The sequence below is a fragment of the Nannobrachium achirus genome (assembly GCF_963921795.1).
Source record: "Nannobrachium achirus genome assembly, chromosome: 20".
Taxonomy (NCBI): domain Eukaryota; kingdom Metazoa; phylum Chordata; class Actinopteri; order Myctophiformes; family Myctophidae; genus Nannobrachium; species Nannobrachium achirus.
The window spans coordinates 48,547,072-48,691,250 of record NC_137827.1 but is presented as its reverse complement, the minus strand read 5'-3'; the positions used below and the strand labels follow the sequence as shown (position 1 = coordinate 48,691,250).

The following is a 144,179-nucleotide window of genomic DNA, read 5'->3' as shown; positions in this document are numbered from 1 at the left end:
CCAGGTCAGCTTGTGGCTGTCCGACACATTTATATTGCACCAATTAACTTGCCTATGGGCCCTCGACTGCGGGGATAAATTCACCCCGCCAGACCAACAGGCCACTTGTGGGTTTCGATGCTATTTCATTTGTTTATCATTTTCAGCATTGTTAGTGGGTTTGTGGCCTCACCATTCCTGGAGTTGTCACTTGGACGGGGCAGCAACACACTGATAAATAATGTGGTCTTTCCATGTCGGCCAGAGGAAGTCTGCGATCGTAATTCTGCCGAGGAATGACACAGAGGAATGTTTCTCACTCGGTTTAAGCAATTTAGAACGGGTACACATTTTGTGTACCATTATTTTATGCTTTAACTATTGAAGAATAGCAGATATACAAGCTCACAGCGCGACACCGAGTGCCGCGCTGCAAGCTTGTACATCTGCTATTTTTGAAAAATCGTGAAAATTAGAATTTTGACCCGATTCTATAAGTGTCTTTTGAATCCTTCTAAGGTTTTTTGAAAACCCGATGTTTCTATGTCAGCAATCTGGCCAGCCATCGTCAAAGAAAAGGTCCTTTTCATTTAAATGGAGCTCAGTTCGTCTCTTGTTCTTGAGAGACCACTATGTCAGTGGTTCTCAAACCTTTTCATGTGAAGGACCCCCAAAATGATATTTATTTGGCCACGTCTCAAAATATTTAGTTCCAGGGACCCCCCAGAAGCAAAATTTGAGTTACAAACGTTCACTTTGAATATACATATATTCAAAGATTTGCACACATTTTTACGACTTTTTCAAAAATAGCAGATCTACAAGCTCGCAGCGCGGCACTCGGTGCCGCGCTGTGAGCTTGTATATCTGCTATTTTTCACTGGTTAAAGCATTTAATAATTCTAGGCCTAAATGGGTTAATTACAGTGTACTTTCTGTAATTATTGAAGTGCCACGGTGACGGGACAAGTCCCCTTTGCTTGGTGCTTAGCCATCCATCTTCAAGGAAAGTCATTACTCCTTGTTCTTCTGCCCGCAGAGAACATGTCTCTGCTGTCTGAAGGTTGGAGAGCATGTCACAGCTGTAATTTAACGCGGAGCGGTGGCCTAGAGTGCAGATCCTAGCTATTAAAAATGCATCTTGTCATGACATGATATCCGTCCACAGATTTCACAATGCACAACGCTCTTGCTTAACCTGTGGTCTCTGACCACTTTATGCAAACAAGTATAGGCTTCTGTCCAGAATGTGATGGAGCTGGGGTCCCCTGACCGACTGGGTGTTGCTGGAAAAAGAGCTTGTATTACACAACTCACTTTCTATAATTGTGACCGTAGGTTGGGGCAGTGCCCGCTGGCCTACTGGTCCAGGCGCATACCACTTAGACATTGCCACATAGGCATGGATGCCTGGCGGCGTCACCGGTTTGATTCTTCAACCTTTGCGGTGCCATGGCATTGGTCCGAAGGTTAGTCTGAAGGTTCATTAGTCAGAATTTGTTAAGAATACTATGCCTAACTCTAACCCTAACCTTAACCTCAGTAACCATAACTAAATTCGGAATTTGTTAAGAATACTATGCCTAACTCTAACCCTAACCTTAACCTCAGTAACCATAACTAAATTCGGACTAATGAACCTCAGACTAATAAACCTTCAGACTTATGGGCAGTCCCCGACCTTTGCTGCATGTCACTCCCTGTCTCTCACCCCATTTCCTGTCAGTCTACTGTCCTATCAATAAAGGCCTAAAAGCACAAAAACAAATCTTCAAAAATAAGAAAAAATAAAAAGAAAATGTAACTGTAGGTCGCATTTACTATGAAAACCTGCAGCTCACGTGTGTCAGTCAGTGCGCCTCATGCCATGCTCCATATATGTCCAAGACAGAATTAATTTGCAAGTGTGACTCGCGTAATGGCAACCACACTTGCAAATTAATTCTGTCCTTATCCCTTTTATTGCCCACTTATTTTGATCCCTGAAGTCATCGATATTAGCTTCTCACTCATAAGGCAGATATCTTACTGGTATATAAATTGTAACTGTCTGTATACATTTAGACATTAACATAGATGAGAGTCTCTAGCTACTTGATTGGTTTCTCATTATCAGCATCACCCAATCATCCGGTTGTCAGTATAAGAGCAAAATGGCCACCATGTGAATATGGTCGGTTGATAACAGAAACAAAATGGCCAGTTGTGAGATATTTCAGCCAACAACTTCAATAATTCATATTCATATAAATGAAATTCTCTTTATAATCCCTCCACTATCTCCCCAGATGCTTATGAAACATCCTCACTCCCAAATGACCTGGCCCACTTTAGCCTGGCTTAACAGGCCCTAAAGTATGCTCTTTCATCCGCTTCAGCCCGGGTTTAGCCTACCTTGAACGCCGAGCTTACTGGGTTCAAGCCATGCCTCCTTTGCAATGATCCCTCTCTGAATATAGCTAATCACATCAGGCATTGGGAATGTCAAAAGATCCGGGGGCCACGGGATCAGTGACCTTCCAACCCGCCTATCTTTGGCTGGAGACTTGATTTACTGAACCAGGTTAAGCTCTCTCACCTTGTAAAGAGTCTGGAGAGAATGTTCAGAAACATCATCTTGCCTACTGTTTTTTTCCCCCCTTCCCCTTTTACGTATGTTGCTGTTAACTCAAAACGCAACACGTGTGATACAAAGAAACATCTGATATTGGTTTATTTTTTATAGGACTGTTCATAACGGAAAATTGTTTACGTTTAGTCAAGCTAATACAATTTCCTCTTCCTTGGGTCAATGCATGATTAGACTTCCAGTTGTGGCCAAGCGTTTTATAAACATCAAAAATATTGTTCTGCAAAAGCTACTACAAATCATTTTATCATTCCGTTAGATATTCAGCCTGGTCTCCTAGAATAGACCATTTGTTTTAATCCACAGACAGGCTATATCTGTGTGAAATTGTTATGCTTCCCCTATCTGCTATACTCACACAAACGCTGACAATAGACTACTATCTAATTATTTCCAAAGTACAGTAACAGTGCCTTGGAGCCAGCTGTACATTAGATCTCATTTTTTGGGGAACAGATCCTTAATTCTTCTATCTTGGCTGGCACTGAGCTGATGTAGCCTCCAGCTGCTCAGCACCCGGTACAGTAACAATAAAATAACAGAGAGCAATGGGGTGAGAGTTGGCACCAGACGAGAGCAGGGAAATCATCATCACAGTTTGGAGAATTGTGTAATTTTTGTTACATCAACAGGGATGGACCTTGTAGCCAATATACCCGATATTGTTAGCAATGTTTGTAAATATGCGATTAATTGCGATTAAAATAATTAATCGCGATTAACATAACGGTGAGTTAATTGCGATTAATTTAGTTAACTCGGACAGCACTAATTTAAATGCTTTGGCTCAAATGTAAAGAAGTATTTTGACACACAGCAAAAGTAATGTGTGTGATATTAAATTATTTACGCTCTCAGGCTTACATCAAAGCTGAAGAAGATGTTGTGTAGAAAAACCTGCTATTCTATCCCACAGTAATAATTCAGCGAAAGAAGAATTGCTATTCTTGTACGCCTGTATAGAGGGTACTGTATGCGCATGCATAAAGTGAACGGCAAATCGAGCGGCAAATCGAGTGGCAAAGTGAGTTTAACATCGTTTAACATCGTTTAAATCAATCAGATAGGACTTTACTTTTCGGATGTATGGGCTTTCAAGGCCAGAAAGTAGTTTTTTTTTCCCCACTCAGTAGGCGTTTCCGCATAACTTCCTGGTACGATGTCACGCGCATACCCTCTATATGGGATTTAAAGGAGTAGTTCACCACTTTTCAACCTGTCTTCATATAATAGGTCCTCACTAATGTTCATAATAAAATAGCACCATTTTTTTCTATTCAGTCTGGGTCTCATAGGAGAGCTGTCAAATCCTTCCTACCGGTGACATCATCGTTTGACAAAAAATAATAATAATAATAATAATATTTTTGAAAAAAAGAAAAAGATTTTTATTATCACGAGAACAATGGCTTCCACTTTAACATTGCAACTTTTTTCAGGAATAGAAAGCCTGCAGTTTCTATTAGCTTGCATTTCCCATTGATGATGTCACCGGTAGGAAGGATTTGACCCACCCACAGCTCTCCTATGAGACCCAAACTGAGTAGAAAAAAACTGTGATATTTTATCATGAACATTAGTGAGGACCTATTATATGAAGATAAGTTGAAAAGTGGTGGAGTGCCCCTTTAACAAATAAACATATAGAATCTTGAATTTGAGTAAAACATTTCAGCACTTCTTTCTACTGCCCTTCCAAGTTCCAACTATGGAGAGGATGGAGAGAGACAAGAAGAAGTATTTGAAGACGAGAGCAGCTCATAAGAGTGGGATTTTCAACGGAAGATCACAGGGTCAGAGGTAGGGTTGTTCGATGTGGCCTAAAAATAAAATCTCGATTTATTTCTCAGAAAAGTCGATTTTCGATTCCGATTTCGATTTTCTTGTTAAAAGAATAATACATTGTTTCAACTATTTTGTTTTCATTTAAAAAATGCAAGGATATTCTTTTTTTATTATTGTTTTATTTTTTATATAGCCAAATAGCAAAATGTAATAAAACAATAAGGGTAATAATAATAATAATAATAACTTTAGTTGCGCAACAATCACATACAGAAGTTAACTTAGCGTCCTTAATGTTTCATTATCAATAGTGAGTGACAGAACAGCCAAAACAACAGTAGGAGTAGACTACAGTGGATGGGTAACACAGAATTAATAAGCTTCTTTCAAACTACAACAACAAGTAGACCTAAGTGTACCAGCTCAGCAGCTTTTTGTTCTGTTTGCTGCCTGTACCAGTGCGAGTGAGCGCATGCAGTGCTGTGGTGAGCTCTGCCCAGTTTGACTTGCGCTGCACGCGCATCAAAGAAATGACACACCAGAGAGAAAGTAGGTATTAATTTGGTGTCAGACCTTGTCGTCCTGCTTTAGGAGGACCGGGCTGTGTACTTTTTGCCCCGTGCAAGGCTCCAATGAGTAAGAATTACCCTAATTAAAGTGAAAATCGATTTTACGATTTCTTTTTTTTTAAATCGTCCAAAGGATAAAACCCGGATTTCGATTAAAAATCGATTAATCGAAAAACCCTAGTCAGAGGAATGGAGGGGAAAGCTTGAGAGGGTTTTCCTTCACAGAATGATGTACTGTATATACATGCCTGACATCATACATAATGTAACAACTCTTCTTTTTCTTTTTGCCCCGTCAGCAGATAATGAAGAGCGAAAACAGTGATGGTTGCACATGTAAGCAACCCCAGTTCAGCTCAAATGAAAATCTCGTCGCCTGGTTTAATAACAAAGCATATCTCAACACAGCCAACAAAACAGTACAAATACAGAAAGATACAGAAAGCTTACAAAAACAAATTATTATATCGTCGTTATCGGGTGGAAAGCTTGTATGTCCAAAACCGTTCGTTTTGCATTTATCATTTAAAAAATGAACTAAACTAGTGAAAACAGCCGATCTCGCTTGTAGATCTGCTGTTTTCACTACTTTTGTGCGACGGCCTTGTATGGTGAAGCAGGGCTTTACTTTGCGAAAGAACGTACACATTTGAAACTTGGAGATACGAGGTTTCCACCCGACAACGACGATATATTTTTTATATGTAATATGTTTATATATTTTTCATTGACTACTATACATTTTTTGCGGGTAAACTCGGTGCACAGCAACAGCTACAGTTTGTTATGGAACGATGTAATCATGAAAATTGTGAGCAGACTCCACACAGGGAGAGAATAACTTTTTTATCTCCATCTCTATAATAAGAAACCATTGTTTATGTGTTTTCTCTCCCTTTTCGATCTTCGTTACTCACTCAGTCTCCCTCTCTAGCTCTGTCTCACTGCCGAAATGGAAAAACTGAAGTAATTGCTTTCTGAATTAAAGAAAGCAAGCACGGATGAAAACAGGCTATAATTCATTTGAGTCTCTTGGGGAGGTAGCAGGGCGGCCAGGCTTCGGGGAGTGCTATAGCGAAGCGCCAGCGCCTGCCCCTCAATTTCCACCGCTAACAATCGTCTGCGTCGCTTACAGCCTAGGTGTTTCTATTTACAGACCTGTGCGGGTCAGTCACGGTGCGGGCATGGGTCAACCTTATTTAAACGCCAACGCCGTACGACTGCACTGCCACAGCCAGTGCCGGATTTATATGACATGAGGCCCCTGGGCAAGGGGAAATAAAGAGGCCCTTGCGCGCGCGAAGTACCGCACACGTACCGCGCACGCGAAGTACCGGATACATAGAGTGGGCGGGCTTTAGACTGCACTAAGCTTTCAGAGCAACTACATGCAGTGCGGCGAGCAGAGCAGAAGCTCTCAATGTTATTACCATAATAAAACAAAATGTACAGTAACTAAACACAAATATCACTTTATTTGGATAGCAATACTTTAAAATGTCATCATTAACTCTGCAGGGTCTTTTCAAAATGGCTTCCAAGTTGGCTTCCTCCCTCTCCATAGACTTCCATGTAATTAATAGATTTGTTTTTTGGGGGCTTTTATGCCATTATTGATAGGACAGTAGACTGACAAGGAATGGGGAGAGACACGCAGCAGAGGTCGTCGGGATCGGGACTTGAACCCGCAACACGCAGTCAGGCATCAGAGCCTACAGTATGTGGTGTGCACCTGGACCGGTAGGCCAGCGGGCACCCCCGATTTAACACTCTTGACAAAGATTGTGTTTCGCTTTTTATCGGTGAAAGATGGTTTCGTTGAGAAAAGGGGGCCGACTTTAAAGAATCACATCATTGGCTGGCTGTCAAAGGACCAGAGTTTTCCTCTGAAAGCCTGCAAAAATTAGACATTCCTAACTCGGTGGCAGAGGCTGAAGACACAAAGGCTTAGATGTGCTGGATTACCTGTAAATGAACCATTACGTTACACTGGCTTTGACAATGGGCTATTACCGGTGCTTCCATTTAGGAAGATGTGCCTACATTAGGGTTAGTCTAGCAGCCAGGCTTAGTCATAATTGTATTAGTGACTTATGACTTACTATGCATGTGTGAAGAGGGTTTTCTGGGAGGGAGACTGCAGCCTGTGCGTGTGCAGAAATAATTCACTCGTTTATCACAATTTACATCGAAAAGTCAGGCTATTTTTAGCACCGGAAATCTGGGTTCATCATCAAATTGCAATTACAACGAATGCATAAATTAACTGTGTTAAGCAGCAACATTACTGTGTATGGGGTGACTACAACTCAGATACAGTACAATATATGATACAAAATACCACTGGAATAGTGTAAATTTAAGGCAAATTGTACCTGTTTATTGCGACCGTAGGTCGCAGTTTAGTATGTGAACGGTCACAGCTTGACCGTATCTCTGACATCGTGCTCTGGCTTCACTGTGATGTCACACTAACAGAATCCTTTTTATGCCCATATATGGAGTTCCCTGATGTCATCAATATTAAGCCCATATCTAACAGGACTTCATATGGGAATGAGCATATATGGAGGCCACATCGGCCAAACACCACACTAACAGAATCCATATATGACCAAGACAGATGGCCAAGAGTTCTACAGACAGGGATCTCCATGTATGGTCATAAAAGGGTATGATGTCAGATGTCGTAGACATCATAGGACTTTCACATAACGAATAACTGTTTGGGCTCTCACAGCATATCTCCATATACAGTACATGGACCTCCATATGCGTACCAGGGGTCTCCATATATGGGTAACTGGTCCGATATACATCGCTGGCCAGATGGCCAAGAATTGGTGCAACCTCACCCTAAAGGGCGAGGTTGCATGTCGCCCTGAGGCTAGTTTATTACTGTACATGTCTCATTTTGTACAGATCAAGTCCAGTATCTGTAGCTTATACAGTACGTAGGCAGCAGTTGCCTATAGAAAGCGATACAATGCAGTACAATGTAATTAGATGCCAGTCTAGATAATATTGTATATTACAGACAGATTTTAGTGTCACATTGTATTGCTTGCCCTGCACTGTGTCCAACAGTAGACTACTCTACTGTGACATTGTTCTATCATTCCCAGCAGGGTCTGTTTGGAAGCTTGGTTAGCTGCTCTGCATCAGTATGTGCATGATAACAGCCCAGTCTAGACAAGCAATCAACACACAGCCTTCTGTTCCACAAAATGCCCATCGATTTCAGCTTTACAATAATTCAGAAACAATAAGCGCACTGTTGAATGCAATATGTGGATGAGAGATGGGAGAAGGGACATTCTACAGTGACTTCGCCGTCCCCGCCAGGACGTAAGGCATGGCCGAGACGTATGTTTTGCCCCCTGTCTGTCTGTCCGTCCGTGTGTCCGTCCGTCAGTGTGTGCGTCTGTCTGTTGCCAGCTAATCTCCGGCACACACTCCGCAGTGTGCAATTTTGGTGAAATTGTGCATGCACATTCCCACTAGAACGAGGAAGAAATGCCACTTCAACATTTTCAAATCAGCCTCATGGTGGGCCATTTTTACCTATACTGTAACTCCACCGATCAGTGTAAATCTTTGAATGTGCACTCCCTAGAGGCCAAGGAAAAACCTGTGCTCTGCATTTTTCACACCGTTTATAGCAGCAACAGGAGGCCGACTTAGTATGTAAAACACATTTTTACACATAATATTACTCCTTCAGATTTTATCCAAAAACCACACAAATCAGTAAACAGTATCTCTACAGTCATGTGATCAAGACAGATCTGTCCGATATTTCATATTCCATCCTAATTAGCTAAGATTGGCGTTTGCAGGATTGGTCCGTTTTGAACAAAAATAATGCCTCGAATCATAAACGCAGCTTGCGTTTTGCATGAACTTTTGACACGTACATTCCCACTAGGTTAAGGAAAAACTTATTTGTGTATCCCAAAGGTCAAATTAGCCTTCATGATATCGGGGGATAAACATTTACCTCAAGAACAGATATACAATCAGTGTAATATCGCCTGTATCTCATTTGGCTGAACAGTTGAAACACTTTAAAACCTTTTTTTTCAGTAGTCGGAGACGTTAGGGAGATGACATGGTAATGTCGTGCTAATTAGTCTAAAAGCGCCAAATTTTGTACAGATGTAGCCCAGGGTATGCTCTAATGATTTAGCTAGGGCGCCCGAGTCTGCGACATTCGGGGTCGCCACAGCGGCCAAATCAAGTTGGGCTCCCATCGACTTTCAATACAGGAGGAAAATACCCAGAAAAACACTTTTTTTCTGGGTATTTAAGTAGGATGTGAGGGGTCTAACTAGGGGTTTGTCATGATGCTGAATCCATTGCAAGCATTTGTTTTGCACAAAAAACATTCCTTGGGCTAGAAATGGCCTCAGAAAATGATGCATATATGGGTGAGCATTCATGTTAGTCGGAGGCCTTAGGGTTTTTTTTCTCGTGCTAATCAGTCTAAAAGCGCCAAATTTTGCACAGATGTAGCCCAGGGCATGCTCTAATGATTTAGCTAGGGCGCCCGAGTCGGCGACCTTCGGGGTCGCCACAGCTCCAGAAAACACCCACAAAACTCTGAAAAGTGATGACTCATCACTTTTCATCACTAAACCATCATTTTATGGGACCCCGAAGGTCGCCGACTCGGGCGCCCTAGCTAAATCATTAGAGCATGCCCTGGGCTACATCTGTGCAAAATTTGGCGCTTTTAGACTGATTAGCACAAGAAAAAAAACCTAAGGCCTCTGACTAACATGAATGCTCACCCATATATGCATCGTTCTCTGAGGCCATTTCTAGCCCAAGGAATGTTTTTTGTGCAAAACAAATGCTTGCAGTGGATTCAGCATCATGACAAACCCCTAGCTAGACCCCTCACATCCTACTTAAATACCCAGAAAAAAGGTGTTTTTCTGGGTATTTTCCTCCTGTATTGAAAGTCGATGGGAGCCCAACTTGATTTGGCCGCTGTGGCGACCCCGAAGGTCGCCGACTCGGGCGCCCTAGCTAAATCATTAGAGCATACCCTGGGCTACATCTGTGCAAAATTTTGCGCTCTTAGACTGATTAGCGCGAGATATCCTTAAGGCCTCCGACTACAGATCAAATGTTGTTTGTAGTTACTGCACTCTGGCTTTGTAGAGCAGTGTAGTTGTGTCTGTTTTTAGTCAAACTAGGATAGATTCTAAACACAGGATGTGGTGCATGAATGTGGTGGCTTTGGCCATCCATGCATGTCTTGTTACTGTATTTCTTGCTTGTAATTGGCAATCTACACATGCATTTATGCCTTTTCTACAGTTTCTACATTTTTGGTTAGACCAATGGGCCAGTCCTACAGTTAGTACACACACAAATATTGCTAGCTGACTGGCTGGCTGGCAGGTAGGCAGACAGACAGACAGACAGACAGACAGACAGACAGACAGACAGACAGACAGACAGACAGACAGACAGACAGACAGATGGACTAACTGAATCAGTCACTGGGTGCTTAAATTACAGCAGGGGTCTTCAAAGTTTTCAGGCCAAGGACCCCTTAGTTGAGATAGAGATGAAGCAGGGACCCCCACAACCTTATCAGAGATTCTATATAGTTTCATTGTTTGACAGCACAATCATCGGTGTATTTTGGATTCATGTCAATTTGTGGTTTCAGATATTTAACCACTGGAACTGTCAATACGTAATAAACTTGACCTTTCACTCTGTACTTAGTCTGCACTTTTCCCCCTCTACAATAAAGCTTTAGCCGAAAATAGACGATCTACGATCTGCTATTTTTGGTTAAAGTTCTCAGAATCTCAGAACACCACCGTTCAAGTGGTTAAAAGAATAAAGAAAAAAGTTTCTATCACACAAAGATTTGAAGGACCCTCTGTAGTAACTCTGAGGACTCCCTAGGGGTTTCGGGCCCCCTGTTGAAGACCCTTGAATTACAGCATTTGTCAGGACGATGGCCCAAAAACAGCCAAGCAATAGTCTTTAAAATGTATCGGATCTACCATAAATCAGAAAAAAAAATATATACTATATATATATTTCAAATAAATTCAAAGATAGTGCAAATAATCAAAGTAAAGGTGACTCTACTAAACTGCAGCCAAATATTTTGGCATGTCCAGCAAAGATTAATATAAATATGAAATGAACATAGGTTGCATTATTAACCGTGGCCTTTTCGACAGTGCATTTGTTCTCTCATTTTGACCTGCGCTTACATCTGGTGTTGCCCCAGATAGCGGCAGTAAGTTAAGTTCAGTGCAGCTTGTGACCCTGGCTCTGCTGGGCACGGCGAAGGTCAGACACAGAGCGCTCAGTGATGTCACAGAGGTCTGCCCGCACAGTGATAGATGTGGTGCCCTGGAGGGTTCATACACACACCATGCCAGGGTTATCTTTTATCTGTTTGGGGGTGTGCATGTCTCTGTGTGTGTGTGTGTGTGTGTGTGCGTGTGTGTGTGTGTGCGTGTGCGTGTGTGTGTGCGCGCGTGCGTGCGTGCGTGCGTGCATGCGTGCCTGCGTGCGTGCCTGCGCGCGCGCGTGTGTGTGTTGGGGTAAGGGGTGTCCAGCGGAATCTGTTTTCCATCTGTATGTGTGTGCGCGCACATCCATGTGTGTGCAAATGAAGGTGTGTATGTACAGGTATGTATCTGTGTGTGTGTGTGTGTATGTGTGTGTGTGTGTGTGTGTGTGTGTGTGTGTGTGTGTGTGTGTGTGTGTGTGTGTGTGTGTGTGTGTGTGTGTGTGTGTCAAAGGAGGCTTGAGCCCCTGCCCGTTTGTAAAAAGTGCCCTCTCCAGACCATGAATGCAATTTTTACAATGATGAAAGAAATGCAAATGCCCCCTTTCCATGCCATACCTGAAGGCAGCATTGAAGAGAATTGCCTTGTCCAAAACTCTCCTGAACTTGAATGCAGCATCTTATGTTGAAAGAATTGTCCTCTCTGTTGATTATGCGTGATTGATTATGTGGTATCAAGCACCGAAAATAGACGACCTCCAAGCTCACAGCGTGTCGCAGCACGTTGTCAGCTTGGAGGTCTGCTATTTTCAATTATTTCCACCAAAAGTCCCCTTTAGAATTTGTATGGAGACGGATTGTGACATCGTCCCTATGGTCCTGCTGCTGCTGCGTTTCGCCATCTGCTGTGTTTTTCTTTTTGTCTTGTTTATTTTGTTCTGTTATGTTTTGTGTTGTAATGTTTTGTCTTTTCTTGGGGTTGTTGTTGTTTACATCTGTACATTTTGTAATAATTGAAACTTTGACACTTTTGTACTTGTTGAAAAGAAAAAAAGGAAAATCTAATAAACAGATATAAAAAAAAAAAAGAAATGTCAGCCCCTGCCTCTAACATTCTCTGCACGTCCCTGTGCACGTGCACATGCTTGCGTATGTGTGTGTGCGTACGTACGTGTGTTTGCGCGCGAGTGGTCGTTTGTGTGAGCGTGTGTGTGTGTGAGAGAATGAGAGAGAATGTCTAGTATGTGTGTGTAAACAGGTCTCTGTGTTCCTGGTATCATCGTCATGTGCTCTTTGCTCTGGGGAGATAACCCCTGATTAGAAAGGGGTTAATCCAAGGGTGTGGGGGGGGGGGGGGGGGGGGTGGGGGGTAGGGGGGGGGCACTCCCAAAGAGCTGAATCTGCATACTTTCAATCACTGGGATTTGTCTGCCAAAAAGACACTAACACAATAAGACAACTCTCCCTTTCAGCGGCGTCACAAGGGGTAGGAAAGTGGGACTGAGTTACCAGGGCCCAAGGTGGAGGAGCCCTAGTAACTTTAGCTATTGAAAAATAGCAGATATACAAGCTCACAGCGCGGCACCGAGTGCCGCGCTGCGAGCTTGTAGATCTGCTATTTTTGAAAAGTGGTGAAAATGTGCGCAAATCTTTGAATATATGTATTTTTTTAAGTGAACATTTGTAACTCAAATTATGCTTCTGGGGGGTCCCTGGAACTAAATATTTTGAGATGGGGGGTCCTTCACATGAAAAAGTTTGAGCATCACTGACATGAAAACATAGGTTTCTTGGCACACATTTTCACGATTTTTCAAAAATAGCAGATCTACAAGCTCGCAGCGCGGCACTCGGTGCCGCGCTGTGAGCTTGTATATCTGCTATTTTTCAATAGTTAACATTCATGGGGGGCCCGCAGTGAATCCTTGTACCCAGGGCCCAGAATTTGGTGTGACGCCCCTGCTCCCTTTCACCGGGCGACTCTAAGGCCTCCGCGCGGCCCCCCAGGACCACAGTCGTTGAGATCGGGACCTTTGACTATTTACGGATCAATTCCGTCAATGGAATCGATCCCCAGTTGAACAGATTAAACTCTTTGTTTTTGCTTTTTCGACCATTTTCTTTCCAACTCGAGTCATTCAACTGAACAGAAATAAACGGAGCTGTATTCAGTGCAATAGAACTTTTACTTACCTAAATGAAAATTGCACCAAACCAAATGAAATGAAACCGATCTGAACTCAATGGAACTAAACTAAATGAAAGTGAACTGATCTCAAATAAATTAAATTGAATTCAGCAGAATCAAAATTGGGAAAAACACATAAACAATTAAACCCTATACGGTTGACTGGAGTCTCTCAAGGCTTTATTCTAGTTAGAGTATTTTCTGTTTTCATTCTGCGTTAAATATCTTTGGTGAAAATAGCCGATCTACAAGCTCACAATGCGCCGCAACACGGCGTGTTGAGAGTCACAACGCTGTTACAGCACATGGTCATGATGAAGATATAATGAACACAATAGATTGAAAAAATGACATAACTTAAAAATAAATACATAATGCATGATTACATCAACAAGCCCTTATTAAAAGTCATGACTCATGATTTCATTCAGCTGTTATAGCTCACAACCCTCTATATGGAGACAATGGCCCGATTCATCAATCTAGTCGTAAATATAGTGTAAATAAAGTGACTAAATCTGACTTATATTTCTGACTTACCTTCAAAATCCCTTGCTGAATCTGACCCTAACTTGGAAATTGTCCTAAATGCCGGTAAGATCAAAATATGGGCGTAATTTGGCCGTAAAGTGCTTGATCTTGAATGTTGGGCTGCTACTCTATTCTGAATCTAATTCAATATGACAGCCACACAATGCATTACAAACACTCACATTTTAAACTTAAACACTAACAGTAGACCAAAATATGTATCTGAAAACGTTTGAGCTGAGAAATAGGCAATACAGTAACATAAACAGGCTTCAGCAGCCCCCATCCCCATCTCTTTCTCTCTCTCTAGTTCCCCAGGTACTGCCTATGATTGACTATGGGTACTGACTATGGCTGACTATGGGTACAGACTATGGCTGACTATGGGTACTGACTATGGCTGACTATGGGTACTAACTATGGCTGACTATGGGTACTGTCAATGGCTGACTAGTACTGACTATGGCTGACTATGGGTACTGACTATGGCTGACTATGGGTACTGACTATGGCCGACTATGGGTACTGACTATGGCTGACTATGGGTACTGACTATGGCTGACTATGGGTACTGACTATGGCTGACTATGGGTACTGTCAATGGCTTACTATGGGTACTGACAATGGCTGACTATGGGTACTGACTATGGCTGACTATGGGTACTGTCAATGGCTGACTATGGGTACTGACTATGGCTGACTATGGGTACAGACTATGGCTGACTATGGGTACTGACTATGGCTGACTATGGGTACTGTTAATGGCTGACTATGGGTACTGACTATGGCTGACTATGGGTACTGACTATGGTACTGACTGTAGTTGTGCTACATATAATTAAGGAGATGTCTGTATGTCCTATATGCCCGGTTCTTCTCAGGGGCTCGAGCAATTGATCAGCATTGACCATTAGCATATACACACAAGAAGAACATCTGGGACATTGGGATGCCAGAAAACCCAACTCAATTCAAGAGCACTAGAAATAATTTCACCAATGACACATCCACCTCACACACACGCACACACACGCACACGCACACGCACACACACACACACACACACACACACACACACACACACACACACACACACACACACACACACACACAGCTGTTCCATCCATTTCCCTTGGTGCTTGTGTTCCGTGTGCTGTGATCTGGTTTAAAACCATAGTCACTACCTTTGGAATGTTCCTTCACAGCATTAGATGATAGACCGATCCGCATTCCCACACACACATCTCTCTCCACACTGTAATGGGCATGACCCAGTAACACACAGCTATGATCTAATAATGCTGTGCTTGTGATGATGAATAGAAAAACGCTGTACTGTAGGTCAATCTAACTGTCAGAAAAGCTCTACGCTGGCAAAACTGAAACAAAAACACCCATGACTTAAGGCCTTTTGGTGTAGCACGGACCAGGGACGTGCTGGGCCCCTGATTCAGCCCGGGAAAGAGAGTTGGAGAGGCCCTCATTGCGCGCTATAGAGAGAGATCTCTCTCTATAGCGCTGCTGCTACTCAAAGATTTGCCCTTTTCAGATCATGACAAGTGACAAGCCAGTGGGCCAATTACATGAGTTATATTTCGTCGTTGTCGGGTGGAAACCATGTATGTCCAAAACCGTTTGTTTTGTATTTTCATTTTAAAAATGATTTCAACTAGTGAAAACAGCCGATCGACAAGCACACAACGCCTCGCGTTGCGAGGCGTTGTGTGCTTGTAGATCGGCTGTTTTCACTACTTTTGTGCGACTGCCTTGTATGATGAAGCAAAAAAATGTACAAATTTGAAACTTGGAGATACAAGGTTTCTGCCCGACAGTGACGATTTACTTTGTTGGCCCGCCCAGCCCCCAAAATGGAACGAAGGCCGACATTTTATTTTTATTTTTTTCTTAATGGCCGGCCTGGACCGGCCGGGAATGAACCAGCCGTTCGGGAGTTGTCCCGCTTTTCCCAATGGCCAGCACGTCCCTGGCACGGACTGAACCCTAAGGTGTAGTTTACTCCGTATCAGTACAACCGCATCACTTGCCGACAATAACAGATTTTAACTGCGTCACGTCATCGTGTGATGGAGGATAAATACTTAGGTTAACCACACGAACCCTAGCGTCTCTATTATGGACATAATGGGCGAACATTAAGGTGAAAACAGTAAAATATTCAGGGAAAATAAATAGATCTACCGAGCTACAAGCTGACAATGCATTACTTACAATGCATTACTTACTTACTTTGCGCGCGCCAAAAAACTCACACGCACACATACAAACACAAAACAACATAACACTCGATTCTTTGTCTATTTTTTTACACGCTTATCTTCATTGTCGAACGCTAAATCACGAATACATTTTGTTAAAGGTACCATTTCATTAAAGGAGTAGTTCACCCCCAAAATGACTTTTTTTCTATTGATTACTCATGCCATGGAGAGTAGAGTTCAATAATATTTTTAGGTTTTTGTCGCATTCCTAAGACAAAAATGTGATAACAATACATTTACCCCCATTCATTCCAGATGGTGACCCGTTTCGAAACGGGTCACCATCCGGAATCAATGGGGGTAAATTTACTCAAATACATTTTTTGTCTTAGGAATGTGACAAAAACCAAAAAATATTATTGTCTACTCTCCATGGCATGAGTAATCAATAGAAAAAAAGTCATTTTGGGGGTGAACTACTCCTTTAAAGGTACGGTTGCGTCATTCCAGTGTACGTGTGAACCACTTACGTTCAGCCTCAGTCTCTCATGCTGTCTGACACTCTCCTCGGTATCGGTGCCGTGACATATCTGATTGATGGAAGCCGCAGAGCGCTGCGATTAGGCCAGAGCTGTCTGGACGCAGTCGGCTCTGATAGAGTGCTTACTGCTTACGCCCGGCTCCGACGTTGTTTTCCTTTGTGTCTGACGACCAGTCAGCGATTGTAGGGGAGAGTGGTCAGGGGCCGAGTGTTCTGACTGGTATACCAACATTACGACGTTGTCGGGTGGAAACCTTGTATGTCCAAAACCTTTCTTGTTTTGTTATAGAGAGTATGCGCATGCATATAGTGAATGGCATATCGAGAGGAAAATCGAGTGGCAAAGTGAGTTTAACATTGTTTAACATTGTTTAATGCAATCAGAGAGGACTTTTCTGTTTGGATGTATGGGCTGTCAAGGCCAGAAAGTAGTTTTTGCCACTCAGTAGTCGTTCCCGCATAACTTCCGGGTATGATGATGATGTCACGCGCATACCCTCTATTATTTTAAAGACTGTCGCACAAAACAAGTGAAAATAGCCGATCTACAAGCACACAACTCCTTGCATCGCGAGAAGCGGGGCTTTACTTTACAAAAGGAAACGTACAAATTTGAAACCTGGAGATACGAGGTTTCTGCCCGACAGTGGCGATTAGCTCTGTTATTAAAGATAACAGTGTCCTCCGAGAAAAGAAAAGACAATGACCGTTCTCTTGGTGTTATTGACGAATAGCACGCAGAGATGTGACAGAGAGAGAGAGAGGTGATGACACCCTCACTTGATTAAAGCTCATAATATTGTGACATGAGAGAGGAGTGCATGGAAAACTTGACTAAACTCAGTTCCAGAGCCTTTTGAAGCTGATGCAAATCTTCATGATGTAAAGTCATAGCACACATGCGTCTGAGAAAAAAAAACTAGACTGATGAGCAGTCAGGAATGCGACATTAGACACGAAGCTGACTGGTACGATAACATTAGCTCTGTTATTAAAAATAACAAGTGTCCTTCAAAAAGTGTGTCAATGGTGGAGTATAGAAGACATTGGTAAGAGAGATGGAAGAGCAGGGGGGAGATAGAGAGAGAGGGGGGAGATAATGACATGACAGACTGTGAGCCAGGATTTGATTTCATATTCATAACAATGTAAAGAGGGATCTCTTCTGCTTCGCTTTTGTTATCTCCCTCCCTGCTTTCCCACTGCCTGTCACACTTAAGAAACTAGCAGAGGGATTAGGCTGCTCCATTGTCCTGATAAAAAATAACAATAATAATTTGATATCCTGGTAGACACACACTGCACATAAGAGAGTGAGGGGTGATGGGTGATATAGAGGGAGAATGACATGACAAGATAATACTTTGCAAGACTCATTACAGTCACCTTTCTATTGATGAAAAATGTAGTATAATCACCTAAGGCAGGGATGGGCAACTTTGATGATGGTGAGGGCCACTATATTTCCACCTTCACTCCAGAGGGCATTGCTACTATTGCTAAGTCATTCTAGTATCGCATACAATAGAAGCAAAAACAATAGAAGCAAAAATAGCCGATCTACAAGCTCAAAACGCATCGCAGCGCGATGCGTTTTGAGCTTGTAGATCGGCTATTTTTTGCTTCTTTTGAATTGGAATCCTGAATTCTTTTTTGTTATTTCTTTATTGGAATCCTGAAATGTAACATTTTGATTTAATTTCAAACGCATTTAGTTATATACTCATGTTAACTTTATGAACCTAAATACAAATACATTGGACATAAAAGACATTTTAATACTACTGCATTAAGTGAAGGTGGGGGCCGCATGTGGCCCCCGGGCCACCAGTTGCCCATGTATGACCTAAGGTCATACTGTATAAAGGAATCTGCTGTCTGCCGATATCGGCTTTACTGCATCCCCCTGCGTGTGCATGCGCGTGCGTGTGTGGAAAAAATAACTTCCCAATTACAATGTGTGTACTACTGTAGCTACATCGATTGTGAATTCTAAGAGGAAAATGTACACTATTGTAAGAATATAATGGATTTTTTCCGTGTTTGTATTGCCGATTGTTTGTCTGGTTGGTGATTACCCACTGGAATTCACAGTCCAGCCCACTGAAGTCAGCACATCACTAGTTTTCATTACGGAATGCACCTATAGCCTCTTCAGGTATAGCAGGCACCCAGAGCACCCAGAATATCTAGCTTGAATAATTTCTATTCCAACGGCAATTAAAACAGATTAGAAAAGTCAATTACAAAAACTTTCAAATGGTTTACCAATTAATGTCAAAAACATGGCTGCAATATTGGCTCATTTGCACCGTCTCTTGTCTCGCTAATGAGGTGCCTTCCTTAGCCTTTGTCTGACCCTCGCAGCTGGAAATCTAACATTCATTTTACAAATGAGTTGAAGGTGTTAATGGTGTCCGTTATTACAGCAGGCCCACTGACAAAACCCAGTGAAACTTCTGACACCTTGCCTTGACCTTTGCACTCTTCTGCGTTGTTATTGTGCCTCCCCCGGTGGACAGCCATGCTCGGAGGAATTACGGTTTTCAGGTTGTTGTCCATCTGTGCATTCCGTACATATTTAAGGATGGACATCCCAACATTGTGGACACAATATCTCAGGAAGGCCTTGGCGTTATTTCATGACATTTCGGCACAAACGTGCACTTGGACTCAAAGATGAACCGATTAGAGGTACTGTTGGTTATCAAAGGTCAAAGATCGAGGTTACTGTGACCTCACACAAAACATCATAAAATAAAATACATTAAATGTATTGTATACTGAAACTGGATGTCAGAGGCATACAACCACAATACAGTATTTCTATGTTTATTCTAAGCTCTAAGTGTTTGAAGCTTACATGATATAGCACATATTCAGTAATAAAGTGTAGGCTACTACAAAGACAATGTACGTGGAGTTGTACTAAGTAGCATGACACTACAAATTATCCAATTATCCAATCCGACATTCGCCTACAGTGCTTTCAATTGGATTTTCAAACGGCATCAATTAACACCCCAAAAAACATGTTAGTGTTTATGAACCATTAAGCCACTGGCCTGCTACGATTTCAAAAACATAATTTCATAAAATGCTGTGAATTTCTCCCCAAATTCAGAAACAGAAATAATACTCAAACTTCAAAAATTCTCAAAACATTTCCCTGGGTGAAAAAAGACCCAGACAAGTTTTACATCTGACATTATTACAATTTTTGTCCTAGCTAAGTTTACAAAATGTTGACAACATGAATAATAGGAACTCATGTTAAGAAATCCTAAAGTTGAGTGGCACTCTCCTTTAAGACAAGTCAACCCTGAGTAAGACATCACTGCATTGCGATCCACGGGGGGTTATAGAGAGAAGCCCCTCAGGCCCGAGGAGCTGCTGTTTCTCAGAAAGAGAATGTCTCTAAGCAGCACAGCGCTGTCTTAACTACAATCCCCTGCAGCAGAGCGAGTGAGTAGAACTGGATTTAGAAACTAGAGCAAAATGTGCTACCTGAACAGGAGCCGTTTCAGAGTCAACAGAAACAAATCTGGGTCAATTGTATTTACAAGTGAAGTAATTAGTAACATTAATTTCAACCTGTATGGCAGGGTTCCCCAATTAGTTTTCCCCAAGGGCCGAATCATGTCTAGGGTACCAAGCCGAGGGCCACAACATTGCAGGGGACGACGGTGGCATTCCCGCTACTCCAGCGACAGTTCAGATATCGTCGTTGTCGGGTGAAAATCTTGTATGTCCAAAACCATTCGTTTTGCATTTATCATTTTAAAAATGATTTAAACTAGTGAAAACAGCCAATCTACAACGTTGTGTGCTTGTAGATCTGCTGTTTTCACTACTTTTGTGAGACGGCCTTGAATGATGAAGCAGGGCTTTACTTTGCGAAAGAACGTACACATTTGGAGATGTGTGGAGTTTCCACCTGACTACGACGATATACTAGTGTTGTTGCTGCTGTTATACCACCATTATCACTGGGGTTGGTGGGGGCCTGACAGTAGCCCCCCGCGGGCCGCAAATGGCCCGCGGGCCGCCTATTGGGGAACCCTGCTGTATGGAATAACCAAGAATGGAGCCCGGTCCCACTCACTGCCTTGGAATGTATAGACAGGGACTGGGTTGCAAAAGAGAGATTTTTTCTTTTTCATCTAAACAAGGACCAAAAACCTGGCTGGATGGGGAGTGTAAAGGCAAATCAGATAGCGTCAGTCAAGTTGTCAGTCACACACCAGTACCCTAAACTGACTTTCAAATGCTTTAAATACCTCAAATACCTATGTGGCAACACCCATACCTAAGTAGACTTAAAAAAACAACTCAAAAACTCAAAACAAACATTACTGTCTAAATACAAATCAACTTGGGGCCACAATATAAAAGTGTAGTCTATACTGTTACCTGTACCACAGTATTACAGTGAGGGAGAAAAAAAAACACGTTTTCTTAAGAGTGGATGTTTTAAGCGATCTGGACATTCATTTAAGCCAGGGGTTTACTTTTATATAGCACTTTGCCTAGTGTACCTGTTGGCAAGACTCACAAGCAAGTCTGTAATGCATGCTTTCACCTACAGTCGCCTGGGCCAGGTGATATGTCTCCGCTCCCCCAAGTACGGGGCAGAGGGGCAATGATTATTATGGTGATAATTAAATGCAACATACTGTCCTTTGGCACCATATGAAAGTCAGTTTCTGTTTATACCATGTGTCTGTTCTCTGTTACTTGTAGTAACAGTAGTATGCAGTGTCCACTGTGCAGTTTTTGTACTGTAGACGTGGTCTAATGACGTCATGGCTTCCCTGTGAGTCTCTGACATCATACTGATGATGTTAAATTGTTAAAATCAGCCTTGCCCAAATACGGGGTTACCAAATAGGGTCCGTCCATCCATCCCAAATAAGGATGGATGGACGGACGGGCGGACGGACGGACAGACGGACAAACAGAAAAACTGGGGGACATACTGTACGCTTTTTTTGGAATCCGTAGGAGACGCTTGTGGAAGGAGCGCTTGTTTTCGGGTCACCAGCGTCGGCAGGTTAGCTACTCACCAGCGACACGGTTACTGAGGTTAGGGTTAGGGTTTGGGTTAGGTTTAGGCATAGAGGTTAACATTCACCAGCGTCGGCAGGTTAGCTAGTCACCAGCGTCGGCAGGTTAGCATTTCACCAAGTTAACATTCACCCGCGTGGTCCAAGTGAACACAGCGGAGCGCTCCCGACCTCCTGCTCCAGCCAATCACAAGCCACGCCTTCTAATTTATTCAACCCCGTCTCCTACGGATTCCATTATCGCATACTGTACATATGGACTGCGCTTTAGATTGAATCTAATAAAAGTGTATCCAGAAATAAAGAGGGACAAGTATTATAGTATGGTACACAAGTACCAGTTGTACTGTATGGCCATGAGTGCACAAAGCGCAAGTTAGCACCACGACAGAGTTATTTCTGCTTCTAGTTCCAATACATTGCAGACTGGACTAATTAAAACATTCAAAGTACCATTTCATTTGGTTTGTAACACGGTCGAACGACCACAACCTCATTCTGGCTGAGACAGAATCTTCAGGGAAAACGTGTGTGAGTGCTTCATCTGATCTTTAAGATGAATCAGATTATTCCGGCAGCTCGGCTAATGTTTTCAAAGAGGCCTTCACTCCTCCGGGCAATATATATGGTAAAGCAATGCCTGTTGATCCTTGAGAAAGCCCTTATCTGCTCTTTGTTGGCCCTGCGTACATTGATCACGCCCCATTGTTGTGCTTGTCCCATTGAGGCTGGCCGCTGAATGGCCCCGCTGTGGAACAGCTTTCTCTTCAAGCCTCCAAATGAAGACGTTCCCACCATGAAGAGAACCTGACATCATCTACCTCGCTACCACTTCACACATACTACAGCCTTTGTCTAGAGAGGTTCATTTGGATTTTATTTGTTGGTGGTTATTTCACTCCTACATTAGCTTCACGCAATAGCCGTTTCTTTTTTTCCTTTAACCTTTTTTTGGTCCAACAGTATTTTCTAAATTAAGATGCTCGCACCAAGCAATACAACAACCACCTGAAAAATAATTGGGACATTCTAGCCTGCTACACTTGAAACCAATACAAACAAAACATGTTGTGCTTCACTTGTAATGACTTCTCTTTAATGACTGTAATTTTGTGTTTCAGTTCTGTAACACATGGACATTGTACAACCACATAGACTTTATAGCTAATACCGTTGCATTCTTGTGTGATCTAATTCTAAGTTTCATTCAGTCTCATTTATCTCAGCAACTTTCCCAATATTTTAATCCAGAAGCACAAAGTCGTGTTTTAAATACCAATCTTAGATTTGATTTATTATGATGTCAAAAAATATAAAAAGTTGAATCTTATTAATCATTTAACAGCCTATAGTGCGTTCATTACTTTTACATGATTCAATCGTTGGCTATTCTGCTAATTTAACTCAGAGAGTGTACAAGTGGAACCAAATGGATGGGATTTTACAGTGTGTGGCAGGGACGTGCTGGGCCCCTGATTCAGCCCGGGAAAAAGATTTGGAGAGGCCCTCATTGCGTGCTATGGAGAGAGATCTCTCTCTATAGCGCTGCTGCTACTCAAAGATTTGCCATTTCAGATCATGACAAGTGACAAGCCAGTGGGCCAATTACTGTACATGAGTTATATTTCGTCGTTGTCAGGTGGAAACCTTGTATATGTCCAAAACCGTTTGTTTTGTATTTATCATTTTAAAAATGATTTAAACTAGTAAACAAGTAGTGAAAACAGCAGATCTACAAGCACACAACGCCTCGCGGTGCGAGGCGTTGTGTGCTTGTAGATCTGCTGTTTTCACTACTTTTGTGCAACGGCCTTATATGATGAAGCAGGGCTTTGCTTTGCGAAAAAAATTATAAATGTGAAAGATACAAGGTTTCTGCCCGACAGTGACGATTTAATTTGTTGGCCGCCCAGCCCCCAAAATGGAACGAAGGCCAACATTTTATTTTTAATTTTTTCCTAATGGCCGGCCTGGACCGGCAGGGAATGAACCGGCCGTTCGGGAGTTGTCCCGCTTTTCCCAATGGCCAGCACGTCCCTGGTGTGTGGAATGATGCATGACACGTTGTCGATACTCAGAGGGAAATGCAGACGTCTAGTTTTCTATTAGTTCTGCTTTAATGGATAGATGAATAAAAGAGAGCAGACATGCACATACCCTAACCCAAGTTGGGCAGGTGCTGAGAGACTACGATACTGAAAAGAAATAAATAAACGCTCGCACACAGAGGGCTCCGATGCGACAAGTGCCTTATTGCACCAAATGAAAAAAGTGACGTTTTGAGCACAAAGCTCTTCTTCAGACTAAATTTTGAAACAGGAGGAGTACCTGTACATCTTATACACAACCAGCAAACAACAATCAGGAATACATCACAGCTGTGAGCCATCAAAAAGTTACAAAACATAATCAATTGTCTACCACAATCCAATATCCAATAATAAAATGTCATAGCTTTGAAGGTGTGTATAAGGATGAAAACCTAGAAATACATGTGCTTTCAGTGGAGAGAGACAGGAGAAATGGGGGACTACACTCCACACAGATCTAACCGAATCACATTCATACCACTCTAACCTAACGCGGACCAGTTTGTGTAGGCAGATGGGCGGGCGCGGCGAATCTCTCCGCGAGTCTCTGGCCAATAGCATGTGTTCTCCTCCCCCCACCCCCCTCTGCTCCTCTGCTCAGCGCAGAGAACACTGCTGCGTCATGACGTCAACACATTCGGTGCGATGCTCTCTGCACTCTGATTGGTTAGGGAAATTCTACACTTCCTCCAACAGTGATCATAACGCGATCGCCCAGGCTTCTTTTTCTTCCGATCGCCAAAAGAAGCCTGGGTTTCCGAGGCTACATTCATACTGATGGCATCACAATCATGCAGACAGCACTCTAAAATGTTGGGCCACAAAGGCAGTTGTACACAGTAAATCCTCCGTATTAATTTAACTCATAAAGTGTACAATTGCAGCCGCATTGGGGTCCATTTGAACACTCTCAGAGCTAAAAGAACACTGGGGATTTTGTGCTCTGTTAGTCACAATTATTTGGTCCCTGATCATGTCTATGCAGACTATAGAGATTGACCTATCATCATCGACACACACCATGTAGCCTCATGCTCTCAGTGGTCGATCCCTACAGCTTAGAGAATGTTAGAGAGGTAGGGACTGAAATGTCTAAAAGGGCCTTTGGTGGAAATATAGAAAAAAGCAGACCTCCAAGCTCACAACGCACAACGTGTTGTGAGCTTGGAGGTCTGCTATTTTCGGTGAGTTATGCCACACTGAACTAAGCATAATCAAGTCAATACAAGAGATGTGATGTAACGGCATGAATTTCTTTTTTTCTTTTTTAAGCCTTTATTGATAGGACAGTATACTGACAGGAAATGGGGGGAGAGATGGGGAGAGACACGCGGCAAAGGTCGTCCGGATCGGGAATCGAACCGGGGACGCCGCAAGGCATCCATGCCTATGTAGCAATGCCTAAGTGGTATGCACCTGGACCAGTAGGCCAGAGGGCACCCCAACGGCATGAATTTCTACACAGAAATATAAGATGCATGCATTCAAGTTCAGGAGAGTTTGGACAAGGCAATAGGCTCTATGCATATATGGCATTTTGTTCTACTTCCGGGTGTCTTTCGACTTCCTTCACAGGTGTTACGGATGATACTAATGAAGGGTCTGTTCCATTCTGGTCAAACAGAGTCAGGGTGCTGATATTGTGCATGTTGGCTCACTGGAAACACTCTGCTACACCAGTGGGTCTCAAAGTGTCCTTGATTGGGTTCCAAATGTCCCCATACAGGTGTGTAACTCTGATAGTGTACAAATGGAAGCAAATGGACCTGCAAGGGTCCATTTGATTCCATTTGTTGATTCCATTTGTACAGAGCTATGGGGGTCCTTGAAATTAAAGAACCACTGTACAATAAATCAAACAGACCCAATTCGTTAGTATCATCAGTAACACCTGTGAAGGAAGTCGAAAGACACCCGGAAGTAGAACAAAATGGCGTATATGCATAGAGCCTATTCTCTTGAATGCCGCCTTCAGGTATGGCATGGAAAGGGGGGGCATTTGCATTTCTTTCACCATAGTAAAAAAAACAGCATTAATGGTCTGGAGAGGCGCTTTTTACAGACGGATAAAAGGGCAGGGGCTCAAGCCCCCTTAACACATCGGGTGCCCACGAGGTGTCTACACGCAAATCTCTTTGATGTCTCTGGATGCCCTGCCCCAGTGCCCACGACGTGTTTGACGCGTTTTACAATACTGTAGTTACTGTACATATCGCCTACCGCAATGAAGGCTCTACCACGGTGATCAAACGCCAACAATATGGGAAAAACACTACATTTCCCAAAATGCAGCGCGGTACATGTGACCACGATGTGCAGTCTCCCTGCAGCCACAAGCTTCTATTCCTAACCTGCACGCATCCTGCACTGCACTCTATCGTCCTGCCCTCGCAGCCGCAGGCTCGCACGACCCGTATGTATCTGGATACTAGTATTTTCCCAGTAACGGAGTCTCGGCGGAGATACACGTAACATGCCGGATTCTTCTCCAAGTCTAGCTTTTTCAATCACCATGTTCAATGCGCGGTCCTTTCTACCTACCGTGACACAAACGCTGTGGCCCAGGTTGGATAAAAAGATGTCCTGACTGAAAGAAAACTTTATCGTAAAAATAAACCGGATATCCGTGGATTACATTTACTCGTATCATGGATACTATTTTCCCAGTGACACTGCGGAGGACCGGAGGTAACGTAATGGCGGATTCCTCTCCTGGTCTAGCTTTTTCAGTCACCATGTTCAAAACGCGACCCTTTCTACCGCCCGTGATACACACGCTGTGGCCCAAGATTGGTACAAAGCTGTCCTGACTGAAAGAAAAGATCATTGTGAAAATAAACTGGATATACTTGGATTACATTTACTCAACGTATTACGGATACTTTTCCCACGACGCGAAGGTACGTAAATGACGCGTTGCCATGGGCACCAGCAACACACACACGTCATACATCCGGGCACTCAGTGTGTTAATGTCTGTGCGTGCACGTGCCTGCTACAGCTACATTGACACTTGCTTTGTCTAATCCATTGTTTCAAACATTTTTGTCTGATAAAATTCTGTCCCCAGTTTCATATCCATGCAGAAGGCCTGCGTGGCCTCAAGCACCTCAAAATGTATCCTAATATTTCTATGACCTTTTATCATGCTTACAGTCATCTAGCTTCAACTGTCCAACACGGCTTCAAATCTTTTTGTCCAAAATGATACCATTATCCTCCATAATGACTTTATGGCCGTGTTAACAATTCTACCCATGCAGTGTGTGCCATCATCATTACTGTCATTACGGAATACAGCTTTGTTAGTACCATGACCTTAAAGCTCCATCCAATCATCCTGGATTATGTGTCGGTGGTTTGAAAAATGTCTGTGACTTGAATCCCACCATATTGTCCATAATGACTTCGGCCCCATTAGCAAGGCATACACACACAGACGGCAATATCCCTCAAAACGTAGCCTTGTGTCCTTAAGGCTGCTTAATATCATGCCAACATTTACGATGTCCTCCATAATCATTATGTCCCTGTTAACAATTCATAGCCATGCAGAAGGTCACAGTGTTTCTTCTTAATTGACTCAAAATGTAGTTTCATGTACTTCTTATAATCATCCCACTTCATCTGTCACTTGTTCAAACTTTTTTTACGATGAAAAACCTCACTTACTATTCACAGTGATTCTGTAAAAAATGTGCATCCATGCCGTATGCCCAGTCATTTAAAATGTATCATACATAGGCTACTACAATGTGATATGTATGCTATAATGAGCATACATCCCTACACGTAAAGCCCTCTTGCTTCACATGGCAGTGGTTTGGGTGTGGTGGGTGGCTATAGTGAATGTGTATGAGTATGAGGCTATACAATATGTTGCCATAGAGGAAGTGTGACTCAAGTGCCCCCTACTGGTCATGGCAGGAAGTGATTCATTGATTTTGGGGTGCTCCTGAAGTGTGGAATAGTACATTCAGAGGAAAAACTCATCTATTGATCATTAAGGTGTTTGTGTTCTCATGTTATAAATCTCTTTCCTGCTTCTACACCCTTTTTCATCAAAAGCATACATTAGGCTTTATGTTTTGTCTTTTATGTCCGCATTGGGACAACACTCTACAGCAAGGGTCTTCAAAAGGGGGTCCGGGACCCCTAGGGGTTCATCAGAGTTACTACAGGGGGTCCTCCAAATCTTTGAGTGATATATCATTTATTTTTATATTAACCACTTGAACCCTAGTGTCCATATTCTGAGAACTTTAGCCAAAAACAGAAGAAGCTCGTGGATCTTCTATTTTTGGCAAAGAGCTTTGGTGTATTGGGGAAAAAGAGCAGACTAAGTACAGAATGAAAGGTCAAGTTTATTAAGTATTGATGGTTCAAGTGGTCTGAAAACACAAATTGGCATGAATCCAACATACACTCTGATAATCATGCTGTCAAACAATGAAACTATATCTATGTTGTGGGGGTCCCTGCTTCATCTATTTCTCAACTAAGGGGTCCTTGGCCTGAAAACGTTGAAGACCCCTGGTCTACATACAGCCTTGCGTTACCCAACATAGGCTTATGTTACTTACTAATAATAACCCATATTCAGACAACTTTATGTTGAAAGGAAGCACAAATCCCCAATTAGACACACATGGCTGTGTTGACAGGACTGGTGGGCCTTGCGTTGGATTGTTTGTTTATTAAATATATTTTAATAAGCTGTATTAAAATTGTCTTGTGGGAGGACACTGGTTAAAGTTACTTTGTGTCTTGAGAGACAGATTCCTGTCATGCATACAAGATACTGTATGTGGAATTGAAAGTTTTGAGTACAAATCAAACTAAATGGACGTTTACCTCGGAGTGTAACAAATTGACCTTCGTTCCTATAATGTCCCTTACGCTATGGGTTCAGTAGTTATATATTTGTACACAGGATTTTACAGTGTGCACATACACATCGAGTTGAACTTGAGAGACGAGTATACTCCCCTCCTACAGCTTATCCGTTCCCAAATACTGTGTGGGCCCGCCACAGCTCCTCCCCCAACCCCAGGACTCCCTTATTCTGTTCCCCCAACAAAGCCAAACACCGCTAACTACTTCTCCTCTGATTCTAAAGTATTAAACGCTGTGGCCGTCGATGGCTGAGTGGTCAGGACTGCTGCCTCAATGCTTCTGTTTGACTCCCTGGTGGACGGAACACAGCGTGATGAACAGACACACTGCCCTGCTCTCTCTCTCTATGTCTCTCTATCTCTCTGTCTCTCTCTCTCTGTCTCTCTCTGTCTCTCTCTGTGTCTCTCTATCTCTCTGTCTCTCTCTCTCTCTCTGTCTCTCTCTGTCTCTCTCTGTCTCTCTCTCTGTCTCTCTCTCTGTCTGTCTCTCTCTCTGTCTCTCTCTCTGTCTCTCTCTGTCTCTCTCTGTCTCTCTCTGTCTCTCTCTCTGTCTCTCTCTCTCTGTCTCTCTCTGTCTCTCTCTCTGTCTCTCTCTCTCTCTCTCTCTCTGTCTCTCTCTCTCTGTCTCTCTCTCTCTCTGTCTCTCTCTGTCTCTCTCTCTGTCTCTCTCTGTCTCTCTCTCTGTCTCTCTCTCTGTCTCTCTCTCTCTCTCTGTCTCTCTCTCTGTCTCTCTCTCTGTCTCTCTCTCTGTCTCTCTCTCTCTGTCTCTCTCTCTCTGTCTCTCTCTGTCCTCTCTCTGTCTCTCTCTCTCTCTCTCTCTCTCTGTCTCTCTCTCTCTGTCTCTCTCTCTCTGTCTCTCTCTGTCTCTCTCTCTGTCTCTCTCTCTGTCTCTCTCTCTGTCTCTCTCTCTGTCTCTCTCTATCTCTCTGTCTCTCTCTCTGTCTCTCTCTCTCTGTCTCTCTCTCTCTGTCTCTCTCTCTGTCTCTCTCTATCTCTCTGTCCTCTCTCTCTCTCTCTCTCTCTCTCTCTCTCTCTCTCTCTCTCTCTCTGTCTCTCTCTCTCTCTCTCTCTCTGTCTCTCTCTCTCTGTCTCTCTCTCACGCTCTCTGATTACTGAGTGTCTTCTTCCGTCTTGGAATCTAAAGTACAGTTCAATACGCTTCATTGATACGAATGCTGTCAGTACAGTATTTCCACAGCATCGACGTTGGACAAGAAAAGAATAACACCGACTGTTAACGTTAACGCCAGTTATCACTGTGTGTGTCTGTCACTCTCTCTCTCTCTCTCTGTGTGTGTGTGTGTGTGTGTGTGTGTGTGTGTGTGTGTGTGTGTGTGTGTGTGTGTGTGTGTGTGTGTGTGTGTGTGTGTGTGTGTGTGTGTGTGCGTGCGCGCCGCAGCGCGCTCTGTGTCTACCGCCTGTCCCTCCCCTGTGAAGCCAAGGAAAAGCAGCACCACAGGCAGGCAGGGACAATCCTCCACAGTCCACCACACACACACACACACACACACAACACACACACACACACACACACACGCACGCACACACACACACACACACACACACACACCCACACACACCCATAAAGAGCTAAAGAGGTCCGACACAAAAGAGGAGAAGAGAAGCGCGCTACCAGGCTGACCCGACGCTAGCCTGCCCCTCTGACAGCACCATTTTATACATACAGCAGGCTGGGATACTGCCCCAGTCACACACTCACACACGCACACGCACACGCACACACACACACCACACACACACACACACACACACATACACACACACACCACACACACAATGGTTCACCAGGACGGGTCCTGAGAAGCTTCCAGACAGTGCTCCAGAGACGGAGGGAGAGAAAAGTGGTACGTTTGAGAGAGCAAGGGAGAGAGAGAGAGAGAGAGAGACAGAGAGAGAGAGAGAGAGAGAGAGAGAGAGAGAGAGAGAGAGAGAGAGAGAGAGTGAGAGTAAAAGGTGTAGAGAGAGAGAGGGGGATGAAAATGTACCAGTTATATGAGGTACATAAATGTTTCCTGTTTACTGTAAATAAGCCTAAAAGCTTACTAGGATCTCCTTTTAGTTTACCTTGTACCAGTGAACTGTACTGTCATGAAACTGGAACCTTTTCCTATGCAAACTTCTAATAAAGTATTCAATCAATCAATCAATCAATCAGTGAGATAAAAAAATAAGAAATGAAAGAGAGATAGCCAGATCATCAGTGGTATAGACATGAGAAAGAGAGCAGAGAGAGAAAGTAAGATTCACAAGTGATGGAAGATCTTGCAGAGTTCAATAACAAAGCAAAGGGTAAAGAAATTTGAAAACTGTCATATACAGTAACTGCTTCAAAGACACAAAAAGAAGGAGAAGACAAGTGATAGAGAAATAGCATGGATGGAAGAGAGACAGAGTGGGCTAGAGAGAGAGGGATAATGCATAAGGGGGAGAGTGAAAGAGAGAGAGAGAGTGTGTGTGTGTGGGGGGGGGGGGGGATTCTCGCCAGAGTGAGAAAGATATCAGCTAAATTACACCACGCTCCGCTTACTGTTGCCATGGACACCGTGAGTGGAAGAGAGACAGAAAGAGAGAGAGAGAGAGAGAGAGAGAGAGAGAGAGAGAGAGAGAGAGGAGAGAGAGAGAGAGAGAGAGAGAGAGAGAGAGAGAGAGAGAGAGAGAGCGAGAGAGAGAGAGAGAGAGAAAGAGGGGTAGAATGAGACACTGTACACCAGGGGGTTCTGTGAGAGACTTGTCAAATCGTCACTGTCGGGCAGAAACCACGTATCTCCAAGTTTCTTGGAGATACGTTTTGTCGTAAAGCAAAGCCTTGCTTCATCACAAAAGACTGTCGCACAAGACTTGTGAAAATAGCCGATCTACAAGCACACAACGCCTCGCGGTGCGAGGCGTTGTGTGCTTGTAGATTGGCTATTTTCACTACCTTAGATCACTTTTAAAATGATGATGTACAAAACCAACTGTTTTGGACATACAAGGTTTCCACCCGACAACGACAAAATGATGTTGTGAGCGGCTGCGACCACAGTGACAGGCCCACACCAAGACACGTCTCACCTACTGTACCGAGCACTGTCGTCTTGCAGGTAGACTGTGTGTGTGTGTGTGTGTGTGTGTGTGTGTGTGTGTGTGTGTGTGTGTGCGTGTGTGTGTGTGTGTGTGTGTGTGTGTGTGTGTGTGTGTGTGACAAGTGCAATGAAGCGTACCGCTTGTACACGGTAGCTCTTTAATGTTTATTGAATGAGCACCTTATCGATCCTGCTTATTGAGCCGGGCTTTTATCGAGCCCACTATTGAGCGTTTTTCTAATATTTTGTGAAAGATATGAGACGACACATTCAGAACATAACTGCTATCTTTTTATATTGGCCAGTTGTTGCGACTGTGAGTTTGTTGCTGACCACCATCTATGAAAATGACAATTGACAAAAGTATTTTTAAATATCATTAAAACAATCATTCATTAGGGTGCAAAGTGTTAAATGGCTTTATATTATGGTATATTATAGTACTGTAATAATGTCTTGATCGCCTCTTGTCTTGATTGTTCAAACATGACATCATGGGCCGCTATGCTAGATAACAAGCTTGATAAGCCCAAAGCTTATTGATACCTGGTACTCAATACATCTGTTATCGGGTTATCGAGCTACACTTGTTTAGGGCTCCATCCCTAGGCAAGACTCGTTTTAATTAAGTGACTCCACCAACATAGTACAGTCGGCATGGAGGATTATTCTCTCTCTCTCTCTCTCTCTCTGTCTCTCTCTCTCATTTCATTGTGTAGAAATAATTCATGGCCTTAAAGAACATTTGGAATTCCGTCTCATTCACACGCTAGATGTCCTCTATTCAGGCCTGCAGTGTTGTATGGGGAGTTAAACTGATAGGAGAAACTGTATGCATTGTGAGTAGTGAATTCCCTTTCACTTCATAGCCTGTGTGCGTGTGCGTGCATGGGCGTGTGTGTGTGTGTGTGTGTGTGTGTATATATGTTACAGTATGTTCAAGAAACCAGTAAAAGTTGTCAAGGAGCACTCGTTTTGACGTTCACCACACACTAATCAGTTCACCACACACTAATCACCACCAGATGGCGACGTCAGCCACTGGATAAGAGAGTTACGTCACGCTTTGAACTCGCCGCAGACCGAAGTGTTTACTCTTTATTTACTAGCCTAGCCTAGCCTAGCCTAGCCTAGCCTAGCCTAGCCTAGCCTAGCCTAGCCTAGCCTAGCCATTAGCTCCATTGTAGTCACTTGGACAGGGCGTTTAACGTGCGCTTGCCCAGGCCTTACGGCCTGGGCATAAATATAACGATTGCATTCACCACGGCTTCGTAACTCGCGCGGCGCTCCGCCGGCCGCGCGGCCCTGGCCCGCTCTTCGCGGCCACTCGCGCCTGCGGCGCTCGGGGGCGAAGAGCAGGACCAAGGTCCGCTGGCCTTCGCGCCGCTTGGGGCTTCGTGGACCCAGGGGGGCCTCGTAACTCGTTTGGGCTTCGTGGATACAGGGGGGCTTCGGTAGCCGCTCGCAGTGTCGTGGACAATAGAGCGGCGCACCGCCTGGAATACGTTGTTGTGGCGACCGCTTGCTCCGCCCCGTGCCGCATCACGAGTGCTCCGCGTCTCGAATGTGCTGGTTCTCTTATATCCGGTGACATATATATATATATACAGTATAGGCTATATAGTATATGCACACACACACAGTGGTACACGGCAGTGCGTGTGTGTGTGTGTGTGTGTGTGCGCGCGCGCGTGTGCATGTGTCCATGTGCGCTTGCATACATTTCAGCTATTCAACACTAAAGCAAAATAAAGTCATGGGGGAGTCCAAGGACATATATTATAATCTGTGGGTTTCGCAAACGAGACAAAAGGGGAAAATATGTGTACATTCTTTAGGTGGGTGAGGGGGAGAAAGAAAGAAAGAAAGAAAGAAAGAAGAAAAGGAGAAAATGTCTCTCTCACAGCACGGATAAATATTTGGATTAATCCGTGTTTTCTAATGCAAAGTGAGGTGTGTGTGTGTGTGTGTGTGTGTGTGTGTGTGTGTGTGTGTGTGTGTGTGTGTGTGTGTGTGTGTGTGTGTGTGTGTGTGTGTGGGTGTGAGTGGGGGGGACGCTAGCCATCAGTTCACAGCAGAGCTGTGCCGACAGCCCGGGCTCCCGGATGAGTTAAGTAAGGGGGTAAAGAAGACCCCCAGGGACCCCCAGAGCCTTGTGGAGATCAACTGGAAGGAACACACACATGCACATTCACTCAAACACACACACACACACACACACACACGCACGCACACACACACACACACACACACACACACACACACACACACACACACACACACACACACACACACACACACACACACACACACACACACACACACACACACACACACACACACACACACACACACACACACTCAAACACACACACACACACACACACACACACACACACACACACACACACACACACACACACACACACATCGTCGTTGTCGGGTGGAAACCTTGTATGTCCAAAACCGTTCGTTTCGCATTTATCGTTTTGAAAATGATCTAAACTAGTGAAAATAGCCGATCTACAGTACAAGCACACAACGCCTTGCGGTGCGAGGCGTTGTGTGTCGAAAAAACATGCACATTTGAAACTTGGAGATACAAGTTTTCTACCCGACAGTGACGATATGTGAACGCGCGCGAGCACACACACACACACACACACACACACACACACACACACACACACACACACACACACACACACACACACACACACACACACACACACACACACACACACACACACACACACACACACACACACACACACACACACACACACACACACACACACACCTCTCTCACCCACCCCACCCCAGGCCAGGCAGAGCAGAGTGGAGGAGGCCACACCACTCATGTGTGAAATAGACTCACTTCATCTGTTTCTCTCTTCTTTTCTTTTTTTTGGTCGGAATCCTCCGGCTTCCTTAATCTCTTCCCCGGTGAGTCTTTTAGTCGGTGGAACAGAGGCAGGGGGACGTGCTCCTTTATCTCTCAAATACCCGGAACGCGCCCGAGTCGCGTTAGATTTGAACCACTTTAACCATTACTTTATGCTTTAACTATTGAAAAACAGCAGATATACAAGCTCACAGCGCGGCACCGAGTGCCGCGCTGCGAGCTTGTAGATCTGCTATTTTTGAAAAATCTTGAAAATGTGTGCAAGTCTTTGAATATCTTTGACCCGATCTTTGACCCGACTTCTAAATCCTTCCTCTAAATCAGTGGTTCTCAAACTTTTTCATGTCAAGGACCCCCAAAATTACAGGTATTTAGCCACGGACCCCCATCTCAAAATATGTTGTTCCAGGGACCCCCCAGAAGCAAATATTTGAGTTACAAATGTTTGCTTTTAAATAGATATATTCAAAGACTTGCAAAGAAAAATCATGATTTTTCAAAAATAGCAGATCTACAAGCTCGCAGCGCGGCACTCGGTGCCGCGCTGTGAGCTTGTATATCTGCTATTTTTCAATAGTTAAAGCAGTCAATAATCCTAGGCCTAAATGGGTTATTCCCTCTCCCTGGGGGGTGGAGAGAGAGATGGAGAGAGAGATGGAGAGAGAGATGGAGAGAGAGATGGAGATGGAGAGATGGAGGGAGATATGAGACGATTTGAGGAGATGATTTCACGCGGGGAGGGTCTGCTGAGCAACAATATAATGGCAAGCAAAACGCACATGCAAACATGCATCTTCTGTACACACACACACACACACACACACACACACACACACACACGCGCGAGCACACACGTGTTGTGTGTGTACAGTATATACCATATACCGGTATGTCATACAACAGATTGACATCAACCCTACAGTAACTTGTCTATATATGCAGGTGTGTGAGTGTGCACGTGCGTGCATAGTCTGCACACACACACACACACACACACACACACACACACACACACACACACACACACACACACACACACACACACACACACACACTGACACACACACACACACACACACACACTGACACACACACACACACACACACACACACACACACACACACACACACACACACACACGCACGCACACACACACGCACAGTGTCGCACACACGCGCACACACACACACACACACACACGCACGCACAGTCACACACACAGACTTTTGCATTCATTCTTTTGTCAGACAAATCTGTGTCCTCATTAAAGAAAAGACGAGATATTGGTCTGAAGTAATGAATGGTGAATGAACTCTTCTCTCTCTCTCTCTAGCTCTCTCTCTCTCTCTCTGTAGGTCGTCCTCCAACTTCACTTTCTCACAAACTCCCATTCTTCCTACGCCCCCCCCCCCTCTCTCCTCTCTCTCCTTCATTGCCCTCTCTAACATCCCTGTATCTCTACAGCAGTGGCTCTCAATCGGTGGATTGGGACCCGAAGGGGGTCCCCAAATTATTTGGGGGGGTCCCCAGATGATTAACTTAATGTGCAACATTGTTTTCTCCCTCAACAGTAAACAAACCAACATTTTAAGTGTATAGAGGCCAGGGTAGTGACAATTTAAGGACTTTAATACCTCTAAAATGACAAATTAAACATTGGACAAATTGTCAAATATTAGAGGCAGAAATTGTGAAAATGCACTACAGTACCACCTCTCTTCCATCTCTCTTTCTCCTTCTCTCTCTCTCTATCTCTCAGCCTCCATCTCTCCCTGTGTCTCTCTCTATTTTTCATCCTCCACCCCCCCCTCCCTTCCCCTTTCTTACATCCTCCATCTCTCTCTCTCTCTCTCTCTCTCTCTCTCTCTCTCTCTCTCTCCTCCTCTCCATCTGTCTGGCTGGTCCCATACATTTGGCTGTGGTTACGTAAGTAATTATCCTCACGCTGGAAATGCCCAGAGGGCTCCCAGGCAAGACTAGTGCGTAAGGATTCATTATGGTGAAAAATAAGATAAAAATTCAATTATTTCCTCCGCGGGTACGTCGTGCATTAGCCCACATTGTCCCTCTCGCGTTGCAGAGGCTATACGTTGTTGTTGCCCTCGTTTGCTTGTTTGGTTTCCGCATCAACGCAAGCCCCTAATTCCCAGTATATAATGCCGCTGAAGGGATTGATAATGATTACAATTGAACTACAATTAATTGCCCAATAAAGCAATTTCTTTCCTGATAATTTGGAAAGAGAAAAGTTACAGTGTTTCTCTTACTGTAATAGGCTATATGCACAGCAGCCGAGAAGTTGTGTCTCTTCTCACTTCCTTCAAAGGGGTTACAAATGATACTGAAGGCTCTGTTCCATTTTATGTTGCACAGTGGTTCTCAAACCTTTTATTTCAAGCACCCCCATAAGTCTGCGAGTGTCCCCTTACAGGTCCATTTGGCACCTTTTAAGGGGTCATTTGGGACCCCCAAGGAATCATGAGGGTCCCTGGACCACACTTTGAGACCCACTGGCTTAGCAGAGGCGTTATTTGGAAACGCACATGAGTTCTGGGCAAACCCCGCCCACGGAGGCTTTTGATTGGCTGAACCGGAGCTGGGGAGCGCTCCTTTTCGTTCACTTGGACAGCACGGAGGCTGACCCTAACCTCAGTGAGACTAACGCTGGTGAGTAGCTAACCTGCCGACGGTGGTGAGTAGCTAACCTGCCGACGGTGGTGAAAACAAACAAGAAAACCCTGAACTCATGTGCGTTTCCAAATAGCGCGTAGCAGAGTGTTTCCAGTGAGTCAACATGCACAATACCAGCACCCTGACTCTTCTAAGACCAGAACAGAACAGAGCCTTCATTAGTATCATTGGTAACACCTGTGAAGGAACTCAAGGAAGTGAGAAGCCACGGTGTTTACTAATCGCATCCACGTTGCATCAAGACCTGCCCTTTGGAGCCTATTCCTATTGCCTACTAAGGCCTCCAGGGGTGCATCTCTCCATTCCGACATGTCTCCTTTCCGACAGACACTAACCCTATCTCTTACCCTAACCCTATCCTTAACCTCTATGGAAGTGTTGCCACTCCGACAATAAGAAGTCACTGTCGGAGTGGCGACATGTCGGAATGGAGAGAGCCCCCCCCTCCAGTCTGGGGACCTGAACCCAACATTTTCGCTTCCACACACGGTGGCCTCCATCGGGTCTCAGGCCACATTGCTTGTGTTAACAGTCTCTGCATTTAAACCTGGGTGTTCCCATCCAGGGCTGCTTATAGAATGGGTGTCCCTGTAGAATAAGCTTAAATTCCAAGCGCAGTGAACATTCCAAGAAGCCCAATTGTGAGGAGTGTGTTGAGGAGTCAGTGGAAGGGTCATGATGAAGCAGTGACACATTTCTAACACACAGAGTGTCTCTTAGGAACGGCCGTGTTTACCACGCAGCCTGGGATGGTTCTGGAGAGGCATGGGGAGGCATGGGGCCCCAGTGACATTCCTACCTAAACCTGACTGCCAGACTGTTTACTCATAGCACACTCTGTGTGTGTGTGTGTGTGTGTGTGTGTGTGTGTGTGTGTGTGTGTGTGTGTGTGTGTGTGTGTGTGTGTGTGTGTGTGTGTGTGTGTGTGTGTGTGAGTGAGTGTGAGTGAGTGTGAGAGTGTCAGTGTCGTTGTCTCTTCGTATTCCTCAGTCATAATAATGTCTCTCTCTTTTTTAAGGGGTTGTGGAGACAATGACACCAGATTCTGTCCCTTCTCCTCCTTTCAAGCTGGTTAATTGTGTCAAGAAATGTCAGAGCCTGAAAAGCAAACGTCACTACTCCACATCATCATCACCATTAATATTCTAGCACACTTATTTCTAGCATACATTTATTTAATTTCATTTGTGAAATAACAAGACACAAGCTGCATTTATGCGTCAATAAAGGTAAAAGTAAAAGAGTTTGAGAACTGCGCTTTGAAACAGAAATTGGCATGAAAAAGGTTTCTTGAAAATGAGTTGTTGAGTGAAAGGAGCCAGGCTTGAGTCTGCTGTTTTACTAGGACTTTTTGTATTACCTTAATTCTGCAATTTTTGCTGGAAGTTGTGCTGAGCAAACAGTTCTTTTTTTTACAGCAAAAGGTTTTATCTGCTTCATGCCCATTCAATTACACACATTCACAGTACAATCACCATCTTACTGCTTCAACTTCAACACATCATAAGTTTTTGCAGGCCTGTGAAATTATTCAGAACAAGCTGCTTTTGGTATTAGTAGCACTGCTGTTAAATTCCTTGCTGGAAAGCATGTTGACGGCGGCTGCTGTGGTTATGGTCGATATTTGAATAACATTGAATTAATATTAACATCATACGACAGAAACATATACATTTGGCTTAAAGGGATATTCCACTTAAAAAAAAAAAACGAAAAAAAAAAAAAACGTTTTGTCATTTTATCGACTAATCAGGCTTTTGGGAACACCCAGGACAGTTTTTGAATTTCTTCATTCAGTATTTAGATATTTGATATTCATTTCCCCCCATTTTCCCCCTTCCAGGACCTTCCAGGACCTTCCTATACAAACCCATTATAACTTCACACACTCCATTTTAACCATGATAGATTCAATGAAAACAACTCTCTCCTTTTTTCTGGTGACTCCTGACACCCTCCGAATACGTGAGCAGGCTGTGTTTTTTCGATAACTTTTTTCATTTATTTTTTATAATCTTTCATTGTATTTAATCATTTTCATTTACCCAAAAAATGTATAGAAATCAATAAAAACATTTATGGAAAAAACACGGCCTTGTCACTCATGAAATATCCCTTTAAGTAGTCCAGCACCTGTGTCGTTGCACTGTTCTTTAGTGTCTCCTATTAGCCTACACAGACAGTTGCTGACCATGTCTGAGGCCTACACCATCAAAGAGTAAAACATTAAATGTAAACGTTAAATAAAATAACACGGATGTTGTGCAGTTGTTGGTTGCAGTTTGTATTTCCATGTGGACTTCCCTTATAGAACAACACAAACCACAGCCCTCCGTTCAGGCCCTCGTTAATTTGTATCTGTGTTTATCGGTTAATTAACTTGCAGCGTTTGGAGCTCAGAGTGTGATGATCAATATAAATCACCCCCACCAGACGGAGGGCGCCTCTAATGAGATCTGATTAAGAGAAGCAGAATTACACCCGCCGCCGCCGCGAAATGATTAGAAATGGCTAAGTACCCCCTCCGCTCTGTTTAAAAGGCCATTTAAACAACGTCCCTCAGCCTATTTCTGTCCTGAACACAGCTGTAATTAGCATCTGCCACCAGCAGATGAATTGGTCTCTACGAGTAACCATTTCTCTCACCCCCTCTCTCTGTATTAGATCAGCCTAGGTAAGTATTTTTGATTCAGTCGAGTCATTTGAGACAGTAATTCGGACCCAGTGGACCCACTCTTGGCTTATCCCTCTTTCTTGTTCTTATACAAGCTATATGTTAACAAATAACCATATTAGGTCAGTTTTCACTAAATTCATGTGAAAGTTTTTTTTTTACAAGTCCACTATCTTACTTCACTTGATATGGCGGTGAGAAACTTGTGTTGCACTGCCTATAGCATTGACTGTTTATGTACACTTTTGTTTGGCACTGCTTTTTTTTTTTTTTTTTTACTTCTTTGTAACTATAACCTTAAACTGCTGTGCTGCCTCTGGGCAACAGATCTCCCCCCATGGGATAATAAAGGTACTATCTTCTTGCTACATATTTTACTGGAGTATCAAATTAACATGTAAGCATGTTCAGCTTAATTTAGTGTGGCATACAATATTGATTTGTTCTTGTTAGATCTACATAATACCTCCGGCCTCTGGCGCTGGAAGAAGAATGTATTCGTTGAGTATTGTGTTTGTATTAACTCTTTGCAGTGTATGATCATCTTTATCTTCCAGTCTAACAACCTGTAGTAGTTTATCGTGCTGTTAATGTGCATTATGCCGGCAACAGTCGACCACAATTTTAATGGAAACAAGCACCTGGAGCTTTTTGAGTTGTCCTTTTAGCATAACCTTTGACTGTTACTAGAGTATTCAATCAATCAGATAAACACAATGTATTTCAATTTGGTTCGGGTACATTGTAAGTTCTAGATCAAGGGTCTTCAACAGGGGGTCTGGGACCCCTAGGGGGTCCTCAGAGTTACTACAGGGGGTCCTCCAAATCTTTGTATGATAGAATATTTTCTCTCCTTTTTTTTTTATATTAACCACTTGAATCCTAGCGTCCATATCCTGAGAACTTTAGCCAAAAATAGCCGGTCTACAAGCTCACAACGCCTCGCTATTTTCAAAAGACTTTAAGTACATTTTGATGCACTTTTACAAATTCTGTACTTCTGCAGAGTATTTCTAAATTGCGGTAGAGATACTTTTACATGCGAGTACTTTTCCGACCGCTGATGACAAGCACCTGCAGGCCGTAAGGAGAGCAAGGGTCAAGGCCACAACATCCACATACCGGTACCTGCTAATGATTCAAATGACAGGACTATTTGCCGTGTGTATTTGAACACTACCGTGTGTATTCTCGTAGGCAGGCTGCTCTACAAGGAGACTCTCAGAAGTGCAGATTTCACACCAAGGTGTCGGAGGAGCCACGGAGGTGCCCCTGACCCTGAAGTTGAAGGGAGTAATAGTGGGGATCCAAACAGGATGCGGTGGTGGTGGTTATTCCTCCCACCCTTATCTGAGTGCATGTGAACACTATGGACCGTCTGTCTGTGTTAGGGATGGGACGATGTGAAAATGTCATATCACGATTATTGTGACAAAAGAAATCGCGATTTACGATATTATCATGATAATCTAAATCCTTTATTCTGGGGCGGAACATTTGCCAAAAAATAGCAGATCTACAAGCTCACAACGTGTCGCGGTGCGACGCGTTGTGAGCTTGTAGATCGGCTATTTTTTGGCAAAGACATTTGATAGAGCGAAAAAAAAGACTGTATCAAGGACGTATATTATAAGTACCTTTTACCATTATAGATGGTTTTAAGTGGTACCGGATATGCAGCTCAGCAATAAAAGGTGAATTGAATCCCAGTGCATGACGGAGGACAATATCACGATAAATTAAATCTCCGCGATGCGATTATCCCGAGTGATTTTTCATCACGATAAACGATTATATCGCGTATCGTCCCATCCCTTGTCTGTGTCTATATGAAGAGCAGGAGGAGGCCACGGTGAGAGGAGGAGCAGGCAGCGTGGAGACCCTTCACAGAGTGATTTACACCTCGGCCAGGCGCTGTGTGTGGGAGAGACGCTGAGATACTGGAGATACTGAGGACTCCTGAAGCTCCGGGAAACCTGGTAGTGCTAAACACCCTGCTCCCACTGACTGTACATCGCACACACGCGCACACACACACACACACACACACACACACACACACACACACACACACACACACACACACACACACACACACACACACACACACACACACACACACACACACACAGGGGTGGGCGATCTGGTGATAATTATCGTTGAGACGATACAATGTCTCCACAATATGCCTTTTCAGAGATATCATATATATCGTGATACAATAGATGACAAATACAAATGAAACCAAATGGACCCGTAAGGGTCCATTTGGTTTCATTTGTATACTGTCAGAGTTACATACTTGTAAAGTTCAATTTAGACCTCCCAAAAGGAACCCAGAGAGTCTAGTTTTTGTCAAGTAACTTGAAAAATAACCATTAAAAACCAACTTGAAAAAAGAATCGTGATAAAATCGTGTATCGTGATACAGCTTGGGAAAATATTGTGATATTGTATTTTTCCATATCGCCCTCCCCTACACACACACACACCACACACACACACACACACACACACACACACACACACACACACACACACACACACACACACACACACACACACACACACGCGCGCGCAAGAGACAGACAGACATTCACGCACAGCTTCAAATCCATGCACAGAGGGGTTCAGTCAAACAGACATACAGCATACACATTATGCATATAGGCTATACGCATGAAAAAATTACCCCAATTGAAACAAGCCCAAAAGCTTTTTTGAGGTGTAAATCCTTATAGTTGACCTTGTACCAGTGAACTGTACTGTCATGAAACTGTACCTTTTCCTATGCAAACTTCTAATAAAGTCTTCAATCAATCAATAAACGAAAGCACATACTGTGCATACGCACAAACTGTGCGTGCGTGCGTGTGTGCGTCCGTGTGTGCACAAATGCATGCTTGGTTTGCTGCTCACACACACATAGTTAAATAGACATCCAGCATGCACATTATGCATGCATACACACATACTGTGCAAACCCACATACTGTGCGTGCGTGCATGCTGCTGCTGCTCACACACACACACACACACACACACACACACACACACACACACACACACACACACACACACACACACACACACACACACACACACACACACACACACACACACACACACACACACACACACACACACACACACACACACAGGCAGGTCAGACTGACCCCCTCTCTCATGTCCAGAGATCTGCAGTAGGTCCAGGTGAAACTCAAGGAGTCGAGCAACGAGGCAAAAAAAAGAAAAGAAAAACAGAATGATAAACTTTTACATAAAAGGAGAAGTGTTTTGCTGAACAGATAAAACAGGGTAGCTTGGTCCACAACCAATCCAAAGAATCCAGTAATGATGACACTCTGAGTTTGCACAATAGAGGCACTTTTGTGCAAATCAAGAAAGCTACAATTTCGCTTTTGCTGGATTGTCACTGCTACTCTTTTCTAGTGATGGAGCCCTAAACAAGGGTAGCTCGATAACCCGATAACAGATTTATTGAGTACCAGGTATCAATAAGCTTTGGGCTTATCAACCATGATGTCATGTTTAAACAACCAAGACAAGAGGCGATCAAGAAATTATTACAGTACTATCCATAATTTAAGCCATTTAACACTTTGCACACAAATGAATGATTGTTTTAATGATATTTAATGACATTTGTTTCTTTTGTCAATTGTCATCTTCATAGATGGTGGTCAGCAACAAACTCACTCACAGTCGCAACAACTGGCCAATATAAAAAGATACCGGTTATGTTCTGAATTTGTCGTCTCATATCTTTCACAAAATATTACAAATATTAATATATTCAATAGTGCAATAGTGGGCCCGATAAAAGCCCGGCTCAATAAGCAGGATTTGAAGAGACTTGAGGAATTTTGTATAACACGGTTTTATTGTGAAAATAGCCGATCTACATGTAGATCTGCTATTTTCACAGTTTCTGCCTCTAATATTTGACAATTTGGCAAATGTTTAATTTGTCATTTCAGAAGTATATTTATCATAGCTATTTTTTCCAGGACCTTCCAGGACCCTTGATCAATTCCAAAACTTTTCCAGTACTGGAAAAATATTTTCCAGGAATTTCATGACCGTGGGAACCCTGCTACTATTCTCAGAGGCCATAAACACAAGAAATGTCAAGACCAATCACTAATGGTTTCTTCAAACCAACAGGTCGAACGACTGTTGGTTGCTTCAACAGCCCACAACAAGTGTCACGTCCAACTCAACACAGCTCCGAGACTGTGTGTGTGTGGAAATACAGACCGAGGATGAGTCCTGAGCCATCGCAGAGCTTCCTGTCAAGCAGAAAGAGAGCGAGAAAGTAAGGCAGAGGACAAACTCTGTTTGGCTCGATGGAGAGGAAAGGCATTAAAAAAAGAGTAACCTCTCTGCAGAATATCTCTCTCTCTCACACACACACACACACACACACACACACACACACACACACACACACACACACACACACACACACACACACACACACACACACACACACACACACACACTCCCAGTGTCTGTATTCATCTGTGAGACGGATCGCCCCCCCCTTGGCATCCGGGTGTCTGTACCTGGCTTTATAAGGCCTTGAGCTAAGCCAGGATCCACGGCTATTCCTGGAGACAGACAGGCAGACACAGAGAGAGAGAGATAGAGAGATAGAGAGAGAGAGAGAGAGAGAGAGAGAGAGAGAGAGAGAGAGACCGCTGCACACTGTACCCGGGGTGCACAGCTTTGTTTGGGCTGTGAGAGGAGGAGGAGGAGGAGGAGGAGAAGAGAGGGGGGAGATGAATGGCTGCTTCTGCCACATGGACCTGGGCTCTCATACCCACCTTTCACCTATTAAATCTTTATTATTGTCTATACAGTGCAGAGCATGGGGGAGGAGAGGGCACGCATCACTTAAGCTCACTTTTATGACTTTTTCCACAGACACTGCGCTGATAATGTGTGAACAACACCACACCTAGGCTTACATAGTATTCGCAGATCATCCTTGGTGTTTGTTTTATCCGCAGGGCATTGATAAATGGGTGGGGCAATAATAGAACGTCAGCTCTCAAACAATCATAAATCATCATTGTCTTGTCCTATGTGGCAAGCGCCATGAAATGCATATAATCTAGTTACTGTAGGCCTGGAATTGAGTCGTCAGCAGATTGAGTGAGAGATAAGATTTGCCAACAAAACAAACGCATCCAACACTTCTTTTGAGGATCCTTCTCATCCATAATGTGCTAAAACTGCTCGAGACACGGAGAAAACCTTGTTAAAACTCTTCCCTCCCAAAGGCGTCATGATAAGCCTCTTAACCCCCCTCCATTCTGCCCATTCATCAAATAAACACTTCCTAGTCCTCTTGCGGCTCCTCCGAAAACACATCTCAGACCGCGGAGCGATGGCATTCCATCTGACAAAGCCAAGTACGTAAGCAGGCTATCCTGGCCTATCTGTAGCGTGAGGAGGTGTGATTTAACAGACACTTTGGCTGTATCCCTGGACTGGGAGCTCAAACTGACGGATGAGAGTTGATTCCCTAGATTGATTCCCATCTCTTGCCCTCTGTCTCTCGCTCTCTCTCTCTCATTCTCTCTCTCCAACAACCTAGAACAGGAGGCACACGATCTGCTCTTCAAGGCCAAAGAGCTGTACGCACAGCTCTTTGACAGCTCTTTTCTTTCAAAAAAAGGAAAAGCTCACACAGTGTCAGTCTATGGGATGAATGGTGGAAAGTGACGCTGGATACTGGGTAACCGGAAGGTCACCTGACACGTGATGACATAATCTGAAAAAAAATACCAGCTTTCACTTTTTTTGTGGGGAAAAAAGGAAAAAGTCTCATATTGTTATGAGGACGAGTGGTGGAAAGCTAGGTGGACGTGGAGGCGTCTAACTTTGGAGTGGATAGTTGCGTGTGGACAGGGATTACTTTCCAATTCCAGGACATCCATGGGCATCTTTTGAGGGCTCCCACGAACAAATCGGAACGACGCTGAATTTTATTTTTGAAAGATCTTTTGGTGGCTTTTTCTGCCTTTATTGATCGGGGATAGTGGCGATAGACAGGAAACAGGGAGAGAGAGAGATGGGGAGTGACAGCAAGCAAAGGTCGTCGGGAACAGGACTGGAACCCTGACCATATGTTTTTAGGTTTTTAAGAACTTTGATTATTGTGTTTTTTCTAGATAGATATACATTTGCATTTGTTATATTGTTGATGATGTACTGACATATCTTGTTTATTATTGTGATGTTATCTGCTTATTGTAAGCTTTGGATTAAAAGCGTCTGCTAAATGCCTAAACTGTAAACTGTAAACTGAACCCGCGACGCGCTGCCAGGCTGAGAGAGACTGTGGTATGTGCCTGGACCACTAGGCCAGTGGGTGGAAAGAAGCGTTGTGGGTTGACAACTCTTGGCAGCCATTTCACTTGTAGTTTGCATTGCAGTGAGCTCAACACTCCATGAGTCAAATGAACTACAACACACCAGAAAACCGGCACTGGGAAACTGACACGTCTGAAGTATCTGCGCTTCAATCTATGGACCCCTGAGAAAAGTTGCAGTACAGGGCCAATCTGACCCCGTTTTCAGGCCAAGGACCCCTTAGCTGAGAGAGAGATGAAGCAGGGACCCCCACAACCTTTTCATAGATTCCATATAGTTTCATTGTTTGACAGCACTATTATCAGTATGTATTTTGGATTCATGTCAATTTCGTGTTTTCAGATATTTAAACACTTGAACCGTCAATAAATACATAATAAACTCTCTTCTTTATATCAAACCTCTTTGCTATTTTTGGCTAAAGTTCTCAGAATATGGACACTAGGGTTCAAATGGTTAATAAAGGAGAAAAATACGTTTCTATTCCACAAAGATTTGTAGGAGTCCCTGAAATAATTCTGCCCGGACCCCCTGTTGAAGATCCTTGCTCTAATAATGAAAAGAAAAAAAACATCCTGGCTCAATCTCTGCCTTTTCTCATGAGCCCCCCCCCCCCCCCCAAAAAAAAAGACCCCCACCCCACTGGGAGGCGGGAGCTGCCTCAGCGCAGCTTGCTGCCCCTGTTCAGGCTCAGCTGTTGTGTCCAGCCAGCTAACAGGATGGTATGGCCGCCGGCCAAGCGAAATGTTTACACTAACGCGCGCACAACTGTTCCGTACGTAAGTCACGGCTAATTAATGACCCGGGGATGACTGAGGGGGGTTAACGGGGGGACGGACGGGGGGCTATCATGAGCTGTTGTGGTTATGTGGAGACAGGTGCTCAATACTGCTCTGGGAAAGCAAGGGGAAGAGCAGGAGGGGAGCGGGGGTTTGAGGGGAGGGTAGGATGGGTTTTTAAATTGGCCCTCGGCCTACTATGGTCTGTTGTGGAGCGGTGTTTAATAATGCTAAAACATACAGAGAGTCACCTCGTTTGTTTTCGGGCCCCGTCGGGTGACTTTTACAGGCCTGATCTGGTTTCCGCCCCCGAGTCCTTCCAGAACTTCTGTGGCTCACGACTATGTTCACGACTTGGGAGATTTGGTACCCTCCTCCAATATTGCAGTCTGATGTCATTCAGTTATGTCAATGTTAACAAAGTGAACTGGGACACGTGAATATAGAAAATAGTTGGAGAAAAAAAAAGAAGAACAATCACCTCTGTTGTATTTTATGAAGCTGTCAAAGGATTCAGTCCCTTTACACCAAAAGCAGCCCTGAGACACACTCACAGATAAGATGCACATCAGGTACCTACACACAGAATGCACAGCCTGCACATCTACAGGGACCCATGTACCCATAAAACTGAAGTTGTTTGGATTATCAGAGGTTTCCACCTGGGGTTTGTTTTGTTCCCACTGTGCAGGGGTAGAAACACTGTGGTGCAGGCGAATGGGCCTCTGTGACACATGTGTCTGTTCTCTGTCACGGCCACCTAAAAGCTTCTGAGAGGGAGTCAGAGAAGCGTTCCATGGTGCTTTGCCACTCTGACATACAGTATACTGGTACCCCCTTCAGGACCGCGTCTCCATTTGCCCTCGTCTTTTTGCCTTGGTTCCCTTGCTAACAACAAAGTAAGAGTTTGTTTTGAGTCAAGTGTACTGATGAATTCATTCACAGTGGTGTAAAACAACAAAGTACATTTACGTATCTACTGTAAGTACAATTTTGAGGTATTTGTACTTTACTTCCAATTACAAATACTTTTACTTCTACTCCACTACATCTCGAATGCAAATATTGTACTTTTACTCCACTACATTTATTTGACAACTTTAGTTAGTTATTTGTAGATTTAGATTTTATTACTAAAATACATTAGCCACTTCAGCCCTATATATGTTTTGGCCATTTGAAAATAGACGATCTACAAGCTCACAATGAGTTGCGATGCATGAATTATATATTTGAAAACTTATGAAACAAGATATTCTGCAGGACTTTCTACTTTGGTACTTTGATTGTAACAGTACTTAAGTAGGACATTTTAGTACTTTTTCCACCACTGTTCATTCAATACAGCACGGTTAACAAGCAGGTTTTTACAGCGTGGCTCCTCAGAGGCGAGACATCTAGAACGAGGAGGCTCTGTCTGTCTCTATCTGGAGCTAATTGTGCAAGAAGCCACAGGAGCCATCAGTTACCACCCATCAATGTCTTGTGCACACTGCCAGTAGGCCACAGAAGAAGCTCCACTAATTAGTTTCAAATTATGTTTTATATTTAATTAAGATTTTATATAATAATGGAAGTCAATGCTCTGTTCGGGCTGAAACCTTGCCCAAATTTGGACATACATAGACATGTCATAGACGACTGGACTGACGTCACATGCCAAGTCCAAGATCCAGATTGGAGCAACGCTGTTCCCATGTGTATTCACATGATTTTTCATTTGTAGTTTTTTCAGTGCTTTTTAGTGTGGTTTCTTTTATAAGCAACCCACTATTATATTCCTTCAGAAAAAATTTTGCCACCAAAGTGAACCTGCTTTTTGAAGCGGTGAAAGCCGCTTCCAAGGAGTGGCTTTGTCTGTCCCGTACATGTTTTTTTTGAGGATTCCCATAGATTCTCAAGGAGTGGCTTTGTCTGTCCCGTACATGTCCCATGCATGCAGAAATGAGGATTGGTCAAGCTTCACATGACAATTTGGCCCTCCAGACAAAATCATTCATTCATTCAGAATTCATAAAAAATATAGAACTAAAGCACATAGAAAGTATAGATCTAGAACACAGAATGTATAGATCTAGAACACAGATTTCATAGCTCGAGAACACACCGCCGTTTCACTTCGAACCGAGGTTTGATTTTTGTAAACATTTGCACAAACGAAAACATTTGAAATAACTGCTGAATGCTTTAATCAAAGGCATTGCCAATTCTCCCCACTTGGGAGTGAGAGTGCATTCGTACTGTGGTCCCCGTTTTAACTGCCAACCTCCACTGTTGGCCTGGGGGAAGAGTGTAGACTACCAAGTGCTTACTCTGATACTCACGGAGTTGCCAATGCCACTTCACCGTTTCCCCAGGAGAGCATAAAGCAGGGGTGGGCAACTGTGATGATGGCGAGGGCCACTATATTTCCACCTTCACTCCAGAGGGCCACATTGCATATTGCTACGTCCTACTTTGTCATTCTAGTAACTCATACAAAAGAAGCAAAAATAGCAGATCTACAAGCTCAAAACGCATCGCAGATCGGCTATTTTTGCTTCTTTTGAATTGGAATCTTAAACTCTAAACTCTAAACCTTAACTCTTATCCTGCCAGATTATTTATTTATTTATTGGGTCTGGTGCCATCAAAAAGCGGCTTACCTTTGCAATGTTATAGTAGATTGATAGACTTTTCTTTGCCAGAGAAAATCAACACGGAAGAGAATTGGTCTCCGTTGATGTTAACGCATAATGGATTTTTAAGACCATCACTGCTCGCCATGTGATTACAGTACACGGCGGCGCGACCCCTCATCAGCTTAAGGACATCAACAAGGTAAACGAACGAACGGCCGTATTGGCGCGCCTCACTCGCTAGAATTGGGGCGAACAGGAACGTCCAAAGCAGTATAAGAGTTAATTATTTTTTGTTCTTTTTTAATTGGAACCCTGAAATGTAACAATTTGATTTAATTTCAAACGCATTTAGTTATATACTCATGTATGAACCTAAATACAAATACATTGGACATAAAAAGAAAATACATTTTATTACTACTATACTAGTCATTAAGCTACTATAATATAGACTGACGGAATTAAAGCAGGTCATGTTTGGAATTGTAACAGCTGAAATCAATAATATATCAGTATTCCAGTATTAACCTGCGGGCCGCATTAAGTGAAGGTGAGGGCCGCATGTGGCCCCCGGGCTGCCAGTTGCCCATGTATGGCATAAAGCGTGCAGAGGATTACACTACTGTTTTGTTCCACCAGCTGAAGGTCCACCTCATTCACTAGGAGCCGCTATACAGTGACATGGATACCATGCTCCCCACCAATTGCCAATTGTGTTTATTGGAGAGCCCGGTCATGCCACAGGTAGAAGCGAACCCAGGCCTCTGTGGTGGTGGTTGTAATCCAGTGTAATACACTGTAATACATCTGTTTCACCTGAACCTTAACCCCTCCCCTTCACTGAACGCCCTGCTATCCACAACTTTCCAACATCCCATCGTGCGTTGCGCAGAAGTTGCACGGAGCTTCCGGCGCCGCAGCCAAGTGTGATCTACCAAGCTCACAACGGTTGCATCTGCGACGCGACGTGAGCTTGCATGTCTGCTGTTTACCGGAAGTGTCCTACACATAATGCTCCAGTAAATGTTTGCGGAAACAGGTGGATACAGATAGAAAATATCTTTTAAAGAATGTTTACCCTTTTCTGTATTTTCTGAAATGAAAAGTACTGTGGAAACATGCAGCAAGTCATTAAAGCAGAAACCTAAGTTCAGGTTAGGTCAGTGCTATGTGGGACCAGCCTGGCTTTCATCTGTCTGCACTTCCACAGGCAACCTGGCAGTAGGGTGCCTGGAGGCTACAGGGACCATCTTGGGTAATACAGTATATACCTGTATACATGGTTGGATTGTGCTCGCCCCAAGTAGGCAAACAGGAAATCATGCAAATCAAGGTAACATATTGGGATATCTGCAATTACTCACACTTTCATAATGAAAAATTATATTAGGTGTTTAAGGTCCTGTGCTCTTCTTCTCGAGCGATAGGAAGAAGAAGAAGAAAAGAAGAAGAAGGTCCTGTGCGCAGATTATTGGATGGAGAATAGGGGTGTAACGATAATAGTAACTGCATCGAAATATCGTTTTTAATTAAAGAAAATTGAAGTATATAATATATGCAAGTTTGTCCATACCGGTATGTGTTCAAATACAATGTCCATGTATTTGCCAGATAATCACTGTGTTTACTTATTTATATCCATAATAATACATGGTTCCCTTAAAAACCTAGTCTATCCACACTTTTCACACATACTTAATTTCTTTGCTAAATAGTTACTATATCGATTTTAAATCATTGAATCGAATCGTATCGCCATGAATGAACCAATATCATCCATGTATCGTATCGTCAACCATGTATCGTGATATGTATCGAATCGCTATTAAAATGTATTGTTACACCCCTAATTGAGTACACATAACTTCTCTTTTGCTCCTTTTGGATATCCAAAGTGAGAGGTGGATTGCTTATTAATGAGGGAGAATCTCAGATTCCAATCACTTCTCCAGAATGTGGACGGTGATCCTCCTTAGAACACAGTGATCCAACATGTGCAGATGCTAATGACCCTACAGTCCAATTATCAAAGGGCATCAAGGTACAGTAACCTACCAACATCCTCTCAACCTTCTATGACACAGAATGAGCCTTGGTTATGGCAACGGATGCAGAAATCTCAAAACATTTGGTGGATCTGGAAGTACATTTTTTCCCCGGATTTTTGGAGGTACCGGTACAGTAATTAGATTTGGCTCCTAATTAAAAAAAACAAAACAGCGGGTAAAACAGTAGCTCATTGCTTAGTTTACACTGAAAGGATTTACTCACTGGATGGTGGGGGGAGGTTGAGCAGATTAGACCATAAAAGGGAAAGCGAGGTAGACAGTAGATAGTCGTGGTTTTCTCATCACTTCCATTACAGACAATGGACGTGGGTGTTGTTTACTAGAGACAGTGACCTTCGTCAGGAGCCGTAAAAGGCCCCAATCACCCTCCTCCGCAGCCCTGCTTTGAAAAGGCTAGTTCTCGTTTTCCAGAGATAAACTGCAAACAGACCTTTATTGTGTGGCAACAAAACAAGGGGGGGGAAAAAAAAGAAACTCAACTCCCCACTCTCCTGGAAACAGGAGGCAATTAAAAAGTGCAGCAGCAGCCAGTACGGTCACCTCCTCTTTGGCCAAAACCACTCAACGTACTGCCGCTGGCCTACTCCCACACACACACACACACACACACACACACACACACACACACATGTGTATATCGTCGTTGTCGGGAGGAAACCTTTTATGTCTTGTATTTATCATTTTAAAAATGATTTAAACTAGTGAAAATAGCCGATCTACAAGCACACAACGCCTCGCATCATGCTTGTAGATCTGCTACTTTCGCTAGTTTTGTGCGACAGTCTTGTGTGATGAAGCAGGGCTTTACTTTACGAAAAAAAAAACATACATATTTGAAACTTGGAGATACAAGGTTTTCGCCCGACAGTAAACGATACGCAGCCAGACGAAGTAGAGAAACATCACACATAACATCACAACGCCGCCCACTCTCATTTAGCTTTTTAAAATCTAAATGTACAATGATTGTACGGGAATTTGTCTGAGTCACATTATTACGGATGCTGATGTGTGCATTAGGGCCAGAAAAGTACTTTGCTGGCTTGGTTATAGGTGGCAATCACACCGACTGTTTCTAGAAAAGTGGTACCTACAGAACCTGAAATGCACTCTTTTAGGGCGTGCATAAACGTTAACATATTTTCAACTTTTGGGTGCAAGGCACAGAGTCGAACCACTCGCCAATGTCTCATTTTTCACAAATCAAGCAAAAGGCAGGGTTTAATAGTTCTTTATCACTTCCGTCCTGTTTTAATCATGTTTGACACAATTGACAGTAGCATATTAGCCAAGGAAGCACTGCTACCCAGGCGCTCTAAACTAGGTTATTTACACCAGTGGTGCTCAAAGTGGGGTACAATTTGAAAATAGCCTATCTACTGTGCAGGCATAGGCGGCGCTAGGGGGGTGCTTGCAGGTGCTTTAGCACCTCCAAAGAAGCCCATAGCACCCATGTAGCATACAAGAAATGCTCAGCCAAAAACTTTTTTTTTCAGTAATCAAATAAAATTATCTTTGTTCAAATCTGTGACATTGGTGACAAAAAGATTCCTGCCCACTAGAAGTCCTTCATGATAAGTTAGGAGAAAAATAATGTGGCAGAAATTATCAGTACCTGCATTGTGTGCAGCCTATAGCCTATACATCACTCCTTTTGTTGATGGTATTACCATTTATTTAATGTGACTTAACACTTGTGATGCGATACTTGAATGGTGCTGATTGGACAGTGATTCGCTTTGTCAATAATAGTACACTAGGCTTTTTTTTCTTTTATTGGTTGTTTAACAGAATAGCGGATTTTGCACTGCAGCACAAGATATTTGGCTGTATGTATAGGCTTTTGGAACCCAGCAAAAATAAAGATAAATACATTTGTGTTTGTATACTGTATATAAATTGGTAGGCTATATCCACAACTACTTAGCACCTCCATTAATAGCCAAGCTCCCTTCCAGCACGCCCATTAAAAATTGTCTGGAGCCGCCACTGCCAATGTGCTGTGACTTGTGAGCTTATATACGTAGATCTGCCATTTTCAAAAAAAGAAAAGAAAAAATCTTGTATGGGGGTCCCTGGCAACATATTTTGAGATGGGGTTCTACGGACAAATACATGTTTAGGGGTCCTTGACATGAAAAAAGTTTGAGAAGCACTGATTTATGTATGCCAACAAAAGCATCTGCGTCTGTGACACATCTCAGTATGATTGCCCCCTTGGAGGAGATGGCAGACGCAGTGTGCGTGTGTGCGTGCGTGCGTGCGTGCGTGCATGCGTGCGTGCGTGCGTGCGTGTGCGTGCAACTGCGCAAGTGCGTCTTGGCACTCTGTATATGAGCTACCAGGGCACACTGTGTCCTTTTGTAAAATAATCATATTAGAAATTATTTAGACACTAACCCCAGACTAGAAGCCCTTAGGACAACAAAACAATGTTGTTACTGTGGCTGATAACAGCATGTGAGGGACGTAAGTGTAAGAGATATGGGAGACAGATATGGGAGAGAAGATGGCGTGCATGATGCCACATACTCTCTCACCGCCGTCTATCTACGTGGAGATGAATTTAACTTTTGTATGAGTCGTTCTCAATGTTTACTAAAATAAATGTCTGGCCGAGACTGAGACGGTCTCAGTCTCGAAAATGTCGTCTTTTTCATGTTTCAATGAAAAAGACGTCATTTTCATTAGTTGCACAGCACAGAGCACACCGTGCAGCACGCCCCCATACACATTTATATTACGATGCTTGTGTGTGTGTGTGTGTGTGTGTGTGTGTGTGTGTGTGTGCGTGTGCGTGTGTGTGTGTGTGTGTGTGTGTGTGTGTGTGTGAGAGTGTGAGTGTTTAGATTTGCTGCATGCTTTATCGATCGAGCATAACCCTCCAACATTTTTTACTGTAAACATTATTCCCATATGTGACAAGCCTAGTCCTAGTCTTGTGTATACCACAAGATAGGGGATCTGACTAGAACAGGACTAGAACAGCAGAGAACAGCCAAAACAAACCTACGCCCACTGCTCTGAAACCAATCCTGATACTGTCTCAATATGAAGGACCATCATACAGTCTGCGCATTGGTTCTGCAATGCAGTTTGTTTTTAAATCTCTGAATTGTTTCCACTCAGTTCAAGCCCCTACGTTGACATAAAATTTTGCTTGATAACTGGTAATTTTAGGTTGTTTTTTTATGTCCGCGGAATATTAACTATCAAGCCCCGGATTCAAGAATTGTTCTCCGCAGAATCAGGATTGTTCTCTGCGTAATCAAGACTTTTTCTCTGCAGATTCCCAGGGGAACTAATCAATCTATTGGATATTGCCCCCAGAGGCAAATTCAACAGCAGAGGGTGCTGTTTTTTCCTTTTATTTTCTGATGGGTTCCCAGATTAATAGAACTATAGTGAACACTGCCATCCACATGACTTAGTTAGAACACATGACTTTTATAGTTATAGTGCTCAATGTGAATGCCCCTTAAGTCTTGTACCTTGTACCTTGGCCTACTAAAGTATATGTGTGAGCATGTATATCCCCCCTCCCAACCCCACACCCCTACGCAACACACACAACAACAGTCTGTCTCCGTTCTCAAATGTATGATAGATTATTGATTTATTGATACAGTACATAATCAATAAAAATAACTGATATTTACTATACTACTAGTAAGACGCCTCAGGGTGACATGCGATCTCGCCCGCCAATTCTTGGCCACCTGGCCAGTGATGTATATCGGACCAGTTACCCATATATGGAGACCCCTGGTACCCATATATGGGTAACTGAGAGCCCAAACATGAGAGCCCAAAGATGCTTACTCTGTTACATACCCTTTTATGCCCATACATGGAGATCCCTGTCTGCAGAATCAGCGGTTAGTGTGGTATGTGGCCGATGTGGCCTCCATATATGGGCATTCCCATATGAAGTTCTGTTAGATATGTGCTTAATATTGATGACATCAGTGAACTCCATATATGGGCATAAAAGGGATTCTGTCAGTGTGACATCACAGTGAAGCCAGAGCGTGATGTAAGAGCGGCAAACCCATTCTGTTAAGAGTGGTTCCCATGACATCACAGTGACATCAGAGCGTGATGTCAGAGCGACAAACCCATAGAACCACAGTGTCAGGCATGACAGACAGACAGAGATACACACATATGGACAAGCTGTGACCGTTCACATACTAAACTGCGACCTACGGTTGCAACAACTGATATATTGTCAATATTACTTACAGTACAAGTATTTTTACATGAACTGTTATGGCTGGAGGAATGCGAGCACAACTCTTCAGCCACACATAAACAATACCAAAACTGTCTCCAAAGAGTATCATGTAAGTTGCAAAATAGTAAGAGAAAGTTAGCCGAGTATTAGACCAATCTGGGAACTAAATCTAAATTAATAGCTTTCTTCACAAATGTGTTCATAACGGTGTCTACTATCACCTCTGAACTTTCTCAAACCCAACTCCCTTTGGAAACCCCCAATCAAAGTTGGGGGTATCCCGAGGGCCTGGGATTAAAGGGGGGAAAATAAAAAAATGGCCAATATGAGCGTATGGGGTGTGTAATTAGGGTATTTTGGGGCTGCTGAATACATTCCAACCATTAGTTATCAGTAAAGAATTACTCCTTGGCCATAAAATAGGCCACGAGACATATAATATTGGCAATTAAAAAATGGTTGGCGTAGGGTTTGAATTCATGAAAACTATTTAAGATCAGGCGGGTAAGCGCACATCATGACACACAGGATAATATGATACAATCTGACAAGGAACACTCAAAAGGGTTTAAAACATAGGGACTAACAGGACACAGGTGAACTCGAATGACATGATTGGCTAAGCCTTAGCAAATTAGGCCTATTTTATGGCCAAGGAGTCATTTTAACTGAAAACTAATGGTTGGAATGGATTCAGCAGCCCAAAAATACCCTAATTACACAACTCATATGCTCATATTGGCCATTTTTTTATTTATCCCCTTTAATCCCAGGCCCAGGTATCCTGATACCCCCAACTTTGATTGGCTCCCAAAAAGTTTCCGAAGGGAGTTGTGATTGAGAAGGTTCAGAGGTGATAGTAGACACCTTTATGAACACATTTGTGAAGAAAGCTATTAATTTAGATTTAGTACCCAGATTGGTCTAATACTCGGCTAACTTTACCTTACTAAAAGAATGATAGCCAGCACTCACATTCTGTACATTCAGGTACTTTGTATTTGATTTGTAAAGTAACAACACTTACATGTCTTGTTATAAATATCCAATATTAAAGGAGCTATAGTCAACTTTTTCTTGAAAATCGGATGCTAAAATAAAAATAATGTTTCGAAAATATTTTATAAAAAAAATTAAGCTCATATGTGTTTCTTTTAAAAAATGAAGACAAAATGCGCAAAATAATGATAAAATATTAATTTTGGGCTGACTTTGTTTACATCCCTCTTCTATTCTTTTATATGGATTCCATATAAAAGAATAGAAGAGGGATGTAAACAAAGTCAGCCAGACAACGGCCAAAATGAAAAAGTTGACTAAAGCTCCTTTAATGTTGTGGGTAGTACACCGGACAAAGCACCAACACAACACAATAGAGAACAGAGTGCTTCATTGTCTTTTCTTTTTAAATTGACACATCACACTGAAAATGATTTGCACCCCTCCCACACTCAGAAAGCAGAAAGCCCCAGGATATCCCCCTGTCAAAAACATGCTTTACAATGGATGATGTCATGTGACAGACGTGAGAGGGTGTGTGTGTGTGTGTGCGTGTGTGTGTGTGTGTGTGTGTGTGTGTGTGTGTGTGTGTGTGTGTGTGTGTGTGTGTGTGTGCGCGCGTGCGTGCGTGCATGCGCTTGCATGTGCGGTATGTGTGAAGGAGTACACGTGCACTCGTGCATGCGCGTCCTGTGTGTGTAGTGCCTATATTATGTACTGTATGTGTGAATGTGCACATGCATTGCCTGCTTGAGTGTGTGACTATTAACAGTCAATAACAGTCTTCCTTCCTTCTCTCTCTCTCTCTCTCTCTCTCTCTCTCTCTCTCTCTCTCTCTCTCTCTCTCTCTCCCCCCCCTCTCTCTCTCCCTAGGGCTGTCACAATTATTACATAATCGTCTAATCGCAATTATTTGACATAATTGTGATTATTTTTCATAATTGTCATAATCGTTTCCATGTTAAAACAATTTCAGATATCTTAGTGGAAATAGCAGATCTACAAGCTCACAACGCGTCGGCTATTTCCACTATCAATGTTCTTTTTTAAGTACAAAGTTGTCAAATGTGTCAGTAATTTCTTCGTCATATAATTCTTTGTCATATCTACCATGTGCAACTTCAAAGCCTAAAAGCCAAACAGAAATGTAATTGTCAACGACAAAAACACAATTAAATCGTTAATCGCAATTATTTGAGTGACAATTAATCGTCATGTAAAATGTCATAATCGCGACAGCCCTATCTCTCTCCCCCCCCCCCCCTCTCTCTCTCTCCCCTATCTCCCTCCTCTCTCTCTCTCCCTCTCCCCCCCTCTCTCCCTTTCCCCCGCAGCTGTCTGCGTTGGCAGTGTTAAGGGCCTTGGGGTCCCTGGCAGCCGCCGGACACTGTCAGTATGGAGTCAGTAACGATCGCCTGGAGCGTGTTCAACAAACCCATCGCCCTGTCAGTCAACGTGGAAAGAAAAAAACCCGCCCACTGTAGGGGGGTCTGGCCAGACCGCAGCCATTCATCGCAGAGGGAGAAAGGGCAGATTACCAGCCAACACGCAGAGCTAAAAGGAGCTGAAAACGGCAGCCCCCTGAATCAAGGCTTTGGGTTTGGCAAAGGATGGGAGATAACGGGGATAATGAATCACCGAAGGCCTCGGAGAGTGCATTCTGCGAGGCTTGATGCCTGCGCCCGCAAAAATGTTCATCAAAGGAATTTTAAGCTTTTTAAAGTATAAGGAAGACACTGAACCCTCACAAGCACCAGTCATGCTTAATTGTCTATCAGCTGGGAGGCATTAGCGAGGCAGATAAAGTGCATATTACAGGTGAATCGTTCACTTGCGGATACAAGCACCAAAATTGGCACACATACTCCTTAGGCATTGCTCTTTTCAGAAAACCATCTGGCCAAAAAAAAAATCAAGATGGCGGCCAATTTTCATGATGGCCGCCATTGAATATACAGTAATCTTGCATTCCGCAACAAAATCCCATAGACTTGTCCTATTTGAATAATTTTGGTGTCAAATCATACATTTATCACTATGTAGAATCCAAATTTGGACCCATGGACTTACTCAATGGCTTCCTTGTACCATATATCAGTCCCGGAATCTTAATATTCTGCTAATAGTGTGGTGCGATGCGTCCAAAAAACCGCTCCCGTAGGATTTTTGTGCTAAAATTGATCTTTTTGCAGATCCTGGTTCTATAGAGTCCAAACTATGAGAAAATGATGGGTGTCAACTTTTCCGGACCCCCACCCCCTTTCTGGGGGTCATCTAGTTTGGGACCTGCATGCCAGAACAGTACGCCAGCCAGTTAATGTCCAATTTTCTTAATATTAGGGTTGTTTTGTAGGTTTTAAAACATTCTGAGTTCATTTATTACACTTTTGAAGCAGCCAGAATAAGCTTTCTGACTTTTGGTTGGGGTCTTTCCTCACCTGGGACCCCCCCAGATGGACCCCTGAGCCTATCTCAGTACTCGCTCTGCTCCTGCTCCAGAACAATGTCATATTAGATCATAATTGAAGCATAAACTTTTTTTCTGAAAACAAAAAAAAAGTAGTAACAAATACCAGGGGTCTTCCACAGGGGCTTCGGGACCCCTGGGGGTCCTCGGAGTTACTACCTAGTGTGATAAGAAGTGTACTTCTAAGGATTTCTTTGCTAAAATGTATTTTTTTACTGCTTTGGCATTTATAGGGACCAAACTGTCAGAAAATGATGGGTGTCAGATTTTCCTGACCCCAGCCCCCTTTCTGGGGGGTCATCTATGTTAGGACCTCGCAGAACAGTATGTCAGCCAGTTAATGTCCAATTCTCATAATATTAGAGTTGTTTTGAAGGTTTTAAAACATTCTAAGTTCATATATTGCACTTTTGAAGCAGCCAGAATAACCTTTATGACTTTTGGTGGGGGTCTCTCCTCACCTGGGACCCCCGGAATGACCCCTGAGCCTATCTCAGTACAGTCCTTGCTCTGCTCCTGCTCCAGAACAATTAGATCATACTTGAAGCATAAAAGCTTTTGTACCTGTACCTGGGCTCTGTAGCTAATACCAGGGGTCTTCCACAGGGTCCGGGACCCCCAGGTGTCCTCAGCGTTACTACAGGGGGCCATCCAAACGGCTGTTTACCCATATATGGAGACCCCCTGGTACCCATATATGGAGGTCCATGTACTGTATATGGAGATATGCTGTGAGAGCCCAAACATGCTTACTCAGTTATTTGTTATGTGAAAGTACTATGATGTCCATGACAACTGACAACATACCCTTTTATGCCCATACATGGAGATCCCTGTCTGTAGAACCAGTCACACAGATATGGGCTGTCTTGGCCATCTGTCTTGGCCATATATGGATTCTGTTAGTGTGGTATGTGGCCAATGTGTCCTCCATATATGGGCATTCCCATATGAAGTCCTGTTAGATATGGGCTTAATATTGAAGACATCAGGGAACTCCATATATGGACCTTGTCATACATCTTGAATCTATGACCTCAGCATCAAAGGCTGGATTGGGGTATGTCCCTGTGACAAACTATTATCATGTCCACTAGGGGTACTTAATGTACATCAAGCAGCCTCACAGAAACAGGACATAGACTCCTGCCCTATGAGCCTCAGGGCTGGGCAGTGGGTTGCCTTTGGCCAAAGACAGAACTTAAAGTGGATTCTGTTCATGACCTGTGTTGCACTCTTGCAGAAAAGAGCAAAGGGATGCTCTTCTTCCATGCCTTCACTGGCTGCGATGTTGTTTCAGCATTCCGCGTAAAGGGGAAGAAGTCTGCGTGGCAAACCTGGAATGTTTGTGATGAGGCTTCTGGTGTCTTCAGCAAACTCAGCCATTACCCACCTGTAGTGGATGATGAAGACCTGAAAACCTTGGAGAAGTTTGTGGTCATGATGTACGACCGATCCAGCACAGCTGAAGGTGTCAATGATGCGAGGTTGGACTTGTTTGCTCGGAAGCAGAGGCCATACGAAGCCATTCCTCCAACGCAAGCAGCACTGAAGCAACATGTGAAGCGCGCTTCCTATCAAGCGGCCTGCATCTGGAGTCAGTCAACAGTATGTCAACCAGAAATGCAGACTCCTGACAACTGGGGCTGGACCAAGAAAGGAGATCTGTGGCAGATTGATTGGACTGAGCTCCCACCCATTGCAGAGAGTTGCCAGCAGCTGACCAAGTGTGGATGCAAGTTGGAATGCTGCAGTCGATGCAAATGCTACCACTTTGGTCTGACCTGCACGGCACTGTGCAGCTGCAGGTACGAGGTTTAGAAGCGTTGTAGTATAGGCCTACTATACTATTGTACTATACTGCCTAGGCCCTAGAAAAAAGAAAAAAAAAGAAAAGACAAAAAAAAACTACCTCCTGCCTCGACGGGATCATCACCTTATCGTGGTGAGGCAGTTTGCGTGTCTCCATGACCCCCAGAGCTATGTCGGCAGGAGTCTTGTACTCCTGTACTCCTGGCAGGGTTACCCAAGTCGAAAAGGTCGAAGAATAGAGACTAGACAAAGAGTGATCCCACGGCGCTATTATATCTACCATGCATTTTAGCCGCGTCAGCCGCTGTGCATTGAAATCCGCTCTGTTGAGTTACTACATTACTACATTACCCCCCCCCCCACACACACACACACACACACACACACACACACACACACACACACACACACACACACACACACACACACACACACACACACACACACACACACTATAAACCTCTAACAATACTAAGATATACACTACCACCCATTTTATCCGAGTCAGACATAACACAAACCTCTAATTTAGCAGAATATTAGGATTCCGGGACTGATATATGGTACAAGGAAGCCAGTGAGTAAGTCCATGGGTCCAAATTTGGATTCTACATAGTGAAAAATGTATGATTTGACACCAAGATCATTCAAATAGGACAGGTCTATGGTATTTTATGGTGGCCATCTTGAAAAATGGCCGCCATCTTGAAATTTGATTTGGCCAGATGGTTTTATGAAAAGAGCAATCCCTAAGGAGTATGTGTGCCAATTTTGGTGCTTGTATCCGCAAGTGAACGATTATTTCTGTTATCTGCCCGGCTACATAGATTGCGTTTAATGCCCCGAGAAATGAACCCTGTTTATGTTTTGGCGTACTGTATAACTGAACCGTAGTGCCCCTTAGTTTCCCCCCGCTGGATTCCTTGGATTATGAAGAAACTGCTCATATATGCCACACCCATCCCCCACCGAACTAGATTTTCGACACATTTTGCAACTGTTCACACAGATTTTGTCCAAAACTCACACAAACCGGTACGCAATCATCTCTGGAGTCATGCGATGAAGATGTATCATTCAGATTTTTTTCATATTCCATTTGGCTATGATTGTCTTTCAAAGTTTGCGGGAGGGTCGAATTTTATAATAAAGACAAAACTCATGAAATAATTATGAACGATACCTCCACACACAACTAAGAATAAATCGCGCTTGAGGTCATTTGAGATGAGAGCAGATTCAGGTGTTAAAGAAATTCATCTTGTCAACAGTCCTCAAGCACAATTAGAATCAAGTAAAAAGCCAGCTTGTTGAACAATAGTGACAGCATCATGAAGTGTGTAAAGGTAAAACCTGAATGACTCACTGTCACTGCCACTTAGTGTTAAACTATTAGGGATGGGCGTTTGGCCATGTTTCTTTTGTAAATGTGTACACTTGGGAGTGTGCAGTTAAACACGGTAAACTGTAGTGTGACATCATATTTATACAAATTAACACTGTAGTGCACACGAGGAGCCTTGGACATACAGCAACTGTATCATGTAGCGTAACTGACATCAGCAGTTTAACGCAGTGCACAAATTATTACACACAGAGCCTACAAGGTGAACAGCGTCCAAATGTTATGTCTTTATGGAAATGTTTTCCACTGCTTTGCGGTTTCCAAGTTGCCTCTTCAGCTACGGTTTCAGAACAAAGTCTTTGGTTTATTTTAAAAGCCAGGCCATTACAAACTGAAGAGAAACTTAAATGCCCAACAAACCTTGGCTCTTTCAAACCGATTCCTATCCGCCCAGCTTCCTCACGCCTTGTTGGCTGCAACCCACGATATATAGGCAATTCTCAGAGGAGCATACTTTTATAGTATTATACTAGTCACTCATTTTCAGGTAACTGCGTTACCTAACAGCGTTGGGTTTGGGGTAACGGAGTAACTTAACAAGTTAGTTTTGCAATTTAGTAGGATCGTTACCAGTTACATTTTCCAAAAAATAATGGCGTTACTTAGTTACATTTAACACCGGGTTACACGGCCATCTATTGCCGACAATAAGGAGAACTTATTTGTGCGCGTGTCTTGTTTACATTACTTTACAGTCTTGAGAGAAGCTATTTTTGGATTTACTGGTGAAAGGATAGATCAACATCATTACATTATCCACGTTGAAGCTGCACGCAGCCACGCACAGCTGACAGCTCCACAACACTCCGGTAGGCTGCACTCTATTTTATGTTTACCAAACTTCCTTGCACCGCACGTGGGTTTTAATGGTCGGTAACGGATAAGTAACCTAACAACTTACTTTTCTCAGTGGGTAACGTAGTTGCGACCGTAGGTCGCAGTTACTTGCACACTATCCAAACCTCCACCGGCTGTCCCTCCGTCACTCCGTCACTCCCTCTGTCACACGTCACACGTCACACTTTTGCCCTGCTCATATCTCTGCAACCGTTGCCCCGATCCATGCCAGATTTTGCACACACACTCCTTGCCTGCCAAACTACAACCTCCAAGGACCCCCGGAGTTTCGGGGACCCCCAGGTCCCTGGGGGACCCCCAGGTGTAAAAAATTACCAAATGTGCAAAAATGACCAAATGACCACCCCAACGGGGCTGCTCTCTCTGTGTCACACACACACACACACACACACACACACACACACACACACACACACACACACACACACACACACTCTCTCTCTCTCTCAAACATAATGTGTGACCTGCCAAGTGGCAAGGAATGTTGCCACTGTCCTCTCTCTCTCACACACACACACACACACACACACACACACACACACACACACACACACACACACACACACACACACACACACACACACACACACACACACACCCCTTCACACCAGGGAGTCCAGGAAGGATGAGCCTCCATGCTTAAATAAACAGACCTGGGTCCACTATCAAGATCTGCCTGTGGGTGTGTCCACACAAACCACTACACAGTATCTCTACAGTCACCCTGCTCCTACAGATTTTGCCCTAAAATCATGCACACCAGTACACAGTATCTCTACAGTCATGTAATCACAACGCATCTGTCCCATCTAGCGCCACCATCAGGACGATTTTGCACAAACTACTTTTTGGCCTATTTATGGAGATAAGCGACCAACGGTCGCTTATCTCCCGATTAGGGAGTCTTACTGGTAACGTAACGGATTTGTTTGTAAAGGCAGTAACGATGTAACCTAACAAGTTACTATAAAAAGTAACGATACCTTTTGCTGAACTGACGCCACTCCGTATAAACGTCACTAACTGCTGCTTCTGTCTTAATTCCAACTTTCTGGACCACAGTTCCCATTCACTGATATGGAAAAGGCGAAAAGTGCAAAGGATAAGAAGACTCAATCGACTATGTAGCATTATAGAATGACTCACAGCCAATCGATGAGCTGTTCTCCAACTAAAATATCAACAACATCAGCTTTAAATTGGTTTCTCGGAGACCAAACTGTTCATGTGTGTGGGCACAGTTTCCATCAACAGCCGAGACAAAACAGGGATGATGATGTATAGAATGGCTCACTGCCAACAGTGAACTGCTGTCTGACTGCAGTGTTCACTACTTTCTTCTGAGCTCCGCCACAGGGAAGCTCTCCACCTTAATGCACACAGTTTATGGAGATGTCAATGGATTTTCTTAGTGTCAAATGCAAATTATAAACTCCACTGAATAATCTGAATCTTGGAATGAATATATTATATGTCACGTGTCGATACGATACGATACAAACAGCAGCTTTGTTTTCTGCCTTATCCTGAACCGGTCACATTGTGGGCAGTTGGCATTGCTTCTATTTTACTGTAGCTCCAGTATATTGAGGTCCTTCATCTGGATGAGAGCTACAGTATGAAGGTGTCAGGGAGGGAGAAGGTGGAGAGAGTGGGAGGAGGGTTCTTCTGTCTGTGAGTCATCGTCTCATCGTCCATCTGCTGTCTGTTGCTCCCTGACACTTAAAACAGTACAGTTTGTCTTTTCACTCGTCTCTTCTCCGGCATACAGATGCAGTCATACAATCACACGCACGCGCACGCTATTGAGTGAGTGAGTGAATGAGTGAACAATCGAGCGAGCGAGCGAGCGCCAGCCAACACATATTATACTGTATGCCAGGGGTCTTCAATATTTTCAGGCCAAGGACCCAGTTGAGAGAAAGATGAATCAGGGACCCCCACAACCTTATCATAGATTCCTTATAGTTTAATTGTTTGACAGCACAATCGTCAGTGTATTTTGGATTCATGTCAATTTGTGTTTTCAGATATTTAACCACTTGAACCGTCAAGACTTAATAAACTTGACCTTTCACTCTGTACTTAGCCTGCTCTTTTTCCCCTCTACACCAATGGTCTTTGCCGAAAATAACCTATCTACAAGCTCACAACGCCTCGCAGCACAAGGTGTTGTGAGCTTCTCAGAATATGGACACTAGGGTTCAAGTCATTAATATAAAAAAGGAGAAAAAATTTACTTTCTATCACTCAAAGATTTGGAGGACCCTCTGTAGTAACTCTGAGGACCCCCTACGGGTCCCGGACCCCCTGTTGAAGACCCATGCTGTATGCCTGCATTAACTCAGTTCAGAGTTGCACTGAGGGGTCAGACAAGTTATTGGGGGCTGCTGGGGTACAGTCAGTATGTTTTTGGCCGGCTGTCACACTTGATTGGCCAAGTGCAGGAAGTCTATGCAGGGGACATCCACCATCAAGCCATAATACTGCCAAACGGGGGTTGGAATAGGCCCACTGGCTTGTCATCCAACCAGGGGCGTCACAAGGAGGGGAAAAGTGGGACTGAGTTACTAGGGCCCAAGGTGGAGGGGCCTTAATTATTTTATACTTTAGCTATTGAAAAATAGCAGATATACAAGCTCACAGCGCGCGCTGCGAGCTTGTAGATCTGCTATTTTCGTGGAAATGTGTGCAAATCTTTGAATATATGTATTTTTTAAGCGAACATTTGTAACTCAAATTTTGCTTCTGGGGGTCCCTGGAACGAAATATTTTGAGATGGGGGTCTGTGGCCAAATACATGTCATTTTAGGGGTCCTTCACATGAAAAAGTTTGAGCCACACTGACTGACATAGAAACATAGGGTTTTCAAAAAACCCTAGAAGGATTTGAAATATTCAAAGACTTTCACGATCTTTCAAAAATAGCAGATCTACAAGCTCACAGTGAGCTTGTAGAACTGCTATTTTTCAATAGTTGAAGCACAAAACAACACATAATAATGCATTCCCAGTCTAAATGGGTTAAACCCCCTCCCCCTCTGAAGAACATTCATGGGGGGCCCGCAGTGAATCCTTGTACCCCGGGCCCAGAATTTGGTGCGACACCCCTGCATCCAACCACAGGCTGCTTCTTTTCTTTTCTCTGATGAAATTCACTCATATCGCATAGCAATGTCTTGACAGTGGGCTGCAAAATCAACAATGAAATATTGAACTGAAGCTGAATGTTACGTTCATTCACTCTATTTTTAGGTGCATACTATCCTCAGCCAGCTATAACACAATTCCAAAAATAGTGACTTTTGCTCATCTACCCCAAAAAATTGTGTACATGTTTTGTGATGTGTGCCTTAATTAGTTGGTAATGTGGACAAAAGTCCGCTAGTTAGATGCCCTGTGAACTCACATCAAGCGTCAGCCCCTCCTGCCAAGTGCCAACCATGCTGGGTGTTTCTGACTGCATGGGCGCTGGAACACGCTCGTTGGCATGTCATCTGGGCTCAGTGTGGACAAGACAATTCTAGATGGCATCACAGTCCACAGACTGTCTCTTTTCCTGGCTTCTTGTGAATATAAAATGTCTCTCGGATAAGTCATGGCACTCAAAAATTCATTAAATAATTTCCCCCGCTTCCTGGTATGACATCCTTTGGTCAAATATACTGTTCTCCATTTTTCTGCACAACTATTCCGCTTGCGAACAACAGAGTATACAACTTTGGGTGATATGTGCCATAATTATAGCCTGCAGTGCAGACACAACCTACTTAATTGACCAAGACATCTTTCTACCCATCAATCCTGTCAACCTTATTGAACCTCTCTGGCTGGAAGCTGGAACAGACCCACAAATCTGTCATTCCACTTATAGACAAGACAATTCTAGTAGGCTGCCTCTTTTTTTTAATCTCTAATGAAATCCTTAAACTGTACTGTAGTGTACAGTGAGTTGATCACAACTACAATACTGTCCCAAGATATAGACTTTTGCTCAACAACCCAACTTGTGAACTAGAGCAGGGGTTTTCAAAGTGGGTGACGGGGCACCCTGGGGTGCCGTGATGTCAATCCAGGGGTGCCGTGAGATAATTTGATAATATTTGGAATTCATCAATATCACTAAATCAATATCACTTCACTATATTAGTAAAACAGACATGATTTGCACTGTACTTGATGAGTTATTTTTCTATCTACGACTCTTCACCAAAAATAGCAGATCTACAGATCTGTGAGCTTGTAGATCTTACAGTAACTCACTTGCTCTGACTCTTTGCTGACAAGAGATAAATTAGGAAGCACATGTTTTGATTAGCTAGAAGAAATATCCTTACCCCAGAGAGAGGAGGTTCTGGTGGCTTGTAGACGTTGTGACGCGTTGTGAGCTTGTAGATCGGCTATTTTTGGTGAACCTTCCCCCCAGAATAGGCATGCTGGGGTTCAAGTGGTTAAACGTCAAGTATAACGTTATTTTCAGTCAGTTCTGATGGAAACGGATATTTCTCCAATATGATTGATTCAAAAAATTAACAGTGTAATTCAGGGGTGCTCTGAGTCAAAAAAGTTTGAAAACCCCTGAACTAGAGTTTACAGAGTTTAGTTAAGTCTATGCGCCTTAATTAGTCTTGAACGCTGTGTGAACACAATCTGTTAGGGAGAGAGAACATGCATCATCAATCCTGCCAACTTGACTGGGCGTCTGCTGGATGAGGCCCACAGTCATGTCTTCAAAGTTAATGGACACGACAATTCTAGTTGGCTTTACATGCAGTCTCTTCCCCCATTCCTTTCACTTGACTCACACCAAAATGCTTGACATTCAAAAGTTTTTTAAGATGGAAGAACTGAGTATTCATGGAGATGACAGTTTTGGTCAACGAAGACACTGTCCAAGATATAGCCTTTTGTTCAAGTATGCAACTTGTGTGGTATGGAGTTTAAAAATGTTATATGAAAAGGTCCTTGCCAAATGCAATAGAATGGATGAACCAAAGTTTTTGTACTTTGTAGTAACGTGTGAAAATTACAAAATACACTGTACTGTGTAAATGTTTAACTATTATGCATTATTCATCCACTATAGTGTTTTTAAAAAAGACAGGGAGAAGGGGAATACCCAATAATATTATGCTGCATATAAGCCCTAAATGGGAATTCAAACTATCTTCAACACCTACAGTACAAATAGGACTTTTGTGACCTGGTGTTTTGCACATGCAGATAGGTGACTGCTGTTGGGGCATGTTGCAGTCAGGTTTATCCCATGTTGCTTGGAAGTACAGATAATATTGTAAATATTTTAAAGTAAGTTAAGTAAGTAAGTTATTATGTTTGTGGTTTGAGGTAGACTGTAAGCAGGGGCGTCACGGGGGGGGGGGGGGGGGAGTGGGACTGAGTTACTATGGCCCTAAAAATAGCAGATATACAAGCTCATAGCGCGGCACCGAGTGCTGCGCTGCGAACTTGGAGATCTGCTATTTTTGAAAAGTCGCGAAAATGTGTGCAAATCTTTGAATATAATGTATTTTTTAAGCGAACATTTGTAACTCAAATTTTTCTTCTGAGGGGGGGTCCCTGGAGATGACCTTAGAAAGGATTTGAAGGATTTCAAATATTCAAAGACTTGCACAAATTGTCACGTTCAGATCTACAAGCTCTGAAGCTCGCAGCGCGGCACGCGGTGCCTTGCTGTGAGCTTGTATATCTGCTATTTTTCAATAGTTAAAGCACAAAATAATGCGTAATAATGCATTCCCCGTCTAAATGGGTTAAACCCCTCCGCCTATGAAGAACATTCATGGGGGGCCCGTAGTAGTGAATCCTTGTACCCAGAGCCCAGAATTTGGTGCAACACCCGTGACTGTAAGGGGAGAGCCAAGGAATGGCTTTCTGGGGCAGCAGGAATGTGGTTCACCTGTGAGTAATAATTGGGCTGATCAGATGCCAGCCGTTTAGAGCTCGGTCCACACGGGATGGATATTTTGTAAAAGCTACGTTCTCCTCAAGCTTTGGGCCTCTCATCCACACAAATTGCTTTTAAGGCCATTAAATCTGAGTTTTCATAAAATTCCTAAATCTAAAGTGAAGAAAAACTATGGTTTCTGTGTGGACGTTTGTGCTTTGTGCAATGAGCATGCACCTGAAAACTGCAACGATGGAAGCTACATCACCACCTAATCACTATATCCTGGCATGCTTGGTTGAACGTTTAGTCTTTTTTGCATTATTGTGTACTGTACAGAAATATTTTCCAAAACAAAAGGTTCTTTTGTGTATCATCGTCCTTGATGATTGGTTGACGACATTTTATTTCACAAGATTTCTTGTTACTTAGGGGAGGCCATGGGGCTGGCTGTCGTCTTCTCCCCCTTGCTGACGTCGGTTTAGGCAGGGCAGGGTTTGAACCACTCACTTTCCGCATGAAGGGCATATGCACTAACCACTACGGTTGTGTGGACAGAAACAAACATTTTGAAATGGCGAAGAGGATTTCAGTTTAGAAAAAGGTTTGGTGGTCGGAGACAGTATGGACAGCCCTTTACATCTCATGGTGCTGTCTATGCTTGGCGTTGGCAAACCCATGGTGCTGGGCACACCTAAAGTACCATGCATGGTAATACATAAGGACCGCAGGTCTACACTAGAAATGTAGGGGGAGAGAGATTTCTTCCGTTTGGTGTCCGCTTTTTCTCCCTGTCCGTTGACAACACCCAACCCAACGTATTAAAACCGATTAAATCGTACGTATGCATGAACTACCTGTGGCGACAGTGGAGGTTTTGGTTCTTTATTTGTCTTGACCACAAATGTTAGGAACTAGAATATCGCCCGCCGAATCCTAGAGTTCGCACGCTTCGTGTGCTCACATGCACACACGCACAACTGCTCCAAGCCATGTTGCCCACAAAAAGCACTGTTTCTTCATGTATTTTGAGTGTGTGTGTGTGTGTGTGTGTGTGTGTGTGTGTGTGTGTGTGTGTGTGTGTGTGTGTGTGCCCCCTGTGCAGCTGACCCCTCTCTCTCTCTCTTTCTCTCCCTGTGCAGCTGACCCCCCCCTTCCCTCTTGTAACCTGAGACTCTCTCTCTCTCTCTCTCTCTCTCTCTCTCTCTCTCTCTCTCTCTCTCTCTCTCTCTCTCTCTCTCTCTCTCTCTCTCCCCCCCTGTGCAGCTGACCCCCCCCCCCCTTCCCTCTTGTAACCTGAGACTCTCTCTCTCTCTCTCTCTCTCTCTTGCTCTCTAGCGAATGAGCGGACGGCATAGGGTTGTGGGCGGTTTTATTCCGTGAGTTCTACCGACATACATCTGATCTCGGACATACATCTGATCTAGCTATGAGTTGAGGTGGATGTGAAGTGGGCGTGAATGGGCTTGGAAGTGGGATGCGGCTCTTAAAGGATTGTAGAATAGGATGGGATAGCATGTTAGACAGATGTTAGGTTCATTGTCTACCTGGTAGCCTATCCCATTTCCCCCTATTATTAGTTTATTGACCAGAGCTCATGCTTACTCTGCATATTCTGATTTCCCACGTATAAGTTTCTCTAAGTGCGTCTGCTAAATGCCTAAATTGCTGCAGCTGCGTTGCTTACTAGCCTGCCAATGTTTTAAAATCAGCGGCGGTTTATAACATGAATCGCAAAAGGACAACACAGGGTTCCCTTCACCTCAATGTATCTGCACCGTTCCAACTATGACCCTTCTCTTACAGTACAAGGAGCCGCCTACTGTTCATAACACAACGAGGCCGTTAATCATGCAGCCTGTTGGGGCTGCCGTCAAAGGACGATCGTACAGGAGTTAATTAAGTACAGATCAATCTCTCAGTGCCACCGGAGTCTCCACAAAAAAACAGTCCCACGGTTAACTGAGAGCCACTGAGAGAGGGAGGGGGTGTAGGGGAGACCAGCGATGTTTGCTCAGGGCTCGAAAAGACCCTGCCACTCATATTTGTACAGAGGACAAAGCTCAAGCAGGCTCTCTGGCACCAAATAAAAGACGTGTTTTCACAGCGCATACAGCAAATACAACTGTTCACTTTTTTTTTAAAAGCCGTTGCCAAATTTCAGCGAAAATGAGCTTCATGCCAGTTGCCATGGCAACGGGTCAGCGCGGCGGACAGAGAGGACGGTCGGGGGTGGAGGGCGGGGGGGGGGGGGAGTCGGAGGTTGCGGGCGGTTGAGGGGGAGGCAAAGTACACTTTTCAATTCCCACACAGGGGTGTCTTAGTACTGTAGCGCCGCCACACTGTGCATAATTACAATGAAATGCTTTTAGCTCCATTAGGGAGAATAATGGCTACAGAATGAGAAAGAAAGTCAAGGGTCTCTTTCCAAAATGCTTCACATATCCACTTTGGAGATTTTTTTTTTTTTTTGCTAGCTCCTACAACGCTAGCGAAATAGAGTGGTATAAAGTATGCCTCACACTGTCCCCATTACTCTGGATGTGCAGGTGATGTCCTTATATCGTGTCATGTCATCATGAACCGTGGACATTGTGCAAGCCGTCAGTGTCTCCGCTATTGTCACCTAGACAGCTTAATGAACATTTATCTCAGATTGCGAAGGATAGGCATTGTGTTTCTGCAGTTAGATTACGGAGGCTATAGCTCATGTTTGAGATCGGGGATGAAACGTATGAATGTAAACATTACTAATACTTCCCTGTACAGTTCACATCAAAGTGATGACACAACGATGAACACAAACACAAACAAACATGACTCACTCCGGCTAACATCTGCTATTTAAACCGGCTTTAAACGGCCAGCTATTTTGTTGTACCTGCTGATCGAGCTGATTCTGGTAAGGAAAATGTGGCCCTGGATGAATGAGTCAATTAATACAATCTCTAAGACAGGGGTCTTCAACAGGGGGTCCGGGACCCCTAGGGGGTCCTCAGAGTTACTACAGGGGGTCCTCCAAATCTTTCAGTGATAGAAACTTTTTTCTCCTTTTTTATAATAACGACTTGAACCCTAGCGTCCATATTCAGAGAACTTTATCCAAAAATAGCAGAGCGCTGCCAGGCGTTGTGAGCTTGTAGATCGGCTATTTTCGGCAAAGAGGTTTGGTGTAGAGGGGAAAAAGAGCAGACTAAGTACAGAGTGAAAGGTCAAGTTTATTAAGTATTGACGGTTAGAGAGGTTAAATATCTGAAAACACAAATTGACATGAATTCAAACAACACTGATGATCGTCTTGTCAAACAATGAAACTATGGAATCTATGAACAGGTTGTGTGGGGGTCCCTGCTACATCTCTCTCTCAACTAAGGGGTCCTTGGCCTGAAAACTTTGAAGACCCCTGAGCTATTTTGTTGTACCTGGTGATCGAGCTGATTCTGGTAAGGAAATGTGGCCCTGGATGAATGAGTTAATTAATACAATCTCCAAGAAATGAGTTTGGGAAATTCGCTATGAAGCTCTGACTGATGGTTCTTTACAACAGGCACTGCTTCCATTGGAGCGGGGCTGTGATCTCGTGCTGTGTGCGCAGGACGACCAGTCAATACTTTAAAAAGGCATGAGAAATGTGGAATGAATATTAGCACATCAAAGAACTGCTTCTGACAGGAGCCTGCCTGCCTGCCTCAACCTAAGTGGAGAACAGAGGGTGGAGGGATTCTACCGCAAAGGAGAGGAGAGGAGAGGAGAGGAGAGGAGAGGAGAGGAGAGGAGAGGAGAGGTAAGGAGAGGAGAGGAGAGGAGGGGAGGGGAGGGGAGGAGAGGAGAGGAGAGACATCGAGAGTGTTTGAGAGGAGGGAGGGGGAGGAGAGAAGCTTAACCACTTAAGCCCTATTTCAAAAATAAAGAAAAGAGAAAATAGCAGATCTATAAGCTCAAAACGCATCATGGTGTGTTATGCATTAAGAGCTTGTAGGTCTTTTTCAAAAGTTTGTTTTCCATACTAAAGCTTACAGGCACACATAACCAGGTTGGAGGAGGCAGCCTGCTCTCACAGGAGGGGGATTGGGGGGGGGCACACATACTAAAACCAGCAGCAGCACCTTTCTGCCTCTGGCTGGGACTAAACTGGAACAAGGGTCGGGGTTCAAGGTCTAGGGTCAAAAGCAGGGTGAGAAGGGTGAGATATGTACAGTAAGTACAGGAAGTGCAACTCAAGGTACAGCATAAGGCAGGTGAGACAAAAGGCAAAAGGGGGAGAGAGAATGGGCAGAGAATGGGCACATAGTGATGTTTCAATGTGCCATTGTTTCGAGCGGCCGGGAACGCTAACTTGCGGACAGCGGCCAGTAGACCGAATCGCGGGTGAACGCTAACCTGCCGTCGTGGGTGAACGCTAACCTAGCGACGCTGGTGAATGCTAACCTGGAGAATAGGTCTAAACCTAACTCTTACCCTAACCCTAACTGGAGTGGGGATTCGAAACATCGAAATATCGAGATTTTGCCAGAGAGAATGGGATGGTTAAGAGCAGTGATTCCCAAATGAGAAAGAGTAAGAGTGGGGAGAGTACTGCGTGGGGAGGGAGGGGAGAAGGAAAGTGGACTCAGTGACTCCAGTAATAAAACCGGTACAAGATTGCACGGAGAGAGCGAAAAAATGGAATGGCAGGTGAGACAAAAACAGGGTGAGAGAGCAATACAGAACCAGAGGCAGAGAGAGAGAGAGAGAGAGAGAGAGAGAGAGAGAGAGAGAGAGAGAGAGGGAGAGAGAAGAGGAATGCAGGGTGCAAGGCAAAAAAGATATGACAGAGGGAAAGAGAATGACAGTGGGAATGAGAGGATAAGAAAGAGTGGTGGAACTGGCAGAAGAAGTCAGCAACGAAGAGGGCATGTGTAAGAGAATGAAAGGTGAAAGGGGGAACGAACAGGTGACGCATACAACATGAGAGTCAGTCCGGTCCAACAGGTGCAGCTGTAAAGAAGAAGAATCGGAGGAGGAGGAGAGAGCAGTAGGGGAGGGAGGGAGCTCGGGAGGGAGTGCTGACAGACAGGAAGTGAGACGAATGTTCGGTGTCTGGCTTCTGTCCGCCGACAATGAGGTGAAGACAACCACAGGAGCGTCCCGAAGACAACAGTGAGGTGAAAATCCTCCTCCCCCCACCAAAAAAGAAAAAGAAAATATTAAAGAAGGAAAGATCTTCTGGCCAAGGCACAGGACGTACTCCATCCCGGCTGTATTTCATGAGCAACGCATGCAGCAGAGTTGATCAAAGAAAGCGGAGGTATTCTCCAAACATCCTGTGAAGTGAACAGAGGAGAACAGCCAGCGGAATCCCCTTTCGCTGGGGTCGGGGGGTTGATTGAGGGTTTCCTGTTTTTTTTTTCTTTTTCTTCTTTTTTGCTCTTAATGAGAAACTGTGAAACTGACTACTTCCAGGTACTACAGTACTTGGCCTGGAACTGTAAAACATCCACATCCAAACAATAAGGACTCTTCAGAAGTCCACAAAATTAAAAAACCTGTGAGGAAGGAACAGCTACTACTGTACTGTTCCATGGTGTATGCTGCAGCTGGTGACTCATCCGAACAAGAATTGTTTGGTGATGGACAGAAAAACTGTAGAGCAGGGGTCTTCAACGTTTTCAGGCCAAGGACCCCTTAGCTGAGAGAGAGATGAAGCAGGGACCCCACAACCTTTACATATATTACATAAAATTTCATGTTTTTGACAGTACAATCGTCAGTGTATTTTGGATTCATGTCAATTTGTGTTTTCAGAGATTTAACCACTTGAACAGTCAATACTAATTGATAAACTTGACCTTTCACTCTGTACTTAGTCTGCTCTTTTCCCCTTCTACAACAAACCTCTTTGCCTAAAATAAAGAGGTGTTGTGAGCTTGTAGATCGGCTAATTTTGGCTAAAGTTCTCCGAATTTGGACACTAGGGTTCAAGTGGTTAATATAAAAAAGGTTTCTATCACACAAACATTTGGAGGACACCCTGCAGTAACTCTGAGGACCCCCTAGGGGTCCCGGACCCCCTGTTGAAGACCCCTGCTGTAGAGTAAAACTGAAGTCTGCACATTACAAGATGCTACCCAAACCATCATTTCATAATGTACTTTTTCCCCTCCCTAGAAATGTAGTGGAGTCAAAAGTACAATATTTGTCTTTGAAATGTAGTGGAGTGAAAGTCATACTATAAGTATCTACAAATACATACATGTAACCTACTCATGGAAAGTACAGAATACAGATACTCCAAAAATGTATGTTAGCACAGCACTATTAAATATACTGTGTTACTGTCCACCACTGGTGAACACAATAGAGATGGATTTTTAAATATACCCGAGCAGGGGTGTCGCACTACATTCTGGGCCCTGGGTACAAGTATTCACTGCGGGCCCTCCATGAATGTTCTTCATAGGGGAGGTGGTTTAACCCATTTAGACTGGGAACGCATTATTAGACATTATTTTGTGCTTTAACTATTGAAAAACAGCAGATATACAAGCTCACAACGCGGCACACTGACATGGTTAAAAAAATCTACAAGCTCTAAAAAATCTACAAGCTCTACAAGCACACAGCGCGGAACCTTGGGCCCTAGTAACTCAGTCCCACTTTTCCCCCCCTTGTGACGCCTCTGCACCAGAGTGTCTGACTCAACACATTGACTAATCATATTTTGTCATACCATGAGCTAATTCCGTCCAGCCTCCATGTATAAGCTTGTTGACGAATTTGCCCTTGAGTGTTTCATTGTCAGGCATCTCATTGACAAATTAATTTAGTCCTGGAGAAGCTTTCATTAACTAGCTCATCCATCTTTCAGCTTCTCCATCAGCCGATTTAGCGAAAGGTCAAAAGTTGGAGGTTCCTGAAAAACAATCACTGGTGTGATCGGTTTGCTGAAAGTGTGTACGTAGAATAATGTATGGTACGGTATGGTATTTTACTGGTAAGGTACAATACAGTACCAGTATAAATAACACCAATATATCGTCACTGTCGGGCAGAAACCTCTAAGTCTCTAAATATTATGTTCTTTCGTAAATTAAAGCCCTGCTTCATCATACAACAATGTTGCACAAAAGTAGTGAAAAAAGAAGATCTGCAAGCACACTGTGTGCTTGTAGATCTGCCATTTTCACTACTTTAAATCATTTTTAAATAAAATATTATAATTTAAAATAATATTAAAAAGGACATATACATTTTTGACATCGGTTTCCTGTGTCACATGATGACACCTGAATCTCTGCTTGGTAATTACAAGTGATTTGAATCAGCTGTGTGGAGGTAGTGACGCCAGTGACGGCTCCAGAAAATTATGACTGGGGGGGCTATGGGGGAGCCGACTTTTTTAGAGCAGGGGCGAATGAATTTTGGCAACAAATAATAATGAATAACACTAATACAACAAACGAGATTCAATGATCCTAATTTAAGGGGCCACATAAAGAAAATACACGTTACAAATTGTTTATTGTTAATAATAGGGTTGTCAGTCGATTAAAAAATGTGATCCCATTAATCGCATGATTGTCCATAGTTAATCGCACGATTAATCGCAATTAATCGCATATTTTGTATTTGTTCTAAATCTACCTTAAACAGATATTAATACTCATATCAACATAGTAGGAGTAGACAAATAGCATACTTGCTTTATGCAAATACAGCATATTTATTATTATTTGGAATAATAACAAATACTGTCCATAATACGCCTAACAAACATACAACAACTTGAGAAAATATCTGCTTCCATTAGGACAGATTAATAGTGAAAGGACCACCGCTCATCGAGGTGCTGCATGCCTGAAGGTCTATGACCAAAAGCTTGCACTTTAATAACTGAAAATAAAGAACATGATTTTGCTCACTTTTGAGTGTGCGGAGGCTCCCTTGAATCTTTCATTAGGACAGATTTAAAATAAACTTGGCATTCAATCACTAAACCTCAGCATCCCTATTCTAAGGGGATATTCACCAAAAGTAGCAGATTTAAAAGCTCATTACAAGATGCTACAAGAGCTTGTAGATCGGCTATTTTTGGTGAAGAGAATTGGTTTATAAATATAACTCAAGTACAGTGCAACTCAGGGGTGTTTTACAAAGCAAGCATGAGGCATTAGAGGGTCTGAATTGGTTTAACTGAAGTAATATTGATACATTCTAAATATTATCAAAGTATTCTGAGGCACCCTGGACTGGTGTTATTGGGCACCCTAGTTCACTATGAGAAACCCAGCTGTTATGATGTAGAGTGTACTAGAGACACTGATGGCTCGTTGAAGATGTGTGGCACACAAGCCATAGTCACAAGCCGATTTCAGCCGGATTTGGGCCATAACAGGGCCCAAACCTGTTTGCCACTGAGGCAGCCAACTGGTGACACTCTTAACTGCTAACCACTGTATGTGGGTTCTCTGGCTGTTGTTGCAAGCATTTGGTGGTCACTGTTAGCATGTTGGTGCGGGGGTCTGGGGAGGCAGAGCACTGTATAATAAAGGACGTCGTAGGCTACTATGTGCTTCCTATTCTTGGGAGCGTGTGTGTGTCTGGGGCTCGCACTGTCTGCAGATGTGCCGTTTCAACACTTCGGTATTTGATGCGCGTGACGCCGTGAGCGGTGATATTGTGGTTGTCTGCTGCAAAAATCTCCGCCGTTTTGTCTGTCTCATACATAGAGTTATGGGGTCTCATACTATGACTAGCCCTGCTGCTAGCCGCATCACACACTGACTGACTGTTTATAGTTATCTTGACAGCCACCAGGAAGTAGACTAAATAGTGTTACATTTTCAGGAACCAATCCAAGACTACCCCTAGCAGCACGCAAGATCATGTGACATGCAGACTCATAGCAAAGAATTATCTTTATAGAAAATACATTTTATTGTATGATTTTACATAGAAGCAAGTCCATTTTCTTTCACATATTTATTATCTTTTATTTATTTATTCTGTAAATATTTTTCATTACAATTGGGTCTGTGGGGAGGGGGGGCTGAGCAGGGGCTAAGCCTCCACTAGAGGGGGCTAGAGCCCTCCCCCGCCCCCCCCCCCCTCCCGCCGTCCCTGAGTGACGCCAACATAAACACACCCCCTTATCATCAGTAAGTTTGTTTGGAAACTTGTGGATAGTGATATGTCAATGATTTCCCAACGTTCCCTCCGCATTGAAGGCTAGTTATCAGTTCATTGCTGTTATTAGACTACCTCTGGAAACCGAAACCTAACTACGGCTCTGAGGCATTATTAGGTTTCAGTTTCCCTCAGAGACTATAAAAAAAGAACTGGTTCACTCCAAGTCATTCCTACCAAGTAGATCAAGAGATACAGACATGGCCCCAACACTGGTAAGTGAATTCCTGTTTTTTTGCTATTGTCATTCACACAGCTACTGAACTGCAGGGTTATGATGTGAACTGCACAGTAAACTTCCTGCACCTTGCACAGTTGCAACACTCTCGCATTGACATACATAATAGAATATACTCCACAAAACAAAGTATTTGAAGATATTACAGATATATTTTGACCCTGATAACATATTTTCATGAATCCAGTTCAGATATATTTTGGCAAATGTACAGTAAAATATTAGAAAGATAGCGGAAACCTATTAGTGTCAAGTGCAGAAAAAACGAAATGCTACTGGGTACACCAACATGCCTCTTTTCCCTCTCCAATATTTGTTCATATTGGAGAGGGAAAACCACATATTATGATCAAATGTGTAAAATGAAGAGTCCATGCCACTACGGTGTAAAAGTATATAAGACCATTGTCAGGAGCAATCTTTACTCAATTAAAAAGGTATATCTGTTACAAGCAAAAGTCCTACATCATTTACCTTTACTATTATTTATTTATTATTTATTTTTAAGTATGAAGTAAAAAAGTATTGGCATCAATACTTTCAGTACCAAATGTAAAAGTACTCCATTTAATGATGCTGCTGATAAGGTGGGTCTGCTTTCAATTATTTATAGGCTGCTGGGTAGCTTAACCTAGTGTGAAATCTACAAAGTAACTAAAGTATAAGTGGAGTAAAAAAAGTACAATATTTGTCTCTATGATGTAGTGGAGTAGATCTATAACACAAAGTTATACGGTAATTGAGTAAATACGTAGTTACTTTCCACCACTGCACGAAAACAACTTTAAATGGTCACATTGACATTGGCAGCAACAACAAGGATAAGATTAACAAACAAACCAGCCACACTGCAAATTTGGTCTGGTACAAAGGAACACATGACATGATGAGAGGAGAGTGTGAAAGCCAAGTGGATAAGCATATGAATAAACACTACATTTGAATGATTACAAACGTTTATCAAATAATTAATCAGTGGCATATGTCACTGCCATATGTCTGAACTATGTCATATTTATTCAATATGCCTAACATTTGCACATGTGCAAATGTAGTGACAACTACTGCAACAACATTGATAATAGTGTATCATTTTAAATAACGTTCCTGATAACATTGATGCTTCTTTTTTTTAGTTTGAGAAGGAGCCTAAGCCTGGTGATCTGATTGAGATCTTCAGGGGACCATATCAGCACTGGGCAGTCTACGTGGGACACTATGAGGTCATTCACTTGATACCACCCTGTGAGTCCAGCTTGTTTTTTCCACTAGAGTTTAATTAGTTACAGGATGACAACAAAAAGCCATGGTGAAATCAAAAGAAAATCACATTTACTGTCTCAGTTGGCCTCTTAACGTGTAGTGAGTAAATTGCAGGTCAAATCCAACAGTCAGGTCAATAGAGTCCACTGATAGCAACACAACACCTGATAACAAATTTCTCTCTCGCACTCTCTCTCTCTTTATTTTGCCATGCTACTCCTCCCACAGTTTTGGTGGCACGCACTTGGGTCATAATGTCAAATCGACTGGCTTCATCGGGAATCGATTCCATACATCTTGCTAAGAGATATGCTATATAGTTTAATTTATACCAGTAAGACTCCCTAATCGGGAGATAAGCGACCGTTGGTCGCTTATCTCCACAAATATCACAACCTCCACCTCTCACGTCATACGGGCAGCCATAGTTACACCTGGAATGTTGAATCTCCATATATGGAGATAACCTACGCATCACACAAAGTCTGACCTCACCAGCCCATACTTGGGCATGGACGACTTATATCTCCATATACGGAGATGGCCATATATGGAGATACGATGACATCACAGAGTCCACAGCTGATGATGTGGCGTGATGTCATACAATACACATGCCAAACTTTGCACACACACTCCTTGCCTGCCAATCCACAACCTCCACCTCTCACGTCATACGGGCAGCCATAGTTACACCTGGAATGTTGAATCTCCATATATGGAGATAACCTACGCATCACACAAAGTCTGACCTCACCAGCCCATACTTGGGCATGGACGACTTATATCTCCATATACGGAGATGGCCATATATGGAGATACGATGACATCACAGAGTCCACAGCTGATGATGTGGCGTGATGTCATACAATACACAAACAAGCCCTATATAAAGGGGCAATTCTCACCAGGGAAGAGAGCATTCCCCACTAGCTGAGTATCTTAAGATGGTTGGATGTGATGATAAGCTATAAGCTTAGTTGATCCTGGCGATAAGGTCTGAGTCGAGGAATGCTCTCTTCCCTGGTGAGAATTGCCCCTTTATATAGGTCTTGTTTGTGTATTGTATGACATCACGCCACATCATCAGCTGTGGACTCTGTGATGTCGCCACATCATCAGCTGTGGACTCTGTGATGTCATCGTATCTATGAGTTGGGGAAAAGTGTGACGTGTGACCGACGGACGGACGGACGGCCGGTGGAGGTTTTGGTAGTAAACTGCTCCCTGACGGTCGCAATAAATGTAAACATGAATACATTTTCTCCATTGACTTAACTAGTCTTTAGAAATTAAACTTTTCACAAATATGGAGATGACATAGATGTCCGACATCATAGACCACAGGAGACTGACACAGTATGTCCATATAAGGGCATTTCAAAATATGGGCTTAATAATATTGATGACATTATGGATCTCCATTTATGGACATAAAGGGGACAAGGATGGACTGGTTAGCACTGCTCAACTAGGGACAGGCGGCATAGTTCAGGGGTAGAGAAACCGTTATTGGAGCACGAAGGGTTCCCAGTTCGAATCCGGGCTCTCCCTGAGTTAATGTCGAAGAGTCCTTGGGCAAGACTCTGAACCCCTAATTGCTCCCGGTGAGTAGGTTGGTGCCTTGCATGGTTTCCTCCGCCACCGGTGTATGAATGTGTGCATGAATGGGTGAATGTAATGCACAATCTATGTAAAGTGCTTTGGATAAAATCGCTACAGAGATATTTGCAAGTGTGACTCGCCCAAGGCAACCAAACTAGCAATTTCCATCTTTCTAGTTAAATATTAGTGTTCCAGGTCTAAATTAGTTATGGCGACATGCAGTCATCAGATCGTAATGCATTTCATTCACACTACACAGGTCTTTTTTTTTAAATCGGCTGTCGTAATGTCGTTTTACTGATCTGATTTACCATCTTCCACTCTCCTCCACCTTTTAGCTGAACAGGAGAGTGGCCTGCTGGGCGGCATTTTATCGATGGTGGGAAACGACCAGGCACTAGTGAGGTGCCAGAGACTGCAGGACGTGGTCGGCTCCGACAGCTTCCAGGTTAACAACCTGCTGGACGAGCGGTACCCGCCTCGCGAGCCTCGTCACATAATCAGAGAGGCCCGGAGACTGGTGGGGCAGATGAGACCTTACTGCTTCGCCGCCAACAACTGTGAACACTTTGTCACGGAGCTGAGATACGGAAGGCGGGAGTCTCCGCAGGTGGGTGTCACATCACTGTCAGGGCTGAATTCATTACAGCTCACCAGTGGCATGAGAATGGTGCAACTACACCACGGTGTACAATAGTATTACATGAACGCTGCCATGTTCATAAAACGTTAAATAATCAGCATTAATTTAACTGTATAAATGGACACATTATATTACTCAATGGAGGAAGCTAAGCGCTAAAACCACCCTAACAGGATTACAGGTAGTAGTTGTAGCAGTTCTTTACTGTCCCATTATCATCAATGAAACGCCATCCGCAAGTCGTGATACTGTACACCAAGGCACCTGCCATTCATTTGATCAAACACAAGCAATCTTTTTAACGTTGCAGTGAAGCAGATGTGATTGTCAGTATTTCAAGGAACTGCAGATGATTAGCGCGATGATTCGCCTGTTTTCACACCAGAGAGGATTGCCAAGCTGCCAAGCACATCTGCTCCTACCAGCATGTTTTGGTTGCAGCTGCACTCGACTAAACTTTGTGAAACTTCCGATACTTTATTAGCATGACTGTCAAACAGTTTTGCCAAGCCAAATGTCAACAATTTCAAATTGAGTTGTCTGTTTGAGGATCATTTGACTCAAAGAGGCCTTCACGTCCTATAAGATTATGCTATACATATTTACCATTGCCATCCCCAGGGGGAAATCAAACCCATAATCCTTCCAGGGCCAGTGACTTGCAGACCATTAAACATGAACAGTTTAAAAGGTGTTAAGTAGAAATTAAGTTGCTTTACTGTACATAAATCTGAAGAACAAAATGTTAAAAGTCGGCGACATTAAAAACACAATTAACTGGTGCAATCTTTCCTATCATGTTTTACGTCAAATTAGAAGATAAGCGCATAGTAGTGCATCAGAAATGTATAAAAAATACAGAATGTGTCTAACCCTCCTCTTGCATGTATGTGCATCTTCAGGTCCGCGTAGCCACGGAGGCTGCTGTAATGGGAGGTGTTGCTGTCGTGGGAGTAGCAGCGTTGGGGGCCCTTCTCTTCGGGGCCCTGCTAAAAGATGACGACAAAGAAACAAGACGTCATAACAATAGGAGACGTCATAACTACTGATGTCAATGAAGCAGCTTGAGAAACGCAGAAGAAACCGATACACCGGATGATGTCTCATCTCTATCACCACGTTGCTGGGAGACTTTTCTTTGACTTTTGTTTTTGTAGGATTAATATTTGCACTATTCCGATGTTTGAATGAATCGTATACCTTGTTGTATATGAATAAAAAAAAAAGAACTGTCTTCACATGAAGCATCCTGGTGGGTAAGCTGTTGGGGAAACTTGATAAACCTAGGCAGCTAGGCACGGAACTACTTGTGATGTTATAGGTTCAGATCCGCTGACCTGTGTTGCATGTCTTGTCCATGCTCTCCATCACATCCTTTCTGTCATGTACAGTAGCCTACTATCTATTAAAACATGCCTTAAATCATATTTGATAAAGTTTATTTTGTTCTTTTCCTTTTGTTTCAGTTAACTTCTGCCCAAACGTAATTTTAAAAAGTGGATTATGCACTAAAACAATGTTGCAGTGTATACAGGACAAATGGTAAAACTAGCCGTTCTACAGTAACAAGCTCATAACGAGTTGCATCACTTTTTTAATTGTTTAATTCTTTTGAAGATTTTCCTCCTATAATGACAGGCCCAAAATAGGGACCCAAAATAGGGACACCAGGTTGATGATGGTTAAGAAATGACCATATAGGATTCGGAATATTTGGTATCTTCCTGCTTAACCAGTTTCACGGTTACGCAGGAAAAGGCTGCGCACAGAGCCCGGACAGTGCAACAGGAGAAGACTGAATAATCTGTGTTTTTCTTACAGTCTAGTTATGGGCTTAAATTGTGTTTATCCCCCACTCTTTCTATGCCAGCATTGTGCGAGCATCACAATCTACCACTGTTGGCCAATGAACCCACATTACAGCCGAGGCAGGTGGAGCAGCAGGAATTCACACACAGGACTATGTGATCTACATGCCATATGTGCATGGTGTGTGGGGGGGGGAGTGGGGGAGGGGGGTGCACGGACAGCTGAGTCAAGTAGCGATGTGATGTGCACATATTCATACACGTGCGTGCATGCATGTGTGCAAATGCTGTGAATGCGAGTGCACACACTGTATGCGCGTGCTTGTGTGTGTGTGCCCACGCTCGTACTGACAGCTGAGTGAAGGATCACTATAACGCCCCCCCCCCCCCCCTCCTCCTCAGGGGCCCTTCCATCCCCATCTGGATCACCATGAAGGATCAGGCAGGCCTCCACTGTAAGAAGTGTCCATTCCAAAAGGTTACTTATAGGTTACTTAAAGGTTACATTTGCCCGAGACCCAAACTAGTGAAAATAGCAGATCTACAAGCACACAGTGTCGCTTCACGCCGCGTTGCGAGCTTGTAGATCGTCTATCTTCACTACTTCTTAATTATATACTGTATATTTTTTAAATATTTATGGAATTTCTTAGATATGTTTTTTTGGTTTTTAAAATGTATAAAAGTATCTATATATTCTTTAAAAAAAGAATCATTGAAATATATCTATAATTCTATATATATATGTTAAAATGTCGGAAAATAAAAAGTGATTTTTAATCGGGTTGTGAACCAAAAAACTAAATCAGCCTGTGACGTCCCGAGCCACTGTTTGGGAAAACATGCTCTATTCAGTATGACATGGTCATTTCCTGCAGTGTAGGAGCACTGGAGCAGGCCATGGGAGCCAGGGCCAGGCCAGTAACATGGTTATTTCTTGCAGTGTAGGAGCAGGCCACGGGGCCCAGGGCCAGGCCAGTAATGCCCATAGCAGGTGGGGGCAGCCTGGGCTGGGCCTGGTCCCCAGAACCACTACAGCACCCTACATTGTTCCTGGGGTCACCCCTGGAGAGCTCCATGAAATCCTGGGTGGGCTGCAGAGGCTTGGGTCATGAGACCACTTCCAGAAATAATAAAACCAACATACGTTTTTTAAGTTTCACTGCATGGGGGCTGGAAGAGAATAGCCTTATTACATCATTAGGATCACAATTAAGAAGCCTTGTCATTTTAATTGCACCTAAAATTTAACCAGACCCGTTAGAGGCCCTTGAGACCGATTCTACGAATGCCTTCTGGAGTTCTCACACTTTCAAGATTTTCCAAAAATGACAAAACATAGCAGATGTGCAAGCTTGCAGCTGTGAGTTTGTATATCCGAATAGCCAATGCAAAAATCTAAAATAGATGATTCCTGTTTTGAATGGGTAATTATGGACAATACACACCAAGGTGATTTTGTCATGTCAGTGACAAGTCAGTGTGTCAAATTCTACAATACGCATGATACAGGCAGAACAGACTCTTAACAAGTTCAGTGAAGGGCAGTATAATTCAGTCACTTGGCATCATGTCACTCCATATTTTACACTCTATAGTTAGAATGTATTTAATCGCAGTGATTAACCACAATGTAACTTATAGATTTTTATTTTGGCTATAGGGCATTAAGTGGTTATGTACTGGTATTTGCCTAGTACCATAAATGTGCAAAAACATGACAAACCGGCTTTCACAGTGCATACTGACACTGTTTCAAGACAACAGTGCATCACATAGTAGTGTGACATAAGTCACATTCAACATGCTGATCACAAGAACAAAGAGAATAATTCAGAGACAAGTTGATGATCACCCAGTCTAGCTGCATCTTTCGTCTTGTTCAGTTCACTGACACTGATTCATTCAAGCATTTGGACAAATCTGTGAAGGCGCAGGCTGTGACAAATATTGATGCCATATTTACTCTTTACATGGCAAATTATGTCACACAATGCTGGGATTCAAGCTAAGCCCCACTCACTCTGGTAGCCTATATCCATCCCCAGTCGTGGATACAGCGACAATAATGACTGCCTGCTGTAGCTGTGTAAGAGTTACACTGTTCTGGACTAACAATACCAAGTTCCTATTGTTGCCGGGAGGGGGGGGGGGGGGTTAGAGTTACCATTGTGATTTGTGACAGAAGGAATTACAACAGCCAATGAAAAGACCAGAGAAGCCTGCGATAAAAAGCGACGTGAAAAGGCAGCCATGGGAGCCGAAAACCAACTACCTTTGGTGTCTGTGTCATTCACTGGAATATATGGCCGCCCACTCAGAGCCCTGTCACTGCTAACATCTCACATCCAAGTTCCCAAAGGGGGCACAGACAGAAGGGAGAGGTTGGAGGGGTGGAGGGGTAGAAGGGAGGGGGGTTTGGTGGTAAAGTCTAGGACCAGGGGTCTGCTTTTTAAAGCCCCCCAAATCTGTCCGGGGTTCGGCACAAAGATGTTATTGAGCCTCGTCTTTGCACCTGCTCGGGCCGTGGAGGCGATGGCACGGGCACTTCCTGTGCTGTGAATTAACCAAGGAGGGAAACAACAGTCTTCTTCCACCTCCCTCTGTCCTGCCCCTCCCTCCTGCATAAAAAAAGCCCCTCACAAACCGTGTTTAAGGGATAAAGAAGAAGAAGAAGAGAGAAAAAAAAATAACATAACGGCTGCCACACGCTGGTCCAGATAAGTCAACAAACAAGGGCCCAGTGCAACTTTGTTCATCCTATGTGGAGGCTTTTTGTGAGTGAAAGGGGGGTGGGTTTCAGGGGGGGGGAGCGACGAGTAGCACCACATTAAAAGGAGACTTTGGGAGGAGATGGGTGGTGGTGGCACGGCGGGCCGGACCACCCGAAATGTAAAAAGGTTTTCTGGGCACCGATGCCCGCCCGTTCAGGTGGCTAGCGGTTGGAGGGAGCAGCGAGGGCAGCAACCTCCTCCCCGCTGTCGTCCTCGCCCCAGAAGGCTTACAATGGCCAAACTGTTTCATCAAGGATGGGGGCTGGGGGGGGGGGGGATATGCCTCCAGACCCGCGAAGGGAGAGAGAGAGATTAGAATCACAATGGCCTGGGTTAATGACGTTTGTGCCGCTAAAAGAAACAAGAGTCGTTACTAAAAAAGCCATTAGGGCCTAAAAGTCACAGAGAAGGAGAGGGTTTGTTTGGGAGCCGATTACCCATACAGAATCCTAAACAGAACAATGATTAGCCTATACAACTCCGGTAGCTCAATGTCCTATTTGTGGCTGGTTTTCAGGGTTTTAATGCCTCTATAACTGGGGAACCCTTTTTTTAATCATTAAAAGAGTTTGTTTCATGGATTAGTTTCAGTTACTCTTAGAATTGTTGGCTCACTACTAACAACACTATGGTGGCTGATTTGCAGTATTCTCACACGGTCGAGGGTAGTCTTATAAGGTTCATTTCGTTGATTAGATTCGGTTTCTCTAATATATATATTCTTTTCTGCCCAGTTGCACTCGTCTTTTGGTGCAGCAAGCAGAGCTAAGTTGGAGCTGGCAGAAGCGACCATGATTAAGGCAGACGGAAAGCTATACACGATTTGAGGAAGAGTGAGGCAGTGAAACAGCATTTTAAATGTTGGATGGCACACCAAAGAACAGAGCAGCAACACTTCAGCTTCTTTATAAGATCAGTCTAGGGCCACCAAATAGAAGATGTTCTGTTAGTTGACCCCTCCAGAGGGAGGCCATAGATCCAACGCTATGCCACATGGTTTAATAATCATTAGACCTAGTGTCCTAACAGTTCTGCGACATGCCATGTGATTGATTATTAAGTGGTTAGGACTCTCTTGAACCCAATATGACCTCAGAATCAGATCAATCCCTTTGGTGCCTGAGACAGGAGTCTCTTGATCTCTGTCTCACACTCAGCTTTCCTAATTTCCTACTGTTGGTCTCAGTCAAAAATATGAAATGTGAAGTGCTGAATATTGGAATCAGTCAGATACTGTGTACACCGAATACCGATTTGAGTGATGTTTGGACAAAATCTGTAGGAGTAAATGTGTTTAGCAAAAAACGGCCTCCTGGTGGCGCTATAACAGGCCGATGTGAAGAATTTGGGTCAGAGGTTCAGCTCTGGCCTCCAGGGAATGGCGTGCACAGTTTCACGCCGATCTGTCCAACGGTGCCAGAGATTAGCTGCTCACAGGACGCAAACATGCACGCACGCACGAGCACACACACACACACACACACACACACACACACACGCGCGCGCGCGCACACACACACACACACACACACACACACACACACACACACACACACACACACACACACACACACACACATACACACACGGACAGGGGCGAAAACATGTCTCTGCCATGATTTCGGCCTGGCGGAGACAGTTACAGATCAAAACATTGGTGGTCTGGGACTCGACAATCAAATGTCTGGCATGAGTCAGACTCTAGAAGTCTAAAAGACATATCTGACCCTTAATGGAACACAGCATAAATAACAGGACAGGGAATACAACAAGTACGGTTGATTATGCATTCTGTTGGATTCAATTACATTCACATAAATTAGAGGGTCAGTTTTGCATGGAAATTAGTGTATTAAAGGACGTTTGTGGCGGGGATGGCAGCAGTAATTGCGGCAAGAAGGAGACATAAGCAGTGAAGCCTCGAAGACCCACCAAGAGAATCCGTGGAACAAGATTTGTTTTTGCCAAAGCCAATCCTCCCAATGTTATTGGAGCCATAGATTATATTTGTTCCCCTCTCTGTCAACATGCACATTTACTGAAATGTGCTGAAATGAATAATATAATTAAAAACTGCAATGTCTAATACATAACACTCAGTGGCGTCAGTTCAGCAAAAGCTAGGGTATGGAAAAGATGGGAGTCTTCATGGATAAGAGGCATTATTTTGGCCGTTTTTTACACATGTTTCTACGGTTTCTTGGTCTGGATATGGCAGCCTGGAATGGTTGTTCAAGTGCAGCTAAACTTGGCATGTTAGTAAATGTGCCACAATTAATAATAATTCATTGCACCTGTTCAGCTGACCTGCGGGAACCTGTGAATATACCATTTTGTCAAGATGGGAAGAAGTGTGGAGAATAGTTAAAGTGACCATTTTGTTACATTTTGCATTTGTAGTTATTTTACTGTAACAACATAATAACCAGCGCAGATAGACAAAGAGACATTCATGGATTTATATTTAAATTAAAGTAACTTTTATTTTCCCCCCTGGACCCAATGTATGGCAGCTGCATACCCCTGCCATACCCAATTGACGCCACTGATAACACTGTAAACCAATTCATGGTTTTGCTCCATCTTACCAACAGACCTCATCAGCCCAGAGAGTATATTCCATCATGTGCTCAGATAGGCTAATAGTATGCTGCTTATCTCTGTTCCCTTGGAAAATTAAGCAATTCACATATTATATAGGAGCCAGAGCATTTTCTCATTGTGCTCCACTGTGGAATAATCAATCAGAGATACAAATCAAGAGTTAAAACCTATATTCTGTACTCTCTTACTGCTAAACTATAATCTCAACACAACTAGCCTGATGTGCTTTATGCAATTGCTTTATAAGTTGCACAGTGTTACTTTTTATTATATTTCTGTACTTTGGTACATTATCTTCAGTACTGCAAGTAGTAAGTGCCTTTTGAGAAACCTTTGCATATGCACTTTAAATAAATGTAGGCAACTTTCACAGTTAATTAAATTAATGTAAGTCATCTGTAATGTAAGGCACCATCAGTCCTGAATTTATTTTGAGTCACCAAAAGTACAGTTCTCAGTGCGAGTTGCATTTTGTGCTTTCCTTCCATGTAAATACATCGGACTTTAAAAACAAGCAGTATTTTTTGCCTATTTTGGGTGGAGCAATCGAAGAAATGCCATGTCACCAAAAAAAATCCTGAAGTGCAGTCATCATTATTTGACATCATGACCTATACCCTAAGAATACCATTCCAGAAAACATTCCAAAGGTGAGGAAATACATATCCCTCACTGTGGCACTAGAGAGTAAAATACATTTGGTCAAGCAGTACTCAGTAGCATTCAACTTTAGGGGAGCATGAAGCTGAACAGAAAGTTTCATGGCTATCTGTCCATTAGATATCTTGTCTGAAAATGTTAATCTTGAAGTAAGGGTGGTGGTAGCGGAAATGATAAAATCCTTCTCTGGGGAGAAGGATCTGGGGAGTGAGTGAGTGAGATGCTGTTAAGATCCAAGTGTAGCCCAGGACCAACCTTTCCACAAAGTTTTATGCAAATCTGTTCACAACTGCTCGAAATATCCCATATGGAAAAGACAAATGTATGAGGTTCTGTGTGTATGGCTTCAAATACAAAATACAAAATAGAAGACAGCGTTTGAATGAAATTACCAACCAGCACAACGGAATACACCCAAATTCCTTGCCCTACAACACTGCAAACCATCAAACACTAGGAAGTCAGCAGTCAAAGCTCATTCTTGTTTAGCAGACTGTCCCTGGAGAAATTGCCAGAGTGTATTACAAATGCAGCCAGTACTCCATAGGAGCCAAGCAAAGGCAAAGGGGACAGAGATCACATCCCAAACACTTGCAGACACACTACAGTAGCATATTTATGTGCTGAATACCACTACCCCATTGCCAACCACGGCAACCAGTCAGCAAAATCACAGTGTTCAGCTCAATCAGCTGGTCTAACATGCATCGTTTGTACCAGGGGTCTTCAACGTTTTCAGGCCAAGGAGGCAAGGACCCCTTAGTTGAGAGAGAGATGAAGCAGGGACCCCCACAACCTGTTAATAGATTCCATATAGTTTCATCTTTTGACAGCACAATGACAGCACCGTCAAAAGTGTATTTTGGATTCTTGAACCCTCAATTCTTAATAAACTTCAACTTCACTCTGCACTTAGTCTGCTCTTTTTCCCCTCTACACCAAATCTCTTTGGCGAAAGTAGCCGATCAACAAGCTCCCAACAAGCTTGTAGATCTGCTATTTTTGGTTCTCCGAATATGGACGCTAGGGTTCAAGTGGTTAATAAAAAAGGAGGAAAAAAAAGTTTCTATCACACAAAGATTTCGAGGGCCCCCTGTAGTAACTCTGAGGACCCCCTAGGGGTCCCAGACTCCCTGTTGAAGATCCCTGGTTTATACTTTGAATGCAAAAAGCCACACGCTTTGCTTCAAAGCATCTTCCACACCACAGCTCACCTAATATAAGTTACAATCACAGGAAACACAAAATATGTACAGCAGCCATTACTTCCTTCACAGGTGTTACCAATAATACTAATGAAGGATCTGTTTCATTTTGTTCAAACAAAGTCAGGGTGCTGACTGCTGATATTGGGCATGCATGTTGGCTCACTGGAAACACTCTGCTACACCAGTGGGTCTCAAAGTGTGGTCCAGGGACCCTCATGGTTTCTTGGGGCCGGGGTTACAAAAATGACCCCTTAAACTGAGGATGTGTACTGTAACTCAGAGTAAAGGCCCATTCCCACTGGGCCAGATAACAGATAAAAAAATCTCTTTCTCCAGATATTTTTCCATTCAAAGTGGATACAGATAAAAAAAAAATCTGCCACAGATAAAATAAATATCTGTGGCAGATATATATTTTTTATCTGTATCTACCACGTACGTTCATGAAAATATATTTTAAAATGTCATTTCTGCTAAGCAGCAAGCTAAATATGCTTGGTTGATTTTTATTTATATTAGGATAAATGTGCGCGACGTGAGACGGAAACGGAAGTGAGGAGGAGGCTTCACTTCCGCTTTACTCATCATTCTTCTTACATTACCCCAGACTGTATGACGGGAGCATTTGCAAATCGCGCAAGTCAACAGTCTGGCCACGCGAGACTATTGTGGTGGTAACACCTTTGAAGGAAGTGAGAAGAGACCCAAAATAACCAAAAATAAAAAACAAAATAAATGCCTAAAATATCAGAACAAACACAAACTTCCATGTCAGCAGGAAGTGACAGAATAAATGAGGGTATATTCTGTCAAATGTGACTCACCCACAAGTAGCAGCCAGGCCAATGATGATGTCCTCAGAGTGTGAACTTGAACTTTATCCTCACTGTGAACTTTACATGCTGGTGTCCCGACTGCCGACTTGCCATTGATTTTGCTGTTCCTGTTGAAAGAATGACAAGATTTGGGTCTGTCGGTTTTTGATTAAAGCTATAGCTATTTATATCTACTGCTATTTATCCAAAACTAGATAGGCCTATTCAGTGAGTAGTCTCTGTTAGCTACATTTAGATGTTTGTGAAGCCAGTTTGTTAACACAATTTCTAGTCTGTTAAAGCTTATTTACTATTGGCTAATAAACACAGTAGGTCTACCAAAATATTAACATTAACTTAACTTTAAGAATTGGAGAAGCAACAAACAGCACTGACTCAGCTTATCAGGTTGTTACAGTTGGGTGTTGTAATGACAGAAATATTAGGCCTAGTTGGCTATATTTATTTCCTTGCCAATGTCCATTTACAAAAGCAAAACAAGCAAAACCTCTAAATTAACAGGCACAGTGTAGCTACTAGCTACTTTATTTTAATGTTTAATTTCATTAATTAATTAATTATATTAATGAATTTTAATGTTTTATGCATTATGCATTAATAGCATTTAAAGCTTTAGCATAGGCCTAATATATCCCAGGCCAGCACCAAGTTTTCTTCACTTTTTATTTACCATTTTCACTCCCATCCATTTTCCTTGGTTAAATTTTTTTAAACTTAATTAGAAAACGCCAAACGGTCTATAAAACGCACAGAAATGGCCTACATAACACACATAAAAGTTGTGCTGCATGACGGTGACGTCGTTTAAATGATAAATATATAAAACATCCTCCTCCTGAATGAAGCTATGACGTCGTTTAAATGATAATTGGACCCAGCCTCCATGCTAACTTGCTAAGTTACAGTGAAGGTCGCCTATTCGACGACGGATAACATAATAAGTATTAAGTGTTAAGTTGTTTAATTGTGGTTTCAAAATAACAATAAAACACGTAGCCTACCTCTTATCCACCAGGGACACAGATAAGGTCTGGGAACATTGTTTTTTTCTGGAATGTGGAAGAGATGGGATCAATCATGAATCAAGATGTTGCTGCCTTGCCAAATTGGAGTGGGAGGTAGTGTTGCCAGATATTGCGAGAGAAACAAGCGGATAGGTCTATTGCATCAATATTACATAGCAATTAGACACTTTGAAAATAGCTGATCTACACGTGGACATGCCAACACTGGTTGGAGGAGGTGGAGAGCGAAGTAGGCCCATCTTTTGGTATATTCATATTTGATAGTTTTGATAAAAAAACTTTATCATCTAAAAATTGATGGTATACCCATCATACAACATTTGGCTATTGGCCATCATGCAGAGTCATAATTTCCCTCCTTGGGTGTAAGCAGCCCAAATATGACAGCATCCATAACATTTGAATATACATCAATAAATATAATGTGTTGTGTGTAGGCCTAACCTATAAGAGCCCAGAGGAATAGGCTCCAATACATGCTCTGCAGATTAAAACTATTTTGATCTTTCAGATTCACAAACATGTACTGCATTAAGATTTCTGCATAGTATACTGTGTGTTATTTGTCTGTCATTCAATGTTATATGACTGAGTATAAAAATCCTTTTTAGTTGACCGTGTACCAGTGAACTGTACTGTCATGTAGGCCTACCTTTTCCTATGCAAACGTTTTTCTTTTTTTTTTTTCAATATATTTACCTATGCAAACTTCGAAATAAAGTCTCCAATCAATCAATCTTCTTCAATCAATAGCTACCTCTGGCCCCGCTGATCAATATTATCTCGAAAGACCCTAGGAGGTGCTATTATTGGGCCCCTCATTGATTACGGAATCCTCGTTTGGTATTGTGATGCCCCAGCTGCCTTAAAATTAAAGCTCCAAACAGCCCAGAACAAACTAATTAGGGTCGTGCTTGGTCTTCCTCCTCGGGCCCACCTTACCGATCATCACCACGAAAGCATGGGGTGGATCAAAGTAGCTGACAGTCTAGAGTACAGCATCTTGCAATGGGCCTGGTGTACAAGATACACTACACCTCCAAGATACACCATGTACCTGAAAAACTACTTCCTAAAGGTCAAGGATGTCCACGATCACAACACCAGTGGCAGCAATTATCTACAAAACTTTTTGAAGGTTCAACAGTGAATCAGTGTCCAAACAATAGCTGCAACAAATATTCCTGCATGTGTAGAATATTTTATAAGAAGCCATGAAAGGGTTTTGTTCTCCATATACATTGGAAAGCCATATTTAGGCTACATTTTAAACATTGAGCTGAAGCTGATGCACTTATCCAGAGCGACTTGTGCAACAGGATAATAAGCTTACATTCCTAGATCTCTGACATTATGCTAAAAACCGTCATTACAGGAAAGGAAACGCCAGCCAGGCAGAAAGAGCAGTTTAGTATTTTTTCTCTATATTTACAGAGAAAAGTTAGGATGCCTATTTCTGAGAATGATGGAGTGTGACATTTCTCCATCTCTCTTCTAAATGTTTTCTCTCTCTCTCTCTCTCTCTCTTTCCCTCACACGCGGGCTTGGAGAGAGGTGACTGGGGGTAGAGGAACTGAGGAAATGCCTGTGGCCGAGCCTCTTATTTTTCCATGGCAGCGTCATAAACATATAGAGCAATAACATCTCCTGTACCCTCGCTGCCCACAGAACTGTGGCTGGCCTCTCAAAAGCAGCACTATATCATTACCGCCTCAGTAGCGCCTGCCATGAATGCTTTTCTGTGCGTGCGTGCTTGCATGTGTGTGTACGTGTGCGTGCGCAGGGGTGTCACACCACACCAAATTCTGGGCCCTGGGTGCAAGGATTCATTGCGGACCCCCATGAATGTTCCTCATAGGGGGAGGGGGTTTAACCCATTTAGACTGGGAACGCATTATTATGCATTATTTTGTGATTTAACTTTTTGAAAGCTAAAGTATAAAATAATGAAGGCCCCTCCACCTTGGGCCTTAGTAACTCTGTCCCACTCCCCCCCCCCCCCCCCTTCTGACACCCCTGTGTGTGTGTGTGTGTGTGTGTGTGTGTGTGTGTGTGCGTGCGTGTGTGTGTGTGTGTGTGTGTGTGTGTGTGTGTGTGTGTGTGTGTGTGTGTGTGTGTGTGTGTGTGTGTGAGTGCGTGCGTGCGTGCGTGCGTGCGTGCGTGCGTGCGTGCGTGCGTGCGTGCGTGCGTGCGTGCGTGCGTGCGTGCGCGTGTGCGTGTGTGTGTGTGTGTGAAAGAAAAAGGGACAGGGAGATTGAGAGATTGAGAGTGTGTGTGTAGTCTATATGCATGTTTGTTTGTATATTCACGTATACACTGAAGCATGTAACATATAATATGTGTAAATGTTTGTTTCCAAATGCTTCCTGTGTAAATTATCCAGGTTAGCCAAACATAGGTAAACTCCCTCGGCCTGATATGTGGGTGTAAATATGTCACTGAAATAGACTTAACGGTAAATGGCGTGGATTGTGCTCCACGCTGAATGGAGCCGACTGTCTCCTCAACAGGAATAAATAGGTCTTCACATCCCACACGTTTCTCTGCTCAACAAGCCTCTCACTGATAATGAAATGAGACTCGACAAGTTTATATACCTGCTTGTGCTCACGACTTCCATTAGACTAAATGAACTGTGCTATATACTGTTCGTTTTGGGCAAAACAAAATCTAAGCTTTTCTAAGAGATAATTATTCGGTATCTCTTGAATATACACTGTAAAATGTTCTGTGAAAATGTAACTCTAAAATCAACATTTAGAATTTTACCGTAGAGGGTATCATCTAAAACAGTGTCAAGCAAGGCCTTTAATGACTTTGAATGAATGAAAGAAAGTACCAAGGCTTGTTTCTTTCACGTTTCATGTTATTAGTGTTACCATTTTTAGAATGTTAACATATGACATATTTACAAACATGGCTGAACTAACTAATGATAGGAAGCACACCATACAGTACTAAAATACATGACAGATGTTTTGATCTGTTTCCATGTTAAATCATGTGTATAGTAGTGTTACCATATCTTTTCTTAGCTCTCTCCCCTCCGTGTTGTCCTATTTCTTAACACAACAGTCTCAACAAATCATGCTTGAACAGCTATTTATTGTGTCCCGTCTGTTCATGCGGGTCTACTGTGAATGGGCTTGCTTTTGTGTCTCTGCTGTGAACACACAATAGCAGAGCAGAGTAGAGCTGTCTGAAGACGGCTCTTTAACAGGGATCAGAGTTCAGAGTCTCCCTATTTCTCTCTCACACTCATCTTTCTCTCTCTAATTCTAACACTCTCTCACACACACACTCTCACAAACACACGCACGCACGCACGCACGCACGCACGCACGCACGCACGCACGCACACACACACACACACACACACACACACACACACACGCACACACATCCACACGCTCACTCACTTTCTCTCTCTCTCATTTCCTCTGCATTTCAATCACACAAAAAACTCCTGCGGCAATGTCCCATTAAGGTTTATAGATATCCTTTGAGCTGTTTCTCTCACACGCACATACGCACGCACGCACGCACGCACGCACGCACGCACGCACGCACACACACACACACACACACACACACACTACCTCTAGTGGGAGTCTTTCTGCCAGCCAGGCTGTGAGTGACATTGGGCACAGCACAGGCAGGTACAACTAATACATGCTCTCTGTTGTTGGATGTTAAATCACTTAGGCGATACATTTCTTATGCATTCAGTGCTGTATGGTAGTTGAGATGCTATTGTGTTTCCATCAAGGCCCAAGATCAATGGTATTCATGTTCCATGGCTAACATCGATTATGAAGTTCTTGATTTGATGCATATTCTTTTATGCATGCAAAGACAGTAAGTCATGAATTAATATCACTGCATTGTCGTCGACAGTTTCACTTCAAAATCAAAGTCACATTGCTGTTATTAAAATAGATATCTCAGGTAATAGGTCCGGGTACTAACGTAGGCCTATAATTTGTTTTTCTCTTCAAAATAAAACTCGAAAAAGGCCAAATTCCAATGTAAAATGAAAAACAGAAAACAGGACCATAGACCGTTTTTCTAAATGTCTGTAAACATTGGAAATCGGGTGGAACCAAGTTGAAAAACGCTCTGTTTTCCTTTAAAGCCATTTGTGTTCTTAATTTCCCTTCAAAAACAGAAAACAGAAAACAGAACACTGACCCCCGTGTTCCGTTGTTATATTATCCATCTGCACTCAAAGTCAAGTGCAAAAGACGGCTTGTTCCATAGTTCGCTTTGATTCACCGTCATTGTCAATGAAACCAACCAAAAGGACGTGGCGGAGGACCTTCAAAATAAAAGTCACGCCAGCTGAGCTACCAGTCCAAGCGCCAACGACTTTTGCTGCGTGTCTCTCTCCCATTTTCTGTCAGTCTACTCTCCTATCAATAAAGCTATAAAAGCCCCCAAATAAAATAAAAATAAAAGTCACATGTTTGAGGATTTTACTGTCAGGATACTTTGCCAATTAATTGGTTGCCTGTAGCTTCCATAGGGTAGCTTCAGATGAAGCAAACGTGTTTGTGTGATATGCAGGGAGGCTCTCTCCATTCCGACATGTCGCCACTCCGAAATGGACTTCTTATTGTCGGAGTGGCGACACTCCCCATGGGCCTAAGGTTCACCCATTATATTATTTTAAGAGCCATATTAATTAATAATTAGGTGGGGAATTGTAGGCTTAACCTATTGCATTATGCCAGTGGTTCTCAACCTGTGGGTCGAGACCCCCAGGGGGGTCCCCAAATTATTTTGGGGGGTCCCCAGATGATTAACCTAATTGTTTTTCTCTCTCAACAAACCAACATAAAGTTTAAGTGTAAAGCGGGTTTATAAAGTGACAATTTAAGGACTTTCTAATACCTCTAAAATGACAAATTAAACATTGGCCAAACTGTCAAATATTAGAAAATTAGAAATTGTGAATATAGCCGATTTACATGCTCACTGATCATGTAGATCTGCTATTTTCACAATAGAACTGTGTTATACAAAATGTAATGCTTCAACTCTTAGTGCTCGTCAGGGTGGGGGGGTCCCCAGTGAAAATATGATTATTTTGGGGATCGCGGCCTGAAAAGGTTGACTGAGAACCACTGCATTATGCAATATACATATAGGCTTACCACTAGGTCATTATGCAATTTCAATTTACTTATGACCTACCTACCCAAATACATCTAGTAAAAGTCAGCTGCAAAGGCCCCCATAACCCACCTTAAAGGTCATCTTTGGCATGTTTATATATAGGCTATACAGTAAGACGCCCTAAGGGCGAAAAGTGCCCTGGCCCTAAAGGGTGAGCTCGCACAGGACGGAATTTGCACAGGACAGAATTCATTCAATTCATTTCAAGTGTTATTCGAGTTGCGATTCGTTGTTCAAGTTGGACAAAATGTGGACAAAATATTTTCCCGAATATGGATATGACTGACGTCCATATGAGCCAAGCTATGGGCTTATATATTTATGACATCAGGGATCTCCATATGGGCAGGTCAGACATATGGGCAGGTCAGACAGCTATAGACATTGAGGCATTTGTAAATGAATTCTGTCTTGGCCTGGCCATATATGGAGCGTCCATATATGGACATTGCCAAATATGGGTCAACAATGTGATGTCACAACAGGTCAGCTATGACATCGAGGCGTTAAGCTGCCTTGGTCAATGAGTCAACGATGTGATGTCACAACAGGTCGGATATAGACATTGAGGTGTTACCTATCTACTTACCCACTGACGGTCAAGGTTCTGACAGGTTTGATAGTAAATGCTCCGTACGGTCGCAATTATAATCACGCTTAAGCGCCTTTCCCACTGGGCACATAACTATAAAGATAACTATAACTATATTTTCACCATTGTGTGTGTATATATATATATATATATATATATATATATATTTTTTTTTTTCTTTTTTTATATAGTTGGTGATAACACTGCCATATATCCACTTAGCTTAGAACGATTTAAAAACTATATTTTTTATTGTTATATACTTATATTGCTACTGCTCAGTGTGAATGGCCCTTTATAGGCCTACCTTTAAATTACATTTAAAATATATACCTCTACCGTTAAATGCGAAGTTTTGTCATTGATCAATGCTTCACAATGTTTTTCTGCTTTCATGATGTTTGGAAAAGTCCTATGTATAAGTGCAAAACATTTATCATGTGACACAATGAACATGATTAACTTCTACAGAACATTTGAAACGTTTGAATGTCCCTAGTACCCAGTTGTCCAGGTGCCCACCTCTCCAACTTCCCACATGTCCCTAGTGCCCACGTGTCCCTAGTACCTAGTTGTCCAGGTGTCCACCTCTCCAATTGCCCACATGTCCCTAGGTTGTCCAGGTGCCCACATCTCCAAGTGCCCACATGTCCCTAGTGCCCACATGTCCCTAGTTCCTAGATGTCCAGGTTCCCACCTCTCCAAGTGTGTGGTGTCTGTCTGTCTGTCTGTCTGTCTGTCTGTCTGTCTGTCTGTCTGTCTGTCTGTCTGTCTGTCTGTCTGTCTGTCTGTCTGTCTGTCCGTCCCCCATCCATCCATCCATCCATCCATCTTTATCTCTATTTAAAAAATAAATAAAATAAAAAGTGTGAAGTGAGTGGTGTGTGTGTGTGTGTGTGTGTGTGTGAGTGAGAGAGAGAGAGAGTGTGTGTGTGTGTGTGTGTGTGTGTGTGTGTGTGTGTGTGTGTGTGTGTGTGTGTGTGTGTGTGTGTGTGTGTGTGTGCGTGTGTGTGTGTGTGTGTGTGTTTGTGTGCATAAGGCAGCTTAACGTCTCAATGTCTATAGCTGACCTGTTGTGACATCACATTGTTGACCCATATTTGGCAATGCCCATATATGGAAGCTCCATATGGCCAAGACAGAATTCATTTACAAATGCCTCAATGTCTATAGCTGACCTGCCCATATATGGAGATCCCTGATATATGGACATCATATCCACATTTTGGAAAATATTTTGTCCACATTTTGTCCAACTTAAACAACCAACCGCAACTCGAATCACACTTGCAATGAATTCCGTTTTGTGCGACCTCACCCTTTAGGGCGAGGGCGCTTTTCGCCCTTAGGGTGTCTTATATAGCCTATACATAAACATGGCAAATATGACCTTTAAGGTGGGTTATGGGAGCCTTTGCTGCTGACTTTTACTAGATGTCTTTGAGTAGGTAGGTCATGAGTAAATTGCATATGACCTACCTACCCAAAAAGGAGAGCAATTAAAAGGGGAAAGGTAGGCCTATATTGCATAATTAAGTGGTTCTCAACCTTTTCAGGCCACAACCCCCAAAATAATCATATTTTCACTGGGGACCCCCCCACCCTGACGAGCACTAAGAGTTGAAGCATTACATTTTGTATAACACAGTTCTATTGTGAAAATAGCAGATCTACATGCTCAGTGAGCATGTAAATCGGCTATATTCACAATTTCTAATTTTCTAATATTTGACAGTTTGGCCAATGTTTAATTTGTCATTTTAGAGGTATTAGAAAGTCCTTAAATTGTCATTTTATAAACTCGCTTCACACTTAAACTTTATGTTGGTTTGTTGAGAGAGAAAAACAATTAGGTTAATCATCTGGGGACCCCCCAAAATAATTTGCCCCCCCCCTCCCAGGGGGTCTCGACCCACAGGTTGAGAACCACTGGCATAATGCAATAGGTTAAGCCTACAATTCCCCACCTAATTATTAATTAATATGGCTCTTAAAATAATATAACTATATAGCAATATATCACATAAACACGTTTGTTTCATCTGAAGCTACAGGCAACCAATTAATTGGCAAAGTATCCTGACAGTAAAATCCTCAAACATGTGACTTTTATTTTAATTTATTTGGGGGCTTTTATAGCTTTATTGATAGGAGAGTAGACTGACAGAAAATGGGAGAGAGACACGCAGCAAAAGTCATTGGCGCTTGGACTGGTAGCTCAGCTGGTGTGACTTTTATTTTGAAGGTCCTCCGCCACGTCCTTTTGGTTGGTTTCATTGACAATGACGGTGAATCAAAGCGAACTATGGAACAAGCCGTCTGTTGCACTTGACTTTGAGTGCAGATGGATAATATAACAACGGAACACGGGGGTCAGTGTTCTGTTTTCTGTTTTCTGTTTTTGAAGGGAAATTAAGAAAACACAAATGGCTTTAAAGGAAAACAGAGCGTTTTTCAACTTTGTTCCACCTGATTTCCAATGTTTACAGACATTTAGAAAAACGGTCTATGGTCCTGTTTTTGGTTTTTCATTTTACATTTTAAAGTTAAAAATGGGAATTTGGCCTTTTTCGAGTTTTATTTTGAAGAGAAAAACAAATTATACGTTAGTACCCGGACCTAATAGCTATTGAAGTGATAATTCACCTTGCCTATACTAAATCTAAACAATTAAAGATGATATAATCAGTTGTTTTGTTTCTAAATGGGAAACACTGGAATGAAACCCTTCCAAATATTCTCAACACATTCAAAGATTGCAGACAGGCTTTGCTGATGCAGCCTTCAAAGTCTGAAAGCATTTTACTCATTTCTCACCCTCGGATTCACATCCATACAGTTACGGTTTCAGTTTGTAAAACAGTTTTGGCGATGCAAGATGGGCCCAAGGATTATTGTCATAGCCAACCCCGATATTATAGAATTATAGTCAGACAGAGCGACTCCTGGGGCGGCCCGGACAATTACCCTGCGGCCTGGATCGCCACAGAAAAGCTGCATTAGGGAAAAACAGCTCAGTCTATCAGATTCTGAAAAATGGGGGAAGTGATGGCAGATAATGCTTAATTTATACTCCGTCATACAAAGGAGTATAAATCAGGCTTAATGTGTCAATAACAACTGCCACAATCACTGTGGATCTCAGAGAGGACCCAGTTTCTGTCTCGTTTATTAGAAAGTTCCTCTCCAAGAAGAAAGATTTGATGGATATGTTGGAGATAGGACGACTGTTGCAAACACAGACCTCAGCTCAAAAGAAAATAATTGTGATTCATAATAATGAATAATAATAATTGTGAGTTGTATTGGTGAAATCGCATTCCTTGCTTTATGACAACAATAAGAGACAGTGGGATAGTTTGTTTCAAATGTTTTTTAATCGAGCAAATTACATTAAGTCAGAGATAAATGCAACAATGCATGCTCTTTTTTTTCTCTTTTTCACAAAATCAAAAGTTATACATTTACAAAAACACGACAGTGGGATAGTTTCAAGGGAAATCATTCTAGAGCGTATCGAAATGCAGCCAATGTCATTATTAACCTCCTTTCATAAGGTTTTTCTATAAGTCACTCTACCACAATTTCCCTTTAAACGACCACAGATACAGATGGTTTTGTAATTACATTCATGGTGATGGCCATAAACTCAAGAAGCTTAATGATACTGTCTGCTAAACTGGACCTGTGTGTAGAGGATTTTACATTGGTGTTTGTCTCCATCTCTTGTGGAACTACAGAGACAGCTGAACTCTTGCATTGCGTGTGGAGATGCTTCCCTCTTGAGGTCAAATTTGGATACTACATGTTGTGTTCAAGAGCAACATTATTTGGGCCTAAATGCAAATCTGTGTCACTTTAGATTTTAACCACTTTAACCCTTATTTTATGCTGTAACTATTAAAAAATAGCAGATATACAAGCTCACAGTGCAGCACTCGGTGCTGCGCTGTGAGCTTGTAGATCTGCCTTTTTTGAAAAATCGTTTGTGCAAGTCTTTGAATATTTTTGACCTGATTTTATGAATGTCTCCTATCTTTCTTAGGAGACATTCACCCCCCATCTCAAAATATGTTGTTCCAGGAACCACCCAGAAGCCAATATTTGAGTTACAAATTTGCAACTCAGTTCCGCAGTGAGCTTGTATATCTGCCATTATTCAATATTTAAAGCATTAAATAATTCTCGGCCTAAATGGGTTAAAAGGGCGTCTTCCCCAAATAGCAGGATAGGGGGCAGTGCAAATGAAGCCTGGGTTTCCGAGGCTAGGGGCAGTGTGGCTCCACCAACAGTCATTTACACACTGACCCAGTGAAGGATTTGTCCCTAAATGGCTGTGGCATACACAGACAGGGTACAATTCAAAACAGCAGAGATGCTGGTAATTTGCCAGTGGTGGAAAAAGTTTTTTTTTTTTTTTACTTAAGTAAAAGTATCAAATAAGAATTAATCCATTACAAGTAAAACTCTGGATTTCAAAATGTACTTGAGTAAAAGTACAAAATATTGGTATCAAAATGTACACTAGTGATTCCGTCACCACCTCTAAAAGGAGGTCCGTGGTAGCCTCACACCGGTTCTAGGTACCTCTGTCAAAATTCACATTTGTTCTCTTAACTGAATCACATAGTCTAATCTGTATGATTGACGGGAGTGATGATCAGAGGAGCAGTATTTCTCTCATAACTCTCATAACTGATACTTGGATTAAGGATTGGATAGAGTTTGTCAGTGAAGGTGCAGCCAGTGAAAGAGTACAGATGAACTCTGGTCTCCACATCATAAAAGGACACCAGACCCTCCTCATAATCCACAAACACTCCCACTTTCTGGAGCTTCTCTCTTACAGTGAGGAGGACAGGAGGAGGGTCAGTAAGAGCACTGTACTCATTTCCATCCTGCAAATCCTTATACCCTATAGTCCAGTAACCGTTGTTGGGACTCAGATTGATCGATTGTTTCCTGTTGATGGACTCTCTGGCAACTCCTACACTCCAATATGTCTTCCCTTTAACCTGAACCTCATAGTAAAACCTTCCTGAGGAGAAGCCTTGTTTTCCTAAGACACGTGAACGATCAGAGAAGAATCTCTCTTTGTTGTTTGGGAGATTAAGCTTTACTTTTCCACGACTCACTTGTTTTCCATCCTCAGATAGGATAAGCAAGGAGTGTGCTGTATCAGGGTCCAGAGTTACATCCACTGCATATTGCTGGACCCTTCTCAGCTCAGCATCACGCAGCTTCTTCTCCATCTCTTGACTGAGTGTCTTCAGAGCTGTCTTCACAGTTTCCACAAATGAATACTGGTGGACATTGACCTGGGTGGGTGGATGGGTGTTGATGGATGGGAAGTTCTGGAGGAAGTGGAGGTGGTCTTCAGTGTGTGAGAGCTGCTTCAACTCAGAGCTTCTCTTCTTTAACTCTATGATTTCTTGATGCAGATCTTTGATGAAGCCTTCAGCCTGTTTCTCAGTTGTTTTCTGCTTCTGTTCAATCACATCAATTAGCTCAGCCTGGCTTTTCTGAATACAGCTGATCAGAGCAGTGAAGACCTGCACACTGTTTGCTATCTCTCTGTCTGCATCTTTCTTACTGAGTTCTACCGAGCGTGTGACCTCTTGAATCTTCACTTGTCTCTCCTGGATCATCTGCTTAACATCAGCCTCCGTCTTTCCCAGCTCAGCCTTCTTTCCTTCATATGCTTCTTTCAGAGATACAATTTGATGTAACTTGTGGTCAGACTTAATGCAGATCTGACAAACACACATGTTTTCAGTCATACAGAAGAGCTCTAGAGGTTTGTCATGTTTCTTACAAATAAAGTCTTCCAGGTTCTTTATAGGGTCGATTAGTTTGTGTCGTTTTAAAGCTGCGAGTCTCTCGTGAGGCTCCAGGTGAGTCTCACAGTAGGAGATCAGACACACCAGACAGGACTTCAAGGCTTTGAGCTTGGTCTCAGTACAGACGTCACAGGACACTTCATCTGGTTCAGCAGGTTCTTGGTTTGTGCTGGGAGTTTTGTTCATCTGCTTGGATTTCCTGAACTGATCAGTCATCTCAGAAATGAAAGTATTGACAAAGACGTCTGGTCTCCTACAGAAGATTGTTTGACACAGTGGACACTGACACACATCACTAGTGTCCCAGTAATGTGTGATGCAGGTTTTGCAGTAGTTGTGTCCACATGGAGTGCCGACTGGATCAGTGAACACATCCAGACAGATAGAACACAGGAACTGCTCTTCAGAAAGGAGAATGCTGGCAGAGGCCATGTCTACACACTGGAAAGAAAGACAAAATAATAATAACTTCTCACAGCTTCATAGTTATGAATCTAGAACAGTGGTTCTCAACCTGTGGGTCGGGACCCCCCGTCCCCAGATGATTAACCTATAATGTGCAACATTGTTTTCTCTCTCAACAGTAAACAAACCATCATGATGTTTAAGTGTATGGAGGGTATCCGCACATTTATAAAGGGATAATTTAAGGACTCTTTAATACCTCTAAAATGACAAATTAAACATTGGCCAAATTGTCAAAGATTATAGGCAGAAATTGTGAAAATAGCCAATCTCAGGGGTTAAAGCCAAAATAAATCCCAAGACTGAATATTATTTTCAGACCATGTCCCAATGTAATTCTTGAAACATGGCGCACAGCGCACCCCAATAATTGAGGTGTTTCCCTTTCACTGAAGTTCTGAACTGCCTTCACAAAATGTGTGTGTGCCAAATACATACTTCATTTTATAGAAGTATCTTCTGAAGTTCTATTGTATTCAATTGCTAGTCTGGTCAATTCAAACACTCATATCTTGAAATTATAACTGCTTTTTAGATTGGAGATCACTTGACTAGAGTTTTGACGACTTTGTCATTCACGCCGTGTCCATCGCTACACCTCTCCCTTATTTATACATTTTTTAGCGGATCAGCACTGTTCTCAGAAATAGTTTCTATGGAATCCTCAAGACTGAAATCAGTCCCCAGGACTGAGAACTTTAACCCCTGCAATCTACATGCTCACAACGCCTAAGGCTATTTTCACAATAGAACCGTGTTATACAAAATGTAATACCTCAACTCTTAGTGCCCCGTCAGGGTGGGAGGGAGCAGTTAAAATATGATTATTTTGGGGGGTCCCATGAGTTCAAATATGATTATTTTGGTGGTCGCGGCCTGAAAAGGTTGAGAACCACTGATAGATAATATATCGGCCTACATAGGCTACAGCACTTCCTGGAAACCCTACCAACTCAAACATTATATTCTGGATACAGTTACAACTTTATTCTCAGTTACTGAATCATTATTAATTAAGTCCTTCTCTGCTATAGGCTACTCACCTCACTGTTAGTAAAAGACGTGTTGAACGAATGTATTGTAGAGCTTGTTGTGAGCAGAGCACTGCCTCAGTTTTACTGTTTAACTTTCATTTCACTAGATTTGCGTCACTGAGAAACTCCTCCTTGTACTGGAGTTGTTAACCCTTCACATCCTCCACTAGTCTCTGTCTGTCTGTCTGTCTGTCTGTCTGTCTGTCTGTCTGTCTGTCTGTCTGTCTGTCTCATTCCATTCTCTTTTAATTGTTATCTACCACTTCCACTGTATGTTGCTTTTGTCTTGGGTTGAGAGTTCAGTCTCTGTTTCCCTGCAGAGTGGACTCACCTGTGGGTGTCAGCTGAGCCTGGTCTAATGAGCTGGCCTACCGGTGAATGATTCCTGCCATTTTGGAAGGAGTGCAGTGGAGTGTAGTGTTTTGGAAACATAAACATATTAATATAAGCACTGCTGTAGACCTACATAACATGATTTAACAGAGCTGCAGTGAAGAAAACACAAAGGCAGAGTTTCAAATAATTTACATTTTTTACATAAATGTACTTACATTTCTGAGTGAGACACAATAATGGGATTTAATCAATATACAGGACCATCTAAAAGGTAACACTTTACATAAAGGTCCCTTAATAAACACTTATTAACAGTTAATAAAATGGTTTAAATGGTTTCCTGTGCAAATAAGCCATATGCTTACTAGGATCTCCTTTTAGTTAACCTTGTACCAGTGAACTGACACAATGTGTTGCATCGCAACACAATGTGACCTTGTAGATCGTCTATTTTTAAATGGACGAAATGTATACTGTATGGCTGAAGTGGGTAATGTATGTTTTGTAATAATAATCCAAATCTACAAAGTAACAAGTAACTAAAATGTTCTAATAAATGTAGTGGAGTAAAAGTACAATATTTGGATCCGAAATGTAGTGGAGTAGAAGTAAAAGTATTGGAAATTGGAAATACTCAAGTAAAGTACAAATACCTCAAAATTGTATGTATGTACAGTACTTAAGTAAATCTACTTAGTTACTTTACACCACTGTAAATTGCAGCATTACACACAAAAAGTTGTCACAAACTTTGCCTTATCCACATTCTGATGGTAATTGATGTTGACAACATCTAAAGATTCAACAGGGGGCGCCATACGACAGCCTTTACAGTTGTTTTGAACTGAGAAGCACACTGCCATATAACATTTCCCATCCATCTCAATCATCAGCCACAGTCACTAGACTATGTGTGGATCCAACAAACATTAACAGCCGTGCAGAGTTAGAGATGGAGCCCTTCTCAACCAGACAGCTCACCATTAATAAAGAAAAAAGACAACAAGCACCAATGTGCTTACTATTATAGGGTAGACGAGGGGTCTTCAATGTTTTTCAGGCCAATGCCCCACTTACCTTAGTGAGAGATGGAGCAAGGACCCCCACTACATATTGGATTCATGTTAAATCAAAATGTGTGTTTTCAGACATTTAACCACTTAACACTAAATACTTGGTCTGCTCTTTTTTTCCCTATACACCAAACCTCTTCACTGCGTTGTGAGCTTGTAGATCATCTATCACTCCTTCAGAATATAGGGATGCGAGGGTTGGTGGTTAATCTAAAAAAATAAGAAAAAAGTCCCTATGACACACAAGATTTTGGTGGCCGTAAGGACCCCCTAGGAGTCCCGCACCCCCTGCTGAAGACCTCTGCTGACCCACCCTAAAGTTTCAGACACTTGCAGAGAAGTGTTCAATTAGTCTCTAGAAGCTAAGTTATTTGATTGATTGATTGATTGATTGAATACTTTATTAGTCAGAAATGTAAACAGCACAAAGTCCTGGGGACTTGTTTCCATTGTGGTCCTGTATTTTCATTCATCATCTTATTTTTTGTTATATTTTATTCAAAGCATGAATGTAGAAAGGTTACACAAATATATTATGAATAAAATAAGAAAACAAATAAAATCACAAGATAGATGTACAATTCATCATCTTATTGTGTGTATTGGTGTTTCAATAGAATGGTAGGGAATTTAATTTGTGTTATTGAACTGAACTGCAGACTAACTTGCTTGGTTGCATGTGAAGATAGATGTGATGTTCATTCATGCAAATAGACTCTCACACACCGACACCGCACCACTCTGCCCTACTGCTACTGTTTAACGATACATTTTAATAGCGATTCGATACATATCACGATACATGGTTGACGATACGATACATGGACGATATTGGTTCATTCATGGCGATACGATACGATTCAATTCAATGATTTAAAATCGATATACTGTAGTAACTATTTAGCAAAGACATTAAATCTGTGTGAAAGGTGTGGATAGTGACGGTTTTTAAGGGAAACATGTATTATTATGGATAAATAAGTAAACACAGTGATTATCTACTAAATATATGGACATTGTATATTGACAAACCTGCACCTTGACATGAACCCAGAGATTACACACATTTATCGATAGACCAGTGTAGCTATATGGAAAGGAAAAGTAATTAAACCCCTCCTTTTAAATGTATCTTCTTAAAAATGCTAAATACAATGCACAAGTAGGAAGTATCGATACAATCGATTCTTTACACTGCCGATTCGATACGATACAAAATAAAACGATACGATTTGATTTTAGCTGTTTTCATTTCGATATACTTTGATTTTTGAAGTTAAAAACGATATTTCGATACAGTTACTATATCGTTACACCCCTAGCTACTGTACAACTGTCCTAAATGGGTTAATCTGTTACAAGTAAAAGTCTAGATCTCAAAAAGTACAAAATATTGGTATCAAAATGTACAGTGGCCCACTATAGTGATTAATCTGTCGCCACCTCTAAAAGGAGGTCTGTGGTCACCTCGCACCGGTTCTAGGTACCTCTGTCAAAATACACATTTGTTGTATTAATAGAATCACATAGTCTAATCTGTGTGATTGACGGGAGCGATGATCAGAGGAGCAGCATTTCCCTCATAGCTGACATTTGGATTAAGGATTGGATAGAGTTTGTCAGTGAAGGTGCAGCCAGTGAAAGAGTACAGATGAACTCTGGTCTCCACATCATAAAAGGACACCAGACCCTCCTCATAATCCACAAACACTCCCACCTTCTGGAGCTTCTCTCTTACAGTGAGGAGGACAGGAGGGTCAGTAAGAGCCCTGTACTCATTTCCATTCTTCAAATCTATTGTCCAGTAACCGTTGTTGGGAGTCAGATTGATCGATTTTTTCCTGTTGATGGACTCTCTGGCAACTCCTACACTCCAATATGCCTTCCCTTTGACCAGAACCTCATAGTAAAACCTTCCCGAGGAGAAGCTTTGTTTTCCTAAGACACGTGTACGATCAGAGAAGAATCTCTCTTTGTTGTTTGGGAGATTAAGCTTTACTTTTCCATGACTCACTTGTTTTCTATCCTCAGATATGATAAGATAGGGGTGTGCTGTATTAGGGTCCAGAGTTACATCCACTGCATATTGCTGGACCCTTCTCAGCTCAGCATCATGCAGCTGCTTCTCCATCTCTTGACTGAGTGTCTTCAGAGCTGTCCTCACAGTTTCCACAAATGAATACTGGTGGACATTGACCTGGGTGGGTGGATGGCTGTTGATGGATGGGAAGTTCTGGAGGAAGTGGAGGTGGTCTTCAGTGTATGAGAGCTGCTTCAACTCAGAGCTTCTCTTCTTTAACTCTATGATTTCTTGATGCAGATCTTTGATGAAACCTTCAGCCTGTTTCTCAGTTGTTTTCTGCTTCTGTTCAATCACATCAATTAGCTCAGCCTGGCTTTTCTGAATACAGCTGATCAGAGCAGTGAAGACCTGCACACTGTTTGCCATCTCTTTGTCTGCATCTTTCTTACTGAGTTCTACTGAGTGTGTGACCTCTTGAATCTTCACTTGTCTCTCCTGGATCATCTGCTTAACATCAGCCTCCGTCTTTCCCAGCTCAGCCTTCTTTCCTTCATATGCCTCTTTTAGAGATACAATTTGATGTAACTTGTGGTCTGACTTAATGCAGATCTGACAAACACACATGTTTTCAGTCTTACAGAAGAGCTCTAGAGGTTTGTCATGTTTCTTACAAATAAAGTCTTCCAGGTTCTTTATAGGGTCAATTAGTTTGTGTCGTTTTAAAGCTGCAAGTCTCTGATGAGGCTCCAGGTGAGTCTCACAGTAGGAGATCAGACACACCAGACAGGACTTCAAGGCTTTGAGCTTGGTCTCAGTACAGACGTCACAGGACACTTCATCTGGTTCAGCAGGTTCTTTGTTTGTGCTGGAAGTTTTGTTCATCTGCTTGGATTTCCTGAACTGATCAGTCATCTCAGAAATGAAAGTATTGACAAGGACGTCTGGTCTCCTACAGAAGACTGTTTGACACAGTGGACACTGACACACATCACTAGTGTCCCAGTAGTGTGTGATGCAGGTTTTGCAGTAGTTGTGTCCACATGGAGTGCTGACTGGATCAGTGAACACATCCAGACAGATAGAACACAGGAACTGCTCTTCAGACAGGAGAATGCTGCCAGAGGCCATGTCTACACACTGGAAAGAAAGACAAAATAATTATAACTTCTCACAGCTTCATAGTTATGAATCTAGAACAGTGGTTCTCAACCTGTGGGTCGGGACCCCCCGTCCCCAGATGATTAACCTATAATGTGCAACATTGTTTTCTCTCTCAACAGTAAACAAACCATCATGATGTTTAAGTGTATGGAGGGTATCCGCACATTTATAAAGGGATAATTTAAGGACTCTTTAATACCTCTAAAATGACAAATTAAACATTGGCCAAATTGTCAAAGATTAGAGGCAGAAATTGTGAAAATAGCCAATCTCAGGGGTTAAAGCCAAAATAAATCCCAAGACTGAATATTATTTTCAGACCATGTCCCAATGTAATTCTTGAAACATGGCGCACAGCGCACCCCAATAATTGAGGTGTTTCCCTTTCACTGAAGTTCTGAACTGCCTTCACAAAATGTGTGTGTGCCAAATACATACTTCATTTTATAGAAGTATCTTCTGAAGTTCTATTGTATTCAATTGCTAGTCTGGTCAATTCAAACACTCATATCTTGAAATTATAACTGCTTTTTAGATTGGAGATCACTTGACTAGAGTTTTGACGACTTTGTCATTCACGCCGTGTCCATCGCTACACCTCTCCCTTATTTATACATTTTTTAGCGGATCAGCACTGTTCTCAGAAATAGTTTCTATGGAATCCTCAAGACTGAAATCAGTCCCCAGGACTGAGAACTTTAACCCCTGCAATCTACATGCTCACAACGCCTAAGGCTATTTTCACAATAGAACCGTGTTATACAAAATGTAATACCTCAACTCTTAGTGCCCCGTCAGGGTGGGAGGGAGCAGTTAAAATATGATTATTTTGGGGGGTCCCATGAGTTCAAATATGATTATTTTGGTGGTCGCGGCCTGAAAAGGTTGAGAACCACTGATAGATAATATATCGGCCTACATAGGCTACAGCACTTCCTGGAAACCCTACCAACTCAAACATTATATTCTGGATACAGTTACAACTTTATTCTCAGTTACTGAATCATTATTAATTAAGTCCTTCTCTGCTATAGGCTACTCACCTCACTGTTAGTAAAAGACGTGTTGAACGAATGTATTGTAGAGCTTGTTGTGAGCAGAGCACTGCCTCAGTTTTACTGTTTAACTTTCATTTCACTAGATTTGCGTCACTGAGAAACTCCTCCTTGTACTGGAGTTGTTAACCCTTCACATCCTCCACTAGTCTCTGTCTGTCTGTCTGTCTGTCTGTCTGTCTGTCTGTCTGTCTGTCTGTCTGTCTGTCTCATTCCATTCTCTTTTAATTGTTATCTACCACTTCCACTGTATGTTGCTTTTGTCTTGGGTTGAGAGTTCAGTCTCTGTTTCCCTGCAGAGTGGACTCACCTGTGGGTGTCAGCTGAGCCTGGTCTAATGAGCTGGCCTACCGGTGAATGATTCCTGCCATTTTGGAAGGAGTGCAGTGGAGTGTAGTGTTTTGGAAACATAAACATATTAATATAAGCACTGCTGTAGACCTACATAACATGATTTAACAGAGCTGCAGTGAAGAAAACACAAAGGCAGAGTTTCAAATAATTTACATTTTTTACATAAATGTACTTACATTTCTGAGTGAGACACAATAATGGGATTTAATCAATATACAGGACCATCTAAAAGGTAACACTTTACATAAAGGTCCCTTAATAAACACTTATTAACAGTTAATAAAATGGTTTAAATGGTTTCCTGTGCAAATAAGCCATATGCTTACTAGGATCTCCTTTTAGTTAACCTTGTACCAGTGAACTGACACAATGTGTTGCATCGCAACACAATGTGACCTTGTAGATCGTCTATTTTTAAATGGACGAAATGTATACTGTATGGCTGAAGTGGGTAATGTATGTTTTGTAATAATAATCCAAATCTACAAAGTAACAAGTAACTAAAATGTTCTAATAAATGTAGTGGAGTAAAAGTACAATATTTGGATCCGAAATGTAGTGGAGTAGAAGTAAAAGTATTGGAAATTGGAAATACTCAAGTAAAGTACAAATACCTCAAAATTGTATGTATGTACAGTACTTAAGTAAATCTACTTAGTTACTTTACACCACTGTAAATTGCAGCATTACACACAAAAAGTTGTCACAAACTTTGCCTTATCCACATTCTGATGGTAATTGATGTTGACAACATCTAAAGATTCAACAGGGGGCGCCATACGACAGCCTTTACAGTTGTTTTGAACTGAGAAGCACACTGCCATATAACATTTCCCATCCATCTCAATCATCAGCCACAGTCACTAGACTATGTGTGGATCCAACAAACATTAACAGCCGTGCAGAGTTAGAGATGGAGCCCTTCTCAACCAGACAGCTCACCATTAATAAAGAAAAAAGACAACAAGCACCAATGTGCTTACTATTATAGGGTAGACGAGGGGTCTTCAATGTTTTTCAGGCCAATGCCCCACTTACCTTAGTGAGAGATGGAGCAAGGACCCCCACTACATATTGGATTCATGTTAAATCAAAATGTGTGTTTTCAGACATTTAACCACTTAACACTAAATACTTGGTCTGCTCTTTTTTTCCCTATACACCAAACCTCTTCACTGCGTTGTGAGCTTGTAGATCATCTATCACTCCTTCAGAATATAGGGATGCGAGGGTTGGTGGTTAATCTAAAAAAATAAGAAAAAAGTCCCTATGACACACAAGATTTTGGTGGCCGTAAGGACCCCCTAGGAGTCCCGCACCCCCTGCTGAAGACCTCTGCTGACCCACCCTAAAGTTTCAGACACTTGCAGAGAAGTGTTCAATTAGTCTCTAGAAGCTAAGTTATTTGATTGATTGATTGATTGATTGAATACTTTATTAGTCAGAAATGTAAACAGCACAAAGTCCTGGGGACTTGTTTCCATTGTGGTCCTGTATTTTCATTCATCATCTTATTTTTTGTTATATTTTATTCAAAGCATGAATGTAGAAAGGTTACACAAATATATTATGAATAAAATAAGAAAACAAATAAAATCACAAGATAGATGTACAATTCATCATCTTATTGTGTGTATTGGTGTTTCAATAGAATGGTAGGGAATTTAATTTGTGTTATTGAACTGAACTGCAGACTAACTTGCTTGGTTGCATGTGAAGATAGATGTGATGTTCATTCATGCAAATAGACTCTCACACACCGACACCGCACCACTCTGCCCTACTGCTACTGTTTAACGATACATTTTAATAGCGATTCGATACATATCACGATACATGGTTGACGATACGATACATGGACGATATTGGTTCATTCATGGCGATACGATACGATTCAATTCAATGATTTAAAATCGATATACTGTAGTAACTATTTAGCAAAGACATTAAATCTGTGTGAAAGGTGTGGATAGTGACGGTTTTTAAGGGAAACATGTATTATTATGGATAAATAAGTAAACACAGTGATTATCTACTAAATATATGGACATTGTATATTGACAAACCTGCACCTTGACATGAACCCAGAGATTACACACATTTATCGATAGACCAGTGTAGCTATATGGAAAGGAAAAGTAATTAAACCCCTCCTTTTAAATGTATCTTCTTAAAAATGCTAAATACAATGCACAAGTAGGAAGTATCGATACAATCGATTCTTTACACTGCCGATTCGATACGATACAAAATAAAACGATACGATTTGATTTTAGCTGTTTTCATTTCGATATACTTTGATTTTTGAAGTTAAAAACGATATTTCGATACAGTTACTATATCGTTACACCCCTAGCTACTGTACAACTGTCCTAAATGGGTTAATCTGTTACAAGTAAAAGTCTAGATCTCAAAAAGTACAAAATATTGGTATCAAAATGTACAGTGGCCCACTATAGTGATTAATCTGTCGCCACCTCTAAAAGGAGGTCTGTGGTCACCTCGCACCGGTTCTAGGTACCTCTGTCAAAATACACATTTGTTGTATTAATAGAATCACAGTCTAATCTGTGTGATTGACGGGAGCGATGATCAGAGGAGCAGCATTTCCCTCATAGCTGACATTTGGATTAAGGATTGGATAGAGTTTGTCAGTGAAGGTGCAGCCAGTGAAAGAGTACAGATGAACTCTGGTCTCCATATCATAAAAGGACACCAGACCCTCCTCATAATCCACAAACACTCCCACCTTCTGGAGCTTCTCTCTTACAGTGAGGAGGACAGGAGGGTCAGTAAGAGCCCTGTACTCATTTCCATTCTTCAAATCTATTGTCCAGTAACCGTTGTTGGGAGTCAGATTGATCGATTTTTTCCTGTTGATGGACTCTCTGGCAACTCCTACACTCCAATATGCCTTCCCTTTGACCAGAACCTCATAGTAAAACCTTCCCGAGGAGAAGCTTTGTTTTCCTAAGACACGTGTACGATCAGAGAAGAATCTCTCTTTGTTGTTTGGGAGATTAAGCTTTACTTTTCCATGACTCACTTGTTTTCTATCCTCAGATATGATAAGATAGGGGTGTGCTGTATTAGGGTCCAGAGTTACATCCACTGCATATTGCTGGACCCTTCTCAGCTCAGCATCATGCAGCTGCTTCTCCATCTCTTGACTGAGTGTCTTCAGAGCTGTCCTCACAGTTTCCACAAATGAATACTGGTGGACATTGACCTGGGTGGGTGGATGGCTGTTGATGGATGGGAAGTTCTGGAGGAAGTGGAGGTGGTCTTCAGTGTATGAGAGCTGCTTCAACTCAGAGCTTCTCTTCTTTAACTCTATGATTTCTTGATGCAGATCTTTGATGAAGCCTTCAGCCTGTTTCTCAGTTGTTTTCTGCTTCTGTTCAATCACATCAATTAGCTCAGCCTGGCTTTTCTGAATACAGCTGATCAGAGCAGTGAAGACCTGCACACTGTTTGCCATCTCTTTGTCTGCATCTTTCTTACTGAGTTCTACTGAGTGTGTGACCTCTTGAATCTTCACTTGTCTCTCCTGGATCATCTGCTTAACATCAGCCTCCGTCTTTCCCAGCTCAGCCTTCTTTCCTTCATATGCCTCTTTTAGAGATACAATTTGATGTAACTTGTGGTCTGACTTAATGCAGATCTGACAAACACACATGTTTTCAGTCTTACAGAAGAGCTCTAGAGGTTTGTCATGTTTCTTACAAATAAAGTCTTCCAGGTTCTTTATAGGGTCAATTAGTTTGTGTCGTTTTAAAGCTGCAAGTCTCTGATGAGGCTCCAGGTGAGTCTCACAGTAGGAGATCAGACACACCAGACAGGACTTCAAGGCTTTGAGCTTGGTCTCAGTACAGACGTCACAGGACACTTCATCTGGTTCAGCAGGTTCTTTGTTTGTGCTGGAAGTTTTGTTCATCTGCTTGGATTTCCTGAACTGATCAGTCATCTCAGAAATGAAAGTATTGACAAGGACGTCTGGTCTCCTACAGAAGACTGTTTGACACAGTGGACACTGACACACATCACTAGTGTCCCAGTAGTGTGTGATGCAGGTTTTGCAGTAGTTGTGTCCACATGGAGTGCTGACTGGATCAGTGAACACATCCAGACAGATAGAACACAGGAACTGCTCTTCAGACAGGAGAATGCTGCCAGAGGCCATGTCTACACACTGGAAAGAAAGACAAAATAATTATAACTTCTCACAGCTTCATAGTTATGAATCTAGAACAGTGGTTCTCAACCTGTGGGTCGGGACCCCCCGTCCCCAGATGATTAACCTATAATGTGCAACATTGTTTTCTCTCTCAACAGTAAACAAACCATCATGATGTTTAAGTTTATGGAGGGTATCCGCACATTTATAAAGGGATAATTTAAGGACTCTTTAATACCTCTAAAATGACAAATTAAACATTGGCCAAATTGTCAAAGATTAGAGGCAGAAATTGTGAAAATAGCCAATCTCAGGGGTTAAAGCCAAAATAAATCCCAAGACTGAATATTATTTTCAGACCATGTCCCAATGTAATTCTTGAAACATGGCGCACAGCGCACCCCAATAATTGAGGTGTTTCCCTTTCACTGAAGTTCTGAACTGCCTTCACAAAATGTGTGTGTGCCAAATACATACTTCATTTTATAGAAGTATCTTCTGAAGTTCTATTGTATTCAATTGCTAGTCTGGTCAATTCAAACACTCATATCTTGAAATTATAACTGCTTTTTAGATTGGAGATCACTTGACTAGAGTTTTGACGACTTTGTCATTCACGCCGTGTCCATCGCTACACCTCTCCCTTATTTATACATTTTTTAGCGGATCAGCACTGTTCTCAGAAATAGTTTCTATGGAATCCTCAAGACTGAAATCAGTCCCCAGGACTGAGAACTTTAACCCCTGCAATCTACATGCTCACAACGCCTAAGGCTATTTTCACAATAGAACCGTGTTATACAAAATGTAATACCTCAACTCTTAGTGCCCCGTCAGGGTGGGAGGGAGCAGTTAAAATATGATTATTTTGGGGGGTCCCATGAGTTCAAATATGATTATTTTGGTGGTCGCGGCCTGAAAAGGTTGAGAACCACTGATAGATAATATATCGGCCTACATAGGCTACAGCACTTCCTGGAAACCCTACCAACTCAAACATTATATTCTGGATACAGTTACAACTTTATTCTCAGTTACTGAATCATTATTAATTAAGTCCTTCTCTGCTATAGGCTACTCACCTCACTGTTAGTAAAAGACGTGTTGAACGAATGTATTGTAGAGCTTGTTGTGAGCAGAGCACTGCCTCAGTTTTACTGTTTAACTTTCATTTCACTAGATTTGCGTCACTGAGAAACTCCTCCTTGTACTGGAGTTGTTAACCCTTCACATCCTCCACTAGTCTCTGTCTGTCTGTCTGTCTGTCTGTCTGTCTGTCTGTCTGTCTGTCTGTCTGTCTCATTCCATTCTCTTTTAATTGTTATCTACCACTTCCACTGTATGTTGCTTTTGTCTTGGGTTGAGAGTTCAGTCTCTGTTTCCCTGCAGAGTGGACTCACCTGTGGGTGTCAGCTGAGCCTGGTCTAATGAGCTGGCCTACCGGTGAATGATTCCTGCCATTTTGGAAGGAGTGCAGTGGAGTGTAGTGTTTTGGAAACATAAACATATTAATATAAGCACTGCTGTAGACCTACATAACATGATTTAACAGAGCTGCAGTGAAGAAAACACAAAGGCAGAGTTTCAAATAATTTACATTTTTTACATAAATGTACTTACATTTCTGAGTGAGACACAATAATGGGATTTAATCAATATACAGGACCATCTAAAAGGTAACACTTTACATAAAGGTCCCTTAATAAACACTTATTAACAGTTAATAAAATGGTTTAAATGGTTTCCTGTGCAAATAAGCCATATGCTTACTAGGATCTCCTTTTAGTTAACCTTGTACCAGTGAACTGACACAATGTGTTGCATCGCAACACAATGTGACCTTGTAGATCGTCTATTTTTAAATGGACGAAATGTATACTGTATGGCTGAAGTGGGTAATGTATGTTTTGTAATAATAATCCAAATCTACAAAGTAACAAGTAACTAAAACGTTCTAATAAATGTAGTGGAGTAAAAGTACAATATTTGGATCCGAAATGTAGTGGAGTAGAAGTAAAAGTATTGGAAATTGGAAATACTCAAGTAAAGTACAAATACCTCAAAATTGTATGTATGTACAGTACTTAAGTAAATCTACTTAGTTACTTTACACCACTGTAAATTGCAGCATTACACACAAAAAGTTGTCACAAACTTTGCCTTATCCACATTCTGATGGTAATTGATGTTGACAACATCTAAAGATTCAACAGGGGGCGCCATACGACAGCCTTTACAGTTGTTTTGAACTGAGAAGCACACTGCCATATAACATTTCCCATCCATCTCAATCATCAGCCACAGTCACTAGACTATGTGTGGATCCAACAAACATTAACAGCCGTGCAGAGTTAGAGATGGAGCCCTTCTCAACCAGACAGCTCACCATTAATAAAGAAAAAAGACAACAAGCACCAATGTGCTTACTATTATAGGGTAGACGAGGGGTCTTCAATGTTTTTCAGGCCAATGCCCCACTTACCTTAGTGAGAGATGGAGCAAGGACCCCCACTACATATTGGATTCATGTTAAATCAAAATGTGTGTTTTCAGACATTTAACCACTTAACACTAAATACTTGGTCTGCTCTTTTTTTCCCTATACACCAAACCTCTTCACTGCGTTGTGAGCTTGTAGATCATCTATCACTCCTTCAGAATATAGGGATGCGAGGGTTGGTGGTTAATCTAAAAAAATAAGAAAAAAGTCCCTATGACACACAAGATTTTGGTGGCCGTAAGGACCCCCTAGGAGTCCCGCACCCCCTGCTGAAGACCTCTGCTGACCCACCCTAAAGTTTCAGACACTTGCAGAGAAGTGTTCAATTAGTCTCTAGAAGCTAAGTTATTTGATTGATTGATTGATTGATTGAATACTTTATTAGTCAGAAATGTAAACAGCACAAAGTCCTGGGGACTTGTTTCCATTGTGGTCCTGTATTTTCATTCATCATCTTATTTTTTGTTATATTTTATTCAAAGCATGAATGTAGAAAGGTTACACAAATATATTATGAATAAAATAAGAAAACAAATAAAATCACAAGATAGATGTACAATTCATCATCTTATTGTGTGTATTGGTGTTTCAATAGAATGGTAGGGAATTTAATTTGTGTTATTGAACTGAACTGCAGACTAACTTGCTTGGTTGCATGTGAAGATAGATGTGATGTTCATTCATGCAAATAGACTCTCACACACCGACACCGCACCACTCTGCCCTACTGCTACTGTTTAACGATACATTTTAATAGCGATTCGATACATATCACGATACATGGTTGACGATACGATACATGGACGATATTGGTTCATTCATGGCGATACGATACGATTCAATTCAATGATTTAAAATCGATATACTGTAGTAACTATTTAGCAAAGACATTAAATCTGTGTGAAAGGTGTGGATAGTGACGGTTTTTAAGGGAAACATGTATTATTATGGATAAATAAGTAAACACAGTGATTATCTACTAAATATATGGACATTGTATATTGACAAACCTGCACCTTGACATGAACCCAGAGATTACACACATTTATCGATAGACCAGTGTAGCTATATGGAAAGGAAAAGTAATTAAACCCCTCCTTTTAAATGTATCTTCTTAAAAATGCTAAATACAATGCACAAGTAGGAAGTATCGATACAATCGATTCTTTACACTGCCGATTCGATACGATACAAAATAAAACGATACGATTTGATTTTAGCTGTTTTCATTTCGATATACTTTGATTTTTGAAGTTAAAAACGATATTTCGATACAGTTACTATATCGTTACACCCCTAGCTACTGTACAACTGTCCTAAATGGGTTAATCTGTTACAAGTAAAAGTCTAGATCTCAAAAAGTACAAAATATTGGTATCAAAATGTACAGTGGCCCACTATAGTGATTAATCTGTCGCCACCTCTAAAAGGAGGTCTGTGGTCACCTCGCACCGGTTCTAGGTACCTCTGTCAAAATACACATTTGTTGTATTAATAGAATCACATAGTCTAATCTGTGTGATTGACGGGAGCGATGATCAGAGGAGCAGCATTTCCCTCATAGCTGACATTTGGATTAAGGATTGGATAGAGTTTGTCAGTGAAGGTGCAGCCAGTGAAAGAGTACAGATGAACTCTGGTCTCCACATCATAAAAGGACACCAGACCCTCCTCATAATCCACAAACACTCCCACCTTCTGGAGCTTCTCTCTTACAGTGAGGAGGACAGGAGGGTCAGTAAGAGCCCTGTACTCATTTCCATTCTTCAAATCTATTGTCCAGTAACCGTTGTTGGGAGTCAGATTGATCGATTTTTTCCTGTTGATGGACTCTCTGGCAACTCCTACACTCCAATATGCCTTCCCTTTGACCAGAACCTCATAGTAAAACCTTCCCGAGGAGAAGCTTTGTTTTCCTAAGACACGTGTACGATCAGAGAAGAATCTCTCTTTGTTGTTTGGGAGATTAAGCTTTACTTTTCCATGACTCACTTGTTTTCTATCCTCAGATATGATAAGATAGGGGTGTGCTGTATTAGGGTCCAGAGTTACATCCACTGCATATTGCTGGACCCTTCTCAGCTCAGCATCATGCAGCTGCTTCTCCATCTCTTGACTGAGTGTCTTCAGAGCTGTCCTCACAGTTTCCACAAATGAATACTGGTGGACATTGACCTGGGTGGGTGGATGGCTGTTGATGGATGGGAAGTTCTGGAGGAAGTGGAGGTGGTCTTCAGTGTATGAGAGCTGCTTCAACTCAGAGCTTCTCTTCTTTAACTCTATGATTTCTTGATGCAGATCTTTGATGAAGCCTTCAGCCTGTTTCTCAGTTGTTTTCTGCTTCTGTTCAATCACATCAATTAGCTCAGCCTGGCTTTTCTGAATACAGCTGATCAGAGCAGTGAAGACCTGCACACTGTTTGCCATCTCTTTGTCTGCATCTTTCTTACTGAGTTCTACTGAGTGTGTGACCTCTTGAATCTTCACTTGTCTCTCCTGGATCATCTGCTTAACATCAGCCTCCGTCTTTCCCAGCTCAGCCTTCTTTCCTTCATATGCCTCTTTTAGAGATACAATTTGATGTAACTTGTGGTCTGACTTAATGCAGATCTGACAAACACACATGTTTTCAGTCTTACAGAAGAGCTCTAGAGGTTTGTCATGTTTCTTACAAATAAAGTCTTCCAGGTTCTTTATAGGGTCAATTAGTTTGTGTCGTTTTAAAGCTGCAAGTCTCTGATGAGGCTCCAGGTGAGTCTCACAGTAGGAGATCAGACACACCAGACAGGACTTCAAGGCTTTGAGCTTGGTCTCAGTACAGACGTCACAGGACACTTCATCTGGTTCAGCAGGTTCTTTGTTTGTGCTGGAAGTTTTGTTCATCTGCTTGGATTTCCTGAACTGATCAGTCATCTCAGAAATGAAAGTATTGACAAGGACGTCTGGTCTCCTACAGAAGACTGTTTGACACAGTGGACACTGACACACATCACTAGTGTCCCAGTAGTGTGTGATGCAGGTTTTGCAGTAGTTGTGTCCACATGGAGTGCTGACTGGATCAGTGAACACATCCAGACAGATAGAACACAGGAACTGCTCTTCAGACAGGAGAATGCTGCCAGAGGCCATGTCTACACACTGGAAAGAAAGACAAAATAATTATAACTTCTCACAGCTTCATAGTTATGAATCTAGAACAGTGGTTCTCAACCTGTGGGTCGGGACCCCCCGTCCCCAGATGATTAACCTATAATGTGCAACATTGTTTTCTCTCTCAACAGTAAACAAACCATCATGATGTTTAAGTGTATGGAGGGTATCCGCACATTTATAAAGGGATAATTTAAGGACTCTTTAATACCTCTAAAATGACAAATTAAACATTGGCCAAATTGTCAAAGATTAGAGGCAGAAATTGTAAAATAGCCAATCTCAGGGGTTAAAGCCAAAATAAATCCCAAGACTGAATATTATTTTCAGACCATGTCCCAATGTAATTCTTGAAACATGGCGCACAGCGCACCCCAATAATTGAGGTGTTTCCCTTTCACTGAAGTTCTGAACTGCCTTCACAAAATGTGTGTGTGCCAAATACATATACTTCATTTTATAGAAGTATCTTCTGAAGTTCTATTGTATTCAATTGCTAGTCTGGTCAATTCAAACACTCATATCTTGAAATTATAACTGCTTTTTAGATTGGAGATCACTTGACTAGAGTTTTGACGACTTTGTCATTCACGCCGTGTCCATCGCTACGCCTCTCCCTTATTTATACATTTTTTAGCGGATCAGCACTGTTCTCAGAAATAGTTTCTATGGAATCCTCAAGACTGAAATCAGTCCCCAGGACTGAGAACTTTAACCCCTGCAATCTACATGCTCACAACGCCTAAGGCTATTCTCACAATAGAACCGTGTTATACAAAATGTAATACCTCAACTCTTAGTGCCCCGTCAGGGTGGGAGGGAGCAGTTAAAATATGATTATTTTGGGGGGTCCCATGAGTTCAAATATGATTATTTTGGTGGTCGCGGCCTGAAAAGGTTGAGAACCACTGATAGATAATATATCGGCCTACATAGGCTACAGCACTTCCTGGAAACCCTACCAACTCAAACATTATATTCTGGATACAGTTACAACTTTATTCTCAGTTACTGAATCATTATTAATTAAGTCCTTCTCTGCTATAGGCTACTCACCTTTTCACTGTTAGTAAAAGACGTGTTGTACGAATGTATTGTAGAGCTTGTTGTGAGCAGAGCACTGCCTCAGTTTTACTGTTTAACTTTCATTTCACTAGATTTGCGTCACTGAGAAACTCCTCCTTGTACTGGAGTTGTTAACCCTTCACATCCTCCACTAGTCTCTGTCTGTCTGTCTGTCTGTCTGTCTGTCTGTCTGTCTGTCTGTCTGTCTGTCTGTCTGTCTGTCTGTCTGTCTGTCTGTCTGTCTCTTTCTCATTCCATTCTCTTCTCTTTTAATTATTATCTACCACTTCCACTGTATGTTGCTTTTGTCTTGGGTTGAGAGTTCAGTCTCTGTTTCCCTGCAGAGTGGACTCACCTGTGGGTGTCAGCTGAGCCTGGTCTAATGAGCTGGCCTACCGGTGAATGATTCCTGCCATTTTGGAAGGAGTGCAGTGGAGTGGAGTGTTTTGGAAACATAAACATATTAATATAAGCACTGCTGTAGACCTACATAACATGATTTAACAGAGCTAAAGTGAAGAAAACACAAAGGCAGAGTTTCAAATAATTTAATTTCTTTACATGTACTTACATTTCTGAGTGAGACACAATAATGGGATTTAATCAATATACAGGACCATCTAAAAGGTAACACTTTACATAAAGGTCCCTTAATAAACACTTATTAACAGTTAATAAAATGGTTTAAATGGTTTCCTGTGCAAATAAGCCATGTGCTTACTAGGATCTCCTTTTAGTTAACCTTGTAGGCCTACCAGTGAACTGACACAATGTGTCGCATCGTAACACAATGTGACCTTGTAGATCGTCTATTTTTAAATGGACGAAATGTATATACTGTATGGCTGAAGTGGGTAATGTATGTTTTGTAATAATAATCCAAATCTAAAAAGTAACAAGTAACTAAAGTATTCAAATAAATGTAGTGGAGTAAAAGTACAATATTTGGATCCGAAATGTATAGTGGAGTAGAAGTAAAAGTATTGGAAATTGGATATACTCAAGTAAAGTACACATACCTCAAAATTGTATGTAAGTATACAGTACTTAAGTAAATCTACTTAGTTACTTTACACCACTGTACATTGCAGACAACAGCATTACTTCTCTCTGATTTAAACTCAGATAGAAAACTGTTGTCACAAACTCTGCCTTATCCACATGGTAATTGATGTTGACAACATCTAAAGATTCAACAGGGGGCGCCATACGACAGCCTTTACAGTTGTTTTGAACTGAGAAGCACACTGCCATATTGACTGTGTGTGGATCCAACAAACAACAGCCGTGCAGAGTTAGAGATGGAGCCTTTCTCAACCAGACAGCTCACTATTAATAAAGAAAAAAGACAACAAGCACCAATGTGCTTACTATTATAGGGTAGACCAGGGGTCTTCAATGTTTTTCAGGCCAATGACCCCCTTACCTTAGTGAGAGATGGAGCAAGGACCCCCACTACATATTGGATTCATGTTAAATCAAATGTGTGTTTTCAGACATTTAACCACTAAACACTCAATACTTGGTCTGCTCTTTTTTTCCCTATACACCAAACCTCTTCGCTGTGTTGTGAGCTTGTAGATCATCTATTTTCGGTTAACACTCCTGCAGAATAGGGATGCGAGGGTTGGTGGTTAATCTAAAAAAATACGAAAAAAGTCCCCATGACACACAAGATTTGGTGGCTCCCCTACAGTATCTTTGGGGCCTTTTACACTGGCAAATAACCGGTTCTGGTTCTTTCTCCCGCTTATGGGATGAACCAGAGGTGAGCTTTTCCACCGAGAACCGGAGTTGGTTCCGAACCGTAAAAGTTGGTTCCGAACGGGAACCACAAAATCCTTGGTTCCTCTGGTTCAATCATGGTTCAATCTGGTGGAAACGCAAGCCGGTTCGCAAGAACGAACCAAGGTTCCAAGAAAGTTGAACCGGCACTGGTTCTGGAACCGGTTCTTTGCCGGTGGAAAAGGCCCCTTTAAGGACCCCCTGGGAGTCCCGGACCCCCTGCTGAAGACCTCTGCTGACCCACCCTGAAGTTTCAGACACTTGCAGAGAAGTGTTCAATTAGTCTCAAGAAGCTATGTTCTTTGATTGATTGATTGATTGATTGAATACTTTATTAGTCAGAAATGTAAACAGCACGTGGTACAGTCAGACATTAAGGCTAAAAGGATAACAAAAAAGTCCTGGGGACTTGTTTCCATTGTGGTCCTGTATTTTCATTCATCATCTTATTTCTTTGTTATATTTTATTCAAAGCATGAATGTAGAAAAGTTACACAAATATATTATGAATAAAATAAGAAAACAAATAAAATCACAAGATAGATGTACAATTCATCATCTTATTGTGTGTATACAAGCACATATTTGAGTTACAAATTTGCAAAAAAAACAAAAACAAAAAAACAAGATTTTTCTACAAGCTCGCAGCGCAGCACTCGGTGCCGCAGTGAACTTGTATATCTGCTATTTTTCAATAGTTAAAGCATTAAATAATTCTAGTCCTAAATGGAGTAATCTGTTACAAGTAAAAGTCTGGATTTCAAAATGTACTTGAGTAAAAGTACAAAATATTGGTATCAAAATGTACAGTGGCTCACTATAGTGATTAATCCGTCGCCACCTCTAAAAGGAGGTCCGTGGTCGCCTCGCACCGGTTATAGGTACCTCTGTCAAAATACACATTTGTTGTCTTAATTGAATCACACAGTCTAATCTGTGTGATTGACAGGAGCGATGATCAGAGGAGCAGCATTTCCCTCATAGCTGATATTTGGATTAAGGATTGGATAGAGTTTGTCAGTGAAGGTGCAGCCAGTGAAAGAGTACAGATGAACTCTGGTCTCCACATCATAAAAGGACACCAGACCCTCCTCATAATCCACAAACACTCCCACCTTCTGGAGCTTCTCTCTTACAGTGAGGAGGACAGGAGGGTCAGTAAGAGCACTGTACTCATTTCCATTATGAAAATCTATAGTCCAGTAACCGTTGTTGGGACTCGGATCGATCGATTGTTTCCTGTTGATGGACTCTCTGGCAACTCCTACACCCCAAAATATCTTCCCTTTAACCTGAACCTCATAGTAAAACCTTCCTGAGGAGATGCTTTGTTTTCCTAAAACACGTGTACGATTAGAGAAGAATCTCTCTTTGTTGTTTGGGAGATTAAGCTTTACTTTTCCACAACTCACTTGTTTTCCATCCTCAGATAGGATAAGCAAGGGGTGTGCTGTATCAGGGTCCAGAGTTACATCCACTGCATATTGCTGGACCCTTCTCAGCTCAGCATCACGCAGCTTCGTCTCCATCTCTTGACTGAGTGTCTTCAGAGCTGTCCTCACAGTTTCCACAAATGAATACTGGTGGACATGGACCTGGGTGGGTGGATGGCTGTTGATGGATGGGAAGTTCTGGAGGAAGTGGAAGTGGTCTTCAGTGTATGAGAGCTGCTTCAACTCAGAGCTTCTCTTCTTTAACTCTGTGATTTCTTGATGCAGATCTTTGATGAAGCCTTCAGCCTGTTTCTCTGTTGTTTTCTGCTTCTGTTCAATCACATCAATTAGCTCAGCCTGGCTTTTCTGAATGCAGTTGATCAGAGCAGTGAAGACCTGCACACTGTTTGCTATCTCTCTGTCTGCATCTTTCTTACTGAGTTCTACTGAGCGTGTGACCTCTTGAATCTTCACTTGTCTCTCCTGGATCATCTGCTTAACATCAGCCTCCGTCTTTCCCAGCTCAGCCTTCTTTCCTTCATATGCCTCTTTCAGAGATACAATTTGATGTAACTTGTGGTCTGACTTAATGCAGATCTGACAAACACACATGTTTTCAGTCTTACAGAAGAGCTCTAGAGGTTTGTCATGTTTCTTACAAATAAAGTCTTCCAGGTTCTTTATAGGGTCGATTAGTTTGTGTCGTTTTAAAGCTGCGAGTCTCTCATGAGGCTCCAGGTGAGTCTCACAGTAGGAGATCAGACACACCAGACAGGACTTCGAGGCTTTGAGCTTGGTCTCAGTACAGACGTCACAGGACACTTCATCTGGTTCAGCAGGTTCTTGGTTTGTGCTGGAAGTTTTGTTCATCTGCTTGGATTTCCTGAACTGATCAGTCATCTCAGAAATGAAAGTATTGACAAGGACGTCTGGTCTCCTACAGAAGACTGTTTGACACAGTGGACACTGACACACATCACTAGTGTCCCAGTAGTGTGTGATGCAGGTTTTGCAGTAGTTGTGTCCACATGGAGTGCTGACTGGATCAGTGAACACATCCAGACAGATAGAACACAGGAACTGCTCTTCAGACAGGAGAATGCTGCCAGAGGCCATGTCTACCCACTGGAAAGAAAGAAAAAATAATAACTTCTCACAGCTTCATCGTTATGAATCTAGAACAGTGGTTCTCAACCTGTGGGTCGGGACCCCCCGTCCCCAGATGATTAACCTATAATGTGCAACATTGTTTTCTCTCTCAACAGTAAACAAACCATCATGATGTTTAAGTGTATGGAGGGTATCCACACATTTATAAAGGGATAATTTAAGGACTCTTTAATACCTCTAAAATGACAAATTAAACATTAGCCAAATTGTCAAAGATTAGAGGCAGAAATTGTGAAAATAGCCAATCTCAGGGGTTAAAGACAAAATAAATCCCAAGACTGAATATTATTTTCAGACCATGTCCCAATGTAATTCTTGAAACATGGCGCGCAGCGCACCCCAATAATTGAGGTGTTTCCCTTTCACTGAAGTTCTGAACTGCCTTCACAAAATGTGTGTGTGCCAAATACATACTTCATTTTATAGAAGTATCTTCTGAAGTTCTATTGTATTCAATTGCTAGTCTGGTCAATTCAAACACTCATATCTTGAAATTATAACTGCTTTTTAGATTGGAGATCACTTGACTAGAGTTTTGACAACTTTGTCATTCACGCCGTGTCCATCGCTACACCTCTCCCTTATTTATACATTTTTTAGCGGATCAGCACTGTTCTCAGAAATAGTTTCTATGGAATCCTCAAGACTGAAATCAGTTCCCAGGACTGAGAATTAACCCCTGCAATCTACATGCTCACAACGCCTAAGGCTATTTTCACAATAGAACCGTGTTATACAAAATGTAATACCTCAACTCTTAGTGCCCCGTCAGGGTGGGAGGGAGCAGTTAAAATATGATTATTTTGGGGGGTCCCATGAGTTCAAATATGATTATTTTGGTGGTCGCGGCCTGAAAAGGTTGAGAACCACTGATAGATAATATATCGGCCTACATAGGCTACAGCACTTCCTGGAAACCCTACCAACTCAAACATTATATTCTGGATACAGTTACAACTTTATTCTCAGTTACTGAATCATTATTAATTAAGTCCTTCTCTGCTATTAGGCTACTCACCTTTTCACTGTTAGTAAAAGACGTGTTGAACGAATGTATTGTAGAGCTTGTTGTGAGCAGAGCACTGCCTCAGTTTTTACTGTTTAACTTTCATTTCACTAGATTTGCGTCACTGAGAAACTCCTCCTTGTACTGGAGTTGTTAACCCTTCACATCCTCCACTAGTCTCTGTCTGTCTCTTTCTCATTCCATTCTCTTCTCTTTTAATTGTTATCTACCACTTCCACTGTATGTTGCTTTTGTCTTGGGTTGAGGGTTCAGTCTCTGTTTCCCTGCAGAGTGGACTCACCTGTGGGTGTCAGCTGAGCCTGGTCTAATGAGCTGGCCTACCGGTGAATGATTCCTGCCATTTTGGAAGGAGTGCAGTGGAGTGTAGTGTTTTGGAAACATAAACATATTAATATAAGCACTGCTGTAGACCTACATAACATGATTTAACAGAGCTGCAGTGAAGAAAACACAAAGGCAGAGTTTCAAATAATTTACATTTTTTACATAAATGTACTTACATTTCTGAGTGAGACACAATAATGGGATTTAATCAATATACAGGACCATCTAAAAGGTAACACTTTACATAAAGGTCCCTTAATAAACACTTATTAACAGTTAATAAAATGGTTTAAATGGTTTCCTGTGCAAATAAGCCATATGCTTACTAGGATCTCCTTTTAGTTAACCTTGTACCAGTGAACTGACACAATGTGTCGCATCGCAACACAATGTGACCTTGTAGATCGTCTATTTTTAAATGGACAAAATGTATATACTGTATGGCTGAAGTGGGTAATGTATGTTTTGTAATAATAATCCAAATCTACAAAGTAACAAGTACCTGTAACTAAAATGTTCTAATAAATGTAGTGGAGTAAAAGTACAATATTTGGATCCGAAATGTAGTGGAGTAGAAGTAAAAGTATTGGAAATTGGAAATACTCAAGTAAAGTACAAATACCTCAAAATTGTATGTATGTACAGTACTTAAGTAAATCTACTTAGTTACTTTACACCACTGTAAATTGCAGCATTACACACAAAAAGTTGTCACAAACTTTGCCTTATCCACATTCTGATGGTAATTGATGTTGACAACATCTAAAGATTCAACAGGGGGCGCCATATGACAGCCTTTACAGTTGTTTTGAACTGAGAAGCACACTGCCATATAGCATTTCCCATCCATCTCAATCATCAGCCCCAGTCACTAGACTATGTGTGGATCCAACAAACATTAACAGCCGTGCAGAGTTAGAGATGGAGCCCTTCTCAACCAGACAGCTCACCATTAATAAAGAAAAAAGACAACAAGCACCGATGTGCTTACTATTATAGGGTAGACGAGGGGTCTTCAATGTTTTTCAGGCCAATGCCCCGCTTACCTTAGTGAGAGATGGAGCAAGGACCCCCACTACATATTGGATTCATGTTAAATCAAAATGTGTGTTTTCAGACATTTAACCACTAAACACTAAATACTTGGTCTGCTCTTTTTTTCCCTATTCACCAAACCTCTTCACTGCGTTGTGAGCTTGTAGATCATCTATCACTCCTTCAGAATATAGGGATGCGAGGGTTGGTGGTTAATCTAAAAAAATAAGAAAAAAGTCCCTATGACACACAAGATTTGGTGGCCCCCCTACAGTATCTTTAAGGACCCCCTAGGAGTCCCGCACCCCCTGCTGAAGACCTCTGCTGACCCACCCTAAAGTTTCAGACACTTGCAGAGAAGTGTTCAATTAGTCTCTAGAAGCTAAGTTATTTGATTGATTGATTGATTGATTGATTGATTGATTGATTGATTGATTGATTGATTGATTGAATACTTTATTAGTCAGAAATGTAAACAGCACAAATTCCTGGGGACTTGTTTCCATTGTGGTCCTGTATTTTCATTCATCATCTTATTTTTGTTATATTTTATTCAAAGCATGAATGTAGAAAGGTTACACAAATATATTATGAATAAAATAAGAAAACAAATAAAATCACAAGATAGATGTACAATTCATCATCTTATTGTGTGTATTGGTGTTTCAATAGAATGGTAGGGAATTTAATTTGTGTTATTGAACTGAACTGCAGACTAACTTGCTTGGTTGCATGTGAAGATAGATGTGATGTTCATTCATGCAAATAGACTCTCACACACCGACACCGCACCACTCTGCCCTACTGCTACTGTTTAACGATACATTTTAATAGCGATTCGATACATATCACGATACATGGTTGACGATAAGATACATGGACGATATTGGTTCATTCATGGCGATACGATACGATTCAATTCAATGATTTAAAATCGATATACTGTAGTAACTATTTAGCAAAGACATTAAATCTGTGTGAAAGGTGTGGATAGTGACGGTTTTTAAGGGAAACATGTATTATTATGGATATAAATAAGTAAACACAGTGATTATCTGCTAAAATCGATATCGATATTGTATATTGACAAACCTGCACCTTGACATGAACCCAGAGATTACACACATTTATCGATAGACCAGTGTAGCTATATGGAATGGAAAAGTAATTAAACCCCTCCTTTTAAATGTATCTTCTTAAAAATGCTAAATACAATGCACAAGTAGGTAGTATCGATACAATCGATTCTTTACACTGCCGATTCGATACGATACAAAATAAAACGATATGATTCGATTTTAGCTGTTTTCATTTTGATATAGTTTGATTTTTGAAGTTAAAATCACAGGTCATGAAATGGATTTAGTTTTCAAATACGCAACAATTATGCAACGGTACAATATTCTGCTTCACTGCAAACAAAACAATGACAAGACTGACGATGAACTTGAGTATAATTTTGCCGGCTTCGTACTAACTTTTTTTCTTTGGGATTGTAGGGCAGTACAGTAGGCCTACTATGTAGGCCTACTGTAGTAGGCTAAACCAGCTAGGCAACAAAAGTGAAAGTCTTTCAGTTTACAAGAACAAGGCAGCGACACAACGCAATACAAAACAATCAAAAACCACAGCAAAGTCTCACTAAATAAGAATCTCGTTATTACACAAAGCACCAACAACACATTAAGTTGTAGGTGTGTGTGTGTTGCTGTCAACCATTCAGCCTTTGAACAGGTGAACTTGGACGTCATATGGATTTAGCCTCTTTATCACCAAAAACAACCAGCTAATGTTCATTGCTAAGACACTGAAAGACAAGATGAAGGCTGCTCTCAGTTGGAATTAGAAATGAAATAACAGCGTGTTTGTCATACTAACCCTGTGCTCTCAAGCTCACTGCTTTTGGTAAACACAAATTTGTCTTGAACCTAATGGTAATCCATTACCACGGGTCAGGTCAGTCTATTGCATTGATGATAAAAAGTATACAGTATATACTGTCTCTATGAATTTAGTACAAAAGGACCCCAATGTAAACAAGTTAATAATGTAAATCCTATTAGTAAACCTTATCTGAACTGTACTGTCCTGCGCTTTCCCTATGCAACTGCTAATAAAGTATTCAATCAATCAATCAATGCAGAGAGAAAGGAAGAGAGAGTTTATTGCGACTGTAGGTCACAGTTAACTATGAAAACCGGAACATCTTGTCTGTATCTCTGTCAGTGTCACACCTGACACTGTGCGTCCCCTCACACATCACTGTGACATTACAGGTGACATCTATCAGAACCGTCACAGCTTGTCCGTAGATGTCTGTCCGTCCGTCCTTCTGGATGTGTACACCTTTTTACAGTCTATGGGTTTGTCGCTCTGACGTCACTGTGATATCAGGGGAACCACTCTTAACAGAATGGGTTTGCCGCTCTGACATCACGCTCTGGCTTCACTGTGATGTCACACTAACAGAATCCCATTTATGCCCATATATGGAGTTCCCTGATGTCATCAATATTAAACCCAAACTAACAGGACTTCAAATGGGATTGCCCATTATATGGAGGCCACATCGGCCACATACCACACTAACAGAATCCATATATGGCCAAGAGAGCCCATATCTGTGTGGCTGGTTCTACAGAGAGGCGTCTCCATGTATGGGCATAAAAGGTTATGATGTCAGATGTCATAGACATCATAGGACTTTCACATAACGAATAACTGAGTAAGCATGTTTGGGCTCTCACAACATATCTCCATATACAGTACATGGATCTCCATATGGGTACCAGGGGTCTCCATATATGGGTAACTGGTCCGATATACATCACTGGCCAGATGGCAAAGAATTGGCACGACCTCGCCCGAATGTCACCCTGAGGCATCTCACTAGTTAACTGTGTGTGTGTGTGTGTGTGTGTGTGTGTGTGCGTGCGTGTGTGTGTTTGTTTACACAATGCTGTACCCCCTCCAACTGTATATTATGTTCTCCCTTTTCAACTGTTTTTATTATATTTTGACACTTGCTTTGGCAATGCAAATGTATGTTTTCTCATGCCAATAAAGTTCATTTGATTTGATTTGAATTGAATTTGTGTGTGTGTGTGTGTGTGTGTGTGTGTGTGTGTGTGTGTGTGTGTGTGTGTGTGTGTGTGTGTGTGTGTGTGTGTGTGTGTGTGTGTGTGCGTGCGTGCGTGCGTGCGTGCGAGTGTGTGAGAGAGAGAGAGAGAGAGAGAGAGAGAGAGTGACACAGACAAACATCTGTCTGTCTGTCTGTCTGTCTGTCTGTCTGTCTGTCTGTCTGTCTGTCTGTCTGTCTGTCTGTATGTCTATATTAGATGAATTGTCCTTAGTAGCAAATGCATTAACTTTAACTGTCCTTTTCTTTTTTTTACAGATTTGTTACTAACATAGCCTCTCATCCCCTATAGAATACTTCCTATTGTAGCCTAAACCAGGGCGTTGTATATATAGGCTGCCTACAAAACTTAAAATATTGGAATATTTTTTCTCAACCACTGGTGCCGGTGGTGAATGAAGTATCCCACGACCACACCCCCTGCTACACCGTCTGTGTCTATTGGCTGTTGTAACACATCTCGTGCCTGGATGCGGCTGTGCTGTCAAGGTCTTATAAAAATAAAAGTCCTACAACTTACCTTCCCTGGCTGACACTTGTTGCTGGCTGCCTCTTCTCTACAGCGTACAACCTGGGGAGAGAGATAGAGAGACAGAGACAGAGAGACCTGTGGACGGTGACCGTTTAGAGTTCCCCTGGGATCCTCTTCCCCCGTGGGGAGTATGAACTCCATTGATCCTCAGTCCCACCATACAGGCTCCCCAAACGTCGCTTCTTCTCTCCAACAACAACCCAAGAGCGCACAGGACGCACCGGAGATGGCCGTGTACTGCGACAACTTCAGCAGCATGTACCACCAGCAGAGCTCCCATCAGAGACCCGCGGGATCATACGGCCTCGGCGACTACACGTCGTCTCCGAACCCTTACCTGTGGCTCAACGGCCCCGGGGTCAACTCCTCCGCGTCTTACCTGCACGGCAACAACAGCGCGTCTTTCATCCCTCCTTCGTACGGATCTCAGCGGCAGTTCCTGGCCAACTCGCCCGGATTTGCCGGTCCGGATCTGGGATGGCTGTCGATCGCCAGCCAGGAGGAGTTGTTGAAGCTGGTGCGTCCGCCCTACTCGTACTCTGCGCTCATCGCCATGGCTATCCAGAATGCCCACGAAAAGAAGTTGACTCTGAGCCAAATATACCAGTACGTCGCTGATAATTTCCCGTTTTACAAGAAGAGCAAAGCCGGCTGGCAGAACTCAATCCGGCACAACCTGTCGCTGAACGACTGCTTCAAGAAAGTACCGAGGGACGAGGACGACCCAGGTAACCTAGATGTCAAAAAAATGAATCATACATATTTGAGAAATAACCATTGAGCAATATACTGAGACTGACATATTTTATTTGTGCGTAAACAAATAGTAACATAAACAAAGAATACAAAGTGTAAAATGTGTTCTTTGCAATCCAAAAATCACAATGTCTGCAACAAGGAACAGGTGTTTTATTATATAATTTTATATTCTATTCTATTCTATTCTATTCTATTCTATTATTCTACTATTAAGTTTGTTCCAGAAATATTATGGAAAAATTAATGCAATTTTGCAAACATAAAGCAATATAGATTCACAATAGAATTAAGACATTGAATGGTATGTTTACATTCAATTGCTGCTAAGACATTAAATGACATCTACAGAAAAATATTAGGCCTGTTACAAAAATATAGTAGGCCTGTGTACAACCAGCACTGTCTTTACACACCACTTCACAGGAATATTCACCCAAATGACAGAACAGAGCAACTGAAATTGCATGTTCAAAATTGTAATACCTTTTTTTTTTAATTCATCTCCATATTTAACCATCTCGCCACAGGGAAAGGAAACTACTGGACGTTGGATCCCAACTGCGAAAAGATGTTCGACAACGGGAACTTCCGGCGGAAAAGGAAGCGGCGCTCCGACCCCGGCAGCACCGGAGCGGCGGCGGTGGCGGCAACCACGGGCACCACGAAGGCGGAGGACGGCAGGCCGGCAGCCTCCCTGGCCTCCCTCAAGTCCTCGGACGGCCCCCACGTCCTGGGGCCCTCCTCTCCCGAGGACATGGAGGCCATGCACGAGGGACTCAAGAACTCCTCGTCCTCGTCCTCCTCGCCTCCCGGACTGGCGTCCGCCGCGCCGTGTTTCAACAACTTTTTCAGCAGCATGTCGGGCCTGGGCTCGGCGGTCGGGGGGCCTCCGTCGGCCCGGCAGTCGGGCTCCCTGGGACTGGTGAACGAGCTCTCGAACAGGAACATTACGGCGCTCAGTCCCTACCACCACCACCCGAGTCCCGGTGGAGGGGGTCAGGAGCCGGGAGTAGCCGGGGTCGTGGACCACGGGGCGGGGGACGGGGGTCTGCATTTCAACCGTGGAGTCTACTACAACACGTTTGGAGGGGGACAGAGCGGACAGTTCAACAGCCATTTCTATAACAGTTTCAGCGTCAACAGTTTGATATACCCGAGGGAAGGGACCGACGTATAAGACTTGGTGGTTAGGGTAATCACTGGCTAGTTTTAGGTTTACACACACAGGGTATTTAGGAATGTGTTGCTCTCTGAGGTACATTTATATTATGCATTTCCCCAAAGGGGTCAAATACTGTATGTAAGTAAGTATAGATAGGAAGGTGCTGGTGGTCACAGATAAAACGTTCTTCATTGGTGGACCTACTATGCATCATAAATACAAAATAACCATCACTGACTACTGAACTAAGCTCTTGGATCTGACTTATTTGAAAAAGATTTTTGAAACTATGTGAGGTCTGCTTGATTCAACTTGCCACAAGCATACATACACTCTCTCTCACTCACACACACACACACGCATACACACACACACACACGCACGCACGCACGCACGCACGCACGCACGCACGCACGCACGCACGCACGCACGCACGCACGCACGCACACACACACACACACACACACACACACACACACACACACACACAAGCATCTTCGGTAGGGGAAATTATCTTCTTCAAGTAGCTTGTGTCAGAAAAGTGCCATGATATATCCTATAATAGAGATATACCGTTAGATCCTATTTTGCTTTAGGATAAGACAAAATAAAACAAAGCAAACATTGAGCACTTATTTTTTTGTATAACAATCTTGTCTTTTGCTACTGTAGATAGAAGGTGAAGTGGCACAAACCTTCCGTTGTTTGTACTTATTTAAAACAAATGTATCCAATTTGGGAAGTTATTATAATGTTGATGGTTTACAATTTAGTTTTTTACCAGATTAAGCCCAAGAAGTATTTTCTCCTGGCATTTTATTACCATTGTTTACCAGTCAACTTAAGTGAAATTCATTATTCACCCACAGCCCAAATCCACCAAGGTTGACTTTGTAATGCCAACGTTACCTCAAATGACAATCATAAGATGACAATGCCCTTTTGTCAAGGTGTTTATGTTCAAATAAACTACAAATGCAGTTAATATGCTCAATTACTAAAATCATATACAATCATTAATGCCGGGGCTTGACTTATTTTTATATACATAATTTGACTGAAACCACAACGTCGAGGGTCATGTGCTTGTACATATTGAGCATCAAAAATGTATATTTTTGTAAATTGTAAAGATAGTTTGTAACTATTTATGATATTTATGCAAACAGGCATTTTTTTTCTACAGAGTCTCTGAACATGACAAAAGCAAACATGAATGATATTAGATGTGCCGAAAACAGTATGATACAGATCTGATGTCATAAATATATGAAAACAATTGTATTATCATGGACTCTCTCAGGATTCAATGTGACAATCATTGGATGGCTTTTGTATCTTTTATTGTATTGTTTGTCATTCTACATTCAGGATGCAGTTTGTTTCAGCAGTCTTTCAATAAACACAATAGAGTAAAGAGCAACGGTTTTTTATATGATTTCCTTTTTTTTTTTTTTTTTGCTTTGTTTCTCAACTGGCCTGTTTGAAAATGAAAATGAAAAAGTAAATATTTGTGAACAACCGTCATAACTAGAGACAGGTACTCAAATATTTTACATTTTATATTGTGTAGCATTTAATTTATATTTATTTGAATGGATTTTTGACATTTATTTTACATTTGAGTACTTTGCTGACGGCTTTTATAATTCACACAAATGTGTTATTTAGTGGTTGGTTTATGTATCTATCATCTATTTATCTATTTGTCAGTCTGTCGTTATGTATTTACTACACTTGGGAGCTTCAAGAGCCTACATCTTCACTCATAAGTTTCCCTGTTTAATCAGCGATGCAGACTTTTTAATACACTCCAAATTGAAAGCTTTTCTTGAGAAAATACTAAACAATGCGAACACTCAACCTAGAACTTCCTTCTCCAGCCGCACAATTAATCAGCATCTTTCCAGTAAAATGTCTATCAAAAATGTATAAAATAATAATATGATCACTATCAAACACATCATTGTCCATACTATCAACAAAATGGCAGGAAGACCTAATTATCACCCCTGACGCAAACTTCTGGACCCAATCGTGCAAAAATATCTATTCTATGACTATTAACTAACAATGCAAATCTACAACTCGTTCAGAATAAAGTAATCCACAGATTTCACTACACCGGCCGAAACATTTTCACCATGGGATTCAACATCATCTCCAATCTGTTCACAGTGCACATATTGCACAACAGTAGCACAGTTTTGGAAAGAAGTCATTCAATTTCTATCAGGTTTCCTAAGCTGCCACATCCCGCTATACCTCCGTCAGTATGCTTACTAGGTGATACTGTATATGAAACATTGATCATAACAATGAACACAATAGATAAACAACTCCTTGTGGCCCTAACTGTCACCAAGAAAACTATCCTCCTGAACTGGAAATCAAAGGGGGTCTTTTATGTCACCTGTGTCCTGTTACAGTACAAGTCTTTTCACCAATAAAAAGAAAGGGGTTTCCCTCTTGAATTATCTGTTGTGGTGATCAGGATAAAGATTCTATAGGCCAATTTTGATTTGCTTGCTATATAACAATAATTATAATAATTATCATTAGAATAATAATTATAACTTGTGAGCCCAATGAACATGTCTGTGTGATGAGTATACGTTCACTATATTTGAAATGTTTGACAGAGAGAGAGAGAGAGATTGAGTGTGCGTGCGTGCGCCTGTGTGTGTGTGTGTGTGTGTGTGTGTGTGTGTGTGTGTGTGTGTGTGTGTGCGCGTGCGTGCGTGCGTGCATGCACATGCGTGCGCGTGCGCGAGAACCATTCATGAATTTCACACTGGACCTAATATGCAAAATATTGGAGTCGTGTTGGCTGGGAATCTTTGTGATGCATGACACAATAAAAAAGGAAAGTTGTTGTGTATCCATCTGTAAATTATCAATTGCTTTTGGACAAGAGCAACATGAATATAGCTTAACATTTTTATTTTAATAGTAACAATGTATTATTAAACAGCTATATAGTACATTTCCCCCCATTGATTCCGGATGGAGACCCAAATGCATTCGGGTCCCCATCCGGAATCAATGAGGGTACATTTATTGTAATCTAATTATTGCCTTAGGAATGCGACAAATACAAAACAATATAATTGAACTCAAATCTCTATGGCTTGAGTAATCAATAGTTTTGGGGGTGAACTACTCCTTTAACTAGAGTCTCTGTTTGGAATACCCATAACAAGATGTACTGTATGTGCAAGTGCCACAATCCTCTACCTCTTCAATGCCTCTTCAACATTCATACAAGTTGCATCGCCTGCATTCAGAAACACTTAGTGGATGGAAATGGATTCAGTGTTACTTAGTAGATCCTGGGCAACAGCTAAAGATGAGATTATGAAAAGTTTTGGAGAAAGGCCAAGTTCCCTTTGCAGAGATTCTGTGGTTGATGGATGTCTTGTTTCAGAACACACCAAAACAATAGGGCTGTTGTGTTCGGCCTTTCGAGCCAATCCCATATGTATCAATTAGGGACAATCTGAAGAGGGGTAAAGAGATACCCTCACAAGGTTTAAGCACCTCCTTTGTCTACTCCTCGTCATACCTCGGCTTTCAGGGGAGGCCATTATGGCATTGTTCCTCCTAAGACACAATGAGTCGTGAAACTCCCTCAGTAAATATTTGCCACCCATGGTGCAGATTAGCTGCCGCAATTTGTTTTGTTTATACTGTTTATAATTCACACTATCTTGTGTTTGAGGCACTTATGCTCATACCATAAAACTGATCTTCCATCAAGTGGTTAATGTGTGTCCCCCTGAACTGAAGAATAATTATAATAAATATATAATTATTATGAGAATCTCAAACATCGGGGGATACTGTTCGCAAAAATATTTAAATTTAAATTGTTTCATTTTAATTATATTCTCTGTTGAAAACGTTATAAGAACATATGTTATGATGATAAATAAGTAGCATATTTATTATATTCCTCTTAAATCTAATTGTATTTCAATATGACACATTTATGTTCCCTCTGCATGAACTCATAGACTGTATAGTGTATACAGTACTCACACCATTCAGATTTAATTTACACTTGCACCACTTCCATAGCATGTTTAACGTTTTTAACTACTCTGTTGTCTATCTGTTGTTTGGAAATGCCTATCTCCCTATCTATGAGGTGATTTTGGGTATACCGTACACTTCTTGAGCTGCACTGACTCTTGAAAGAAAGACAGCTTCACTATGCTCAAACACAGCCCAAATGACCCAGTTCTGGACTTCCGTGGCACAAGCATCGCTGGCACCATCTTTAGTTTAAAAAAAATCCTCCTCAAGGATGTGGCTATGTCCTGGCTGCACATATTACATTCCTTTCCCTTTATTAGCAACAACATGGTTATGATGTCATGGGTTCAAATTTGGCCCATGCTCTGTGTCGTACACTCTGTCCTCATGTCTCTCAACCCCCTATTTACGTTGTTTGTCATGATGCCACGGAAAAGAATCTCTTAATGCCATGAAATGACATGAAAGCAAAACCTTTCCACTCAACTATACTGGAGATATGTTTTGTTTCATGAACTGTACACCCGGCCGGTCCATTGAATAAGCGCCCCCGCTGCCAAATGTGAACTTTTCAATTAGCGGGGGGTCCAGAGTGCGGGGTCTGCCTAGCTGACCCTGTCTCGGTTGGATCACCCGCATAGCCTTCGTTTGCGCCTGGAACAGCGGGCACCCCTTTCTAATTTGGCACCCACACAACTATGAGGTTACATTCTTTGAAAAGGGGCCTTTGTTGGCCTGCCTGGTTGGGAAGTGGGGTTCAAACATTGAAATGTGCATGGAGTGTTATTAAGAGGGGGTGTCTGTGTAGGTTTGCGTCCTAAAATAACCCCACAGGCAGAGTGGAGAGTGGAGAAAAGGGGAAACATCTCACTAATGAGATACATCTTACTGTGAACAGAGACGCCTATCCAATCTTGTCACAACATCTCACGTGAGGGGGCAGAGCGCATTTCATATCTGCTGAAATGTTTTTTTTTTGTTTGTTTTTTCATTCTCTTTTCCTTTTTATTTCCTTTTTTTATTTCAACGTATTTTAGGTGGACAGATGAGTGTCAGGATATTTGCATGTTATGAGGTCACCTTTTGTTATAGTTTTATTTTCTTCCATAGGCAAAACTACATACTGTGTACTGATTTTCAGAAAAGAAAGTGTTCTATCGTTAATTCTTTGAGACACACATAGGAGTATTTTGGGGCATGGTCAAATCCGCTACTGTATTTTGGAGTTGCAAACAAAACATTATCGGCATTGGTTTTGGTATCCAGTGATCTATTTGTTGTCCTTGAAAACCATAATTATGTAGTGTAGTGCAGGGACCTACAACAAATGATTCCCTTAGAGTGTGACATCACTAGCTAAAAGAATAAGGAATCATTTTTACTGAGTGAATGAGTGAATTGGATGTGAACTGATAGAGATCCATTGCTTTTCCATTTGTATCCGCTCCCTTCTGGATAGGAGCATGATATACGCCAGGATGTGAAATAAAGTTAAAAACTAATTATTCATTTCAGCTTGTCTTTAAAGAAATGTTCTTCAATTGAACTCTAAAACTGAAATGTTCATAATTGGACCAGATCGCTTACATGCACAAATTCATAACTTGGTCCTTTATCCAACAATGTCAGGTCTGTTGCCAAAAACCTTGTTGTCTTATTTGATCCCAGCCTAAACTTTGAGAGCCACATTAATAAACTTGTTCAGACATGCTTTCCCCATGTTAGGAATACATCCAGCATCAGATCAATATTGAGTTTTAAAGACTCCAAAATGATCATGCTTTTATTTCTTGTTCACACCTAACTACTGCAATGATTTTTTAACGTGTCTTAATAAAAAATAAACTACATCATTCGATAGGCTCGACATTTTATAGCATGCCGCTGCTAGGCTTTTAAATAGAGCTAGGAAAGACAACATATTACTTGTATTTTTAACCTATGCACGAGGAGTCCAAGCTGGTTCTTTTCACCTGACAGAGGGGAGTTTCTCTGGTTGGACGTAGCACGCGGAAGGAACACGTTATTCCAACCAGTTTCTTTCCCCTCCATCAGGCGCCACAGCTGGCCAGGGGGAGGCAGTAAAGCGACCAGGATTACTCCATGTTCTTTGTGAGGGTACCTAGGAGACACGGGGAGAACATGCAAACTCCACACTGAAAGGCGACCATGTCTTGTCTGACAACAAACTGCCTGAGGAGCTCAGGATTGCTAAATCAGTGTCTTCATTTAAATCTCATATGTAATTTCATCCAAAGACCTTTCCTTTATTCAAAATTAGCTTGTTGTTTTATTTGTCCCTACACTCTATATTTTATGCCTGTTTATTTTTATTTATTCCCTTTTATGTAAAGCATCCCTTAAATCCCGTAAATAGAGTTATTATTACTGACAACATACAAGACCAATGACAAATGGTCACATACTGAACATAATTACCACTAATCAAGTACAATCTAATCTGATCTGAGAATGTACATAACCTCCTCTTACTCATAAACAGCTTCTGTTAGTCCTGGGGATTGAGCCTGTGACCTTTTGGCTACTTCCTGGCATGTTAGAAACTCATAGCCCAGCTGTTACCACTGGTGTTCAGTAATCAGCAATAATCCAGACATGTCATTGTGTCAGGGGAACTCCGGAGGGAGGTTGGTTTGGTGAGGGACGTAATGAGCTGGATGTTTCAGAAATTCATTCATTCAATCGTTGGTACGTTGAGTTTTACAATGCGTTCCTTCAAACAAGACTTCACTTGCTGAGGAAATTCAATTTTATAGACTCCAGAGAGATGATAATCACACATCATTTTATTAACTGTCTGACAAAACTACTGTTTACAACATGCTCTTTGAGAATAATTGTAATTACTTTTACTGATTGGATTTCCGATCCTGATTTCCAGATAGAGGGTTGAAAACAACACAAATAAAATACAATTGAACTAAGAATAATATATACGTTCAAAACAATACAAAAACAACGTAAGAATATACATTACTGGCGACAAGGCCATCGCAGTGGTGCAAGTGTCAAGTACCTGCCTGCCATTGTTGTGACTGGTGTTCGTGTTTGTTTCCTCCAAAAAGGCCTCCAGCTTGGCCGGCCACTCCAAGAAACTCAATTAGCAGGTGGGAAGCCAGCAGGGGGTTGTGTTTAGTTGCTGCGCTAATGACTCTTTCAGGTTGGTTGCGAGCAGAATTGGGAAGGACAGCGTGAATTAATATTTACAAGCAACTTTACAGGAAAACATGCCCAGTCGCTTATAATGAATGAGCAGACCTGGCAACACACTTGCACACACAGATCAGCTCAAAAACAATGTTCTCTCGGCCGACTACATTCTGTGCCAACTAAATGCCACAGATTGCCACAGACTGTCTGTTTGGTAACAGGTCTTCCTTTGCATTGTACTCCCGGGCCAACAAGTCGGGTAGCAATAGGATACTCTAGGTACCAAGTTGTAGTTCATTGTTTGAGGAGAATTGGCATAAGAAATAGGCCTACCAAATACAGGTGGTTGGTCATTTGTAAAATTCATTTGTTTTATTTATATCTTTAGAAGAACTAAAGTGGTATCAGGGTAGATGTTTTAATCTGTCAAACTCAATAACCACATGAACCTATAGCGTCTCTATCCATTCTGTCATAATTGGTGTACATTTGGCAAAAAGACCTGCTTTCCCCATTGCTCTTCGATCTATCCATTACTGTGACTGTGCATCGCTTTGAGAGGGGCATACCACCACTCTGAGCATTCTCTGCAGCGCGCCAGAAACAAAAGAGAAATAGAAGTTGACGGGTAGTTGGCAGGAGGTGGGGAGGTGGCGGAGGGAGTGGGGGGTTTATTAGAGGCAAAGGGAAAACATCTTGATTTGGGTTGGGTCTCGGTGGGTCGCAGAGGTTGGAGCTGGTGGGAGTCAGAGGCAGCGCTCTAAGGAGGAGGCGAGGAGGCTCCCTGAGTATTATTTGATCCTGTAAGGGGCCTCAATTAAGTGGTTAGTTTACCCCTCATGCGGAGCCGGTGAATTGGAGCCGGGTCAGCTCCGGGTTGAGGTGTCGTTCATTATTTTTCCGCCTGTCGGGTCTCATGAGCTGCCGGCCACAGACGGTGGGTTGCACCAGGGGTGTCGCACCAAATTCTGGGCCCTGCGGGTACAAGGATTCACTGCGGGCCCCCCCATGAATGTTCTTCATAGGGGGAGGGGGGGGTTAACCCATTTAGACTGGAAACGCTTTAAATCTTGAAAAATAGCAGATACCGGTATAC

The 144,179-nt window shown here is 42.3% G+C and overlaps 5 protein-coding genes across 5 annotated transcripts; 2 read left to right on the top strand and 3 right to left on the bottom strand.

The window, feature by feature from the left end:
- Positions 1-78,868: 78,868 nt before the first annotated feature.
- On the top strand, positions 78,869-84,017 carry LOC308305319 (phospholipase A and acyltransferase 3-like). The gene is made up of 4 exons (XM_080750095.1): positions 78,869-79,056; positions 80,216-80,324; positions 82,286-82,557; positions 83,493-84,017. Exons 1-4 carry the CDS (start codon positions 79,042-79,044, stop codon positions 83,637-83,639), a joined length of 543 nt encoding a protein of 180 aa, XP_080606221.1. The 5' UTR covers positions 78,869-79,041; the 3' UTR covers positions 83,640-84,017.
- Positions 84,018-103,556: 19,539 nt separating this feature from the next.
- Positions 103,557-112,299, bottom strand: LOC308306218 (uncharacterized protein). The gene is made up of 3 exons (XM_080751117.1): positions 112,251-112,299; positions 109,573-111,183; positions 103,557-105,556 (listed from the first exon to the last, which is right to left on the bottom strand). The coding sequence occupies exons 2-3, from the start codon at positions 111,172-111,174 to the stop codon at positions 103,907-103,909; spliced, it is 3,252 nt and encodes a 1,083-aa protein (XP_080607243.1). The 5' UTR covers positions 111,175-111,183; positions 112,251-112,299; the 3' UTR covers positions 103,557-103,906.
- A 2,880-nt stretch (positions 112,300-115,179) lies between these two features.
- On the bottom strand, positions 115,180-117,924 carry LOC308306217 (zinc finger protein RFP-like; the record flags this gene model as incomplete). Its single annotated transcript, XM_080751116.1, has 2 exons — positions 117,876-117,924; positions 115,180-116,808 (listed from the first exon to the last, which is right to left on the bottom strand). The coding sequence occupies exon 2, from the start codon at positions 116,797-116,799 to the stop codon at positions 115,180-115,182; it is 1,620 nt and encodes a 539-aa protein (XP_080607242.1). The 5' UTR covers positions 116,800-116,808; positions 117,876-117,924.
- A 2,815-nt stretch (positions 117,925-120,739) lies between these two features.
- Positions 120,740-128,981, bottom strand: LOC308306216 (uncharacterized protein). Its single transcript, XM_080751115.1, has 5 exons — positions 128,915-128,981; positions 126,241-127,851; positions 124,080-124,083; positions 123,500-123,567; positions 120,740-122,431 (listed from the first exon to the last, which is right to left on the bottom strand). Exons 2-5 carry the CDS (start codon positions 127,840-127,842, stop codon positions 120,803-120,805), a joined length of 3,303 nt encoding a protein of 1,100 aa, XP_080607241.1. The 5' UTR covers positions 127,843-127,851; positions 128,915-128,981; the 3' UTR covers positions 120,740-120,802.
- A 5,102-nt stretch (positions 128,982-134,083) lies between these two features.
- On the top strand, positions 134,084-135,889 carry foxi2 (forkhead box I2; the record flags this gene model as incomplete). The annotated part of the gene is made up of 2 exons (XM_080750157.1): positions 134,084-134,681; positions 135,240-135,889. The coding sequence occupies 2 exons, from the start codon at positions 134,084-134,086 to the stop codon at positions 135,887-135,889; spliced, it is 1,248 nt and encodes a 415-aa protein (XP_080606283.1).
- Between the last annotated feature and the right edge of the window lie 8,290 nt (positions 135,890-144,179).

Coding starts and splice junctions, on each gene's coding strand:
- LOC308305319 (XM_080750095.1), top strand. Junction 80,325..82,285: donor CATTCACTTGATACCACCCT/GTGAGTCCAGCT, acceptor TCCACCTTTTAG/CTGAACAGGAGAGTGGCCTG. Junction 82,558..83,492: donor GAAGGCGGGAGTCTCCGCAG/GTGGGTGTCACA, acceptor GTGCATCTTCAG/GTCCGCGTAGCCACGGAGGC.
- LOC308306218 (XM_080751117.1), bottom strand. CDS start 111,174: ATGGCCTCTGGCAGCATTCTCCTGTCTGAAGAGCAGTTCCTGTGTTCT. Junction 105,557..109,572: donor CTCCTCTGATCATCGCTCCC/GTCAATCACACA, acceptor CTTTCTTTCCAG/TGTGTAGACATGGCCTCTGC.
- LOC308306216 (XM_080751115.1), bottom strand. CDS start 127,842: ATGGCCTCTGGCAGCATTCTCCTGTCTGAAGAGCAGTTCCTGTGTTCT. Junction 122,432..123,499: donor CTTTTACTAACAGTGAAAAG/GTGAGTAGCCTA, acceptor CTTTCTTTCCAG/TGTGTAGACATGGCCTCTGG.